Source organism: Gouania willdenowi, chromosome 14 (genome assembly GCF_900634775.1).
Source record: "Gouania willdenowi chromosome 14, fGouWil2.1, whole genome shotgun sequence".
Taxonomy (NCBI): Eukaryota; Metazoa; Chordata; class Actinopteri; order Blenniiformes; family Gobiesocidae; genus Gouania; species Gouania willdenowi.
Genome location: NC_041057.1, coordinates 9,014,478 through 9,136,373, shown reverse-complemented (window position 1 = coordinate 9,136,373; position 121,896 = coordinate 9,014,478). Strand labels below are relative to the sequence as shown.

General features: G+C 37.3%; 5 protein-coding genes across 10 annotated transcripts in view; 3 read left to right on the top strand and 2 right to left on the bottom strand.

Moving 5' to 3' along the window:
- The first annotated feature begins 5,382 nt into the window (after nt 1-5,382).
- On the top strand, nt 5,383-43,620 carry LOC114475252 (short transient receptor potential channel 4-like). Of its 2 annotated transcripts, XM_028465921.1 has the most exons (15): nt 5,383-5,952; nt 14,149-14,378; nt 16,007-16,225; nt 21,866-22,006; nt 23,002-23,178; nt 24,579-24,779; nt 36,137-36,482; nt 37,244-37,383; nt 37,473-37,673; nt 37,795-37,916; nt 39,849-40,044; nt 40,120-40,314; nt 40,773-40,814; nt 41,084-41,173; nt 41,652-43,620. In XM_028465921.1, exons 2-15 carry the CDS (start codon nt 14,220-14,222, stop codon nt 42,333-42,335), a joined length of 2,913 nt encoding a protein of 970 aa, XP_028321722.1. In that variant the 5' UTR covers nt 5,383-5,952; nt 14,149-14,219; the 3' UTR covers nt 42,336-43,620. The 2 variants fall into 2 exon arrangements, with proteins under 2 accessions (XP_028321722.1, XP_028321724.1); XM_028465923.1 differs by lacking the exon at nt 40,773-40,814.
- A 2,130-nt stretch (nt 43,621-45,750) lies between these two features.
- Nucleotides 45,751-69,680, top strand: LOC114475253 (periostin-like). Of its 2 annotated transcripts, XM_028465924.1 has the most exons (23): nt 45,751-45,986; nt 46,667-46,765; nt 55,142-55,206; nt 55,305-55,462; nt 55,527-55,691; nt 55,774-55,920; nt 56,016-56,157; nt 57,714-57,926; nt 59,373-59,507; nt 59,672-59,820; nt 60,263-60,399; nt 62,145-62,275; nt 62,366-62,496; nt 63,612-63,714; nt 63,810-63,877; nt 63,965-64,010; nt 64,108-64,140; nt 65,873-66,172; nt 66,257-66,292; nt 67,774-67,818; nt 67,996-68,082; nt 68,179-68,214; nt 69,242-69,680. In XM_028465924.1, exons 1-23 carry the CDS (start codon nt 45,865-45,867, stop codon nt 69,295-69,297), a joined length of 2,604 nt encoding a protein of 867 aa, XP_028321725.1. In that variant the 5' UTR covers nt 45,751-45,864; the 3' UTR covers nt 69,298-69,680. The 2 variants fall into 2 exon arrangements, with proteins under 2 accessions (XP_028321725.1, XP_028321726.1); XM_028465925.1 differs by lacking the exon at nt 67,774-67,818.
- Nucleotides 69,681-74,166: 4,486 nt separating this feature from the next.
- Nucleotides 74,167-76,550, bottom strand: LOC114475594 (UDP-glucuronosyltransferase 2C1-like). Of its 2 annotated transcripts, XM_028466551.1 has the most exons (4): nt 76,430-76,550; nt 75,978-76,261; nt 75,193-75,906; nt 74,167-75,050 (listed from the first exon to the last, which is right to left on the bottom strand). In XM_028466551.1, the coding sequence occupies exons 1-4, from the start codon at nt 76,431-76,433 to the stop codon at nt 74,466-74,468; spliced, it is 1,587 nt and encodes a 528-aa protein (XP_028322352.1). In that variant the 5' UTR covers nt 76,434-76,550; the 3' UTR covers nt 74,167-74,465. The 2 variants fall into 2 exon arrangements, with proteins under 2 accessions (XP_028322352.1, XP_028322353.1); XM_028466552.1 differs by lacking the exons at nt 75,978-76,261; nt 76,430-76,550 and having other exon boundaries at nt 75,193-75,737; nt 75,824-75,907.
- A 3,929-nt stretch (nt 76,551-80,479) lies between these two features.
- LOC114475599 (UDP-glucuronosyltransferase 1-2-like) lies at nt 80,480-82,668 on the bottom strand. The gene is made up of 4 exons (XM_028466560.1): nt 82,632-82,668; nt 82,180-82,463; nt 81,395-82,108; nt 80,480-81,252 (listed from the first exon to the last, which is right to left on the bottom strand). The coding sequence occupies exons 1-4, from the start codon at nt 82,633-82,635 to the stop codon at nt 80,668-80,670; spliced, it is 1,587 nt and encodes a 528-aa protein (XP_028322361.1). The 5' UTR covers nt 82,636-82,668; the 3' UTR covers nt 80,480-80,667.
- Nucleotides 82,669-115,279: 32,611 nt separating this feature from the next.
- The window catches only part of supt20 (SPT20 homolog, SAGA complex component), a 19,267-nt gene continuing 12,650 nt past the window's right edge, over nt 115,280-121,896 (top strand). For 2 of the 3 annotated variants that reach the window (XM_028466547.1, XM_028466548.1), the window contains exons 1-12: nt 115,280-115,353; nt 115,753-115,835; nt 116,033-116,068; nt 116,167-116,292; nt 117,818-117,944; nt 118,037-118,140; nt 118,807-118,923; nt 119,027-119,080; nt 119,164-119,303; nt 119,397-119,553; nt 121,519-121,575; nt 121,664-121,741. In XM_028466547.1, coding sequence (XP_028322348.1) covers nt 115,833-115,835; nt 116,033-116,068; nt 116,167-116,292; nt 117,818-117,944; nt 118,037-118,140; nt 118,807-118,923; nt 119,027-119,080; nt 119,164-119,303; nt 119,397-119,553; nt 121,519-121,575; nt 121,664-121,741 — 999 coding nt within the window. In that variant the 5' untranslated portion in view covers nt 115,280-115,353; nt 115,753-115,832. The remainder of the gene's footprint in view (nt 115,354-115,752; nt 115,836-116,032; nt 116,069-116,166; nt 116,293-117,817; nt 117,945-118,036; nt 118,141-118,806; nt 118,924-119,026; nt 119,081-119,163; nt 119,304-119,396; nt 119,554-121,518; nt 121,576-121,663; nt 121,742-121,896) is intronic. The other variant, XM_028466549.1, reaches the window with a different exon arrangement.

Genomic DNA, 121,896 nt, shown 5'->3' with positions numbered 1-121,896 from the left:
ATAATAATTATGAACAAACAAGATAAAACAGACTCATGGGGGGTGAGGGTTGCTGTTAAGACATATTTGAGATTCAGGCTGAATTTCATTCTTTTTGTTCAACTATCCCAAGAGTGTAGGCATTTAATTTGATGTTACAGAGTAAGTCAAGAAAATTATCTGCATGGGACTTGATGAGCATTTTTAAATTATCAAGTGATGCAAAATGAAACTGCCGAAAATGGAAAACAAGAGTGATGATTGTTGTTTTGCTTTTTGAGTGGGAGGAGGGAGGAAATCAAAACAGAACTGAAACTCCTTCTCTTGAGAAGTCATTTGAAGTGGTTTGGATACCTGGTAGTGCAGCAGATTAATTGCATATTTCAAGGGAATTGTTCTCTTTGGTATAAAAACATGAAATTTGGCACAGATACTCTCTCATCAAACATCAATCATGCCTCACGCCCCTAGATGGACGCTTGTGCTCATTAAATCAGTAAGCGTCGAAGAAGCTCTGGACGCGCATCCAAACAAGTTGGGAAGAGAGCACGTTGAGCGTGTTTTGTGAAGGGGCTTCTCTGTTGCCAGTGGTGTTCATAAATTGGATGATATTGTGGCGATTAACGTTCATAATTCACCCAGTGACTGTGAACTGGTGGGAAACATTATTCTTAAGAAGGCTGTGTATCTGGTCGGATGTTTTTGGTGTGACTCAGTGTGTGCACTGTGATGTTAGAGGGCTATAGAGAAGTGTGGTTGAATGGAGAATAAAGTTTGGAGTTCCTTGCTGAACACGCCATCTCCGACTTCCGTTCATCGGCTCTACATTATTCAGAGAGCGGCTTGGCTGGATTTGATAAAAAAAGCCAGACAATATCGTTGAACGGCGCCTCGGCGCCGTTTCTGGATTCACCGGAGCTGGGCTTGGACGAGAGTTGCTTTCAATGCTACTTCCGTCTCTGGCCCAGTTTGATGACCTACTTACCCGCATCTGCACTTGCATCTCCTACCAGGACACCAACTACGGGCGCTCTATACCAGCAGAAGAACGCCTGTCCATCCGCCTCCGGTTAGTGTTTTTTTCCATTATTCTAAATATGTCATGGTTGGGAAAAGCTCCTGATTGGTCGACACACCGCAATATGCCCCATAAGTTCAACAATCCCAACTCTAGCATCGACCGCGTTGGAGGCACCGGACGCACGTCAAAAGCTTGAAATCTCAAAACGGGCAGCGTCCGCTGCGCGTAAAGCTTCAAAACACACAGCACAGGAGGCGCGGGATGTGCAGCGGGACCTCTCGACGCTCCTAGAACCGTTTCGACATATATTGTGTATGTACACTTGACGCTATTGATGCTTCCGACGCAATTGATGTGAACGTGCCATAAGGGCCACTATTTTGGAAAAAGGCCACTCAAAAATTCAATTTGGCGGCCATTTTTCAAGATGATGGCCAATGCCTTTTTCCAAAAAAGTAGCCCTTGGAGAGTATTTTCAGGCTTTTATACCAAAGTGAACAATTTTTTTTTACCAATCTGGTGCACTATGGTGAAAGTATCAGTCATGACGTGGGGTTGATTGGCCATCTAGCATACCGGGCATCGTAGGTCGTTGAACCAAAGTGGGTCGGTTCAGTCCGCTACATTTTTCTTTTTTTTTTGATGAGCCAGTGGAGGCAGACTTGGTAACAGGTGGTCAAAGATGATCCAAAAGTGGCAAAAAAAGTGACAAGAATAGAGTGAAAAATGACTACAATGGGCCAAAAGCAGTCAAAAGTTGCCAAAAAAATGGGCAAATAAAGATGAACCAGGTGGTATTTAATGGCAAAGGGTAGCTTTAATGAGCAAAATGTGGCAAACAACAGTGAAAAAGGCCAAAATGTGGAAAAAAAAAGAGGCAAAATGTAGGGAAAAAAGGAAACAAGTGGTATTTATTGGGCTAAAGTTAGCTTATTTGGATGAAAAGTGGCCAAAAAAATTAAGAAAGGACAACTTTTGATAAAAGTGTCAAAATTATATTTTTTGTCAAAAATTGACAAAAAATATAATATGAAAAAAGAGGTATTTATTGGAAAAGGGTAGCTGAAGTCTAAAAAAGTGTGAGAACTTTTTGAAAAAAAATTAACTTTTTGAAAAGGGGCAACAATGGGACAAAGGAAGTTGCAAATGGTCAAAGGAAATAGATAAATAAAAAAAAAAAGTCTGTACAGAAAATGCCCGGGCTAAATTTTTTTCCCAGTCCACCCCTGGGCATGACCAGAATATGACTCCAGAGTCAATTCAGGAGTTTATTTGGTGGAATTAAAACAATCTTGGCTCACTTTCAGCATTCAGGATCTCACAGCTGGAGGAAGTTGTGGGAGCAAGGTTATGAAGTAGCATTAGGGTCTCTTTACCTCAACTGCAGCCTTATGTGTATTAGGTTGCAACTGTTGCATGAATGCATTTCAAATGTGTATTGATCTAGTCATACATTTTAGAACTGTGCTAGAATGTGTTTTTAACTTAAAAAAAAACAATTAAAATGTGTTAATTTTCAGGTTATGAAGCTAACTGCAGTGGCAACTGGAATCGTGAAAATGTCATGAAAATGACTTGATTTTCGTGCATGACAACACAATTTCCTTATAGTCTTCGTGCAACAGGGAAGAATTTTCTTTCGTGCTGTTTGTTTATTTATCAGACAGGGACAATGCAATTCAACAAAGATACAAAACATGTTTGCAGCTGATCACAGAGTATATATCGTAGCTAATTAGTTCACAACTCATGCTGCGTGAAACAAATCTGTGTTGAGGGGCTTGGAACAAGTTACAAACCAATGTATGTCTATGGGATTTATCACCTTAACCATAACCCTAAATATAATTTATGAAGTTGTAGAATAAAGAAATAACTTTCAATCGAAATACATGAGTTTGAAAGTCGTGTAGCAGCAAAAAAAAAAAAAAATTGGGGTTGGCACTCACAAAAATAGAAATATTTATCTCTTCACTGCTGTAATACAGTGATATTTCCCCATTGTGGGATTAATAAAGAACAATCTAGTCCAATTTTTGTGAGTCTCACGTTTTCCTTGTGGGATTGTGTTGGTTTAGGGTTTAACATCATTTTACCGTTTCAGTTAAAGAAAAACTCAAGACTGAGCCAATAAATTCGACTTTAGGCCACAATTATTCCACTGCCCAGACTTTAGACACTCTTCATTTCCAAAATCGTTTCCTCGGGATAAATCCTTTATAAATTCAACTTTAAATCCCAACTTTTAAAACACACACACCAACAGAAGCGCGTGCAAAGAATAACTCCAGAGTAGACTATATATACTGTAGGTGTCAGGGGCAAACATTACACAGCTCTACACACTATAAAGAAGAATTTACAGCATCACCAGGCCCATAAGTTTGCCAGGCAGAGACACAACTCGATGACCATTGTTGCATGGCTTGAAGTACGATCAGTGAACTGATAAAATGTTGAGATCATTGTGAGCTCCGTGATTTATCACAACCTTCTAAATCCTGTAGTGTGCCTTACGCCCTGCGGAGTGATAAATAAATGAGAGGGGATGAAAGCTGGGGCTGCTGTGGACCAACTCTGGCTAACAGGTGACAGGCTAGCTGTCATCACGAGTTTTACTCACTCTTCCTCTTACAATCCATTTAGTCGTCTTCCTCAGTGGGATGGACACAGGTCACTAGTGACCAGACCTTGATGAAGATGGTGCATGCGTGGATGGATTTTTTTCGAAGCAGGCCTTTATAATAGCTTTGTATTTTTATTGCACTCATGCAACTATTTTTTTTTTTCATTTAAATTATTCTTCATTGCAAATAAATGCCTTGTTAGTGCATTTTCTACAATATTCTCTGTCCAGCAATTCTCAACCTATTCAACCCTCTATCCCTAAATAAAGGTTCCAGAAACCAGAGACCCCAACTGTACCTGAAGGTGGTTGAATACAAACATGAACATTGAAGAACAGTCTTGTGGAGACAGGGAAATTTATAATGGGGGAATAAAGGGAAGAGCTTTATGGGGCCCATCCATAAAGTCAGCAAAATGATGGTCCACATAACCACATTTATTTTTCGTTCTCAATAATATCCAGGATGTTTATTATTATTTGTGCCATAGTACATAGTCATCTTAAAGATGTAAATCCTTGTCCTAATTGGAAATAAAATGGGTTAAAAGTGATAAAAATTGGTGTAAAAAGTGGTAAAATGGGATTTAAAAAAAAAAAAAAAAAACTGAATTTGTTTAAAAGTTGCAAATTAGAGTGGCCAAAAATGGACAAGAAAGTGGTAAAAAAGGTTCCAAGTGTAAATATTGGCTTAAAAGTGGAAGAAATGGGGGGAATGCAATTTCAAAAGTAGGAACAATTAGTTTAAACTGGCAATAATGGTGAAATTAGGTTAAAAGTGACAATAATGGCTCAGCATGTGCAGGAAAAAGTGGTGGAAAGGGTTTATAAGTGCCAAAAATGTCTTGCAAGTGGAAAGAATGTGCAGAAAAGCCATTGGAATTTGATGGATAAGTGGCAGAAATGGGAGTAACGTAGCAAAAATGCAGGTTGTCATTTTGTTTGTTACCCTAAACCCTTTGTTACCCTAAACCCTAACCCCTAACCCAAAAAATGCCAACATAGCTCCAAAAGTGTCATAATTTAGAGAAAGACAGACAATGACAGCATAATGTAATGGCTCACTGTGTACTATACATGTATTTATCTGTATTATATTTGGTATATTTATACATTTGTATTATTTTATTACTTCTTTTCCTAGAGTTGTGCACTTGTATTTAATCCCTATTTAATTAACGATCTTTATGTATGTTCTCTTTTCTCTTTTTATTCAATATTCTAATCTGGAGCATCTGTTAAAAAAAACTTATCCCCAGGATAAATAAGTATACCTGATTCTGATTCTTCATGTCAGCCTTATGTATAAAACTTCAAGTCAAGTGTTACCAAATATGGAAAGTGTTGGTGTAGTTAAAGCAAAAATGGGCTCAAATTGTTCAAAAAGTATTCTTAGTTTCTTGAAGGCATCTGGCGACCGACCCCTCCCAGTGTCTCGCGACCCTAAATGGGGTCCTGACCCCATGGTTGAGAACACCTGCTTTACTCAATATAGGCATCTTGATTTTCCCTATGCCTTTAAACGCTAAATAATAGAAACAATACAACAAACAGTTTTAAAGCAACATTGTGCGTCAGGGAACATTGTGTGTCTTAAAGAAAAAAAAGCACCACAGTGCTGAGAGAAGGACTAAAACAGTGGTGCTAGTGTGACTTCTCATTAGTGCATTAGAGCTGAGTGCCTTGCCTTCCTGCCTAAGTTGCTTGTGCAGTGCAGTGCGGGTAGTGCTCAATGCGTCTCCAAGTGCGCACGACAGTCTGCAGCAGCGCTCCGCAGACCGCACGCCAGTCATCTGGTCGCTGTGCTTAAACACTCCAGACTGGAACTGCGGATTTTTCTTTTTTCCTTTTTACACCTCCAACAGGTGGATAGGCCGAGTGTGTCTGGAACACGGATGCATTTACTGCTCCAGGGGAACCGGGAGAGGTTGTGGAAACTTGGCGGCGTTTCATGTCTCCAGGAGGATTTGTTGCGCGTTAGATGCAGTTTTTTTTTTTTCGCTCTTTCTCTTCTTGTCATTTGAAAAACACAACATCGAAAGGAAATCGTGATCGCAGCGGATCGAATGGGAGTCTATACCAGGAGTAATAATGATAAGTCCACTAAAGATGAGAGGGAAGAATGCATACTTGAGTAAAAAGCAGGAAAAAAGACGGAGTGTCATGTTAATAATACTCCCACGCGTTTATTAGCGGGGTCTCCTGCTTTCACACTGGAGGGATCAAACATTCAAGAAGTTCCAGCAGATGATTTGCGTGCTTTTTACCCCCCAGAAAAAAAGCATCGGAATCCCTGAGGAAAGTTCCAATGTCCATCCTCCAAAAGGTTTGTGTTTTATCCTCCAAATGCAATTATTTAACTGTCAAATACACTGGAAACATCTCTCACAGCAACTTCTGTCACAACCACAAAAATGTGTATGTTTGATAGAAGGGCCACATTATCAACATTTATGTCAGCATTTAGAATAATGACCAGTCTGAGCATTAACAGGAAATAAAACGAGTTTTTATAGTAATTGTGTGTCTGTTTTTCTGTCATTCTGTGTTATTGTTGTTGTCTTAGTTATTATGAGGCATTTTGTGCATCTCTGTTGTCCTTTTTGTGTATTTTTTCCTGTAAAATGTATGTTTTTTTTGGAGTCGTCATTGTGTATTTATGTTGTGATTGTGTGTTTTGTAGTAATTGTTGTGTATGTCTGTTGTCGTTTTGCTTATTTATTAGTAGTGTTGGTTTGAGGAGTCTTTTGTGTTTTTCTTGTCTTTGTGTACTTTTGTTGTCATTTTCTGTAATTGTATATATTTCTTTGAGACTGTGTATTTTTGTTGTCATTTTGTGTTATTTGAAGTAATTGTAGTCATTTTGTTTATTTTTGTAGTAGTTTTCTGTGTTTTTCTTGTCTTTTACTGTATTTTCCTACAATGTTGTCATTTTGTGGGGTTTTTTTTTAGTATTTTTTGTGTATTTCTGTTGTTCTTTTGCTTGTTTGTTAGTACTGTGGGTTTGAGGAGTCTTGTGCTTTTAATGTCTTTGTGTACTTTAGTTGTAATTTTCTGTGATTATGTACATTTTGCTGAATCATTTTGTATATTTTTGTCATCGTTTTGTAGTTGGAATTTGTGTATTACTGTTGTGTTCTTTTTTTGTTGTAGTTCTTTCTGTGTTTTTCTTGTTTTTTACTGTATTTTGGTGCAATGTTGTAATTTTCAGGGTTTTTTAAACAAATTTTTGTGTGTTTGTTGTCGTTTTGCTTGTTTTTGTTGTCATTTTTTGTAATTTTGTATATTTATTTGATTTACTTAGTGTATTTTTGTGTTATTTGGGGTAATTTGTGTAGTACTGTTGTCGTTTTGTTGTAGATTTGTGTGTTTTTCCTGTCTTTTACTGTGATTTCCATCAAAGTTGTAATTATTTGTACTTTCTTTAATGTATTCTTGCTTTTGTTTTGTGTATTCTTCTGTCATTAGGTATGTTTACTTTGGGGGCCGCATAAAATTAGACAAAGCGCCGCATGTGGCCCCCGGGCCGCCAGTTGCACATGTCTGATGTAGGATATACGCATGTATCCAAACAGGAACCCCAGGAATGTATTCAATAGGCTATACACAGACAAGTGTTTTTTTATATATATTTATGACCATTTCACCCAGCTTTCTACCTCCAGAATGTCTCTCACACAAACAGAGGAATAAAAATGTCAAGGAAACCAAGATGCACTGTACCACTGTTCTGCAGCTGTTCATTCAACACATTCATCATTTTATGTTGGCTGTAGCTCTGAAATCATGTGATGATTGCAATTTTCAAAATGCAATATCTTGTAAGATGAGCAAACGCACACAGACATTGGAAATCGTCATGTTTTGAAGTTTTGTGTTCAAAGATAATCCTATACGCCTTCAAAATAAGATGATATATACTGTCAAAGATCATAAAGGACAGTGAATACCCATCTTGTGTGTCTTTCAGCTGGCCTAAACTGTTTTACGCATGCAAAACAGGATTTTAAGGTGATTGTATACGATTTAAATTGTGGTATTTCATCATTTTCACAACAACGCTGACTTTTCTTGGAGTTAGCTACATATTGCTACATAATGATTTTATATGTGCAATAGCATAGTATCTAGGGATGCAACGATTAATCGTAAGGCAGTTAAAAATCGATTCATAGGTATAACGATTCACATCGATGCTGTGAAAATTGAATCGCAGTACTTTTTTTAACCAGCAGAGGGCGCTACCCAGAAGTGTTGGCGGCAAGCGAAATCTGCTAATTCTTTCTTTCTGGCCGCCTTCTACTCTTAAACATATTCATAAATGATTCATTACCCCTTTAGCACCGAAAGAATATCTGTAATATTACGTGAATATCTGTAAAAGTCACGTTTTTCTATTAGCTCTGTCTGCTAGCATAGCATCTCTTCTTCACTGCAAAATATCTCCATGCAAACCGACCACTGTGTTACCAGCGCCCTCTGCTGGTCCAAACAAATATCTGACCTAAATACAGTAAAATGACTGTTTTTTGTTTTGTTTTTTTTAGTCCAATTGTTAAGGCACAAAATACATTTTCAGTTGCACTTTTAAAAAGAAAAATAACTATTATGCAGTTTTGTATTGTTTACTATAGAACCAGAATTTAAATAATAAGCTTCTTCTTCATTTGTATTATTTCTTTCTTTATTTCATTCAAGATTGATTTTTAGCTAAATTGCATTGTTTTGAGTAGTTTATCAAGGGATTTATTTGACCATGAAAAATAGTGTAGTATTTTCCCAAAAAAAATAAAGGAATATTTTTCAGTCATTTATATACAGTCCCATTTTGTAAAATAAATCGTGAGAGAATCGTATCGTGAACCCAGTATCGTGAATCGAATCGTATCGGGAGTGGAGTGAATCGTTACATCCCTAATAGTAGCAGGTGAAGATTAATACTCAACTCAACTTTATTTATATAGTGCAAATTACAACAGTCATCTCAGAGCGCTTAACAAAATATAAAGTCCTAAGTAAGAACGAAAGAACCCAACAAGATCCACATCTTGCTGTCATTTTGCCACAAATGTCAACTGAAAAGTGAATCATTCCTTCATGCCAGTTGGCAGCACATTGTTCTGTATTGTTTGACAAACCGATGTTTTATTTTGTAGAGCTGGAGTGTTTTAAACAAACAAATGCCCAACACAGCTAGAGTGTTGGACACCTTACAGTGACTGTGAATATGTACAACATCTCCAGTAAGGAGCCATGTTTTTTTCTAAGCGTCAATCAAATTCAAGGCAATTTTTTTAGTTGTTTGTGACAAAAAAAATTAAACTATCAAAGCAATAATATTTATTCTGGAATAGTGTTGGGTTTGATTCTTGGGAAGAGCTCTAGAACTTGTTTGTGTGGAGTTTGTATGTTCTCCTTGTGCTTGCAGGAGCTTCTTCAGGCTAAATAGGACTTAATAGGTCCCTTGATAATTTCTCACAAGTTACTGTTTGACAATATGAAGCACCTTCACCAAACTGTTGTCACTTGTTTGATGAAAATTGCACAAAAACCATAGCTAAATCCCTATTCTTCATTTACCTTGATAAAAAAAAAAATCAGAGGAATTCTAATACCTGAAACATTATGGTGAGTTTTTCCAATGAAAGTGTGCTCTTCAATTTCCATTTTTGACATTGTTTTCAAGTTTCAAAACCATATTATAACCTGATAGCCTTTTGAAAATATGACCTTTGTCTTGGAAAGTATTTTTACTGTTCTATGGTATCTATGGTTCTTTGAAAATTTGAAACCTTTCAAACAGGGGTGTCTCGATCCGATAATGTTATCGGTCCGATATCAGCCAGAAAACAAATATTGGATTTTATCGGACTGCATCTAAAATATCGGATATAAGCGTTGCGATAAGTTTTTGTTATTTTTATCTCTGCCCTCAGTTGTTGTCACCATATACTGACAGTAAAAAATAACTGAAAAGTGAACTTGAATTGTTGACTATTGTTCTGAGTAACATCACTTAATCAAGCCTTTTCTAACATTCCACACTACAAAATAAGTAATAAAAGTATGTATGATCCGTGTGGATATCGCCTCGGATTGATATCGACCAATACGCAATGCTGCAATATCGGAAGTGAAAAAGTCGTATCGGGACATCCCTACTTTCAAAGTAAAGTAGGTTTTTGTTAGTTGTACGTGGATTACCTGCAAGTACAACATCATGTTTACCAGTACAATCAATAGGGATGTAACGATTCACTCAACTCCCGATACGATTCGATTCACGATACTGGGTTCACGATATGATTCTCTCACGATTTATTTTTCAAAATGGGACTGTAGACAAATTTTTTTTTTGGGAAAAAAACTAGAAAATACGGTACTATTTTCCTTTTATTTTTCATTGTCAAAAAAATTCCTTGATAAACTATTCAAAACAATGCAATTTAACTGAAAATAAATCTTGAATGAAATAAATTAAGGAATAATACAAATGAAAATGAAGCCTATTAATTTAAATTCTGGTTCTATAATAAACAATGCAAAACTGCATAATAGCTCTTTTTCTTTTTAAAAGTGCAACTGAAAATGTATTTTTTGCCTTAACAATTGGACTTTAAAAACCGTGAGTGCACTGATTTACGTCATATTTGTTTGGACCAGCAGAGGGCGCAGGTAATACAGTGGTCGGTTGGCATGCAGATATCTTGCAGTGAAGAAGAGAAGCTATGCTAGCAGACAGAGCTAATAGAAAAACGTGACTTTTACAGATATTCAAGTAATATTGCAGATATTCTTTCGGTGCTAAAGGGATAAGGAATCATTTATTAACATATTTAAGAGTAGAAGGCGGTCAGTAAGAAAGTATTAGCAGACTCCACCCGCCGCCTACACTTGTGGATAGGTTAAAAAAAGTACTGCAATTCAATTTTCAGAAAATCGATATCAACCGTGATACCTATGAATCTTTTTTTAACTGCCTTACGATTAATCGTTACATCTCTAACAATCAATAATTACAAGAGTTAATCAATCCCTCTTAAGAAGTGACATCTACTTCTAATATACAAACATGATATTGAGAGAAATGATCTAAAATGTCAGTATATTTTAACTATTTAAAACACTTAATTTCTACACATTTGAAGCTCCTGTTTTGCTCTTTTGTTAGGCTAATTGGGCTGCAGTGCATCTGATAAGTATAAAGTAATTAGATTTACCAAAACAGAAGATAAACACAGAGGAGATCATTAACGCTACGTCTTTCTGTTTATAATTAGTAACATGTGGCCTTTCCTTAGTGTTGTTTTTCACCCTCTCACACATGACTGGCAAATTAGTTATAAACCATTGTAAATGAATTAATATTCTCAGCTTGATTGTCTGAAAGAGCAGAAGTAAGTCACAGGTCCCTTTGGGTTGTAAGCATTTGCCTGGTCAAGAAACCTTCCAATTAATTTTGTGCTTTTTTCAAAGGCAGTGTGTACCGTACATATTTATGAGAACAATTTTGGTATACTTGCTTTCAATGGCACATTTTGCTTGGAATATTTTACTAATGTGGGATAAAACTTTTGTCTTTGTGTTACCAAGAGGTTTGTTTTTACTTTCAATGAAAAAAGTAGTTAAAACTATAAGCCAATGTTTTATTAATTTGCTATGGAAGCAAACCTGGGTCTGACAGAGTCTGTTCTAGCTGGCTCAGGTGGGTTTAGACCTTAGACACAACACTACAGGTAATCTCTGGGCTGCTACACAAAGAGAAACTCTGACCTAAACCAGCCTCATGCACAGGTTCACTCTTACTGCCAGAGGTGTAAAGAGTACTGATATATCCTACTCAACTAAAAGTACTGTTACTTTATTCAAATTGTACTCAAGTACAAGTAAAAAGTAACTTAATTAAATAGTACTCAATGTAAAAGTTACTAGTTCACCCTTCATGTTTATTTTTGGTAATAAATCTTGCTACGGTTTCCTTGCAGACAGTAAATATCTCATGTATAAACTTAAAGAGGAAGAGACCAAATCTTACATAATTGGAACTTAACTTATTTTCCACAAGGGCATCTGTATAAAATAAAAGGTTTGTCAAAATGTACAATTCTTCAATTCATTTTAAAATACAATAACACCAAATAATTCAATTCAAAATAAAATAAAATTCTCAGGCTATTAGTATAGCGGAATTTATGAATTTCTAAACAGTGCCATGCCAAATGTGCCTTTTGGGTAACAGCATCATAGGTAGAAACACAAACCTGAACCAAAGAAAGTAGCTGGGTGTTGATCAGAAATAGTACGATTAAGAACATATGTATCTGCCTCTCGGTAAAGGTGGGAATGTCTGTGTTCCCTCCCCATCTCTTCCTGCTCTCTCCCTGCTTTGTTTTGTCTCCTGTCTCTGTCGCGTGGATCTACAGGAGACTCTCTTTGCACTTATCCAAAGCCAAAAATCATGGAATTGATTAACTGGTCTCTCAGTGCTATCGAGCAAATTTTTTCAACAAGAAGATCGGGCCGAGGTGAGCCCGCGTCTCCAGATACAACGTTTGCGACCGGGTACACGATGGATTCCTGATAAATGGAAGATTGCGTGTCTGTCCATGCTTTCCATCGATGACGTGGAGGACATCTACATAATTGGATTTATGGTAGCAGGCATGCTGTTAATCGGAGCTTGCAGTTTCCTGATATACCGCAAAGCCTGTGCTACGTTGGCAGCTATTTTGGAAAGGCTGCAACTCATTTCTGAATGATTGGGCAGAGCACTTAACACTCAGACTCAAATGATGAACAAACTCAAAAGTAAGCAAGAAGCTACTTTGGTGCGTTTACGTGAAATGGAATTGGTCTTGGAGAAGATAAATGCTTGGCTGATGGTTTGACACATTATTAGATTACTGCTGAGACCAAGACATTCAAGGCTACCCAAACATTGCTAGCCTGAAACAAAAACAATCGTCTTATCACCCATTGCCCCCCCTCACACGCCAGCTCAAGGTTAACAGATCTGACTCTGTCAGATCCCCCCACTCCCTTATCACCACCTGGACTTCTGTCTTCTGAACCAGATCTGTTAAGGTCATCATAACGTTATCTGACTGTCAGAGGGCAGCAAGGTTTATTTTTCTTTAGTCTTTGCTTTCACCGGCACTCCATCCACCCCCCTCCCCTCTGTGCTGCTGGAAGGTGGCGAGAAGTGCCAGTGGCTGCATCCTCCCCCCCCTTTGCCCTGCCACCGCATCCTACACCCCTTCCCCAGACCAACCAACCACCCACCCCCTCGTGTTACGGTTTCCTGACTGTAAATGTTGTCTGTTGGTTTCTGTCGCAATGTTGCTGAAGAATTTTTTTCATGATCCCAAACTCTGCCCCTCCCTTCAAGGACCTAGTTTGGTTTTTGTTTTGTTTTGTTTTTTTTGTACCTCTTCTTACCCATTGTTCTCGTCCCACTTCTCATCTCAACATGATGGCGCCGAAAACGGCAGCCGCGGTGTGTTGATGTGTTTTTTTATTCTGTTGCAACTACCAAGTTAAATTTCTTGTACTGTTCTAAACTGTACCTGGCGAATAAAATCCATTCTAATTTTCAACGTGCGTTCATAAACTGCTGAACTATCGATAAAAAAAATAATCACAAAACATAATTTACTCAGTAACGGTTAGATGTAGAAATGTAACAAATTACTTCACTTCTTTTAAAATGTTCTTAAGTACAAGTAAAATTACTGATTTGGTAGTATCCATGAAGTCTTCACTATACTTACTTTTTTCAGTTGTCAAGAAATCTCTGAAATATTTTTTTTTTGCCAATAAACACAATAAAAACAGAACTACCAGTATATCCAGTCCTGACTAAACTAAACTAAACTAAACTAAACCTGTCCCTATGTCTCTGCTGGTCAATGTTTGTGTCATTCCTCTTGGTGCAGCTGGTTTCCTAAACCATTTTAAACACCCTCCTCCCTCCTCCCTAATTGCTGATTTGAATCAGGTGTTCAGCTCAGAGGAAGCGCAGGCTGAGAGGTTAGGAGGCACCAGCCGTAACACGACAATTCAACACATTTTCCTGGTAATTACTTAAAACATTATTTTTTACTATGAATAAATCTTGTTAGTAACTTGAGAACCACATTAAAGGTAGTAATAAGTGACTTTGCTAGACAATATTGGCATTTGAAGTTCAGCTTTCCAGGTTCGGTCCATCTTTGTCCAGTTGATGAAGTTTGACATGTTGTTGAATTATCTTGTAAACTGCATTTCCACCCTCCAAATCTCCTCAAGTTCTATTTTTTTTTTTTGGAGAAAATTCTTATCAAGAGGAAGTGTTTGAAAAGCCAGATGTTATTAGTCTCAGCGTTTACACTTGCCTCATCTCTGTCTGTTTGCATGACCTTTTCTCATCTGTCCCTGTTCTTTCTTCCACTCATTTCTCTTTATTTATACTCATCATAGTATTTAAAAAAAAAAAAGCCCTACTCTGGTCTTCTTTTAACACCTCCATCTTTGTTCTATTTAGTGTGAATTCTTCCAGTCTGGCAGCAGCTGTAGCAGTGTTAGCAGGGTGCTAGTAAGCTGAAGCCCAGGGAGATGTCACAGCTGTACTATCGGCGGACTGACAGCTCCTCTTACCGAGATCGCATCCCGCTGAGAATAGTGCGGTCAGAGTCGGAGCTGTCACCTTTGGAGAAAGCCTACCTTGGAGCGGTGGAGAAGGGCGACTATGCTAGCGTTAAGAAAGCACTTGAGGTAAGTTTGCATTTACTAATAATGAGAGGAATAGATGGATTGATTGATTGACTGAATAAAAATAAATAAAAACTATACAGATTTTTTTAAACATGTGCGGCCATCATAATTTCAAAAAAGAAATTATGAATGTTAAGATTATTATGAGACGCAGCATAGTGCAGTGTAAATTTTGTCGACTAAAAGTTTTCATCATAGTTTGCCGACTACATTTTTTAAAATGACAATAACAAAAGAATTACAAGTTTTAAAAATGGCAGTAGCTATCAATACTTATAGTATGTATCCATATACCGGCATTCTATCCGTACGCAACGCCCCTCATTGGCCAGTTTATGTAATGCGTTAGGTGCACCACGTGACCTAAACTGGCCAATGAGACGCTACACACTTGTACTTGTGTTTGTATTAATACGTCAACTACGTTACGGACTAACTAACCCTAACCTACGTTACAGACTAACTAACCCTAACCCACGTTACGGACTAACTAACCCTAACCTACATTGCGGACTAACTAACCCTAACCTACATTGCGGACTAACTAACCCTAACCTACGTTACGGACTAACTAACCCTAACCTACGTTGCGGACTAACTAACCCTAACCTACGTTACGAACTAACTAACCCTAACCTACATTGCGGACTAACTAACCCTAACCCACGTTACGGATTAACTAACCCTATTCTATAGACGAATTAACCTTCACCGTAACCCTAACCCTAATCTACATTACAGACTAACCATAACCTACGTTATGGACTAACCTTAACCCTAACCCTAAACTACGTTACAGACTAACTAACCCTAACCGCACGGAATGGTAACGTGACTTCCCGTGACGTCATCTTTTGTACGAATAGAATACGGTATATGGATACGTATTACGTACCCGGAGACACTTCCTTTAAAAATCACGTCAATGAAAACTAAATAATTTGTCATAAGGGATGAAATCCAATCAGAACTCATGTGGTCTCACGCACTGATCATATCAAATGTCTGTGTATATTTACAAATATTAATACCATCCAATATCAGGATTATAAATGGTCATTTAATCTTTAAAAAAAGCATAAACTTTAATGCTTTCGACTATATCGGTTACAGGTTTAGTTTATGTAGATATTATGTATATACGGACTCAGGCGTTTCCTGAAGCCTTTCCTAACTTCCGAACTTATTCAGAGCACAAGACATGATGTTTTGAAAAACAGCTAATAAAATGTCATCTTTTCTAAGTTGTTATTATTGACTATTTCTGTCTTTTGTTGTGTTAAATTGTGCTAGCGATTGTCTGATGATGACTGACTGCACTGAAAAGCCCATTTGCCTTTAATCAAGCAACCTTCCGAGCTACTCTGCGTCAGATCTTGTTTCTTTCACATCAAAATTGGCTTGCAAAGAAAACTCCCAGAAACTTGGCTGTTGCTCAAAATCCTAAATCGCTGTCAGACTAAAAGCTGTCAGGCTCTTCTATAGTGTCTGGACTGTGCCATAGTTAATGTAGCGTTGCGTCCTAGGAGACTATAAATTGGCTTCAGCATTACTTGATATGTTGTGTTGTATGTACGTTGTTCCCTTAACACACGCCTGACTTACAATCCTGACCTTTATTTTGTCAGGAGGCAGAAATCTACTTCAAGATAAACATAAACTGCATCGACCCCCTCGGCCGAACGGCTCTTCTGATTGCCATTGAGAATGAAAACCTAGAAATCATTGAGCTCTTGCTGAGCTTCAACGTGTATGTCGGCGATGCTCTGCTGCACGCCATAAGGAAGGAAGTGGTGGGAGCCGTGGAGCTGCTGCTAAATCACAAGAAGCCAAGTGGAGGCATGCAGGTGAGAAGAGAATACCCGGAGATGGGGATTTTATTGAGGAAAAGGTTTGCAGCTATACTTTTAACTAGGGGTGTGTATTGCCTGGCATCTGGCTATACAATTCGTATCCCGATACGATATATCTCGATATTAAAGTATAAATCGATTATTGCAATTTTTTTTTTTTTAAATATATGACTTAAGAAACAACTCATCTATAAATGTGTACACTTTCATGAGAACATTATGTATGAAATATATTTTATTGGCATATTTTACACTCAAAACATTGGCAACTTAAAATAAAAAAATAACAATCTGTCTGTGGCTTTAGTGCAACATGGCTTTAGTGCAACTTCACTGAGGTACATGCCTAGAACAACAAATAAATGTAGAAAGTACTTTCTTTTTCGATTTTATTAAAAAAAAACACAAGCTGGTCAACATGCCCAGGTTTCAGTGCACTTCTTTGAACAGTTACAATGTCTCCTGCAGTGGAAAAGACTTTCCTGGATAAATAATGGTTAAAAAAAATAAATAAAAAATTGATATAGATGCATTTTGAATTGATCCGAGAATTGCCCGACGTAATATCGCGATATATAACCAAATTAATTTTTTTCCAACACCTCTACTTTTAACCCTAGAACACTAACGCTAAAATTAGTAACACCATTGCTATCGCTGGGTGATTTTTAGCTGATATATTACATCAAATAAAAGGTTATCAAAATATGACAATACATGACAAATTGCAATTTTATTTTCAACGTTGCAATGCCTAAACAATGAGGGGGGGAACCTACCAAAATTACTGAAATATTAAAAAATGTAAGAATAAAAAATTATTAGGAAAAAACAAAATGAAACTGGAAACAGGCCAGTATAGCTGGAGTTTTATTTGGTTTTGTCTTAGTTGTACCACAATATATTTTATAAAACCTCCCAACTCGATCTTAGTGTGTGCCACTACAATTTCCTTTTTTTTTAATTTTTTTTTTTGTGCTGCGTGACAACTTTTAAACTCAATGTTTTCATCAAGATGTTTTTTCATGCAATTGCATTTACGACACTTTCAGGTTTTGGGTTACAGTTAGGATGATAACTCCTGTTAAAGTGCATTACTTTTCAGTCTGAACCAGGCAGCGCACCATGAGTTAATACACGTCTTGTAGCAGGTAAAAATATGAGGAAAATGTGTTGCCATTAAGGGTGTAAGAAAAACTTAATTCGGCAATATATCGCAATATTTCACTACGCGATTATCGTGTTGATCCAAATAACGTCCAAATCAATTTTTTTTTTTTTTTTATCATGTTTATTAACGGAGAAAAGTGTGTGTACACGTAAACGCCCGGTCAATAGGTGACAGTGAACCACATCAGACTTTGTTAAACTACTTCACTTCTTAATGCATTTTAGCTTGGAAGTTGATTACTTTTTTTTTTTTTTTATTAAAATTTTATTAAAACATCTTTTATAGATGTTCAGTATGTGCTTACTTTTTTTTTGTAAGAACTTAACATAATCAGAAACTGTTGTAGAAACAAAAGTTACACTTTTTTTTTTTTTTTTTTTTTTTTTAAATGTAATTTGACAGTTTGATAAACATACCACTTGTTTTTGATATTGGTACTTGAATTACAGTTAGTTACCATTTACTTGTTCTCACATGTTTAAAAAAAAATTAAACATTGTATTTCATACCATTTTGAACTTGTAAAGGTGAAAATTGTAATTATTGATATTATATATTATATATCATGATGTGTATCATATTGTTTGGGGATAGTGGGATATATTGTCGTGTATCGTCAGATTCATGGCAATGCACATTTCTAGTTGCCACTTGTGAAAATGTATCCATTAAGTCCATTTTGTGTTATTGTCACAAACTTTGTCAAACTGGGCTAAACACCAATAAAATGAAGAGTTGATTACATGCACTGAAGTATGTAATCAAGTCAGCGAGGCTGGATTAACATTTCTGTCTAGTCAACTGTCAAAATAGGGCCCTGTGTATAGTTAACATGATCTTTTTGTGGCATCTGGAATAATGGAGCTGGTTTTGTTGGCAAGAACAAAAGCCTACACTTCAAATAGTCACATTCATGATTTTCTGCCTTGTAGCAGAAAAGCCGATTTTCCAAACATAGTTTTCAGAAGTGTGATCACTGGCAGCAGTAATGCAGATTAAACCACAAAGGAAAGAGTATTTTTCACTTCATCAGCTGGCTAATTGGAAGATGTCAGTCTGGATCCTACTTTAACATTAAACATCTGACACATTCAATCTTCACCTTAATATTTCTGAATGATAGAGCTTCTTCTAAACATCCCATGAATAATCTTTAATGTAGATCATGGCAGCCGTTCCAAATCGCCCCTACAGAAGCCCATTGATTATATTAAAAGGTTGTCTGGGAGCGATGCACCCCATTTGTTGCCAGTACGCCTCCTGTGAGATTTATAAATAACAAGATTCGTTCGAGGCTTTGCTGGAATTGTGACTATTTGTCTTTCTACTGCATTTCCGTGACACATTTGTAATAATCTCACAAGTGATGTGGCTTATTTGCTTCCCTCTGTAGACTGCTTGGATGTCAGCGTTTTAGAAAGTGTCGTGGATCATTCTGTAAGCACAGAAGTGCTCAGAGAAAGGAGATTGCAGTAATTCTCAATTAAAAGGGCCCTCAGGCCAGGTTTGTGTTGTGTTGTCCTACTTGCAACACGGTAGTTACGTTAAACTGCTCCGTGTCGCATTTTAAGATGACTATTAAATGAATAGAATGTGGAAGGATGGCAGGTTTGTATCCATGGGGGATACAGTGTTTCAAAATAGAAACCGATGAATCACTCGTCATATTATTGGAGATGTTGGTGGTAAAATTTCCTCAGCTTCTCTAATGATGTATCGTGGTATAAAACCAGGACAGTCCCAGAAATCAGCCTTTTATTCAATCCTGGAACTTCACACCAACCACTTTGTATTTCTGCTGTTCTAAGCTGAAGCTCTGTCCAGAGGCTGTTTGATGTGGACTATTTGATGTCCCTCCCTCTCCTGGGTAGAGGACATACAGCACTTTATTAAATCCCCATTCGCACTGACCGCTTTCAGACCTGGATTCTTTGCTGCTTTGTAGCGTCCATCACATTTTAGAGTTACATAATCGAATGACTTTTTGCTGCAGTAAAAATGACTTTTTTATTCCTTTGACTATTTTTGTTCATTCTTTGTTCTCGAGCAGCGGTGGAGCAAAATGTCACGGATCCTTTCACCGGTTTTGAGTCATAAATTAAACCCTTGTTAAATACAAACTTACCAGCTCCCAGTTTTAGCTGTTTTAACATGTGAAGACTAGTAATGAATTCAATTGAATTTATGCTGTTGGAGCTCATTTTTTGACGAGACTCTTAGAAAAACTAAATCATGTCAAAACATACAGTCAACATTCAAAATTGTAAATATTTTTTTTCTAAAATACATTTGTTTATCCCATATTGATCCACTGAGGAAGTTAAAGAAAAAGTACTAAATGTTTGTTACATCATCCAGCCATCCATCATGGATCATCTTCTCTGTAGATTTTGTCTTAAAGTTTAAAATATAAATATATTCAGTTTTCTGGTAATAAATATAAAATAAACATTAGTAATTACTTACCTAATAAATAAGTGAAGAGTGAATGACATATGTAATACTGAAGAATGAATTGATAAGAAAATATTTATAACATATCAATAATAATAATATGCATTTCATTTGAAAGTGCTTTTCCAGACACTCAGACACTTTACAGAAAGGCTAAAATAACAATAGCAAAACAGTGATAAAATACAAATAAACTTAGTTACAAAACATTTTTTTTATCTTAAAACCAAAAAGACATGTTTTTGAGTTTTTATAAGTCGTCTGCAGAAATGTTATGAGACATATATTGGGTGCTTTACCAACTGTCACATGGTTAAAAATATGTCTAGTACTTAATAAGGAAGATGTTAGTGATAGTTTCCACTTTGATTAAATTCCTAAGTAATTGATGTATTATTCTAATAATACAGCTGTTATTTATTTACTAGGATGATTTACCTCTCAGTTAGGGAGAAAAATATATTTCACAAACGTAGCAATGATGGCTTTGTGTTGGTGAACGTGGATGAGGTGGTGATAGGGTCGGCTTATGACAAAGTTTTGGGACTCGATCCAAAAACTATAAAATGTGTGGAAGTGTCCTTGGGCAAGACACTGAACCCTTAGTTGCTCCCAATGGTAGATTAGCGCCGTAGCATGACAGCTCTGTCACTACTGGTGTGTGAATGTGAGTGTGAAGGAAAGAATGTGCCTGACAAAGTGCTTTTATTTTTGTCATCAATTTTTTCTTCTTGTATGGTCAATGATTACAGTCTAATTTGTAGTTTACAGTTATATTATGCACACATTTTTTCCCAACTTTTTATCCCACGAGTCCATTCCCTTTACGATGGGCATATATACACAAATGAGTTTGATACACTTAGAAATCAATCCCTTAATCAACAAATATTGGTGTAAATGCATTGGTTTTCAGTGTTGGGATGCCTCTCTTTTGTAGCGTCTTGGGTTTAAATTGCCTGTGATTGCCCAGTCTCGGAACCTAACAGGTCTGGGCCTGGTTAGTAGTTGGATGGAGACCACTGAGAATTCCAGGGGCCACAGTGGGGGACAGTCGCTCTCGTGGTATCTGTTATTGTGTCCTTGGGCAAGGCACTTCACCCACATTGCCTAGTATGAATGTAGTGTGCGAGTGAGTGTTGGTGGTGGTCGGAGGGTCCGATGGTGCACTATGGCAGCCTCGCTTCCGTCAGTCGGCCCCAGGGCAGCTGTGACTACAATAGTAGCTTACCACCACTAAGTGTGGAGTGAAAGAACAATGCGCTTCGAGTGTCTATGATAAAGCACTATATAAAATTCAATGCATTATTATTATTAGAAAGAAAGAAAGAAAAAAAGGTTGGATCTCATAATGATTAGTTTTGACAGGTTAATTAAAGTAAATGTTGATTTCTGTTCTGAGAAAACACCATCACTATCATCTTGAATCTCTTTATTCATAGCTCTCTTTACGATATTAAAATATTGGCATGACAATCGATCCATTTTAGTGTTTTTACCAGGCTGCTGTACTGTATGTGTAAGTTTCTTTATATCCTGCAGCCATTGCTGACAACTATCATGTCTCTTTTATTCTACTTTCACCCTCACCACAGGATAAGATATTAAAGCTTCAATTAACACAGTGAATAGAGGCCAGCTTACTCTCTACTGCCTGCGGTCATGCATTCCCTCTGAATGACATGAGAATTGCAAAAGGACTTAGCTGGCGTGGGCGATTAGAGGCATAGGTGGAATGAGTATCATGCCAAGCTGAATGAGTTATTGTGAATAGTGAGATCCCGTATATTCATGTCAGACCCTTTGGTATTTGTGGAAACGCCTGCCATTTTCCATTTCTTATGAGAAGCTTTAAGTCACTCTGTGTTTACCCAAACTAACTACATGGACTCAGATGAATGGATAAAGACATGACTAGGGAGGTGTTGAGAACCAGTCAAGGACAAGGTTGAATGTGCTTAGATTAACGTGTGTGACTTCAGCTGCTCTTCTCTCCTCTGCTGCCAAAGGTTCCTCCGATCTTATTGGACAAGCAGTTCTCTGACTTCACCCCTGACATCACCCCCATCATCCTCGCTGCACACACCAACAACTATGAAATTATAAAGCTTCTGGTGCAGAAAGGCGTGTCTATGCCTCAGCCGCATGAGGTGAGAGGAAAAATCAAACAGTGCATTTCTGGTTTGTGGCATGAATCAAAATGAATGCAAGCACTTTTTGCGTAATAGGTTAGATCAGTGTTTCTCAAATGGGGGTATGTGTACCCTGAGGGGTAAGTGATGGCACTACAGAGGGTACTTGAGAGAGAATGGAAAATAAACAAATGAAAGCATGAAAAACACTGGGTTTATAACGTTTAATTTTTTTAGTGTAAAATGAAAATCATAAAAGTGATGATGGAAATTATCTTGATTAGAACAAGAACTGAAAATACAATGGTCAGTCTTGGTCTCACACCACGGAGGAGAATACTGGAAATGATAAAAAACAATAAATAAATGTATTTAAGAGGCACTAAATGTTTCATCCCACCTATTTACTGAGTTAGATTATTTAAAATGTGTGCTAATACTAATTTATTCCATCATTATGCTCTCGTTTGTTTTTGGTTTTTTTTAATAGTATTCTAAGCAAAACATAGTAGTCGGACAAAGGGGGTACTTTAATTCAGAAATAACAGAAAGGGGGTACTTGAGCCAAAAAAGTTTGAGAACTACTGGTTTGGATTGTAATTTATGCAATAAATGGAGCAAATTTGAGTTTATAGATCTTTTCATATAGATTTCATTCAAATGTTGTCATCAAAATTACAATAAATCTGTATCAGAGGCTTCTATACAAGGTTGACGGCATCATTTTTTGCCTGATTGGCTGTAAGGATTAAAAACATTACAAATATTAACATTAAGTCAACAATTACAGACAAACACAATATTTGTCAAAGTGTTGTGCATTGTGATTTCAATTAAGAACAAAAAGTTGGGGATTTGTTATTAACCTGAAGTATTACATAGTAAAATGAACAGTTGAGTTCATGAGTCAGTCAGTTGTTCATTGCTGTGGGATCTTCATCATAGCACTAAAGTGAAGCGTTGGGTTTGGGTTAGACACCTCATTAAAACGCCCGCGTGCTTTGATGTTGCAGGTGCGCTGTAACTGTGTGGAGTGTGTTTCCAGCTCAGACGTGGACAGTCTGCGGCACTCGCGCTCTCGCCTCAACATCTACAAAGCGCTGTCGAGTCCCTCATTAATTGCTCTTTCCAGCGAAGACCCTTTCCTCACTGCGTTCAGGCTCAGCTGGGAACTGCAGGAGCTCAGCAAGGTGGGAGCCACATCGTCTCCACTGCTCGGATTTCATTTTAAAGAGATTAAATATTAACAGCTTGGCAATTGTTTAATCAAGTACACCCTCATAATAACACTATCCACTGACGTAGATGTGATTTCATTTTAAAAGAACCAATTAAAACCAACATAATTGTTAATGCCACTTAATAAAAATGCAAATGTTAAGGGCCGGGATCAATAGCAGGCAGATGTTCATTTAATCATAACATTACTGCATTCGTTGGTAACATTTTACTTGGAAGTTTTATACATAAAGGCTGACATTACGCTGTCTTTATTGTAACATGACACCTGACTTTAGCATGAATGAGGTTGTCATGAAGGCTGCATAAAGTGTTGTTTGTTACTCTAAACCCCAGACCTAACCCAACTAGATCCCTCCACCCAGGGATAGACTAGCCATCGGGCTTACTGGGTATCATCCCGGTGGGCTGTCGACTCAAAGTGGGCCTGTCCAGTCAGCTAAGTTTATTGGGTTTTTTTGAGGCAGACATGGGAACAGGTGGCCAGAAATGGTCCATAAGTGGCAAAAACATGGCAAGAAAAGAGTGTAAAATGACTAAAATAGGCCAAAAGCAGTCAAGAGTGGCCAAAACATTGCCAAATAAAGAGGAACGAGGTGGTATGTAATGGCTAAAGGTAACTTATATGAGCAAAATGTGGCAAATGATAGTAAAAAAGGGCAAAAATGTGGAACAAAAAAGGCTAAATGTAGTGTAAAAAGGAAACGAGCTGTATTTATTGGTCAAAAGCTAGCTTTTTTCGGCAAAAAGTGAAAAAAAATTAAAGAAAGGACTAAATTGGTTAAAAGTGTCACAAAAAAAAGGAAAAGGGGTATTTATTGGCAAAAGATAAAGTCAAAAAAAAAGTGTCAGAACTTTTTGAAAAAAGCAAAAATGGGACAAAGGTAGTTGCAAAATGGCCAAAAGAAATAGTGATTTAACGACTGCAACGTGGTGTTGCTATTAATGTAGTGGGCTGGTCTGGACAGAAAATGCCAGGGCGGAGTTTTTGTCCCACCCCTGCCTCCGCCTAACCCAGAAAATTTAGCAAAAAATGTTATAATTTAGTGATTTAGTTGCCTTTTCTAAATTACCAATGCTTTTACTGTAAATCTTTGCCAAAGACTGACTGAACTGAACAAAATGTTACACGTCCACACAGATCCTTTTCTGACAGTTACATATCAGAGAGCCAAACTGAAAGTGCAAAAAAGACCAAAAAAAAAAAAACTAGCGTGAGGCGAGGTTTGAATCCAGAAACACTTAAACACTTTGGCAACTCTGAAACTCTTCCGGACATATAGATTTCCGTCTTAGCTGCCAGAACCTCTTCATGCGTAGCATTAAAGTGTCACTTTTCTGTCTCTTCAAGGTGGAAAATGAGTTTAAATCAGAGTATGAGGAGCTTTCTCAGCAGTGTAAGCATTTTGCCAAGGACCTCCTGGACCAAACAAGGAGCTCCAGAGAGCTGGAGATGATCCTCAACTATAGAGATGACGTCAACCTTCTGGGGGAGGGGAGCAACAATGACCTGGCGAGACTCCGACTGGCGATTAAATACCATCAAAAAGAGGTAAGCAACGCAAATACAAAGTTGTCTTTGTGAAGAGCATTATATGATGGTTTGTATTACAATGCAATTATCTTTGTGATAGTCACAGCACCCAACTGAACTATGTAGTGTTTGTGATAAGCAGATGTTTTTGATCGCATAAGCCAGGGGTTCTCAACCTTGGGGTCAGATTCCTATTTGGGGTCGCGAGACATTGGGAGGGGATCACCAGATGCCATCAAGAAATTAGGAATGTTTTCTGAACAATTTGAGCCTATTTTTGCTTATTATTTGCATATTTTAACCTATTTTTTTTGCCACAATTTTGCCCCCTTTGGTATATTACTCCTATTTCTGTCACTTCTACTTGAAATTTCAATGCCTTTTTTGCACATTTTTTTGCTTTCAAGACATTTTCGGCACTTATGAACCCTTTTCACCACTTTTCCCACCTATCGTCACATATGTTGACCTATTATTGTCACTTTTAACCTCTTTTCACCATATTTCATGGTTATTTTGCCAATTTAACCTCATTCACGATTTGTCATGCCCATTATTTGCCAGTTTAAACTAATTATTCTACTTTTAAATTGCACAACCTTAACCCCCCCCCCCCCCCCCCCCCCCCTTTCTACTACTTTTAAGCTACTATTGACATTTTGAATCCTTTTATGACACTTTATGGATGGGCCCCAAAAAGCTCTTACCTTTATTCCTCCTTATAGATGGCCCTATCTAAACATGACTTCCACGTTCTTGAATGTTCATGTCTGTGTTCAACTACCTTCAGTTACAGTGGGGGTCCTATGTCTCTGGCACCTTGATTTTGGGGGTCGTGGGCTGAAAAGGTTGAGAACCACTGGTATAAGCTACGGTGTTTAGTGGCACACAGAAGTGGAAACGATCTACTGATCACATGTAATAGCCGTTGTTTGGAGCTCTTGTTGTGAAAGACTAAAGCAGGAAGTTGGTGTTTTCTAGCTGTGTACAGCATGGAGTGGAATGGAACTGAATCTGTAAACCTAACATAGCCTCCATCAGTATTATCATTTTTTTGTTGTATTTTGTCAATATACTGCACAGGAAGTTACACCCATATTTAGAAAGTGGACGCTCCAGGAATAAGACAGGAATAAGACAGCTGGTCTGTTTTTTTTTATTTTGACAAAGGACCAGTTGTTGCATGCCCCATTCCTTCAGAAAGCCTGTCAACGTGAGGTTTTTACTGAAGCATTTCATTGTCCTTTATGGCAGTTGACAAATGCTTCAGCGGCTCATACAGATGACCGATAGGGACTGAGGACGTTGACTTTGATTAAAGCTCCAAGGCTTAATTTTCTTACTTAATTTTCAATGAGGGTTGTTTGGTAGAATAGCAATGAATATGACAAACACCCAATTACAAATACAAGTCAGTCTCCTTTAGAAAGGCAATAACTTGTTGCTTCTATTTACACACACAGTAGTTATCCACACTTACACATGTCCTATAATTCAACTTCATTTATATATTACAACAATATTTCATCTCATAGCGTGTGTCACAAAATATAAATGAAATGTCCAACTACGTAGGTAACAAAACTTCCTCATGAATTACTCAGTTATACTGCAGTTATAAAAGCAACATCACTCACTCTTTTTATTTTTTATTTATTTTTTACCTTGTCTACAAAAGCTATCGCAGTTCATCACTTACTACATAGCGCAATCTTTTAGTAACAGCTATACATGTTTTATTCTTGCAATGAAACAAGTAAAAGTATGTTATTGCTTGATTGTCACCATCAAATTGTGTTGTACGCCACCTTATGTAAAGTCTGTGATTGTTCAAACAAAAATACAGAATAAAAAAAAAAGAAAATCATAAATGTTCACATTTATCAAAGTATTGTTTCCTACAATAGAAAAAAATAACAAATACTACTGGTAATAGTAATATAAAACGGATGAAAATAATACTAATTTACAGTAAATGGTTCAAGTGGACAACAATATAGCATTTGTGCAATGTATTGAGTGGTTTAGTCCTGAAAGTGTAGTAGTTTTGTTTACATGATTATGATGAAATATATACTGTAATGTGACCTAAAGCTCAGACTAGCACTGCATTTAGATCAAAGCACATGATTTCTCAGACTAGCGCTTTGATCTCTGCGCTGTGAGGCGTGTCCCTAAAAAGATTTTAGGCGGCAGGAAAAAAGCGATGTACACATTATTGTGCCCTAGTTTGCACTTCCACGTGTAAATGATATCTCCATCCAAGCAATAAATGATAGATCTTAATCTCTGCAGGATCTTCACTTCTAAATTCCTTGGTTTTGAGACCAATTTTTGTGTAACTTTTTTAATGTATTTCTTTATCCATTTATCTTGCCGTGTCTGCATTTGTCATCAAAGGTTAATTAATGCGACAGCAATGCATGGTTTATTCATTGAGAAAGTAAAATAATTAATTTTTTTTTTGTGTAATTGCAAAGATTTTTTTATTTTATGTTTAGGAGAATTTTGTGGAATTGTTTAAGAGGAAATTCCAAGTTTAAAAAAATTAGAATTCTTTCCACATTTTATGATAACAAGGAAAATGAGGGCAGTCATGTGACATCAGCATGGTAAAACTGTGAGACCAACAAGGGAATTTTTTGGTGATTTACACAATTGTAAATGTTTTCCCTGTCATTTTTCACTTTGTCCTGCGGGTCAAATTGGATGCTCTAAAGCAGGGGTTCTCAACTGGTCTCTCCCTGGGACCCACATTTTACCATGATAATTAAATTGCGACCCACTTTTTTTTCTTTCTTTTTTTTAGAATTCAAACAACTAAAACTAAATTTAGTTTTTAAAAAAATAGCTCTAAATCTATTTATTTTCCTGTACAACATGTTAAAAGAAAAGTTTCTTTCAAAATAAAAGACAAGTCCAACATGAGAGACATTAAGTATTTATTTATTTTTGGCCAGCTCCTCGCGACCCACCCAGTACATGTCCGCGACCCACTTTTGGGTCCCGACCCACCAGTTGAGAATCAGTGCTCTAAAGGGCAGGTTTCGGTCCCGGGCTTGGAGTTTGACACATGTGCGATAAGGAATTAGAAAACAGACTTTGCTTTACATCGTAGGCAGGTTGTGGTGCAGATTTCAGACACAATGCTAGTGTTCACCTGCATAAACAGGTTTTTAAACATCTGCGTTTAACCACACAGAGGGCGTGCGTGTGTGTCTGTGTGCGTGTGTGCGCGTGGCTTGTCTTTTTTCTCTTTTTTTTTTTTTTACCATCTTCCCTCATTCTCAGCTGCATTCTGAGAAAGAATGTCAGTTTGAATCTGTGTGTAATGGCCTCACACTTGTTTAAATCAAACTACAGTTATTTCCACACTCCTATTTATAGGTTGCAAGATCACATTACGCTCAATAGTTGTATTGTCCCAGATTTGCTTTTCAACATTATATAAATTATGCGACAGATGGTGTATGTGAGACCTGATCCAAACATAAAAATTCTGTATGGGACAAGTTTAGTACAGTACTTTTTTACGCCAATTATGTACAGGAGTCTGAAAAAAGATGTTAATAAGCTCATTTAGATTCTGCTGAGTAATCGTTTGCATGTAATTTAATCCTTGGGTCATTAATTAAAAACTTCATGTGTAGTTGTTAATGGGTTTATTAAAGGTCAAAATGAAGCTTGAGCAAAAGGCAGAATGTTGAGAAACATATTTAGAAGGCAGCGCCGCACTGGGATGGTGGACATAGTGCATGTTTACTGCACTGCAGCAGTTTGCACTCTAAAAAGGATCAAATGTTGAAATTTTGGCCTGTGTTCTTTGAGTTTGACACTTACTTTAGAGCTTTGCATAGCTGGAATGAAAGATATAAAATCATCTTCAATTAAAGAAAGGGCGATGCCATGTCATCTCAACAAATGGCCCACGCACTTCGATCTAAAAAAAAAAATGTTTTATTTTTTTTTTAAAACAATTGTTCCTTTATAATTCAATAGGCACACTGTACATTTTTAGTTTGATCAGATTCATATTTTTGAGGGGCGGAGTATATGTCAATTTTTGACCGTCATTATTTTTCTTCCATTTTCAGCTTCCTATATCTCAAAAACTACACCACAAACAGGGGAAATATGGTATACTGATACAACTCCACCTACTCTCTCAAAGTATACAAAAAACATGAGAAATGTGGTCATAATCAGTAAAATATTTTTTATGTTACTAATGAAAAACTAATAAACAAATCATTGTCAAACACTGAGGCAAGCTACAATGGCCTCATGTAAAAGATTTTCAATATTTGCATGTGGTGTTAATAAACCCAAAGTTGGGGTCCAAAATAAAAATAAAGAAATAGTTTCATATCCCAAGAAAGAGTAATCTTCATATGATAAATTTAAATAAAGATCAGATGTTTTCTTACATTCCCACATGCGGTTATAGACCAATAAAAATAGTAAAAAAAAAAAAAAAAAAAAAGCATTTTTCTGGATTTCAAGAGTCTGTCACCCAAGAACCAATGCATATCTGTGACTAATCATGAGAGATGTGAACAGTCTTTGTACATAACTCACAGCTGAGGCATACTGTATGTAAAGGTTTTTACTGAAAGCCCAAACATGTTCGACCCTGAAACCTCAACAAACTTTTTACCAATTTGTAGGTGTTGGCATGTCCACCAGATACGATGTATAGCGGATCTTTTTTGTATATTCTGAGACGGTAGGTGGAGCTGTATCAGTATACCAAATTTCTGTTTCCCATGTGATGCAATTCCTGACACATTGGCAGTGACGTGCAGTCATGGTAGGCAGTGCCTACCCAAGGGTGAATTGATCTTTTGATGATTTGTTTTAATTATAATATAATTACAAATGATTTATTTTTCCATTTCCGATAGCCTACGGTACCTATAAGTTGAAAGTGTCAGCAAAAATTGACATCCCCCCCTCACTATTTTGGCCATATCTCAAAAAGTTTTCATCTGATCAAACTAAAAATGTAGACAGGAAAATCATGGAACGATGCAATTGGGAAAAAAAAAAATGAAGACCAAAGTGCATGATGGCATGTCCTGAAAATTTGTTGAAAAGACATGGAATGAACTGAAAGACAATTGTGTTAGATCTGTACTTACCGCGTCATTTATTGCCGTGTTCTTTATTAAGGATGGAGTCGAGGTTCTCTTACACAACAAGTGTTATCCATAAATACTTTAAAACCTTCACTTTTCCCGTTTCTCTAGCCTTCTTTGGTGTCTTACCTCAAAGTAGTAACAATAAAGCACTGAGATTGGCACTTTATCCAATCATTACTTTCCTCATGTTCTGAGTGGATCTCCATTATCAGATATGAGCTGATTCTAGCTGGTTTTATAGCGCGGTGGTCAATAAACTGACCCCAACAGCTGATCCATTTTTTAATGACAGAACGCTGTAAACTGATCCCTGTGTGAGACGTGCTAGAAACACATTGTGTTCTCAGCCTGCTGCATTTATTATAAGCCAAATCTTCCTATAATTAACTCATTGCTTTATATTACAGTAACAGCTATTATTTTAATGAACGTGCTGAGTCACTAAATAAAATGACATATTGGGATGGTGGACGAGCACAGCTGGATGATGATGATGGACAGCTGGGCTGGTCATTTTATCCATATTTTCAGTTCATGGCTGTAAACAAACGCCCCTCCTGCTACCCACTGCCACAACCTCTCCCCAGCAGTGCTTTAATTAACCAGGAGATGTCCCATAATGCCCTTTGGCTGCATCAAATTTATAACAGCGCTCGATTGAACAAAGACTTTGATGAAGAGCCACATGTGACTATGCAGTAACTATCCTCCCTGCTGCCCTTTTCTAGTGATAAATGTCTTTGTCTCCTAAAGTTGTTGGGACTCATTTTGCATCGTCATTACTGAATGGAGCCTCATTTTGTGTTAATGATTGGCCATTTAGAAATTGTATGCCTAACTTATATATAAATATATTATTTGGGTGGTTCACAATATGATGCTCTAAGTAAAAGTTTTCCAAATTTGGCCAGATTGCATTTTTGCTTGTTCCGATTGACATTTTGAACATCTGTACCAAAAATGTTGCCAATATAACATCAATAAAGGGTGGCTCACTTTTTTCTGTATTTTCATTGCTCAACCGAAGAATGCACAACTTTTAGAGATCAGAAATTTGAACAATATAAAGTTAAGTACGTTCATTAATAGTCTCTCCCTGTATTTATACAGGTAATAACATTAGAACAGTTCAAACAATATTCCTAAAAATAGAAAAAACATGAATCTTATGGAAAAAGTGTGCCACCCCTAAATGTGCAGCAATTGGAACAAGGCAAAAAGCAATCTGGCAAAATTTGGTGAAAATTTATTTTGTAACCTAATGTATATATATATATATTTTTTTTTTTCAGCTTTTGTTTTATTTCATTTAAATGTTTTAGTTTTCTTATTAATTTTTTTGTTTTTTAGTTTCATTTTCATTTTGTTTTTACATTTTTATAATACAATATAATATAGGTTTTTTAAAAAAAAACATTTATATTGTATATTGGTATAATAGTATTTGATTTCTGCACCTTTGTTATGATGGTGACTCTTAAAAACAGATTTTAAAAATAAAAATCTCTTTTCAATACTTAATGTATATATATCAGATAAAATAGAAACAAACAAATTCATTATTTTGCGTCTTTCACTTCTTGTTAATGATCATTTTTTTTTAACTGGTGTTTTTTCATGCTTCTCTTTTAACAGTTCAACACAAAGAAGCAACTGTCCTCGTTTAATGAATAGTACCAGACTAATACTTGAGAAAATAAATGTGTGTTTCATTATGCAGCTGTGCATGATTACAGGGTTTTGGTTGAGCTTTTTTCTCTCCACAGTCTCACTCAGGATGTGAGGCTGTGTCATGTATCATGTTTTTTTTTTGTTTTTTTGGTTTTTTTTGCAGTGTGCATTCATTGTGCTCAGGGCCTTTTGTCGGACGGGATCCCGACTCATCTATTCCAGCTCTCTGGCACTAATAATTTGCATGGTTTTATGGATATTGCAGTGAGTCATTGCACCTCTGCTTTTCACTAGAACTGAAAAGGCAAAGGACAATTCTGCTTTCAACTCTTTTTGCACGTGTGAAATGTGAACGCATGCTTGTTTGTCTTTTGTGTGTTTTGCTCAGCGTTGCTGCTGCTGTGCTCTCAGAGGGTACAAAGGCAATTTATAATGGTGGGGAGATAAATCTCCACGGGCTGTCTTTATAAAGAGCTGAGCTCTTAGAGCACAGTCTGTGTTATACCATAGGAGGCCAAATCAGAAAAATAGTGAATTAATAAAATGTGTTGTTTTTTTTTTTCCTTACTTCTATTTTATTATCTCAGCAACTTCAGCAGTGTTTTACTGTTATTTATTTATATATATTGAGTACATCTAAATGATTCACCGTGCAACACACAACTTGTTCCTATCATTTTTAAACTATCAAAGAGATTTGTCAATTTTAACAAGTTGTAGTTTGATGTTGCCCCCTTGTGATATCTCGTAAAAACTACAATTCGTTTTGCTAAACATGTTTTGTCTCTATTAAAGGGGATTAAATTCCACAAACAGGAAGAAGTGCTTTGCTATAAATAGTCATTAACAGTTCATTGCAGCATTAACATCCCAGATTTGGATATTCAGACGTATTATTACAGCATAATTAAAAACTCTTTGTTCAAATGTATTGACTTGTTATAGCTTTACCTTTCCTCTATAAACTAAAACAAGTCCCATGTATTCAGATGGTCAATGTGTCGTCATTTTTACACATGCACAGTTTAAGGAAATGCATTGGAAATAGACTTTTAATTAGATCAGTAGTGTTTTCTTGTCAGAACAACTCTCCAGACGTTAAAATAATTAGCATTTATTTAATCTCAAAGGTTAAATCGCAATATGTGCAAAAAGCGTATTACTTAAATCCTTTTTAAATGTAATGATAAAAAATATTTTAATATAAAGAAAAAAGTGGTATTTGCTTTTTTTTCTTCGTGAAAAAACAAACAAAACAAGATTAGAGAACAATATTTTTTTTTTTATTAAACTTTAATTGAATGTTGAGTTTAAATAATTTTGTATTGTTGTGAATGTTGGTGTGATTAGGTCACGTGACATTTTACTGCTTTGGTGATCGTGACATCAGAAGGATGTTATATCTTTGATAACAAACTGAATAGAAGGGTTTATATATATATATATATATATATATATATATATATATATATATAAACATGACTGTCTCACTCCAATTAAATTCTTCCTCTATTGCTGTTGCATCATTATGAACAGAACCTTTTCTCCCATCGGATTCATGATCTCGACTGAAAGTGCGTAATGGCACGCCACAGATTTCCTGTTTTAAATGAGTTATTGCCTAATTATTACAGCGTCTTTGTTGAATATCATCGTTATGGTAATTGCGTAAATGTCTGACCTCATTATCTTCGCTGTCAGTGCAAAATACATCGTGTTCATTAGGACCAAACTTCAAGTGGCCCAGAACAGTTAGTTTACCGTCATTAATTGAAGATAGAGCTCTAACAAGTAGCGAGGCTAAAACGAACCTTTTTGTTCACTGTTCAATCACTTTCATTTTTTATTTTGCTTTTGGTGCAGACCCCGACACTGAGCTACGATCGTTCCATCTTTTTTTTAGGATTCTGGTCCAAATAAACCCTTTTATTTAACACTGTATTCCTGACAGCGTTCCTCACTGCTCCCCTCATCCATGAAATGCATCTCCTCGCCTGCTCTGTCACTGCTTCGCCCCACGTGTTTGTTGGCGATTCCGTAAAGTCTGTAAATGTGAGCTATTCTCCCACAGCCCCCCGAGACAGATACAGATCAGTGGTTTCCATGGAAACGGGGCTGCAGAGTTGAAGTGTTGGCACCCAATGGTGACGGCCAATGCTGTGTGTGTGATTGTGTGCATTCATATGCGTTGACGGCTCTTTTTTTTTTTTTTTTTAATAAGACTTCGCACCGCACAGTGTAGTTTATCACCTGGAGCTGCAGATGTGGGGCAGCTGTGGATCACATCCACCCACAGAAATGGACTGCATTATCCTTTAAACCAATCCCTGTACGATTGAGCCACTGCAATGCAGGCTTTGAGTTCCCCCTTCTGTAATGCACCTCGAGCTGATGACCATGTCTAACGTTAGCAAACATCTAAACCACACAGGGGTAACTGGTGGCCCCGGGGGCCAAAGGCAGCTCTCGGTTTAATTCTGTTCAGCAAATGAACAAAATGACTCAAAAAATGCACAAAAGGGTAACAAAAAAAGACACAACAAAAACACGCAAAATGACAGTAAAAAAAATACACAAAAACATGTCAAATTAATACACAAAGAATACACTAAAACACAAAATCACTCTATAAACATGCAGTACACATAATGAAAACAAAAATACACGAAATCACTCCCAAAACAAACAAAATATCTAAAAACAACAACAAATATACACCAAATGACGCATTAGATGCATAACTAAAACAAAAATACACTAAATGGCTCCACAAACACCCAAAAAAAAGAACCACATTATATAATACGGCTCCAAAATCAGACAAAATGACTACAGAAATACACAAAATTCCTCCAAAAACGCAGACTAAATAAAACCTTTGGTCGTTCCTGTATTATTGCTCAGATTTGTCAGTAGACAATCACATTTTGGCCCCCGCTGTGATAACAGTTGCCCATCTCTGGTCTAAATAATTAAGGACAGCTGCCCTTAGAAGTGATCTCACAGAAACACAATATATCCAGCAAACCAAAAAGGGGAAAATATGGCCAAAGGACTCTTAATGCTTTTAAGTGTTTCAATCTTTAAAATGAAAAAAATGTTCTTTTCCTCTATAAATCTGGTGCCAAACATTGTCATATTTCTTAGGAAACGAAGTGAACCATCAGGAAATCAATGTCTTCAGCACAATTCCATTCTAGAATGAACCTTTTTTGGATCATAACAGTCAAACAATGTCTGTCTGAACCTGTTGAAGTGCAGAATATTACACACACTTCCTACTTTTTGTTTTTCTTTATGCTTTGTGCTTTTAAGCTTTTCACATTTGTTATGGTTGGCATTTAGAGTTAGTCAGTTGGTCATGGATTTTTTAGCAGATGCACTCCGAGTTCCCATGGATTTTCACTGTAAAAATGAACTGGTGATTGTTGACTGTGATTGTGTTTGTCTCTGTATGTTGAGCATGTGATAACCTGGCCTCCTGTTCCAGGAGTGCTCTGACCTTTTCAAGTATTGGAAAGAAACACAGTGTCCTGATAGGCTGATAAGAATATTACACCAGTGTTACTTTGACGTTTTCGGCATTGGGAGTTTTTCTGAGGTGTTGATTTGCTGTTATGGCTTTTTTCAATTACAACTGATATATAGCAACATCAACTTTTTGCGTGTTTATAGTAAAGTAAACCCTATCCTGAAAGCAAGTGAAGAAACGTATGCAAGAACATGGTGAAGACATCATTGAAAATACAGTAAATGTGTTTTTATTCAGTGCTGGGGTCAAATATAATTGCAATCACGTAATTGTTCATTAATTACAATTATGGCATAATTATTACTCTAATCAAAATTGGGAAAAAAAAAAACATGTTCCTGTTGTAATCATAATTGAATTGTAATTGAGTTTGTAATTGCAATTGGCATGAAAGTTCTGTAAAAACTACCATTTAAACTCAAACCTGTGGAACCATGTTACAGTTCTATGATTTATACTAACTGTATGTAGTAAACAATTATTAAAATGTGTTTTATATCAAATTTTCCCACTACCTGTCAATTCTCCTCAAGATCATTTGATAATAAAAAAAAAAAAAAAAAAAAAAAAAATCAAATGTTATACTGACAGAAAAAAGGCTCAGACTCCCACACCAAAAATATTAAAACCAATGTTTTTTATGGCTAAGGAAGCCTAACAAGGTAACCAAGAGATGAGAAAGAAATTGGATGAAAGATGATATTTTTTAGTGTATTTTACAGATGATTTTAGACATGGGTCAAAACCAACCTGTTACCATAACTGAAAGCCAACAATTGGAGGCTCAACAATTGGGATTAATTGTAACTGAGAATGTAATTGTAACTGATTTTTAGGGTAAAATAATAATTGTAATTGGAAAAAATGCCGGTCACCATAATGGTAATTGAGCATGGATAATTGAAGACGTAATTGTAATTGGAAAATGTAACTGACTCCAACCCTGGTTGGATTTGTTCAGTTTTTTATAGGGTTGTGGTAATAAATGATCAGGTAAAGAAATAAAACCCATGTTTTTCTTTCTTTTTAAGTTTGTAGCTCAGCCAAACTGTCAGCAGCTTTTGGCGTCCCGGTGGTATGACGAGTTCCCCGGCTGGAGGAGGCGCCACTGGGCTGGAAAGTTCATCACCTGCATCTTCATCGGCCTCCTGTACCCGGTCTTTGCTCTGTGCTACCTCATCGCTCCGAAGAGTCGCTACGGCCTCTTCATCCGCAAACCTTTCATCAAGTTCATCTGCCACACAGCGTCCTACCTGACCTTTCTGTTCCTCCTCCTACTCGCCTCGCAGCACATCGTCACCACAGAGCAGGACAGGCAGGACAGGCAAGGCCCTGCACCTACCACTGTGGAGTGGATGATCCTTCCCTGGGTGCTGGGTGAGTAAAAAGGAGAGAAACTAAAAGCAGTTCTTGTGAATACAAACCCATGGTCATTTTTATATTTTTTTATATTCCTATTGGAAAACTTAAAAACAATAAATAATTGTAAGACAAGCTACAATAGCCTCATGTGAATCTGTGAGTGGTCTTAATAACCCAAAGTTTGGGTCCAAAATAAAAAAAATATTGTTTTATATCTCAAGAAAGAGTTACCTTTAGACTATAAATAAAAGCAGAGATCAGAACCAATACATATACAGTATGTGACTCATCATTAGTGATTTGAACTATGTACATAGCTCAAAGCTGATCAAATGACAGGGAGCTGAGGCATGAGGCAAGACCCAAACCCTGACAAAATAGGAAAAAATCCTATTTTGAGGCGCTGACATGTCCACCAGGTAGAACATATAGCAGATGTTTTTGTATATTCTGAGAGAGTAGGTAGAGCTGTATTAGTGTTCCACATCTCTGTTTCCTATGTGATGTAATTTTTGAGATATTGGAAATTGAAAATGGAAAAACACATGAAAATCAACACATACCCCCCTCACTTAATTGTCCATATCTCAAAAAGCATTACTCCAATCAAACTAAAAATTTACAGTGTGCCTATTGAATAATTAAGTAACAACTGGACTAAAGTGCTTGGGATGTCCTGAAAATGTATGGAAATGACATGGAATGACCCTTTTGACTTTGCCCTACATGGTTTAAAAAACTAATATCTTGTACCAAAGATATATTTGTGTTTGTAGGCTTCATTTGGGCAGAGATTAAGCAGATGTGGGATGGAGGTTTCCAAGACTACGTCCATGACTGGTGGAACCTGATGGACTTTGTCATGAACTCTCTGTACCTCGCCACCATATCCCTCAAGATTGTTGCTTACACTAAGGTACGCATTTTGTCTGACTTACAGATATTTTACACCCTTTGCTGAGATTAAATACCTTTGTTTGCTGTTTTTTTCCCCCATGAATACAGTTCAGCGGCAGTAAACCCAGGAACCAGTGGGAGATGTGGCACCCGACTCTGGTGGCTGAGGCAGTGTTTGCCATAGCCAACATTTTCAGCTCCCTGCGCCTCATCTCACTGTTCACAGCCAACTCTCACCTTGGCCCACTGCAGATTTCACTGGGGAGAATGTTGCTGGACATCCTGAAGTTCCTCTTCATCTACTGTCTGGTAAACTCACTGATATGTGAACTATGAAAGGAATAAATCGGGTCACGTTTATTTTGCTCGATCACGTGGATCAGAGTGCGTTTTACTGTATATGCTCACGTCTTCTTTTTTTCCCCACCAGGTCCTGTTAGCATTTGCTAATGGGTTAAATCAGCTCTATTTTTATTATGAGACCAAGGCCTCTGATGAGAAAGGAAAATGTAAAGGCATCCGCTGTGTAGAGCAGAATAACGCCTTCTCTACGTGAGTTTCAACAAGTTTAAAGCTGCTGAGGATGATGACTAACATTTTAGTAACACAAATAAAGACAGCGTAGGCCTCATACAACAAGAAATCAAAGGTATTTAGTCACGACAAACAGGAGAATTTACTCAGATGTCGAAGGTTGAATTTGCTGCTCGCAAGTTTGTTTTTGAATCCATTACAAACAACGGGTTTGTTGACAAATGGTCATGTGACGGGAACTTTACTTCAAAATCTTTAACTATATATACAGTATCAACAAAACAACATATATGCATACATAGTTGTATAATAATAAAGTAAATAATCAAACAAGAAATAAGTTGATTAGAGACACATCAGTGCAGATTTTAAAACTGAACGCTCCATGGTCTTCACAACTTTTCAAATATTGTGCGATTAGATAATTATGTTTTGTGATTAATTAATCTAATTTATCTGTTTTTTAATCTCACCTAAAAATTGCTGAGAAACACCCTCAACTTCAGGTATTTTCAACTGAATTACATTATTGTGGCAGATCGAAACATTTATGTACAACAAAGTGCCTTAATAAAGTCATTTATTGTTTGTTTTTAACAGACTTGAACTATTTTCATTCCTCTGTATGTGAGATTAGACCCAAGGACTGCTGATACTTTTAATTTAGACCATCAGGGAAAATATTGATGTGTACTTTAGTCAATCTACAAATAATAGAAAATACAAATGAAATAAAACATCAGGTTTATATGAAGTGCTATAAGTTTTCACACCAGTAAGAACATTTTTTTTTTTTTTATCAATACAATTATTGAACACCAAACATGTTGCTTTTTCTCTCCTTCAAATAATATATAATAAATAAAACAGACCCATTAACCACAGTGCTGTCAATTAGCACATCAAAAATAACATTCTTCATCACAAAATAAAGTACAGTAATAACATCAAGTAGTCACTTCTAGTAGTAGTATCCCCACATCATCTACCATCGATAGTGGTTGACTGTCATTTATCCACTGACTTTGTTTATTTGTCACTCATGGACTTATTCATTTTGGCTCTGAACCCTGTCATCTTTTCCAGTGTGGATTGGCCTCTTGGTGTAGTGTAGTGTCGGTAGGACCGCTGTCTGTGCTAGCTGCTACCTAGTTAGCATTGGGGAGGAAGAGCTCCGGTGATCCACAAACGTTCTTGCGCCATTTGCACACAACTGAGCTTTAGTTTTCCATCTGGTGTGTTTTTTTTAACTGAAATTAACACCCACAAAGACTTCTCCTAAGGTTCTACCGTTGTCGCCGGTGTATCAGTATTATGGGTATACCGGAAACGCGTGCAATGAGAACAAGCGATTAACGCGATTAATATTTTAGCGTGTTATTTTTTCCTGTATCTAATTGATCGCATATAACATGTTAAAGTGACAGCCCTAACATATATTTCCTGGACAATACAAATCCAGTCATCAATAGTGTGAATGTTGTCACATAGTTGTTTTCTAGTACAGCAGCCAGTAGAATATTGCACAAATATTTATTCACATTTCCCTTCATTTGAGCTGGTCTGTTCCCTAAATATAAGGTCAAAAAGTCATGTAGTATGGCCACATAAATAACTTTCTCAATACTGTTCCTGAGCTGGAAATTAAAATTCAGCTTCATTCAGGTGTTTTCGTGGAAAGCCACAATATCAACATCCACCATTGTTTGGACACAACTTTCAATTGATGAAAACTCCAGAAATGTCACTTTTGGGGAGAGTTTTGGGGGCAGTCTAATGTCAATAGTGCCTGAGAACAGCATTTGAATGAAATACTGTACAGCAGCATCCCCAGCAGCATTAAGGTTTTTCTTTTTCCTTTGGAAACAGTTGATTGATGGTGTGACGCTGAATGCCAAATAGATAGTCGTAGGGCTGTGCGATTTTAGTATGTTTGTGTTTCCCCTTTAGGTTATTTGAGACCCTACAGTCTCTCTTCTGGTCCATCTTTGGTCTGATTAGCCTCTATGTGACCAACGTGGATGCAGATCATCAATTCACTGAGTTTGTTGGTGCAACCATGTTTGGCACGTACAACATAATTTCATTGGTGGTGCTCCTAAACATGCTCATAGCCATGATGAACAACTCCTACCAGCACATTGCAGTAAGTCCTCATAAAGCTATGCACGCAAACACCTGAATAAGGAAAAAATGTAACGGTGTTGTCTTGTTGTTTTAGGACCATGCAGACATTGAGTGGAAGTTTGCCAGGACAAAGCTGTGGATGAGTTACTTTGAGGAGGGGGCCACACTGCCCACCCCCTTTAACATCATCCCTAGCCCCAAATCATTCTTGTACCTCATGTGTTGGATTAAGAGGCAGGTGTGCAAAAGGACCATCTCAAAGCGCCGGGAAACCCTTGGGACTCTTGGAGTACGTCTTTAATTTTTTTTTTTTCTGTCAAACATTTGTAACCGATTATGTAACGAAAGTGAAGATAGGAATTTGTATGAATCGTACTTATTTATATTCGTAATAACTTTTTTTTTTTTTTATAATGTTCTGTTATGCACAGATCCAAAGGCCATTAGAGAAATTTAAATCTGATTTATGCAGATGTAGTGTAGTATTTCACCTTAAACTAAGAAGGCACTGGGTTGGACTGCATAGTCCTCTAATGTCCGATAATATAAAATCATAATTTCTACTCAAATTAAATAGCTATTTTTATCTATTCTAACCTGAAGATAAAACAATTACCTGATGAACTGACAAAGAACAAACACTTTATAGTTAGTTTATACTTTTGTCAAGTTTTTAACGCTTTTAAAAACTAAATATGCTTTATTTTTAGTTTTATTCTTCTGGTTTGGTGCATCATGTTTTTGCAGAGACGAGCTGCTGAGAACCTAAGGATCAATCATCAGTATCAGGTAAAACCATCACGGTTTTCTCTGTTTTTGTGACTATTTTATTTTTTTCATACATTTTCAGCCAGTCAATAGTCTCCTGAATTAGTCTTGCAATTACCGCAATCATCAGCATTCTTTGCACACAGTTTTGAAATGTGAACACCTGCAAAATGATTGGGGATTGTTGTGTTTCCTTTGAGATGGAGCATAGATGAGTTTAAAATATTGATTTATTTTGTCTTTTGAGTTATCGGAATTGTGTTAAAAATGTTTTTTTCCCAATTTTACAGGAGGTGGTGAGAAACTTAGTGAAACGTTACGTCGCGGCTATGATCAGAGAGGCAAAGACAGAAGAAGGTCTGACAGAAGAGAATTTCAAGGTAAACTCACTTTTAACACCATGACTCGATTACTGAAATTAGCTTTACTCTGATTATCTGATATTTAGGGATTGATTGTGGAGGTTCATTTCCATTTTAATAACCAACAAAAATGTCATAGTTTAGCAACAGGGGAGCAAGTTACAAATATAAATAAATGAATGTAAAGCTGGACCCAACCATCACTAAATGTATTAAAAACCTTTTTTCCTTTTTCTGGCTCAAAGCACTAAATTGTTGGTTAATGGCAGCTGTGGTTTTGATCATAATGTGCAGTTGGCTGAAAACCACCCAACAATGAAATGTCCACGTGTGCTTTTTGAGAAGGAGAAAGTGCTTCATCATTATTATGTAAATCTGACTAAATTCACTTAGTATTGATTGAATTGAAATGGGAGTAAAACGCTGCAGAGTGCCCTGCAGATGCTGCATTCAGGAGTTGGATATATTTTTTACCTAATTTCACTTATTCCTTCAGGAGCTGAAACAGGACATATCCAGCTTTCGTTATGAGGTGTTGGGCATGATGAGGACGGGGAATCCTGCCCTGCAAGCAGCAAACGCCAGTGGCAGCTCAGTAGATTCCAGGTTGGCTTACCCAAATTCCTCATTAAAGGTTACCTCGTGTTCACCCAGCAGCCAGGTGAAAAGCAAACTCAATCGATTCAAGATGGCAGCGTCCATCCTCAAACAGTGCTGCTCGACAGCTTCACCCAGGCCACCCGACGCATTCAACGGACAACCCAACGGACTCCTGTCAGCTGTCTCAGAGGAAAGCTCCAGGGAGCAAACGAGTCAGAGAGGAAACTGCCCCAAAGACAACTTAGACTTGTTTCGAAAACCGCACTGGACTGGCAAAGAGACTCTGTCGAGCGTGGGAGAGTTCTCTAGAGAGATGTACTCTTTGTCAGAGGAAGCAGAGGAGTCCAGGGGATCAGAGACAGAGCAGAAGGACAAGGAGCATCTGGGTACAGATATCAGCGGAAAAGAACTAGTGGTGAAAACTGAGGAAGAACTCTCAGAGAAGGGAGAGGAGAAAGACATCCAGAACAGTTCGTCTGAAGGTGGAGGTAAAGAAAGTGAGGAAAGGGACACGAGTTTCATCTCTGCTGAGGCTGGAGCTGATGAGTGCTTGGCAGGACCGTCAAAAGAAGATCCTTAAAACAAGGACAGAAATACTGTAGCAGATACAGAAAGACTGACAATCAATGTACGATTCAAGTGACGTGTTTAACTTTTTAAAATAATATGTTAGTTTTATAAGGTATCCCCACAAGTTCTTTCATATAGCCCATGTGCTAATTCCTCTATTACCTCTTAAAATAAAATTGGTTCTTTCTGGCCCTTCTGGCCGCACCCAGAAAGAACTCATAAGGACACAGGAAAGCAATCAGTAGGTGCTTTGATGCTTTCCTTATCAAAGATCTCGTGAGGATACATCAAAGCGGTCACTAGATTCCTCTGAGGAAGACTGACAGTTGGCAGTCGAAACATGTCAGGAGATCAAATTTCCTAAGAAAAAAAAGTTGCCTGAATAAATAAAACCATAACATATTATTTCCAAAAAGAAGACAAAATCCACTTGCTGGAATTATTACATTGATCTGCTGACATGTTTCGACTGTCAGCTGTCAGTCTTCCTCAGAGGCATCTGCTGAATATTGTCAATGTTTAGTTGGCCATGCCCAGAAAGAACTCATCAAAGGACACATCAAAGCGATCAGCAAACGCCTCTATGGAAAACTGATAGTTGACAGTCGAAACATGTCAGGAGATCAAAATAAATTTCTTGAAAAAAGTTGTTTGAATAAATGAAACCTCAACGTATTATTTAAAAAAAAGAATACAAAATGAACTTGCTGGATCTGCTTTGATCTTTGGAGACTCAGGGAGGTCTTTGATTTTAGTGTCTCAGTGTTGTCGCAGAAATGAAAATGCAGCAGAAGTAAAATGAGCTCTGTGTAAGAACTGAATGGGACTTTGGCATAAGGTTAAATCATCTTATCTCTTCCCAGCAGATGATTGAAATGTAATTATCTCTTTTATACCCCTTTGGCCCCTTGCCCTGGATTGTCATGTTTGTTTGCAAGTTTTTATCTTTGATCGATCTCACTCTACCTCTTCCACGCCAAGATTTTGTCAAACCATGTTAAATCCATCTTTTTCAAACCCAATTTTCTGCTTTAATTTGCCGGTTTGTGCACTTTACACACTTTATTACAGTAAGCAGTCTCTCAAAGAGGTGTCGAGCTCTGAACATCAACATCTGTCAGTGTTTTTCTATGCAAACCCTCACTGCCCGTTCATCTTAGCATATTATTCATGTTTGATCCGACTGAAGGGGGAAAAAAAATGTTATTTTGAACAGTTTTGGCTGTTTCTACATTTTAAATGTCATGTTAGGTTAGATGAATGATGTGATCCAAAATAAAATATAGATTATGATTTTTTAAATGTCATTTTTTAAAAAAATGTTGTACAACTGAAAACAACTTCATGCTCACATGCCATTCTGTAAATTGTACAGAGGATGGGTGATTTGAGTCTATAGAAATGGATGCATTACCACATCATATCCACAAGGGAGCGATGTTATACATAAGAGTTTTTTGCCTGCTGCTGTGAGTGCAGAGATCAGGATAATTAAAACATGACTGTTGTGTACAGCAAAACTGAGAAACTGGCTATTTTTCTATTTGAATAATTGTATTTTTAAAATTAGAAAGAGCTTTTTAATAATTTTGCAGTAGTTAGTTTCATGAAGCAGTAGAAGTTTACACGTGTAATGCTTGTAATGCATCTGTTTTCTGGTAGGAATTATATCAAAAGGGACGAAACTAGCATTTTTTGTCTTTTCTGAGATTTTGGATGTGGGTTTGAAGGTAATATAATAACTTGTCATATTTTAAGTTTAATGCACATGTTTAGGTCAAATAAAAAAATGAGATGTGATAAAGTATAGTGCACAGTCAGCATCATGTATGCTAATAGTTCTCTTAATTTGGCACACATGATGTGTTAATCTCTCTATAAAAGCAATGAATGTCCGTGTGTGTGTGTGTGTTCCTCAAATATCTCTGCAAATCAGGCTCAGATTGACCTGAGACTTTCAACATGGCTGCTGCTTGGTTCAAGGGTGTGCCATGTCGAATTTGTTTGGAGCCCCACCTCCTGAGTCAACGGATGTCATCAGTCCTAGCTTAATGAGTCCTACCTCAACAGTGACTGTTGCTTTGTGGTTTGAGGGTGTGCGACGTTGGATTTGTATATTAAAGCAAGAAATTTCACAAATGCTTTACAAATTCCGTGAGCTTCTAAACTGACTGTGGATTAATGACACTAAACGAGTCCGGACCGAGTCTGTTCCGGTCTGACGAGATCCGGATTTGCGAGGACAACGAACTGGAATCGGAATAGATAGGGTTCAACTCCCGACAGTTTCCTTGCTAAAAGCCAAAATATATGAAAAAGGAATAGTTATCACTCTACATGTTTCACAAACAAACCTAAATGTCCCTGACATCCCACATTCCAACACAACCTCATTTGGACATCCATGAAAAACCTACTTAACCTCCCACTTTTCTATAGCTATACATACTTCCTAAGGGCACTGCATTAGTATAATTAAATACTGTTTTTATTTTGCAGAAGGAGGTCAGACAAACAGATTGCATTGCGGTAGTTTGTGAAATTGGGGCTTATAAGGTCATTAAGTGTGCTGTAGTTCATAAAAGGACAGATTTTTTACTGATTTCAAGAACTTAATTTTCTAATGTCTTTTTCAAGCCAAAAAGCGTTTATTTTCTGCTATTACGAGCTTACATAAAATGCAGTTTTTTTTAATTTCCTTTAATCAGCTTCATCTACGTATCCTTGGAACACCTGCTATTGTTCACACGTTGAAACAATGCATGACAGCCTCCTGGCAGGCTATCCCAAGATGGACCTCGACTTGTTAAGCTCAGACGGCAATGTGGGAGTTTGGAGACAGCAGTAGGAAAAATGTCTGGGATGGAGCCAGAGTTGATCAAATGAGTAGCGGACATGACAGCAGGGAGGATAAGGAGGAGAGGATGGTGGAAGTAAGTGGACAACATAAAAGTAACATGGGGAGAGTTTCATCAGGGATTAGAGAACGAAAAGACAGGTCGAGATGTAAATTTGTTTTCTTTTATCATCCCACTTTTTTCCTTCATCCACATCCGTCAGCCTCTTTAGATGATATTACCAAGGATCGTAATCTCAGAATGTTTCCTCATTCAGTGCATTACCAGAAGACGAGTGCTAGTGTTGAGCGATGCAACAGTTGAAACTGGGTGCCCTTGGTGCACTGGGATGTGATGGAGGTTCAAAAAGTTCTGAAAATTCATGTGAAACAACATGTGGGAGGGAGATGCAAGAGGCCTGTACACGATTCAGGATTTTTTTTTTTTTTTTTTTTTTGACTGTAGAAGGGTGTGTGTGTGGGTGAGAACACTACGTAATGGTATGGAAAAGACAGTGGGGGAGTAAACGGAGGGTGGGTGTGTTTGGGAAAGGGTGGCCCTGTTGGTACAAAAGCTCCCCCTTTTGCACATCGGCTCCCACATCCCCTGTGTTTTTTAGAGGTAGCACCGAGTGTGTATTTAAAAAAAGGAGTGTGTGTGTGTTTTTACCCCTGTATCACTAAGGACTGATAACTGCCCAGGATGCACTGCTTGCTGGTGCTGACCTCTGTGCTGGTGGCACTCTGCTGCTCTATTGGGAGCGTGGATTCGTCCGCTTATGACAAGATAGTCTCACACAGCCGCATCCGAGCCAGGAAGGAAGGGTAAGGAGGAGGGATTTGCAATGGAATGGGTGGATGGGAACATTTCAAATCTAATGCCCAGGGTGTGGCAAATTAGTCATTAGAATAATGGTTTGTTTTTGTAATCAATATTGTGTAGTTTCAATTTGAAATGACTTCAAATAAAAGACATGTTTTGGATTTGACTTTAACATTCAAATCCAAACTACGCATGATTTTTGAAGTAAATAACTAAAGCCCATTTTGATAGATGTTATGCTTTATGAAAATGAAAATAAAATGCATTTCATAGATTTAAAACCAAATCATGTTTTAAAACCCAAATGTGGAGTATTGAACATAAATATAACATACAATGAGGTTTTTTTTTTGTCCATTTAAAGAAAAATGGATGGACAAAATGCATTTGACATTAATAATTACTTACTCTTTTGGTTGGGAAATGTACAACAAAATTGAAACATACAGGAAAAAAAAACAAATTTTTAAACTATCTTGTTAATTGCAAATAACCATTAAAAAAATTGTTGGACACTTTTCCATATCAAATTTTGTATAAATAGTTTTACGTTAATTTCCTTTCTTCCATTGATAATCTAGAGGTTCTTTTCATCTGTTTGATTGTACTGGCCTTTGCTCATCTATTGCCTCCTTTTTTTCACCCCCCCTAACTCGTCTCCCCCCCCCCCCCCCCCCCCCAGACCTAATGTGTGCGCTATGCAGCGAGTCCTGGGCACCAACAAGAAGTACTTCAGCACATGCAGAAACTGGTACAAAGGCTCCATCTGCGGCAAGAAGACGTAAGTCTAGCCCCAGAAACAGAATCATTTAAATTGATTATATCAGGGGTGTCAAACTCATTTTAGTTCAGGGGCCAAATACGGAGCAGTTTGATCACAAGTGGGCCACAGGTTTTAGGCGGGAAAACAAACAATTTCAACATTAATGTGCCCAAGTTTTCACTTCCAGTTATAAATTAGACAAAGTATGGAAGTGATCAGCAATAAGTGACAGATACTTAAATGTTCTGTGATTTGTTTATTTTTTGAGCAATTTGTGATTTATTTGGGGAGATTTTGTCCAATAATTGAGAAAAATTCCAGGATTTTGGAAAAATGTTGACAATTTACAACTGAATTATTTGGTAATTTACACAATGATTCATGTTTTCTCTGTCATTTTCACTTTCTCCTGCGGGCCAAATCTGATGCTCTTAAGGTGTAGATTTGGCCCCCGGGCCTTCACTTTGACATATGTGGGTTTTTTTTTAAATTGTATACATAATCTCTAATACAGTGGTTATCAAATTATTTTGGCCCAAGTACCCACTTTCTCCTACTTTTGAATGCAAGTACCCCCCTTATGTCGACTATACAACATTTTGCTCAGAACACTGAAAAAACAACTATAGAGCATAATGATGGAATAAATGAGTGATTTTTTAAGGAATCTTAATTAATAAATAAGTGGAATGAAACAGTATTTAGTGCCTCCTGAATAGATTTATTTCTATAGTTTGTTGTTGTTTTTCTGCTCTTTTCATTATTCTGTATATTTTTCTCTTATTTTGCATGTTTTTGTTGTAGTTTTTGTGTGTTGCTATTTAAATTATCCTCTCTGTGTGCGTTTTTGGTGTCGTTTGGTTGTTTCTTATCTCATTTTGTGTGTTTCTCTGTTATTTTTGTGTATTTTGTAGTGTTCTTGTGTATTTTTCTCTCTCATTTAGTGCGTCTTTGTTGTTGTTTTGTGTGTTGCTGTTAATGGTAAGTATTTTCTTTCTTAGTGTGCAAGTGTGGTTGGTTTCATTTTGTGTATTTTGTTGTCGTTTTGTGAGTTGCTGATAATAATTAGTATGATGATCATTTTTAACCTAAAAATAAATGTTATAAAACCCCATATTTTTAATGCTTGCCTTTCATTTGTTAATTTTACTCTCTCTTAAGTACCCCTTGTAGTGCCATTGCGTACCCCCATTTGAGAAAAACCGCTCTAAACTGTGAGAACATTCCTAAAAACTGTTTAAAGAGTAGAACTGAATCTAATATAAAGTCAAAGAAAAAGCCTGTCAGCAGTGACCTTCTCAGCGCAGTTCTTACATTGAATGTGAGGATTCTTACTGGCTTGGTTGTCTGGTTCTGAAGGCGTCTCATGTTCCTCTCCATGATGCCTTTAAAGGAAACAGACAGTGTTTCCCCCATCATGCCCTCAGCCACCTGCATCTGGAATTAAATACGGTCCGACTCTTTATGTCAGATCACCTCTCGCTTCTCCTCTAGTCTGAGCATGTCCTGCTGCCTCTCAGACAAAGGTCTGCTCTATCATAGCCCTGTAAGTAAGCACTGAGTAGTGATTGATGCTTGACTTCCCATCTGAAATGTTAACAGTCCTCAGGAAAAAAAAAAAAAAAAAAAAAAAGAGTCCTAAGGAGGATAAAGAAGTGTGTCTGTCTACCACAGAGGAAGCCAAAGATGTAATTCATGGCCCATCACTTCGACCCAAACTTAGGATTCTCAGCTGCATTTTTTTTTTTCAATTTGTTTATTTTTTTTTGTTGAGATGATTTATTGACGGAGCAGCTACAGGTACAGATAATTGTTTGTGGTTTATTTGACAGCTGTAAAATCTGTAAACATAGAAGAGTGGGTTATTTAGAAGCGAATAAAATGGAAAAACAATCAAACAATTCAATGCAACAAGGAAAAATAAGAGAATGAAAAATCTTGCTAATGTAGAGAGAGCATCAGCTGGAGCTTAACTTCACCAGAGGACCAAAAAGTGAGTTTCTCAGAAGTATTTCACAATATTAAAAGTTGTACTTTGCCGAAACCATTTCTCATATTTATATTCATCAGTCATATTTTAAGCTTTTAACACGTTCAGTTTGAGAGTAGAGTTATGAGAATAACTTGTGCAAAGTATGACTAATATAGTCACCAGCTGTTCTGCAAGTCAGTTCAGAATCCCAAAAACTATGATTGATAGAAAAAATCTAACCTAAAAAAAATCTATTTTATGTGAAACAGTTGTGTTTTTACAGAAGCGGATTAGGGTCAATTTGATGGAGAAAATCATTTTGGGCAAATCAAGAATAAAGTCGAAATGTAAAGATAAAGTAGAAATATAATGTCTAGATTGAAGTCGAAAAGGTAAGATTAAAGTCAAAATTTTGGAAAAAAAACTCAAATACAATATTGTGATAAAAGTCGAAGGTAATAAAGTCAAATCTGTGGAAGCGGACATTGTTCTCGACATTTCGACTTTATTCTTCATTTGCCCAAAAAATATTTTCTCTATCAAAATTGGCCCTAATCTGCTACCGTATGTTTTGAAATCTTCATTAAAGTTGTATGTTTTTTCTCCCCAATAAGCCCATTACCTCTCACACAAAACCAAAAAACAGATTTTTCCAAATATCTTTGCTACAGCAATATCAACATTATATTTTAAACACCCAACTTTACACAGTCATTTCTGCATGTTTATATACCTCGTTGTGTCCCTTAAGAATGTATTTCTGAGCCCAGTTTTCATCTGCTCTCGAATAACCATTTAAAAGAAACATTACCTGTCTGTACGTGGAAATGTGTGTGTGCCTCTGGAAAAGAAGTGTCGGGTGAGGGTTTAATAAAATAATCACGGAAGCTTTTAAACATCTGCACATTGTGTTGGTAACTTGTCTTATCTTTCCTCACATTAAGACAAAAAAAGCCCAAACAAGCTGAAAGGTAAATAAGCTATCTGCTAAATCTTTTCCGAGTTTGCATTTGTCTCCCTGTCTGCCTGTGGCCACAGTGAGCGCATTGTTCTGTGGCAGTGGAGAAAATCCACCCAGCTGTGATTACTTCCAAAATGGATATGCAGTTGTTGAAAGATTAGGATTGAGGGGGTGTGAGTGTATGTGTAAGTGTACGTTAGGCTGCAGCTGCTGTGCTAACAAGAGCACTTAGCAATGCACTGACCACTAATGCAAAAAAAAATAAAAAAAATAATAATATATATATATATTGTTGTTTTACCTAGTAAATTAAATGTGATTCATATATTAATCTAATTTAGGATGTCTCTGTGTCTTAATTCTAACAAGCAGACAATACTGGATGCTCAGGTGGAAACAATTCTCCTCAAAGAGCCATGTTCTGTGCTAGTGCTACAGGCGTAGCATGTGGTTACCAGAGGATGAGTGTAAATGTTGAGGCTATTTGTAGCTTTTTCCTAATAATACCAGGAGGAACATGTCAAGTAACATATCCTTGACTCACAATAAGAACTGCAGCCCTTTGTAACAGGAAACACTTGTGCACTGCAGTGTCCAAGAAACATTGATTACATAAAAGATGAAACATGCAGAGTTATGAGCTAATGTCACCCCAGGCTCTGTGTGTGTGAGTGTATCTGTGCGTGTGTGTACAGTGAATCTGTGCGTGTGTATCCATGTCCCGTGTGGCCCAGTCAGCTCATCTGGAAACCACATTGAGCATTTCGTTGCATCAACATTGCCAGGGTCCTGGCAGAAGTGCAGGGAACGGTCTCCACTCTCCCCTACATCTATTATTTAGTTCAGTCATAGAGCAGCCAGCCACCAATGACGTCATACCTCGCTGACAGCTAGTTCTGTGGGGGATCTTTATTTAAAATGTATTCTAATGCAGAGAGTGATTACTCCATAGAAATAATGGCTGTAAAAAAGTTTAAAAATTTGCAAAAGATGAAAGCTTTACAATCAGATTAATTTATTTATTCACATATTTATTTAACAGGGACAATGCAATTCAACATAGATACCAAAGTTTACAGCTGATGTGATGCACATACTATGTAGTTTTGGTTCATAATATTTCATGAGATGTCTCACGATGGGATGTACTCCCATCTGCAGCCCACAGAAACCTTTTTCCCAATCTGCCAATCCTGAAAGGCTGGTGAAACGTGTCCGTCCGCCAGGCACACACCAACCTCCTATAAGAGGAGGAGGAGGACAGACACACCTCATTCAGACACCTCTTCTTACTCTCAAGCATATCTCACGTTTTTTTCCAGCCTAACTGTCCACAGACAGATTATTTTCAAGCCTCCATCGATAGGCGCTGATAGAATGGACGCACTTGCTTTGTGGACCACACCAGGTCAAGAAGAAGCCAGCGCTTGCCTTGCCTCCGCTTGGTCGGCGCTGTCCCCGTTCGGCACCACTCTGTGGTCGCAAACCTCCAGGCGTTGGCACACCAGCTGACGGTTTGGCTCCAACGCTGCCCCCGACGTTTCTGAAGGTCCGTCTCTCTGTTGGCCAACCTCGCGGGCACTCACACTCCAGTGAACTGCCCAGCTCCACGCTCGATACCACACCACGGTCCAGAGCTTCCAGATGCCAGCACACCAGCTGTCGTCTCGAGCCCAGCGCTGCCCTCGATGCCTCCAGCGGTTCTGCGCACGTTGGCCCGCATCCCGGCTAGCACACCCTCTAGCCGCCACGTGGTAGCATTGAGCTACAGTATCTACCTGGTCTCTCTGCCTGCGTCAGTGCAGAAATGCCAAGGCCCCTCCAACCGACGGGTGCTAGGGTGGGTTGCGCTCCCGTCGGTTGCATATGCTGGCACACAAACTGATCCTGTGGAGCTGTGGTCATCTACTCTCACTGAGTGCGACACACATCCCAGGGACCTGCTGTCGCAGGCAAGGGGCTTGGTTTTCCACCTGCGCCCAGAGTGCCTGGTACTGTGGGCTTGGCCCCTGAGTGGCGCAATCTGTCAGCCGTGGGACTCTCACAGAGTGTGATTTCCACTATACAGAGTGCTCGAGCCCCCTGCGCTAGGTCTCTTTATGATTGCAAGTGGAGGGTTTTTGAGGGATGGTGCCTCCAGTGGAGACACGTCCTCTTTCAGTGCCCGGTGACCTGTTGGCCTTTTCTGCCTCACAAGGTGAGCAGCGGCCTGACAAGGAGCCTCAGGAGGAGCGATCAGCTGTTCGTCTCCTGGGCTAATCCCTGTAAGGGGAAGGCTGTTACTAAGCAACGCCTGTCACACTGAGTTGTGGAGGCTATTGCTTTAGCTTATACAAGTCAGGGTCTGTGGCCGCCTGGGGTATGTGTGCGCACGCAACTCGGGGTCTCGCCACATCCTGGGCTTTGTTCAGGGGAGTGACTGTTCAGGTCATTTATGCGGCAGCGAGTTGGACCTCAACTCTCATGTTTGTCCGCTTTTACATGCTGGACATGTGTGGCATGGGCGGTTTTAGTGACCTAATGTGTACAGATATCTGCCCTGCAGGCTGGTCAATAAGCATGTCTGCAATACGAGCTCGACCACATCCCATAGTGAGACATCTCACAAAATATTATGTAATAGAACTTTAGGTTTTTTACATAACCCCGTTTCTATGAGTAATATGAGTGAGATGTCTCACCAGACAACCCTTCTTGCTTGGGCGAGTGAGAAGAGGTGCTTATTTTGAATAAGGTGTGCCCCTGGCGGACAGATATGTTTCACCAGCCAATTAGGATTGGCAGATTGAGAAAAATGTTTCTGAGCACTGCAGATGGGAGTGCATCCCATAGTGAGACATCCCACTCATTTTACTCATAGAACCAAGGTTATGTAAATAACCTAAAGCTAATACTAGTTCACAACTCCTAATAAATAAAACATGCCTATTTTTTTTCTTGAAGTTTTGTACATAAAGGCTGACATTACGCTGTCATTATTATGACATGACACCTGTCATTAGCATGAATAAGGTGTCATGAAGGCTGTCATTAACTGTCATTCAATACCCTAACCCTAACCTTTCATTAACCTAACCTTAACCTTAACCCTAACTCTAACCGCACTAGATCCCTCCATTTAATCCAAAAAATGCCAACATAGCTCCAAAGGTGTCATAATTAAGCAAAAGGTGTCGTAGTTTAGCGTATTAACAGCCTGTTAATGACAGATAATGACAGCGTAATGTCATCCATATGTATAAAACTTCCAGTAAAGTGTTACAAAAAAAAGTTATACATTTGCAAAAGATTTGAGCTTTGTGGGCAGAGTAAGAAAAATAAAATGTGAGATATTTCTCTCTTTCAGCATTTTGTTTTGATTAAGTACTGAATTGACTCCAGGGGTAACTCAACTAAAATGCTTAAAATTTTTATTTTTTCCCCTTCAAATGCAAACCTAACAGTTAGTAGATCCCAGTCAAGCTTCTATAGAAACACACAGTGTACTCTCTGTTTATTCTGGTACCTCATAGCAGCCAGTGTTGACTCCCTTCCTGTATTTTTGGAACTTTGCTCAAAACGTTTTTAGCAAGGAAAGATTCGGAAAAGTTGATGATTTTCAGTAAATTACCATGTGAGGAGCAATCATTGTAATTTCCTTATTAAATCTCCATTTTCAATCCAGTGTCTTGCCTCCCATGCTGCAGTCTGTCTTTCCATAACACAGCAGTAAAGTGCTACCGCATTTCTTGTTAAACTGTGCTGCTTATTCAGGAGCACGGGTCAACTGAGCTGCTGAGTCCGGCATGTTTAGGAGTTGAACGCACTTCCTGTCTGGGGTTTTTTTTTTTTAAATTATTATTGGCGCTGAGCTGAGTCATTTTTGATAAAGAGTTCCTTTCACCTCCCAACGGTAAATCATTTCAACTTGTGTGGGGTTGTATTGAATCTCTCAAAAACCAGTCGGAAGAAAATGGTTCAAAACTATTGACTTAACACTTACAGACTCCAGGCACAAAAAAACATTTGGACCAAATTGTTTTCACAGTAGGTTTTTGTCAGTGTCAGAAAGAAATGTCTACTCTTTTGTTTTCTTGGTTTTGCTGCTGTTGCTGTAGAGATGAGGAATTAGATTGACTTACAGTATTTATCTGAGCTATTTTTACATGGTGCAGTTGTCTGTGTGAATTACTGTATATTCTTATTCTTTGTTTATGAAAGTATTTAATGAAGCACATTCACATTATTTGTGGGATGCTGGGATCCTGCTTTTATTTTGCATGTGCCTTTTTTGACCATATATGTACCATATGGCCCTATGCAGGGTTGAGTTACGAATACATTTTCAATTATCCATGTCCAATTACAATTCAATTACGATTACAGTGACCAGCATTTTTTTCCACTTACAATTATGATTACATTCTCAATTACTAAAGTTCAGTTAATTCAAATAATGAATCACAAATGCTGAGACTGAAATAAATAACCTAGTAAAAGTTATCCTTCCTCTTGTGTTAGCTTTCTGTTAGCATTATTATGATAGCGGTCCTAAATCAGCTGTAAAATACGCTAAAAACAAATATCGATCATCTAATTTCTTTCCTATCTATTGGTTACATTGTTAGGCTTCATAATCAATGAAAATACAGGTTTTAATTTGGTTTTTGGTGTGGGTGTCTGAGCCTTTTTTTGTGTCAGTATATTCCTAGATTTAATTTAAAAAAAATTTTTAATGGTTAAATGAGCCCGGCCCTTGCCCTACGTAAATGGCTGTAACGGTGATGTTTATGTCTAAATATAATAAAATGTCATATCTTAGTCTGGAGGGTTTCCTTAAACCCAATAATCCCACAGCAAAGCAATAATTGCCAGTATTACTAATACAATTGCTTACTTACTTACTGACTTACGGTTATCCTCTTCTGTTCTCTGTATGTTTCGTTTGCTTCCAAGTCTCTGATTGTCACTGATTTTACATTTGTCTCGAAAATTGTTACTTTGGCCGGTTACTCTTTACTTGAAGTATTAGACATAAATGACACCTGTTATTAGCATGAATAAGGTGTCATGAAGGTTGTGATCAAGTGCTGTTTGTTACCCAAACCCTAACCCTTCATTACCCTAACCCTAACCCCACTAGATGCCTCCACCTTACCCAAAAAATGCCAACATAGCTCCAAAGGTGTCATAATTTAGCAAATAACACTTAACGACAGTCTTCATGACACCTTATTCATGCTAATGATACATAATGACGGCGTATTGTCAGCCTTATGTATAAAACTTCAAGTAAAGTGTAACCATTTTTGGGTCTTTAAACTGATGTTCTTGTTTTTCCAGATTTCTTTTAATGTAACAAATGCTATTCTTGACTTGCCTATTCTTGCATTCCAGAATATGTTTTCCTTTCATTTAATGAATTATCAATATCATTATGACAGAGTTAGTGACGTTATGGTTTCTGTGTTTTCAATGGCAGGGAGGTTTTGTATGAATGCTGCCCTGGATACATGAAGCTGGAGGGTATGAGAGGATGCCCTGCAGGTCAGTGACTCACATTGCGTTTTGAGTCTGTTAACTCAACAATATTCTCTGATCTACCAATGTCAAAGTCAACAGTTCTTCTTCTTTTTCCCCACCAGTGGCTCCCATTGACCACGTGTATGGAACACTGGGGCTTGTAAAAGCCACGACCACACAGCAGTACTCCGACGTGTCAAAGCTAAGAGCGGAAATTGAGGGCAAAGGCTCGTTCACCATGTTTGCACCCAGCAATGAAGCTTGGGATCAGTTGGACCCTGTAAGTACACTTGAGATTGAAAAGCTAACACACACCTTATTCATATGATGTCGGTTTTCCAAAGGAAATGCGGTCTGCGCTTGTGAGCAACGTGAATATCGAGCTGTACAACGCTCTGCACTTCCACATGGTGAATCGTCGTCTGTTGACTAAAGACATGAAGGATAGCCTGAGTGTCACCTCCATGTACAATGACCAAGGGCTTTACTTTAACCACTATTCCAACGGGGTGAGTCATTCTTACTCATCGACATGTAAAAAATTCTATAAACATTTGAATCATGAGTTTTAAATTGCTTTTCAATCTGTAGATCGTCACAGTAAACTGTGCCAGGATCATCCATGGAAACCAGGTTGCTACCAATGGTGTCGTGCATGTGATCGATCGGGTCATTAGCGCTGTGGGAAACACTATAAAGGACCACCTGGAAATCGATGACGATCTCATCTCTTTCAGTGTATGTACAAACAAACAAGGCAGCTCTGCTTGTAATAGTTGCAGCGTGTGTTCACGACATCAATTGGTTTCATGTTTCGTCTGGTCTTTTTGCAGACTGCTGCTTTAGCTTCAGGTTTAATGGACAAGCTGGGTCAGCCTGGCCACTACACTGTGTTTGCTCCAACTAATGAAGCCTTTGAAAAACTGAGCCCAGGATACCTGGAACGCATCATGAATGACAAGGATGTGATTGCAGGTGGGATGCACAGATGATGGCACAGCCTCGTGTAACCAACCAGTCTGAAACTCAGACAACAGACCATTTAAAGCCATATTTATTTTACCATACATGTTTTTGGGGACTGTAGAGGAAATTTAGGCTTGGTTTGAAGTAAAAGTTGAGAATGTATTTGTATTTAATTTTACAATTAAAAACCATTTAATGAAACAGAGGTTAGAATAACAGTCTGAGAAGTGTTTCAAGGTTTACATAAGTCTCTAAGGTTTTTGGCAGTGAGGTAAAGTGTTGAAATGTAGAAGCAAGCACACCTTACATAGTGAGGGTAATCAGGACGATGGGCTTCACCTGTGAGAGACCAGAGGCAGAAAGGAGATTTACCCACAGACATTCACAGATGGACATCAAAATAGAATAGAATGGGATAGATTTTCATTTGTCATTCAGAAAATACATTCTCCAATGTGCATTATGAAAAAAAATTGTATTAGATCTAGCTAATTCATTTATTTATTGGTTTATTTAACAGGGACAGTATACATTAATATCCATACAGTAAATGCAGAACATTCAGCCAGGAGGCTATTTTTCATCTGTAATCCCTGGACAGAATGTTCAAATGTGACCCAAAAAGAATAAAAATCACAGGAAATATACAATAAAATATACAGTATACAACAAAATATACAATACGAAACACAGAAGATAAATAACAAAAATATATACAAAAAGTTAGCGTCATAGTTAAACTTGATGAAATGGATGGCTTTGAACATTGATCTATATAGATCTCTGGATTAATCTTCCTTGATTAATCCCAATGTGAGAAATGCTAAAGTGTACTTCTTGAAAGATGTATATATGTATAGGACTAATGATCGTGTTAGAGTTTCACCAGACTGAAACTTCTGTAGAGAGAAATTTATGACACAGAATGGTTATCCTATGGTAAAGTGTCACTTCCATTTACTTATGTGATTTTAAACAAGCCTTTTACAATAATTTTTGACAATATTGAATATACAGACTCCAGTTAATTGCTCATGGACCTCCATCAAAAGAGTGAGATTAAACAACCAGAGTATTAATGTGCTTGGATGAGATCCTTTGTCAATGTTGTGGGTTTATGATTTGTCCAAGTCGTGCAATAGAATCAGTGTATGCGCCTGTAAAAATAAATGATCAGTTATTATATTACACACCGACTCACGAGATGCTGCTAATTAAAAACATTTGAAACACAGGAAAGGGAAGAAGTTATTACCATAAGTTTGGGGTACAAGCTAATGTCAGACTTAGTTGATTGCCTTTTAATTTTGGCAAATTTGAAAAGCTCCTGTGTTGTCAATGGAATTCCTCTCTCTTTATTTGACAGTTAGATTTAGATGAGGCATAATTCCAGATCTAATGTTGATAAAAAGTGTCAGAGTGTTTGCAGTCACATGTTTATTATTTGACCTCAGTTTAGTTTTGATCGTAAAGCCCCAAGTCTTACAAAGTCTACAAAGACTATTGAAGCGTGACTGAAGATTTTGATCTGAAGGATGATTTACTGTTTCCTTTCATTCCATCAGCACTGGTAAATTACCACCTGTTGAACAGTGTCCAGTGTGGAGAGGCAATCATGGCTGGATCAGTGCATGAAACGGCTGAGGGAAGCAACATCGAGATTGGTTGTGATGGCAACACTCTCACCGTCAATGGCATCAAGATGGTCCTGAAGAAAGACATCGTTGCCACTAATGGTGTCATCCACCTCATTGATGAGGTGTTGGTCCCTAATTCTGGTGAGAAACAGAGAGAATCTGCTGCCACTGGATTACTGTGTTGTGTTTGTGTTGCTTCTAATAGCAGTGGTATAAAGAGTACTGATATGTCCTACTCATGTTACTTTATTGAAATTGTACTCAAGTACAAGTAAGTCATACATAAAATATTCAAGTACAAGTAATAGGTAGCTCAGTTAAATATTACTCAAAGTAAAATTTACGAGTTACTTTCACTAGTTGGTAATACATCTTGGAAGAGAAAGGAAGAGACCAAATCTTGCACAATTGGAACTTGATTTATTTTCCACAAAGGCATCTGTATAAAATAAAAGGTTTGTCAAAATATACAAGTATTTTTATTTATTTTAATAAAATAACACCAATGAATTCAATTCAAAATAAAAGCATTTCTCAGGCTCTAAGTATAGATACATTTATGAACTCTAAAAATGACAAAATAACCTCCATTCAATGCTGTTTTGTCACGGTGCATTACGTTTAATCTGGTGCTGGAGAAGCAACAGAATAAAGGCACAAACGTGTCCAGGAGGAACGGGGTCCGCGGTGAGGTTCCTCGGTGTGCGGCAAACTGAACGTGATGCGCTTTCAGTCCGTGCGCTGTCTGACCCGAGTCAGAGAGAGAGAGCGATAACAGACGGAATAAAAAGCTTGTAAAACTATAAGAAACATTATCAAAGGTGGAAACAGAGAACAGACCCATTTCATTTGCAGTGTGGAGTCTGTCTGCTCTGATCAGCTGGGATCAGGAGGCGGAGGAGTGGCTGTAAACCTCCTACTGTCCTCACAGCAGTGAATGATACGTGCTTTCTTATGTTACAGCCACAGAAAAAAAAATCACAAATAAAAGAATAAAAACATTAACAAATAAATGTGTATAATTAAGTAAAAATAACACACTTTACAGTAGTAGAAAATAAAGTGGGATAGATAATAATAATAATAATAATAATAATAATAATAATAATAATAATAATAATAATAATAATAATAATAATGTACAAATTTGATACGGATATTTACAAAAAATAATGCAAATATACAATTATGATATTTACAACAATCAAGCTGAGGTTACAGTGATGAATTATACAGTTTTCTCATGTTTCTAAGACATCAGAAAACTCTCCAATAACACAAGATAAAGTACTGACATTTGTTACTAGTCTCTATGGAGAAAACAGTCGCAAAGTGTTCCACAGTTGTGCACCTGCACGCAAGCTTTCCCAAGAAGACCGGTGAGTTTTTCAGGAGGGGAGGGGGAAGTGTGGAGCGCACACACGATTCTACATACTGCAGCTTTAAGTAGAAGTAAAATCACTGATTTAGAAATGTACTCAAAAACTACAAGTGACCATAAAAGCAATTGCAAACACAGTAATGTGAGTACTTGTAATCTGTTCCATTAACCTCTGTCTAATACTGTGTTTGTATGATTCCTATCAGCAAAGGAAGTGATGGAGCTTGTGGGAGAATCCCAGACCAAATTCAGTGACATGGTGTCTGAACTGGGCCTAGCCGCTGCCCTTGGTCCCAAGACCGAGTACACACTTCTTGCTCCTGTGAACGACGCATTCACAGGTGAGTTTAGATGTCAAAATCCTATTTCACTTGCTGATCAAAAAGAAAAACATCCCCCTTTGTACAACATTTTGGGCACACTGATTTTTTTCCCCTTTCCTGTTTTGTATCGTCTCTCACTTACATCAGTTCAAATGTGTTTTTCTTTCCTTTTCTTTCCTCAGATGAGGTGATGTCAACCGACCACAGCTTGCTGAGATCAATATTGGAAGAGCACATTTTGAAGTTGAAAATTACCCTGAGTGAGCTCTACAATGGACAGCTGCTGGAAACGCTCGCTGGCAAACTGCTCCGAGTCTTCATTTACCGCACGGTGAGAAGTTTGAATGTGTGCGCTTGTGCGTGAATTTGTTCTGGTAAACTGATTTCAGGGGAAAAGTTAAAAAAAAAAAAAAAAAAAAAAAAAAAACTTTGAAAATCAGATGTTTGAAGGACAAAGAAACAGAGCAAACATGGGAAACCATAAAAACCAACCTGTAAGTCATTAGCAAATCCTCACTTTGACCTTTCTGTCATGTCGTGGGGAATCGGTGAAATGAAATCACCGCATTTTCTGCTCTTGGCACAATGATTGAGTTCTTTTCACCAGTGTTTTAAATAATACAAGCACCTGGTTTTGATTTAGGGGCAATAATAATCCTTGAGTGATTGCAATCAAAAGAGACATAGTGAACATCCTACTCTCCAATAAATAACTGCCAGACGTGAGTCTTAAGATATTTGACTTTGCTCTGCCTATGCTCTTTCTTTGACAGGCTGTGTGCATTGAGAATGCCTGCATGATGCGTGGAAGTCGAGAAGGAAGTAATGGAGCTCTCCACGTAATGAACACCCTGATCAAACCGGCCGACCAAACTATGCATGAGCGGCTGGTCTCTGATGGACGGTTCAAGTAAGCGCATTGTATTTTTTTTATTTAGCTTGCATTAAACCAGGGGTTCTGAACAATAATGAGCCAATTTTTGCTTATTTGTTTTAACCTTTTTTTCCAACTACACTAAATTTGCCATATTTTAACCCATTTTTATCACTTTTTCTTGCTGTGTTTTTTCTCCTTTTAAAGAATTTTTGCTACATTGCTACATTTCTGCCACTTCATTCAATTTCAATGCCTTTTTTGCACATTTTCAAGTGATTTTTGGCACTCATGAACTTTTTCCACCTAACATTACATATGTTTACCCATTGTTGTCACTATTAACCCTTTTTCCACCATATTTCATGCTTTTTTTTCTCAATTTAACCACATTCACAATTTGTCGTGCCCATTATTTTCCTATTGTAAACTAATTGTACTACTTTTTAAATTACACTACCCCCCACCACCACCACCACCACCACCACCACACACAATTCTGCCACTTTTAAGCCAGTATTGACACTTCGAAGCCTTTTTTACCACTTTTATGCCCATCTTTGGCCACTCTAATTTTAGCCAATTTCACCACCTTTTCCACCATTTTTGGTCACTTTTAATTCCTTTTATTTCTGATTAAAACAAGGATTTACACCTTTAAGATGAATATATACTATATGGTGCAAATAATAATAATAAGCTTCCTGGATAACAATGGATATTATTCAGATAAATAAATAAATGCGGTTATCACAGATTCATAGAACAATGGACCATCATTTTGCTGACTTTATGGATGTGCCCCAAAAAGCTCTCCCCTTTATTCCCCCTTATAGATGGCCCTGTCACCACAGGACTGTTCTTGAATGTTCATGTTTGTGTTCAACCACCTTCAGGTACAGTGGGGGGTCCCCGGTACCTGGCACCTTTATTTTTGGAGTTCGCAGGCTGAAAAGGTTGAGAATCACTGCATTAAACTACAGATGATTTATTGTTTATATCAGTGGTTCTCAACTGGTCTCACCCTGCGACCCAATTTTGGGTCCCGACCCACCAGTTGAGAATAACTGGTTTGTATGATCATTGATTTTTTTTTTTTTTTTTTTTTTTTAACTTGCGAGAGGTTGAAAAGGCAACACAACACCTGTAGAAAACAAATGGCGACATCTGTTTTTTACAAGCAAAGGGTTGACTTCATAAGCAATAAAACACATCATTTCGTCAGTTCATAACACTTGTATGCTCTTGGAGCTTTGTGCATGACCTAATCTAGTTTGACCCATGGATAGGGTCTGTAAACACAAGTGCTGCGTCTTCTTTGAATATTTTCTGGAAAATTCCACTGGTGTTCACCACATTTCTGCAGCTCACTCCATGCATACCCACGGAATTGTCACTCTCATACTCACTCAGTTGATTTGTGCCTTTAAAGTGGCAGGATTTATTGCTCTCCGGTGACACAAAGGCCCCCAGACAAACAGACAGACAGAGGACTAATTAAAGAAACAGATGTAAGACAGTTGGACCACACAGATGCAGACAAATTCAATTTGACTTTAACTGGATCAACAGGATTGTTTTCTGAGCCAAATGTCACAACAATCTGCTTGAGTCCGTGGGCCATTATTGGTTGTCAAAGGCCTGACCTCCTCACACTTTGTTTTGTACTCAGAAAAAATAAATATCAACAACTTCCTTCTTGGTGAAGTCTTCTTGCAATTGATTTTAAACATCTGAGTGAATATATTACCAAATCATGTTATTGTTTTGAAAAAATGCAGGATTTTCTTGTCACTGATGGAAACAGCTGGTCTGGAAGATGTTCTGAAGCAGGAAGGCTCGTACACGGTCTTTGCACCTACTGACGACGCCTTCGATGGTCTCACAAGGGACGACTTTGACCTTCTCAAAAGTAAATCGTTTCCAACCTCCACATAATTTGATTTTTCGGATTAAAATGTGCTTAAACATCTAATTAAATGGCTTTTTTTTTTTCCCACAGGTGATTTGAATGCTTTGAGAACGATCCTTCTGTACCACCTTAGTAATGGGATCTTCATCAATGGAGGTCTGCAAGGAGGAGTTACTAATCTGCTCCGATCCCTTCAAGGCACCAATCTGCAAGTTTTGTCTGTATGTAAACACAAAAAAAATCATTGTTACATAATGTAAGAAATAATTTCTCAAGGCTCGATTACACATAGGAAAGGTGTCTTCACGTGCCAAAAACTTGCACAAGCTCCACAAATTTATGAATGAATACAAAATGCTTTAAAGAGTAGAATGGCGAGATGAATCATAATAATCTCTAAAACCAATGCAACAAACTCAAGTAGACTCCTTTACCAACACAATTGCATATTCAAGCCTAATTCCAATCTATCCCACGGAGTCTACATTTTCAGACCTAATCTCAATCATTCCTTGTGTTTTTACTTCAACAAAAGTCTCAAAAAGCCGGTGCTAATCTACTTCAAATCTTGGTTATCTTCATCAGTTCTCTGGGGAAAACTCCCATCAACACACACAACTCCCTCTGCCCATTCAAAACATCTTTTATTCCCCGTTTGCTTTTAGTCTTGCATGGTAGCCTTCATATCAGTCATCATCATTTAATCTTTTGGTTCACGTGCGGAGCCGCCGTGTCTCCTTTTTCTTTAGGCTTCAAGGTTATCTGTCAAGGTCAAACAACAGACCTCCGGGACTTCCTCAGTGAATAGAGTAGAGCTTGTTTGAAGTACTTTTCAACAATAGAAATAGTAGCAGTTAGTTTAAACAAGTTTTTAACCGGGGTTCAAACTTAATTAAACATGTGTTTTGGAATGGTAAAAATGAATAAAATAATAATATTATTAATCAGTATATTTGCAAAAATTCAGTCTGTCAGCACGAATATGTTAGGTTTTAATTCCAACCCAAGGCAGTTTTTTTCTGAGCAGTGCCCATTGTTTTTCTCATGGCAGGACAATTTCCACCTACAGTTTAAAAGCATTCATGTTTGGAGTTCACCACATGTTTCAACATGATTACTGTAATTTTATGTCACAGTTAGCTGAAATAGGCTCCTGCTTCCTCTAACCTAAACTTAGATAAACAGAAACACTTGGAAACGGATAAATATATCATTCAAGACTAACATCAAAGCCTTTCCCCCCCAATCAAACAGATGAAGTGTAAATTTAGTTGGTCTCGATGCTTTCTAAATATTACCAATATTCAGATTTTTTTATTTTCTGCGTTGTTGACAGGTAAATAACTCTATCCATGTTAACTCTGTGGCTGTACCAGACAGCGACCTGATGGCTACAAATGGTGTCATCCATGTGGTGAGGACTGTTCTGTATCCTGCAGGTGAGAACACGGACACGTAATCACACATGAATCCATTCAAACAGGACATTTGGATTTTATTCAGTGCGTTTGTATGTTTCGGTTATCGCCAACAGATTTGCCAGTGGGTCGCCAGGATTTGTTTTTGTTATTAAAAAAGCTGATAAGGTACATCACAATAAAGGTAAAGAATATAAGCATATATATATGGGTGTTTGATACGTTATGCTTATTATACGCTGTCACATGATCATTTGATGCTTTCTGTTAGTTTGTTTCTGGATACACGTACACAGAAATTCCTCTAACCTTCATCAGTAAGTTCACCTCATACCAAGATTTTAGTTTAGGATGTTTGAATATTGGCATGCCTGCATTTACAGTATAAATTAACTTTTTGTTTTACTTTTACAGAGAAAACCATCACTACTACTCACTTCATCGGAGGTAAGATCAGGACAGTATTCAAAAAAACACAAAATCTCTTCTTGTTTCTTTTTCTTTCATTCGACTCTTTTCGCTCTTTAAATCCACTTATATTTAATCAGTTCCTTAGGGGAAAAGGAAATTGGCTTATCAGTAAATAACATAGTTAGAGACTATTAAGGGCCTGGCTTTTTGATGTTGCTAATTCAGTTCAAATAGAAGAATGCTGTGGGACGTATCGTGTTACATAGGAGAAAGGAGAAGGAAAGCCTTCAGAGGTCATTAGGTACGAGACATGGACGACTGAGCGAGATGGAGATCAAGGACTCAAGGTCACAATTTCCTGAATGAGAAGGAATTAAAAGCCTTTGCGACAAAGCGTTTCTGTTGACTGATGTGTTCTGTTCTGAATAAATCTGTAGAAGAAACTGTTTGAAGACTGGCTGAGTTCTGGAAGTGAAATACAAATTATTTATTGTTTTATTTAGACATTTATTGAACAGAGACAAATACATTGAACAATATCTAATACTAAAAAGGTGTATGCCTTTGACAGCAAATCAGTTTTACTCAAATTTGTCATTAGGACTTTTTCAGTGAATCTAGTTTTAGTCAACTAAATGACATTAAGATCATCAAAATCTGTTACAGATATAGTCGACTAAAATCTAAAGTACAAGAGTTTATGTATTTATTTATTTATTTTTTAAGATTCATGGCATACAGCTTACTTACTATTGGATCTCTTACCGGCTCGTTCTGCTTTCCACGCAACAAAAGATGTTTTTATTGGATACCTTCCAAAAAGAAACATAAGCTGTGTTCAAAATGGCATACTGTACTCCGTACAATGGCACTACAAACTCCAAAATGAGCATATACTGTCTACTATACAAGTATGGTTAGGAGGATTAGACTTCCAAGTTTCCCGAGATGCATTTCGTGGTCATTTGATCCAGAAAACTCAGGGAAACACATTTCATACCGACATTTCAGAGATTTGCCGAGACCCTCCATTGTGCAACTGACAAAACTTCTGGTAAACTTCAAAACAAGAACCCTCTTAACAAAAGTGTTCAAGACTAATGGAAGACAAGAAGATGTTTGACTTTTAGCTTAAAGCCGGTGTCATGTTCTGAGTTTACCTCCGTACTGAGATTATACAGCTAACCCTAACCCTAACATCATCCAATAAACAAATAAAACACGTGTCGGTTCACTTTGAAAACAAAAATAAACAAAAATGAATTCCTTTTTTTAGCAAAAAATTCATTTTTATCTCAGTACGATGTGAACTCAGACCATGTGAACACCGGTCCAAAGACGATTTCACGTTCCCTTCGCAATGCATCATGGGGCGGTTGAGTATGACTAGTTTGCCTACTGTGCGTACTTTAAAAATGTCTCGATATAGTATACATCTGGGTATTTCAATATCTATATCTATTGTGAATGCACTACATACTAATTTTGACATCAGACTTAGTAGTACGTTCGTGTGCAATTTCAAACACATATATATTTATATTTATTTTATATATTTATTGTATTATTGTTATTCATAGTTTAGTTATTGACATTTCAAAAAATGTAGTTTACGAAAACTATGATGAAAATTATCTCTGGTACACATTCAGGTTTCTATCATTTGCAAGCCTTGTCCTTGTCATGTCTTCTCAGGAATAGTAATGTAATATAGGAAATTAATTAAATTAATATATAATATAATATTTTCTCGTTGTTGTCTCTGCAGTCCCTGAATCAAAAGAGGTGATCCAAGTCATTGAAGGGGAGCCAACGTACACCAAGGTTACCAGAGTTATCGAGAACAAACCCACCATCACCAAGGTAACAAGAGTCATCAAGGCAGAACCAGTTGTCACTACGATGGTGGTGGAGGGAGAGCCTGTAATCACCAAGGTAACGAAAGTCATCGAAGCAGAACCCCCCATGACAAAAGTGACCAGGGTTATTGGGACCGACACCTCGCGTACTAAAGTCAGGGTCGGGCAAAGACAGCCAGGCGTTACCAAGGTTACCAGGGTTATTGAGGGTAAGTGCCGCTGGTTTTAAAACACAAATGTAATTCCTACAAAGGTTTGTGCTCGCACTGATGAGGAAATACTTCCAATGGCAGGTGCAGAGTTTGATGCAGATGGAAAGAGGATCACTGGTGAGTTTATTCACTGTAAAGCCTGCAATAGGCTTTTATCTTCAGTCATTTCATTTAACTCACATGTCAAACTTATGGCCCAGGGTCCAAACCCAGCACTTTAGAGCATCCAATTTAGCCCACAGGAGAAAGTGAGAATGACAGAGAAAACATGAATCATCGTGGGGATTATCAACTAATTCAGTTGTTGATGTCATAGCTCCTTCAAATGCACATTTCCGATTTTTTTCTTGGGATCAGTGTTTCCCAAATTAAATCAAAATGTGTCACAAAATCAAGGAAATTGAAGCGAAGATCCTACAAGGGCTGATATATGGCATTTATTGCTTGGATATTGTCAATATTTATACATAATTTTTATGTGGAAGTGCAAACAATGGCTCATACAGGTAGAAATTGCTCATTTTCCTGCCTAAATTCTGCGGCCCACTTTAAACTGCTCTGTTTTTGGCCCCTGGACTAAAATGAAGTTTGACACCACTGATCTAAATCATTCCATCTCTTCTCAGGCACCACTAGACTTAGTTAATCACACATAAAGAACATGTGTCATAATGAGGAAAACATTAAATGAGTTAATCAGAAAAAGGCATTATAGACTCTAAAATTACCATTTACATCCTCCCGATTCATGCTTGGTAGCTTTATCTCACATTTATTGCAAATTAGAATTTTTAGTCGACTAAAAAGAAAATATCAGCCAAGCAGAGACTTTTTTTAGCTAATTTTGCCTGCATTTATTTCATTGGTTATCTATGCATTCTAGTTTACACTGCCTTTAAGAGCTTCGCTATTTAATTAATAGAGATGGTGCTTGGATGAAGCCTTTAAATCTTCCTGTTTGTAGTGAAATAAAACTCTAATAATAATGTTTATAGGAGCTTGAAGCATTGCCCATTGATATTTCTTTAGGCTGATTGGAGAAGAAAATCAAGGATTATTTTTTCAGCCCATCTGTTTGTTTGGTTTTCATAATTCTGTAAAAAGAAAAGAAAATTTAAATAAATAAAAACAATAACTCTGAGGCCTGTGGTGCACATTAAATTGTCATCTCGTTGCATCTCCTCTGATTTCATCTAAATGATCATTTTTCTTCTCTCAAGCAAGAAGTTCCTCACTCCTTGTGTCTATGTATTTGTTTTAACCATTATGCAGTGTGCAAATGATGCTGTGCCATTATGGGGAGGCCAACTGAACTCTGACTCTGAACTTTCAGGGTTTTTTTTCCAACATCCTGCAGCTTTACTTTGACGATTAAACCAAACTGTAGCCAGGATGTGTAGAATAAGTCAAATGACTGCCTTGGGCTGACCATGCCGCCCCCTGGCACACCTATACTTCGCACCCTGCGTATTTGTATGCAAGTGTGTATGTATGTAACACCACATATTCTTTGCTTTGACTATGTGTATACCTGACACTGTGTCCATAAAGTTGCTAAGTCTTTAAATGACTTCCAACACCCTTCTGCCGTATTAAAGGTGGATCCCGCTCCACAACGGTGAACAAGCCTCATATCATTCAGGGTAGGCTGTCCTCAAAACTCATGAACTCTTGGTTTGTGTCAAAAATCTGATTCTTCTTGTCATTTATGAGAAGGAGAAGTTTTTCCTTTGAGGTAGGCAGGAGAGTAAAATAAATGTGTATTTTTGAGGAAAAGTTACACAGGCTGGGATTACATTGTTTTTGTTTTTGACATGCAGGCCCAGACTTCTCTAGGATCACCACCATCCATGGAAACCCAAAACTTTTGGAGGAGGAATCAGAGAGAATTACACAAATTATTAAAGGTGAAAAATGAATACTCCTATTCAAGTTTTTTCCATAAACGTGTCGAAATACACTTACTGGTTTTTTTTTTTTTTTTTTTTTTTTTAATCTAACAGACGGAGGTAAATTCTCTGCATCCAAGAAAGCTCCAGGTAAAATTGTGTCACACTGATTTTTTTTCAACACCTTAAAGCAGACATAGGCAACTGGCGGCCCGGGTATGGCCCTCAGTCTAATTTTTTGCAGCCCCCAATGCAAATCCCCAAAAATTGCAATTCAAGAAGTTCGAAAGAATATGTAGCCCAACATAATATACAAAGTACACAAAATGCACAAAAAATTCAAAAGATACACAAAATGACACGTAAAATGACAAAGACAGACACAACAACCACCTAAACAAACAAAATGACTACAAAACCACACAAAACAACAACACATTGCAGAATAGCTCCAAAAACAAATAGTGTTCACAAAATTACACAAAACGACAGGAGAATACAGAAAACAACAACAACAATACAGAAAGTGACCCCAAAAACACACAAATCAACAACAAAAATGCAGAAAATGACAGAAAAATACACACAATTACACTAAGAACACATTGAGACTCGAAAAACACACAAAGCAACAACACAAATAGCTCCAAATCAACAACAAAAATGCAGAAAATGACAGAAAAATACACACAATTACAACAGAACACCAAAAAAAATTAACAAAAGTACATATAACTACCCCAAAAAACACACAAAATGACTAAAAACTGACAAAACATCAAACCCATAAACAAAGACAAAACCTAGGCTTCTTCCTATGCTTTGTCGAACTATTCAAATATGTAATATTTCCAAATTGGCTTTTTTATTTTTAGATATTTTTGTGAAATTTCTTTATTCATTTTTCATCTATTTTAAGTGTTTGAATGAATAAATAAATAAATAGAATTGTTTGAGCGGCTGAAAGAAAAATAACAAAAAAGCTTTTATTGGCCTTCCCAAGGGATTAATAAAGTGTATCTAAACTAATGTAATCTAACCTTGGAATGAAAATGTGCACTGCAATTTCATTTATTCCCTTGTGAGCTATTCCACTTTTTCTTTAAGTCTCTTGATGTGATGCTTGTTTTTTGTTTTTTTAATAATAAAATTGTCTAATTTGTGATATATTTAATAGCTGGAATGAGGAGAAGAGCAAGGCCAGCCAGAAGCCACCACAAGCCAAGGGAGTGAATCCCGAGGAGAGGAACCACCTTCAGGCTCACCCTGGAAAACTGAATGCATTGCAGCACTCCTGGATGAGTGTGACTGACTTGTAAAACTGTGGACTGAAGAGAAATCAATGCAATTTGTCATTTTCTATGACTAAACCCTGATTATGGAAATTGTTTTCTGTTACATGGGGGTGAAGCTTTGTGGAATATGTATGATGTGCAACAGCTATGCAATCAAACAATCATTTCTTTCACGAAAGAAATAAAAGTCAGCAAGAGAAAAAGTTTTTAAAAAATTCAAAGTGAGATATATATTCTGCCAGTGAAACTTATTTTATGCCGGGGGAGGGGGGGATAGAAATTTAGATATATTTGGAAAAATAAAGGTTTGAATTTTTATGCTTTTATTGTGCTTTCATTTATTGAAATTAATGCATTTTTTTATAAATAAACAAAATTGTGAAAATTTCAATCTGTGTTTTACTTCCCACATATGCTGTTCTGTGTGCCCTTGTAAGTTATCGTAAGGTGTATTAAAAAAAAATGTTTTTATTTCATAAATAACATTGTGCTTTTCAAAAGGTGCAAAAATATTTATCTATAAAAGTTACAGGGTTGTATAGATTAAACTGTTCCAGGTACAGTCTTTAGTCTTATGTTCAAGTCTCTTTAAAGTAAAACAAATAATATATATATATATATATATAACTTTAAAAACAATTCCCTTTAGAGCAGTTAAAATATATATATATTAATAAGTTAAATATGGACAAATGATTAACACTGTTCAAAGAGTGTTTCATCTCTGTGATGGTTAATTATATATATATATATAAAATGAAGCACATAATGCTGTATAATTGTATGCTCATTTTGACTTTTTACCCTGTAAATGTTCAGTATCAAAGAACATCATTTTTTAGAAATTTTGTGTGGAGATAAGCTTATGTTTCTGATAAAGCTGCAACCGTGAAACCTGAAATACCCAATGTTAAAAAAAAAAAGTTTAAGGTTAACCATAATAAACCTAAAATTTCTATTCATTATTTTGTATAATTACGGTTATAAGCCCTGCATATTATATTATATCTTTACTATTTTATAATGCCTTGTATCAGGCTGGGGCTGGGTTAATTGAACTTGAATCACCACTACTTAAATGTAAAAGATCATAGAAAATTTTAAAATAGAATAAACCCAGCAAACAAATACATTTGAAAGAAAGTAAAAACAGATTGGAAAAAAGAACACATGGCTTATTTCTCTGTATCTGAAAAACACCTGGCTGCCCTTTTACTTTAAAAGTCGTATCCATGGCCATGTGTCAGTCTTAGCATTCCATACTGTTTGCTTATGTCTACAGCTTCAGCTGCTGAAAGACAGGAAGTGATGTTTCTTTAGTGGAATTGGTGCTATTTGAGTTTTAAATATATACAAAGAATGATTCGAATATGAGAAAGAAATGCCTGTGTGCATTTAAATAATATGACTTTATTCACTTGTGTGTGTCGTGGTGCATTTTGTCTATTTGTTCTGACTGCTTATAACATTATGCATGAGTGAAGTTAGTTCTTCTTAGTATTTACTATTTTACTCAGGGACAAATAACTTGATCTGTAATGACACAGGCCAGCATCATTTTCCAAGGTTTTGCAATAAAAGGTTTGAGATTTTTCTGCCTGCCAGACAGCTCAGTAAGAAACCATCCAAGTCCAAATAAAAACCAGCTGCCTGTAGCTTTGGATTCAGATTTAATTGAGCCTGAGGGTAATCTGTGGAGAGAATTACAAAATACTATCCAGATTCCATGAGATGAGCCATGCACATAGACTTTTCTACAAGTTTTTAGTACAATAAGATGGTATTTTGTGTGTCAAAAACTCACAATTAGCAAATAGGATGATGTTTCATGTGCGGAAACATTGTTTATTTTCAGGATTTGTGGTGAATCTTCTAATGATTCCTCCAGAAAAGTACTTTTCATCTCTAATAGCCTGCAGTAAACCAAATGACCATCATTTCATTTTTGTGGTTTAAGGTTTGCCGTGACATGACCTAACACAGTGTGGACATCAGATAAAACTGTCCTAAAGGATTAGAAATTTTATTATTATTATTTTTTAGTTATGACTGAGTAAACAGACTGCAGGATAAACTGAGGCTCGGTCAAAGTGGAGGAAAATAGATACATTTGTTCTTCTGGCCTTTCGTTGCTGTTTATGTGAGTCGGTGGAGAATATGATGTCAAGTCTGGCAGCCACCCTTTGGAAGCCTTAAAAGCCTCTGTGTGTGTTTGTGCATGTGCGTGTAATTGTTCGTTAAGTGTATTAATTCTTTCAATTATTCGGCATTGTTGAATTGCCTCTATTATTTAGTCAGCGCTAAATTCAATACTCTACCTACTCCCTTTTAGTCACCAGCTTAGAGTGGATCAGTCTAGGAGTGGACTAGCATACCAGGCATCGTCCCAAAGTGGGACGGTTCGGTCCACTAGTTTTTTTTTTTTGGTAACAGGTGGCCAAAAATGCTCTAAAAGAACCAAAAACGTGGCAATAAAAGAGTTTAGAGTGACTAAAATGGACCAAAGGCAGTCAAAAGTGACCAAAAATGGGCAAATAAAGAGGAACTAGGTGGTATGCAATGGCAAAGGGTAGCTTATATGTGGCAAACAATAGTGAAAAAGGGCAAAAATGTGGAAAAATTGATCAAGTGGTACGTATTGGGCAAAAGTTAGCTTATTTGAATGAAAAGTGGCCAAAAATAAATTAAAGAAAGGACAACATTTGGATGTGTCCAAAAGCACTTGCAAAAATAGGAAAAAAAGGGATATTTATTGGCAAAGGGTAGCCAAAGTCTAAAAAAGTGTCAGAACTTTTTGAAAAGGGGTAAAAATGGGACAAAGGAAGTTGCAAAATGTAAATAGCTAAAAAGGGGTTAAAAAATGTCCAGCTTTTAAGGTTTTCTAGGGGAATAATAATTCAAATTAAAACATAAAGAGACAATTATTAAGAATCACTGACTTAATAACGGCTTGCACATGGTGTCCTCTGATACTGTAGTGGACTGGTCTGGACACTAAATGCCAGGGCTGAATTTTTGTCCCAGTTCACCCCTGGATCAGTCTCTCCCACACAATACATGCACTGAGATAAGTAGCAGCCGTCATCACAGAAGGATTTTCCAGGAAGAGAGGGTGCGAGAACACATCAGGAAAAAGGGGGTGGGGGGTATGGTGACAATGTATAGCACCTGCTTTATGTACATGTGCGCAGACATCACATCTGGAAACGGAATGTGACGTATTGGAACTGTATCATGAGGTGTAGAAGTAAAGCTGGTCTGTAGAGTGTAAAATGCTGACTTCACTTTGAAACTGTAATTATTATGTAACTGGAGAACAAATACTTTATAAGGCAGGGATGGGAAACTCTGTCACAGTGGGGGCCACAAACTTGTGATTGTCTCTGAACCACCACATTATCAACATTCATGTCAGCATTTAGAATAATGATCAATCAGATTAATACGGTGGGGGGGGACAATGGGTTTGGATGTTTTGTCAGTTTTTAGTCATTTTGTGCGCTTTTTTTAGTAATTTAGAGGCCCCAAAAAATTAGACTGAGGGCCACATGTGTCCCCCGGGCCGCCAGTTGCCTATGCCTACTATAAGGGGTGGCCAATCCAGTGTCAGTCAATTAAGAAGGTCAATCCTAAACATTGCAATAACATATAGCGTTATTGTGAGAGTCTAAGTTTTCTTTATCCCAAGAAAAGATGATCAAACCTCGTAACCAGCTGTGATTAGTATTGAACAGGACATGTCAAATTTGCCTACAAACCAAATAGACGAGTCATTGGGGAAAATGGAAATACTGTTGGAATAATAAAACTCTTCTTGTTTGCATATGACGGAAGGTTTGGCACTCATGTTACATAACTATATCTGGACAGGATCCAAATGCTCTTTGAACTTAATACCTTCCTGCCAACCATGACATTTACATCCTATTAGCTTGACCACAGCTGTAGTAGGCTACATGAGACACGTAATTCCATACAAACACTTGGAATTTTGCTAGTAAGTTCCACGTTTCTCTCTGGCGTTATTTCTGTTGCCACATCCTTGACCTTCCTGCTTCACCACAAGAATTCTTCATGATTACAAAATGTATGTACAGTCAAATATTTAGCTGTGTTTACCAGGACAGCGACGCATACAGGAGAACTCGCGCTGTCATTCTTTTGGATGTGTCCAAAAGCACTTGCAAAAATAGGAAAAAAAGGGATATTTATTGGCAAAGGGTAGCCAAAGTCTAAAAAAGTGTCAGACCTTTTTCAAAAAGGGGTAAAAATGGGACAAAGGAAGTTGCAAAATGTAAATAGCTATTCTTTTCATTCTTTTGTGGTTTGTCCGCATCTGTTTTTGGACAGTTTCGAGGAAAACGGGGAACGTTTTTTCAGAAAAACCTGTTTACCATATTTGAAGCATATTTGACCGATGATGTCATTTACCGCAATGAATACAAAATGTATAACAAGCAAAGGAGAAGAAATGTGATTCTCAGTGTTACCATGACCCTTACTGTGTTTGTATGCAAAGCAAAACCCTGTGTTAAAGGAATACATTAATGAAGTTGTACAGTAATGTTTTGACTCGGATCCAGGAAAAATAAAAATTATCAAATTGTTCTTTAATTCTTTAACCTTCAAAAATGAAAGACTCAACAATATACTAAAATATACACTGATACATATTTAGCATTTATTTTAACAACAACCTCCACCTGGTACAATGGTAAAATATATTAAACATTGGATAGTTTGGGATTGACTGCACATGTTGATTTGCATTTAAATCAAATGGAAAAGTAAATTAAAAAACATTTACCCCAAATATGTTTATTTTCCATTAATATCTTCACAAATCACAAAATAGGTTTTTTGTCTTCCAAACGAGGCCTCACAAATATCTTATAACTGAAAGGCTTCAACTCAAGCCATCCCTTGACTGCGATCAGCATGAAAGAAGAGAATAAATTTCATAGAAAAGGTTGATCTTTATACATAATTTTATATCAAATAGTAAAGCCCAATTGTTTTGTTAACAGCTACATTACGTACAATACTGAATTGTGAGTAATGGACATGATTGATTCTTACTACAGCTGATTTGGAGAGGGTGGACTTTCAGTTTTGTTTGTTTTTTTTGGTTCTTTTTGTTCTACAGCACAGGCGCCAAAGCAATGCTACAAATGTAAAAATCAGCAATAACGCTACAGTCAGCAGGAAGGCCACCACGTCCAAACAGTAGTATGAGTACCAAGGCAACTTATATGCCTCTGTACGTAAGTGAGGAGCCCCTTTGTGGCGCATCACATACTCTACCCAGAATACGGCCTGGTCCATTGGTGCCATTGGCTGATCTCTGTGCAAGCTCGACATCTGCTTTATCTTCTGACGATAGCTGTCCTGATGGAGCAGCTCCTTTAGGCCTTGCTCGATTGTGTGCGAGTTAACATCAACCAGAGGAAGGATCTTTCCAGCACCTCTCTCCTGCAAGCGTAGAAGGTTGTCGAACTGGTCAAAAAACAAGGGGATTCCCAGGACAGGGACTCCGTGATAGATGGCCTCTTGGACTCCATTGGTTCCTCCATGTGCCACAAAGACTTTGGTTTGTGGGTGGCCCAGGAGATCTTTCTGGGGCATCCATTCCACCAAGAGTGTGTTGTTACCCAGTGTAGAGGGACGGTCCCCTTTGTGTCTCCATATAATCTGATGCAGAACAAAAATTCAATACATCAATCTTGAGTTGTCCAAATTAAACAACAGCAACTCTACAATCAAGTTCACTTAATGTCATAAAAAAGCCACTCAAAGTTGTCAGTGGACATGTTATCATTGTATTTATCATTACCTTTTGAGGCATCCTTGCAAAGGCGCTGGCAATTTCATCTGCAACCTCTCTGGGTAAAGCGTCAACCAGAGTTCCCAGAGTCATTATGATGATTCCGTGCTCCCCAGCACTCTGAACAAACTCCTCTAGGTCTGCTGGCAGAGGTTGGGCTGGTTTGCACTGGAAGCCTCCAATGTAAACAACATTTGGCATGGTGGGTCGAGGAAATTCAAACACAAAATCAGACCTGAAGAGCCAAATGTCTGCTTCCTGCAGGAGGGAGTTGACGTCACATCCACCATCAACATATTTACTACAGAAGCCTTCATAGCTTGGTCCCACCATGAATCTGTTCTGGTAAAGTATGATTCCATAGAAAAGTATGTTCTTGACCCTCTGGATGAAACTCATTTTATCTGTTAAACCTGATCCTGGAACTGGGATGTAAGAAAGAGGCGACGGGGCGATTACAAAGTGACCCTCCCCACTGGGTATCCAGCGTACATTGAGCACCAAAGGCAGGTTGAGGTATTTGGCGAGCAAGACTCCAGGGGCCATGGCTGGATCTGTAAGAACCAGATCATACTTAGAATCTCTTAAGCTTTGCATCAGACTTTGATTTTCAATCATTTCAATGAGCGTGTCAGCCCACATCTGATGGGCTTGTCCAATCATTGAAAGGAAGTGTTTGGTGAGTTTGAGGAAAGTCAGCATCGATGCTCCTTCTCGTTGAGCCTAAAAAGAGACAAATAGAGTGGGCATGTAAAGACAATAGAAAATAACCCAAAGAAAGAGCTTCAACATACCCTCATATGTTCCTCAAGGTAGACTCCAAAAAAGTCCTCCATATTGTCATCCATTTGTAACGTGACAGGTGTGTAGAGAGAAGACTTTTCTGGAATGTACCAACTGTTGGATGACCTGATTACTGTGAGGTTGTGTCCTCTCTCCTTTAGCTCCACAAGCAAAATCTTCATATTCACCCAATGGCTGCCATCCACAGGGTAAACCAAGATATTTCCTCCATCGCAATGTGATGTGAGGAGAATCAAGCATAACGTAAGAGGAGCAAGTTTTTCACTCATTACACCTGTAAAACCATACAGAACAAAACATTTTTTGCTGATTCATGTGTCACATGCTTGTAAAAGAAAAAAAAACAAGCATTTAAAACCATTACATTACTACAATTAGCATGAAATTTGGCATTTGGTTGAGTAAATAATTTACAAGAGTAGTTTTCCTGATATGTCCTTACCCATGTTCAGAAAAAGCTGTATAATTCTCGCACAGAATGACAGTTCATCAACTGAATCATTGGGTTTTCCAAGTTCAAACTCCACTGTTCATTGTGACCACCCCTCCCATGTAAATAATTTACATGGCACGTGTACCATTACAGTACAGAGTAGTGGGCAGCACTCTGTAAAAAGAAAGATTGTTATTTTTTATACCAAGTTTGAAAACTGTCCTTAATCATGTAAAAAGAGTGGATCAGACCTTTTAACACTGCAGTGAGCTTAGTCTCACAAAATGAGACAATTTAACTTGTTTCTAATGGTTTTTTTCCTCTGCCTGGTTGTTTACATCACTGAGTTGTGTGTCAAAGTTGAATGTCAGTTGTTATCGCTGAACGTGAAAAGCAAGTTCAGACCTAGGCCATGAGTTGTCACGTTACTATCTGGGCTTTCTGTATTTTTGACCTCTAAAAGTAAAATAAAACTTTACATAAGTATTATTTAGAAACATCTGAGATCAAGTTTGCCTTCTCTGTGACATACTGAACATTACGCATCCACAAGACTATTTGATTATGTTTGGGTTTGCGTGTAATTGTTCGTTAAGTGTATTAATTCTTTCAATTGTTCGGCATTGTTGAATTGCCTCTATTATTTAGTCAGCGCTAAATTCAATACTCTACCTACTCCCTTTTAGTCACCAGCTTAGAGTGGATCAGTCTAGGAGTGGACTAGCATACCAGGCATCGTCCCAAAGTGGGACGGTTCGGTCCACTAGTTTTTTTTTTTTGGTAACAGGTGGCCAAAAATGCTCTAAAAGTACCAAAAACGTGGCAATAAAAGAGTTTAGAGTGACTAAAATGGACCAAAGGCAGTCGAAAGTGACCAAAAATGGGCAAATAAAGAGGAACCAGGTGGTATGCAATGGCAAAGGGTAGCTTATATGTGGCAAACAATAGTGAAAAAGGGCAAAAATGTGGAAAAATTGATCAAGTGGTACGTATTGGGCAAAAGTTAGCTTATTTGAATGAAAAGTGGCCAAAAATAAATTAAAGAAAGGACAACATTTGGATGTGTCCAAATGCACTTGCAAAAATAGGAAAAAAAGGGATATTTATTGGCAAGGGGTAGCCAAAGTCTAAAAAAGTGTCAGAACTTTTTGAAAAGGGGTAAAAATGGGACAAAGGAAGTTGCAAAATGTAAATAGCTAAAAAGGGGTTAAAAAGTGTCCAGCTTTTAAGGTTTTCTAGGGGAATAATAATTCAAATTAAAACATAAAGAGACAATTATTAAGAATCACTGACTTAATAACGGCTTGCACATGGTGTCCTCTGATACTGTAGTGGACTGGTCTGGACACTAAATTCCAGGGCTGAATTTTTGTCCCAGTTCACCCCTGGATCAGTCTCTCCCACACAATACATGCACTGAGATAAGTAGCAGCCGTCATCACAGAAGGATTTTCCAGGAAGAGAGGGTGCGAGAACACATCAGGAAAAAGGGGGTGGGGGGTATGGTGACAATGTATAGCACCTGCTTTATGTACATGTGCGCAGACATCACATCTGGAAACGGAATGTGACGTATTGGAACTGTATCATGAGGTGTAGAAGTAAAGCTGGTCTGTAGAGTGTAAAATGCTGACTTCACTTTGAAACTGTAATTATTATGTAACTGGAGAACAAATACTTTATAAGGCAGGGATGGGAAACTCTGTCACAGTGGGGGCCACAAACTTGTGATTGTCTCTGAACCACCACATTATCAACATTCATGTCAGCATTTAGAATAATGATCAATCAGATTAATACGGTGGGGGGGGGACAATGGGTTTGGATGTTTTGTCAGTTTTTAGTCATTTTGTGCGCTTTTTTTAGTAATTATGTGTGTTTTTGTAAAAGTTTGTCTTTGGAGTTGTTCTGTAATGTGTTGTTGTTGTTGTTTCATGTATTTTCCTGTCATTTTGTGTAATTTTGTGAACACTTTGTGTGTCTTTGGTGCTATTCTGTAATGTGTTGTTTTGTGTATTTTTGTAGCCATTTTGTTTGTTTAGGTGGTTGTTGTGTCTGTCTTTGTTGTCGTTTTATGTGTCATTTTGGGGGTATACTACGAATCTAGATTGGGTTAAGCTACGTTAGCTGGCTTGAACTAACCAAACATTCCTTTCCAGATTGGTGCTGGACGATAAACGTCAGTCAAACCACACTGTTTTACGCCAATTAATTTCACCCTTGTACGAGCAGGAGGCGGAGCTTTTATACTTGCTATCAGATCTGATCCATTTCATAACCTGCTCAGTTACGTGTTGCTTAAGTTTAAAAATATGAAGAATTCATAATTCAGACCAAAAACACCACTGGTGGTGCCGTAAAAGCAGAACGTTATTAATGCAGGAATTGATGTGTTCATGTTTACATTTGTGAGATTATAAATGGAGAATAAATGGACATTCTGATAAGTTTCACTTTTTAACGTGTCTGCTGTGGCTCTGATCCTTCATTCATGCAGATCAGCCTACATCATAAGGTGGAATATTTGTTTATATTTTATATTATCTACAGGAGAAAAACTTGGTTGGGACCAGGTTAGCTGTGAAAGACTAGTTGCCATAGTGATTCAGCTTCAGCGAGCTTTGTAGTCCAGCACACACGGATTAACTCCTGGAAGTTAGCGCGATAAGAGGTAATCTAGATTTGTAGCATACCCCCTTTGTGTATTTTTGAAGTTGTTTTGTGTTTTTGTGTACTTTGCGTATCATGTTGGATTACATATTCCTTCTAATTTCTTGAAATACATTTTTTTGGGGATTTGTTTGAGAGGCCCCAAAAAATTAGACTGAGGGCCACATGTGTCCCCCGGGCCGCCAGTTGCCTATGCCTACTATAAGGGGTGGCCAATCCAGTGTCAGTCAATTAAGAAGGTCAATCCTAAACATTGCAATAACATATAGCGTTATTGTGAGAGTCTAAGTTTTCTTTATCCCAAGAAAAGATGATCAAACCTCGTAACCAGCTGTGATTAGTATTGAACAGGACATGTCAAATTTGCCATCAAACCAACAAGACGAGTCATTGGGGAAAATGGAAATACTGTTGGAATAATAAAACTCTTCTTGTTTGCATATGACGGAAGGTTTGGCACTCATGTTACATAACTATATCTGGACAGGATCCAAATGCCCTTTGAACTTAATACCTTCCTGCCAACCATGACATTGACATCCTATTAGCTTGACCACAGCTGTAGTAGGCTACATGAGACATGTAATTCCATACAAACACTTGGAATTTTGCTAGTAAGTTCCACGTTTCTCTCTGGCGTTATTTCTGTTGCCACATCCTTGACCTTCATGCTTCACCACAAGAATTCTTCATGATTACAAAATGTATGTACAGTCAAATATTTAGCTGTGTTTACCAGGACAACGACGCATACAGGAGAACTCGCGCTGTCATTCTTTTTTGGTTTGTCCGCATCTGTTTTTGAACAGTTTCGAGGAAAACGGGGAACGTTTTTTCAGAAAAACCTGTTTACCATATTTGAAGCATATTTGACCGATGATGTCATTTACCTCAATGAACACAAAATGCATAACAAGCAAAGGAGAAGAAATGTGATTCTCAGTGTTACCATGACCCTTACTGTGTTTGTATGCAAAGCAAAACCCTGTGTTAAAGGAATACATTAATGAAGTTGTATAGTAATGTTTTGACTCGGATCCAGGAAAAATAAAAATTATCAAATTGTTCTTTAATTCTTTAACCTCCAAAAATTAAAGACTCAACAATATACTAAAATATACACTGATACAGATATCAAAACATATTTAGCATTTATTTTAACAACAACCTCCACCTGGTACAATGGTAAAATATATTAAACATTGGATAGTTTGGGATTGACTGCACATGTTGATTTGCATTTAAATCAAATGGAAAAGTAAATTAAAAAACATTTACCCCAAATATGTTTATTTTCCATTAATATCTTCACAAATCACAAAATAGGTTTTTTGTCTTCCAAACAAGGCCTCACAAATATCTTATAACTGAAAGGCTTCAACTCAAGCCATCCCTTGACTGCGATCAGCATGAAAGAAGAGAATAAATTTCATAGAAAAGGTTGATCTTTATACATCATTTTATATCAAATAGTAAAGCCCAATTGTTTTGTTAACAGCTACATTACGTACAATACTGAATTGTAAGTAATGGACATGATTGATTCTTACTACAGCTGATTTGGAGAGGGTGGACTTTCAGTTTTGTTTGTTTTTTTTGGTTCTTTTTGTTCTACAGCACAGGCGCCAAAGCAATGCTGCAAATGTAAAAATCAGCAATAACGCTACAGTCAGCAGGAAGGCCACCACGTCCAAACAGTAGTATGAGTACCAAGGCAACTTATATGCCTCTGTACGTAAGTGAGGAGCCCCTTTGTGGCGCATCACATACTCTACCCAGAATACGGCCTGGTCCATTGGTGCCATTGGCTGATCTCTGTGCAAGCTCGACATCTGCTTTATCTTCTGATGATAGCTGTCCTGATGGAGCAGCTCCTTTAGGCCTTGCTCGATTGTGTGCGAGTTAACATCAACCAGAGGAAGGATCTTTCCAGCACCTCTCTCCTGCAAGCGTAGAAGGTTGTCGAACTGGTCAAAAAACAAGGGGATTCCCAGGACAGGGACTCCGTGATAGATGGCCTCTTGGACTCCATTGGTTCCTCCATGTGCCACAAAGACTTTGGTTTGTGGGTGGCCCAGGAGATCTTTCTGGGGCATCCATTCCACCAAGAGTGTGTTGTTACCCAGTTTAGAGGGACGGTCCCCTTTGTGTCTCCATATAATCTTATGCAGAACAAAAATTCAATACATCAATCTTGAGTTGTCCAAATTAAACAACAGCAACTCTACAATCAAGTTCACTTAATGTCATAAAAAAGCCACTCAAAGTTGTCAGTGGACATGTTATCATTGTATTTATCATTACCTTTTGAGGCATCCTTGCAAAGGCGCTGGCAATTTCATCTGCAACCTCTCTGGGTAAAGCGTTAACCAGAGTTCCCAGAGTCATTATGATGATTCCGTGCTCCCCAGCACTCTGAACAAACTCCTCTAGGTCTGCTGGCAGAGGTTGCGCTGGTTTGCACTGGAAGCCTCCAATGTAAACAACATTTGGCATGGTGGGTCGAGGAAATTCAAACACAAAATCAGACCTGAAGAGCCAAATGTCTGCTTCCTGCAGGAGGGAGTTGACGTCACATCCACCATCAACATATTTACTACAGAAGCCTTCATAGCTTGGTCCCACCATGAATCTGTTCTGGTAAAGTATGATTCCATAGAAAAGTATGTTCTTGACCCTCTGGATGAAACTCATTTTATCTGTTAAACCTGATCCTGGAACTGGGATGTAAGAAAGAGGCGACGGGGCGATTACAAAGTGACCCTCCCCACTGGGTATCCAGCGTACATTGAGCACCAAAGGCAGGTTGAGGTATTTGGCGAGAAAGACTCCAGGGGCTATGGCTGGATCTGTAAGAACCAGATCATACTTGGAATCTCTTAAGCTTTGCATCAGACTTTGATTTTCAATCATTTCAATGAGCGTGTCAGCCCACATCTGATGGATTTGTCCAATCTTTGAAATGAAGTGTTTGGTGAGTTTGAGGAAAGTCAGCATCGATGCTCCTTCTCGTTGAGCCTAAAAAGAGACAAATAGAGTGGGCATGTAAAGACAATAGAAATTAACCTAAAGAAAGAGCTTCAACATACCCTCATATGTTCCTCAAGGTAGACTCCAAAAAAGTCCTCCATATTGTCATCCATTTGTAACGTGACAGGTGTGTAGAGAGAAGACTTTTCTGGAATGTACCAACTGTTGGATGACCTGATTACTGTGAGGTTGTGTCCTCTCTCCTTTAGCTCCACAAGCAAAATCTTCATATTCACCCAATGGCTGCCATCCACAGGGTAAACCAAGATATTTCCTCCATCGCAATGTGATGTGAGGAGAATCAAGCATAACGTAAGAGGAGCAAGTTTTTCACTCATTACACCTGTAAAACCATACAGAACAAAACATTTTTTGCTGATTCATGTGTCACATGCTTGCAAAAGAAAAAAAAACAAGCATTTAAAACCATTACATTACTGCAATTAGCATGAAATTTGGCATTTGGTTGAGTAAATAATTTACAAGAGTAGTTTTCCTGATATGTCCTTACCCATGTTCAGAAAAAGCTGTATAATTCTCGCACAGAATAACAGTTCATCAACTGAGTCATTGGGTTTTCCAAGTTCAAACTCCACTGTTCATTGTGACCACCCCTCCCATGTAAATAATTTACATGGCACGTGTACCATTACAGTACAGAGTAGTGGGCAACACTCTGTAAAAAGAAAGATTGTTATTTTTTATACCAAGTTTGAAAACTGTCCTTAATCATGTACAGAGAGTGGATCAGACCTTTTAACACTGCAGTGAGCTTAGTCTCACAAAACGAGACAATTTAACTTGTTTCTAATGGTTTTTTTCCTCTGCCTGGTTGTTTATATCACTGAGTTGTGCGTCAAAGTTGAATGTCAGTTATTATCAATGAACGTGAAAAGCAAGTTCAGACCTCGGCCATGAGTTGTCACGTTACTATCTGGGCTTTCTGTATTTTTGACCTCTAAAAGTAAAATAAAACTTTACATAAGTATTATTTAGAAACATCTGAGATCAAGTTTGCCTTCTCTGTGACATACTGAACATTACGCATCCACAAGACTATTTGATTATGTTTGGGTTTGCTAATCAAATGTCTTAAAGCAGCAGTAATCTGGCTCAGGTATCTCAGAGTAAGCCAAACGCTGTGTTGGCCATTCCAGATATGAACATTTTTTTTTTTATTTAAACAAAGTCTTGGTATTTTGAGGACAATGCAGCACACAATGTTTCTTGTTAGATGGTCTGATTAGTAATAATTTGTAGTATGAAAGACATATTTACTTCTTCCCTGACTCATCTTATCTTCTGGAAATGTTTAGTGTCTATTTGATGGTATTGCCTTCTAGAAAGCAAACTTTCAAAAGAAAAAAACTGAACAAATAATAAATAAAATTACATTTTACTCATTTGCTTTGGTCAAAAAACATTTAAATTTAAACAATAATATTGTACCTGTACCGTAAACACAACCTGGAAGGCTTGTGCATCATTTCTAAACATCTCTGCATTCGATTGAATCCACTCGGTTTGCTTTAGTCCAACAGGTTTCTATAAACAAAAGCTGAGTGGAAATAAGAACTAGCCTTCTTTTGCGGGACAAAAGCAATGCAACCTTTGTGCAGTCTTTGCTGGGTCTTATTGCCTGAACCCATAAGCTGTTCATCAGGGGAGGGGAATGTATTTACAACTGTTACTCTGAGCTGAGGGAACCAAAATCTTGCAGGATTTAATCTGAATGTCTACACACAGAGGAGTCCAATGACCTAAAGTTCAGCTGGTTGAGAAACATTTAAGTTGATTAGTTAAATAAAGTTATGGTAGTTAGTCTATAGTCTTCTAAATAGCATTTATTCAGTCTGATCCGTAAATATTTGGCAATGACAGGACCAGAACTCTTCACCATAATCCAACCTGATGTCATAAAAAAAACTGAACCTGCCATTTTTTTGGATAAAGGCTCAGGTCACATTATGATTTACAGTCTCTGTACAGTCTTCAGTGGATGTTAATGGCTGCATAATCACATCTCCAGGAATAAAGTAAAGCTTAACCGCTAAGATATGTCATTACAGACAAGAAGGTTACGCCGCCCTACTGCATTTATATTAGTTTTTAAAAATTACTCAGGAAGATCCCAGTACTACGGTTTCACCAAAGTCTAATTGAATAAAGGTGTTGCTAGCCAGTATGATGTAAAAAAAATCTTGATGTTCCACTAAATGTGGGTAAACATGACACTTTGTTTAATTTGGTTGCTGGTGTGATTCTTATACTGTCAATTAATCCTAATAATAATGATGATAAATAATATAAATGCTGCTAGGATCTATATATGGTGCCCAAATGTAAAAATATGAGGAACATCTTTTAGCTGGTATATTTTCATCATTTATTTATTTATTTATTCAGTTTATTTCTGACATGGATACATTCACTTTTTTTTTTTTTTTTTTTTTGTACATGCCGAAAAAGGAGACGAGAGAAGCAGTTTGCTTATCTAGGTCCCGTCCCCTGTTTTGTACATCGAAAGCTCTTTTTCTTAAGTGTTGCTCATTTCCTCACATGTAAGATACAAAACAAATCACATAAACACATGTTATATGTAATATAATATAATATATATGTAAATTTTGCCCTGTGCTGGACTGGAGCCCTGTCCAGGGTGTACCCCCGCCCAGCGCCCAATGAGAGCCGGAGATTGGCACCGGCAGACCCCTGCGACCCTGATAAACGGGAATAAGTGGGTCTGAAAATGGATGGATGGATATATGTAAATTTAGTATAAACCCGAGTAATAGTCTATGAGTCAAAGGGATTGCCACATTTTGCCATATTTAGGTAAAAAATATATATATATATATATATTTATATATATGAGCTCTCCAAATGATATTCCTGTTTTAGGAAATGGTGAAACATCTCTTTACCTTTTTTTGTTGTTGTGTCTCCTGCAGGTTTGGCCAATTCCATCATCTGGTCAATATTTTACGTAAAATAACATATAAAAATGATTTACAACTCCATGATAGCATCACAGTGCAAGCATCCCCAGTCAAGCTCAGAGGTCCATGTCCTTTCAGATGTTTTATGTAACAGCGGGAATCTGAAGACATAAATGTTGCCATTACAGAATCAGAACGTTTATTTTTGTTCCAGTCTGCACAAATTTCCTCCATTTTCATTTTTTCAGCTGGACTCTGCTTAGGAAAATGACCATGAAGAAATCAACGGATGTCTGACTCATGCATCCCAGAGAGGTCTCTGCCTCCCAGCACGTGATCAGTGTGAAGTCTGAAATCATTTTAACAGATGGGTTTACGATTGCAAAGTATTTCACTTTCTTTATAAATGTCATTTTAGTTTCTTAATAACGTTATATATATAACCCCATCCATATTTAAAACTCACCATACAGTATTTACTTGTCTTTAATCTAAACTGTTTGTTAGAAGGGGGTTACTTTACTTTGACATAGTTCCAATTTCCTTTTATTTCACATAAAGAATATTAAAAATCACAACACGCACACAGGTTTACACAGATGGAAAATATGACACTACTTTTTAGGCCACTAAAATGCATTGTTGTGTTTTGTTTGGGTATATTGGTAAAATCAGAAAAAACAAAATGTAATTTATTACCATAACCATTAACTGTTTTAACAACAAAAAAAATTGAAAGTAACATTAGATCAGCTTTGTTTGTTCAGCTCTTGTGGTCCTCTTTTAGATGTTTAAGTCTTTGTTTATTGTGTTTAGTTTCAGTTCTAGTTCTCTTGTCTCTGTTGGTTTTCCTGCTCGTGTCTACAGTGTTTGTGTGGTAAGTGGTTAGCTGCTTCATGTTTTGCACCCAGGTGTGGCCCGTTCCCAATCAAGCCTCCCTCACTATTTAGCTGACTGCTTGGACACAGAATGGCTGCTGGTTCATTGTCACCTCCTCGTGTGCTGCTCTTTTGTCTCTTGCTCCCAGGGAACTTTGTGTTTCCTTATGCATTTTTGGATTTTGGTTTTTCTTCGTTTGATAACTAAAACAAGGACTGGTTTTCTGAACGCTATGCCTGCCTGTTCCTCCAACGCCACATCCACCTGGGGGGTATTTCATCAAAGTGTTCTCAGTAGAGCCATGCTTATGGTTTAAACCTGGTTCATCTAAGCCGTTCGTGACCATGCTGGCTTTACTTTTCTCAGCTTGAAGCTCCCCAGCTGAGCCGAGCCAGCTGACAGTGTTTATCTTAAGTGCACGTCCTCAATAGACCCACTAGATTGATCACAGATTTGATGATTAGAGAGTGATGGTGCATGCGCTGCAGCTTTTACGTTGAATGAGAAGCCAATAAAAACTAATGCTGAGACCAACAGGACTTGGTGTCAACTGTTACTGAGCAGTGAAAATAAATGACGGACATGTTAAAAAAAATAAAAAAAAAAAGGACTGACTGTTTGAACATTTTAAAAGTAGTAAAGGGTTAAATGTGTTTGTCACTTTATCATAGCAAACAACTGAAGCATGTGATCACACAAGTTTTTTAACATCTGTCAGCGTTTAATAAAAGAGATGCAGTAACTCACAATGAATACGTAATTTATGAGACTTCTGAGTGTTTGATGAATAGTTTGTTATGAACAGCAGGAGCAGGCAGCGGTGCTGTTGGATGTCACGTCCAACACTGTAGACGGTGCAGGTGAGCTGTGTACGGGAGCTGCGTGCACTGAACGCACATCCCGAAAAGCGATAGTGTATCTTTGTCATTGGGAGCCTTAGTGCTTTGCCCTGTGACTATCCCTGAAGCCCCTCCCTCTCTGTATTCACAGCTTTCTTATTATTAATCTCTTATCAGTGAATGGACACATTTGTACCGTGCGGTAAATGGAGACGAGGGATACGCATGTATCCTTATATATTATTACTGATGGTTTAAACACATGGAGACTGTGATATCTCATTAAAAATATGGTACACATTAAAGGTGCAGTCTGCAACTCTTATAAAAGTGACTTTTTGTCATATTTGCTAAAGTTGTCACCATGTAAGGACAGTTTTACGTAAGACTAGTAGTTTGTGCGAAAAAAAACAGGCTCATTGAGTCCTCCCCTTTCTCTGGGCTGTAGCGCCGTCTTTTTTACAGTGTATGGTTTGGAGGAGTAGAACATAAAACTAGCAACTTTTCTGCTTGAAAGGTAATTACTGCTGCTTGATTAAATTATGTTTGATTTGTAATTGTTACACTAGAACTCTGTGGGACATGTGTTGTTCGTGTGCGCGCAGCAGCCTCCATGTGGGCGTGTTGTGGGGTTGTTCATTTTGTGTTGCGTTGTGAGCTTTTTCGGCCACCGTACAAAAAGCTACCTTAAAAAATAGCAAAGATATTAAAATTCCTAAAGATGTTGTTTCAGGTTCTGGTGCATGGGTATGAAAATGCTTTTGGAACATGTGAAGCAACCTTAGGATCAACATAAGACTTTGTCTACTTAACAACTCTCTTTTTGTACATTGGTCATTTTAAAGTTACTCACACGTGTTTTGAAAATCCACAAATATAATCTACGATTTACAGATGTTTTAAAATTTTTTGTTAATTTGAGTAAACAGTGCAAGGCTGTGCTGTAGATCACGACAGTAGGGGCCATTGACTCCATTCAAATGTCAAGGAGCCAGACCCCTTAGCAGACTGTCAGGAGTCTCGTCCATGCTAATCACAACTGTGCAGCTGGTCATAATGTCAGGAATAATCAGTGCATGCTAATGTAAGGCCTCCACACACTGTCCCTGTCCGATTTAATGAAACTAGAGAAAGTAGACAAAGAAAAAGTTCAATTTTCAACAAAACAAAGTGTCTGTAATTCACTATCGGACAATAGATGGTCTATAATACATGGGAGGAAAGCTAGAAATCAAATGTAAAATATGCACATCACTCCAGTTAAGAGGAACGTCAGTCTGTCACAGTGAAAACAATCTTTACATTTTTATTTTAGGCCACAGAGAGCAGATATCCACTTGCCACTTACATGACTCGCCAAAATGTGTGAGTTTGTGAATTCAATTCAACTTTATTTATATAACACAGAATACAACAGTTATCTCAAAGCACTTAACAATATAAAATTCATAGTAAGAAAGAAAGAACCCAACAAGATCCACATAAACAAGCATTTAGCAACAGTCAGAAGAAAAAACTCCCTTGTGTTGTTTTTATAACAGGAAAAAATCTCTGGCAGAACCAGGTGTGAATGCATCAGCACGTATTGAGCTGTTGATAATTCCTTGGGGCGGGGAATGATGATGATGATGATGAGGGGGATGATGATCTCAGTGTGCTATGGTGGGATCCTGCAGCTGACAGACAAAGACAAACACAACTAGAAGAAACATCCTGATCTCGCTTCGTTCTCATGTGCCAACCTGCTCAAGTACAAAACACAACGCACAAAGAATCTTACTTTGAGAAGAAATGTCAAGTTCTTTTGCTCTTCGTAAAGAAAAACCACTCCTTTGAAGGACTGAGGACTCCTTAAACTGACCCCTGGAGATCAGAGCTTGTACTTTTGGTGACTCACACAGAGATGAACACACACATAGTGGCTTCTAATTAATGTGAATGAGATTAAAGAAGAGATTTGTTTTCAAAGACATGGTGTAAAACTGATTAGAAGCTGCATCTAAGTCCACTGCTTTTCACATAGGTACACATTTCAATTTGACCCAATGGAACAACTTGGGTTGCCTGTAATACAATATCAAAAAGACATCAGCTCATTTCAAGACAAGTACATCTCATATTTGTCAACATATACAAACAATTCATAGACCAGTAATACCATAAACTGGGACTACTCGGGTTGCTTGAACTTTTCCTTTTAAAACCCTTCACCACTTACCCAAGAGACTTTTTCATTTTGGAATAACAGAAAAACATTAAACATTGCCAGACAAATAATGACTTTTTGGATCCCCCTCATAATCCTCACATCATATCAACACATTTGTAGCCATAAATGCCATAGGAATGATCTATTGTTTTGAACATTCAAACTGAAGCATTTAAGATATTTGTAGTCAAAATTCAATTAAAATAGTGCTGCAGTAGTCTTGTATATAACGTATAATGTCTTTCCAATAAACAAGACGTGTTGCTATTTGTTTGATAAAAAATTATTTTGAGACAGCCATTAAACTTCACAGTGGCACAGCAGTGCTGGACATGTAAAGTAAAGTACCTAATCTATTTGGTGCATTGGTCTCCATATGTAGTTGTACATTTTAGTAATGGTACGGCATAAACAATAGATTTTTTGGGGTGTTCTGTTTGATTTTTAACTATTTCACAGACCCCCAGGCTATGCCTCAGTTAGAGAATCACTGATCTATATGACAACCATAGAACTGAATACCCCATAATGTGTAAATAAGGTTCTGAAAAAGCCAACATAAAGGCATGGAGTTAAAGTAAAGTTATCAAGTTGGTTAAAGTAAACACCCCGTGCTGTTTGTGATGCTCTTTGCAAAGAGAGGGAGGAAGTGATATGGTGTCCTATCACTTGTTGTTCTTGGCTTGCCGTCTCTCTGTGTCAGATTCACAGATACCATTAATCCAAAATGTATTTTGACTGTTTATTTCAAGGAAAAGACTAATTATCTGCATGTATGCCCAAAATCAACATTACCTAATCTGGACAACACTCATATAGTACACACTCCTTCAGGTCTAAAATTTCAGGAACCTTCAACACAGCTCACCTTTAAAACACATTCTGCTCTATTCTGTCACAAATAAATCATCTGGTTAACATCAAAACTTCCCAGTGGTTCTACTTCTATTTCCTCACCATAATCCTGGAACATGAGTCAGCAGCATTACGGTGAACCCTGCACATCTGAACTCAAATGGAGATGAATGCAAGTGTGAATGTCATGATTGTTTTCTTTATTCATAGACTTAACATAAATATGGATATGACTTTTAAGTAGGTATTGTACAATAGTAATTTTCAATGATTTACTATAATTTAAAACGTGGCTTTTTGTGTGATGAAAAATTTCAGATGTTCAGAAAAGCCTCCACAATGATGTCACAGTTGACACTATTCAGACAAACCAAACTCTTTGCCCTAAGAGCTCTTGCATTTTTACAGTAAACAACATTTAGCTATATAAACAATGTAAACACACACTTTGCAAATATCACAGAAAATATTTAGCGCTTGTTAACTCATTTAACTTTATAGGCAAAAGTCCATGTATGTCATCATGAGGGAATTTTACAGCTCTGGGGGGCCCGTGTCTCATGTGTGGCAGATATAAAGTTACTGTCAGACATGTTTTGAATGAACCAGGCATGTGTTTGGCCACGAAGAGTCCATGCAGAATGCAAAATTGCTCAGGCGGAGCTTGTTAAAAGCTTTTTGTAACCATGGCGTTTACCTTTGAGTGGCTTTTGTAAATGTCTGTAAACAGTGAAAGGTCAAGTCCACCGTGTGAAGCATGGGAGAAAAACTCACATCAAAACCAAAACCAGTATCCCTTGATAGGCAGCGTGAACGAATAATGTGAATACTGAATTTAGAACCACAGAATGATCATTTTTAAACTTAAAACAATAAAATAGCCCCGAGATTTGAAGTCCAAGTTGATTACCTGTACAACATGATGAACTGCTGAGTAGTTTAACAGAGTTTTAACAGTAACCGCGTCTCTGAAACTATACAGTCTATCCTCTGTGCTCACCCCCTCTAAAATCCCACTCACTTAGAGAGGTAATTACATCCTTGGGCCTCAGAGTCCGAGCTGTTGCTCCCACCCCCAGTCGCCTGCTCTGGATCACAACCTGGACGCATGTCAAACACGTTTTAAACGTTCCATTAACATGAGGCTGCCAAGTAGCTGTCTCTCATTCAACCGGAGTCCCAGCTACTTCCTAGGAGTATAGAAACACTCTTATAATCACAGATTTTCTGCACACATGGGATGTGAATGAGATATCACGTGTATGTATTCATTCTCAAGCAATTTCTTAAACAGCTCCCACACATAACAGTGAGCAACCGACAAGAAACCAGTTTGTAGTTAGTCTTTGTTTATCTGAACAGTAATTACATGGCTTTACTTTAAAAAAAAAAACTTTGGTAACACTTGAAGTTTTATACATAAGGCTGACATTACGCTGTCATTAAGTGCAATTCGCTAAACATGACATTTTTTGCTAACATATGTTCCTTCAGCTATGTTGGTATTTTTTGGGTGAGACGAAGGGAAAAAAATATGTATTTTGGAAACAATAAATAATGTTAAAATTAGGGTTTGCCTTGATGGCAATCACATTAAACAAGTAAACAAAACTACATTTCTCTGCGTTATACTAGACAACCAAATTAGTTGGCAACTGCATATTAAATATGTTTAAAAAAAAGATTTCATAAAGTATAGCTGTATTCAAGAGAGCAAGACATGTTTTAAATTATAGCGCATGCCACACACTTTATTGTTCGATAGTATTACTTCTTACTTCTGGCAGCTGAGCTGGAAGCAGCAAAAGAGCAGAGCGGAGCACACAGAGGAAAATATTTACTAAACATGAACTTTTTCTTCTGAGAAAGGACACGATACTTCAACAACAAACTATCATTTACCATCTGACTTTGGCTCTGAGGTAATTATCTATTCCTTTTTTATTTGCTGGCTCAACTGGAAAGTTAAGTAGCAAGCTAGCTAGCTAGCTACAAGTAGCACGTTAACTAGCTACAGGCAGCAAGCTAACTAGCAGAAGAATGGCTCTGTCCACAACATAATACAGCAGTCTTCTCCAAAAGATTACTGAACTGGAGACTACAGTGCGAGGAATACAAGTAAACATTGAGGTTAATAGACACCGTGGATATGATAATGATACGACTTTGCCTCTGTTTCAAAACAGAGTGGATAAAGCTAACTCGCTGCCAGCCTGTGCTAACAAAGCTATCAGAGCTAGAGAAGATCCTGTTCTCGTTGATAAGCTAACAGGTGTGAGTCCTCCCTGGAATACACTGTGAGCTAAACCTAAGAGAAAGTCAGATCCACTTCAAAGGCTAACGGGCCGAGCAATGCGCCCTGATATCAGTAATTAGATGGACTGGCCTGCACTCCCTTCTCAGACTGCAGCCTCAACTTCAACTCCCTTGTCTGCCCAGGCACAAAAGTGGACATCTGTTAAAGGCAACAGTATCACCAAACCACAAACCCAGTTCCATGTAGAACTGGATAATCAATTTGCCCCACGGCTGAATGACCACGCAACCTCCTGGAAATGCGAGGACTGAAAGTGCTTCAGGAAAACAAAAGCAACATGGCAGGCCAAAGCAACAACCTCACACACTGAGGATGTGAGGACCTATTGACACAGTATCAGACCTGGCTGACAACATCTTACATACAGATAATCCACATTTGAAGAATGTTGTGATGTATTTTGGATTAAATGATTTAGCCAAGGAGGAGTCTGAGGTGTTAAATCAGGTTTTCACCCATCTGCTAAAAACTGTGAGCTGTTTGCAGCCTAAAGTGTTCATCAGTGGCCCGATACCCCAGTCCGCAAAGGAGATCTGAAATTTACTCTGAATAAATTATCTTCGGCTTGTGCTGCCCTCTCACTAAATTTTATAGAACATTTTCAGATTTTTTGGGAATGTCGTCATCTTTTTAGAGCTGATGGACTGTGTCTAAACAAGGTTGGAGTGAAACTTTTCACATTCAACTTATTTTACTTCACCACTGCTATCAGTCCTGATAAAGACAGAGGACAGCATGTACCATCGGAGAACAAAACAACAAGGAAAGAACATGGCATCCATGAGCTTCCATCAAGAAATCAAAATCGCCAAAATGAAGAGGTCAACTCACTCCCCACATCTCAGGACCCACCTGCTTCACCCCAACATTGGCCTGCTTCCAACCTTATCCTGTTTCTTTCTTACCCCTGCCTTCTTGGATTTAAGGGTGCTTTCACACTTTGCTCCGCACCATGCTTCGCTTCCTCAGATACTCCGGTCTTTTTGCGATATGTGAAAGGACACTGAAACTCTGGCGCGGAGCAAACAAGCAAACTCTGGTCCTCTGAAAAATGTAGGTCTGGCTCAAACGAAGCATGGTGTGGTCTTTAACCATGTGAGAAAGCTACCGGGACCAAACATAGGGCTTTATATTGAAGCACAATTGTAATGAAGCAACTCCATCAGTGACAGCTCGTCAGCAGCATCAGCCGCTGTGTTGCTACGTGCCTCCCGTCAGATAACGGACACGAGCACACCCTCACAACGCAGTGCTCCAGCAGCAACACACACATATCCATCCATCCGTCCATCAATCAATTTTCAGAGTCGCCTTTGTCAGCACACAAAAACAAAAAACAAAAAAAAACACGTCACATTTCCTCCCTCCCTTCCATATTTCTCCCACATCATTCATTTATTTCACTCATCTCTGTTTTCCCAAACTGTTCACATGATCAGTGATGGCTCTGTTTTATTTCTCATATCTTCACACATTACACATCCAGAGTCATCTCTGTGTTTATGAAGAGCATTAGCGCAGGTTGTGGCATCGTGTGATTATGGATTATTTTGAATTATCATTAATGACTTTTCTGCCTGATTGTTTTAGGATTTTCTTTGGGAAACATAGGAAGGGAAACCAAATATCGGACGTGACGGTGCGACTGCCAGTAGTGACAGGGTGTTCTTGGTGTTCTGATTGACTCAGATCTGACATTCAGCAGTCAGATCAAATCTATCACAAAAACGGCCTTTTACCATCTAAAGAACATCTCCAGAGCGAAAGGTTTAATGACTCAGAAAGGTCAGAAGAAACTGGTCCATGTTTTTACCTCCAGCAGACTGGACTATTGTAATGGTCTTCTGACAGGAATCCCCCAAAAGAGCATCAAACAGCTACAGCTGGTTCAGAACGCTGCAGCTCGGGTCTGAACAAGAACAAAGATATGTATAAAATGCGCTATACAAATAAATTTGCCTTGCCTTGCCTTGCCTTACAATATCGCACATACAGTGCAGAAGTTTGGGGAAAAAACTACAAAACAAGATTACAACCATTAGTTTCACTTCAAAAACAAGCAATACGTTACATTCATAATACAGGATATTTGGACCACACCGAGCCACTATTCACTGAATCAAAATTACTTACATTAGCAGAAATTGTAGCTTTTCAAACAAGTAAAATAGCATTTAAAGCATAATAAAAACTTGTCCCTAAAAATATTCAGAGATTTATTACTTAAGAGACTAAATGAACTTTTGGTCACTACACGCAAGGACAACAAAAAAGGTCAGAATTTAATTTAAAGAAATTTAAACATAAATACACTAAGTTTATCTTAAGCAGAAGTGCTAAAAGGATAAAATTGTAAATAGGTGTGTATATACTTGTGTGTGTGTGGACAGATGAATGTATGGATCACATGAATTGTATAATTATATAGATACAGTATATATCAATGAATTATGTGTATATATGCATATTTATAGTGTAAATAGATGTATATTATATGTATAGTATCTAGTAGGGTTAGGGTTTGTAGGGTTAGGGTAACGAAGGGTTAGGGTTAGGGTAATTAATTGACATTTAATGACCTTATTCATGCTAATGGCAGGTGTCATGTCAGTATTATGCATAAAACTTCAAGTAAAGTGTTACCAAAACTTTTTTTAATTGTATCATGCAAAGAAACAAACAGCATGCACAACATATTTGCATGCCATACAATTTAAAGCTCTTTATATGGGAGCTTATAGTAAATCAGGCCAATATTACTCATATTCAGTGTATTCTGCTATACCTCTCATCAAGCTTACTTTTTTCATCTTCTTTGGTTTCTGGGCAACAGTGTTAGTGTTTTTCCTGGCCCAGTAAAATAAATAAAAGTTGATCATGTGACTTTGCTTCAAATTGCACACATGTGGCACTATGCCGTACGTTGACAGCCTGTATGTGTTGGTCCTGTGACAAAATGGCCTCCTGTCCAGGACGTCAGCTGGGATATGCCCCATTAGAGCCCTGGGGCCCCGTATATGAACGACGGTGGTGAATGAATATATGAATGTTCCACTGTGTGAGATAGACAGCAGACATGATCATTGTTCTGAAATGCGTTGTACTTTTCCAAAATCAACTACTGATCAAATAACAAATCAACATTTAGAAGTTCAACGAGGGTTTGAACTTATGGCACAAACCACAAGCTGCTGTTTCAGGCTGTTTTTTTTTGTCTACAAACAGAATAGTTGGGCACAGACAATCAAATAGGCTTTGGAAGTGATGTAATTCCACACAAACACACACACACACGCGCTAAAATAATATAGAACTTGCCCTTTGTCCTTTCCTATGTGACGTTTTCATTTCTCAGTTTTTCCAGCATGCCTCCAACTTGACAGTTTTGTTGAGTGGTTTTCAGGTAAGGAATTCCCCATTAATCCTCATCAATGGACCTAGGTCGGCAATAAAACAAGAGATTGACAGCTCTTGATGCTGGAAATGTTTGACATGCTGAACATCTACTCACATTGCTAAAGCATGTTTGCCCTTGTGATAATCCACCACCCCTTAAGGCTGGGATACACTGTGCGATTTTTTCAATCGTTGTACTCAGCTCCAGCTCAAACTGTGCGACTCATGTGCAGAGCCCGAATGTGCGCAGTATACGGACCGACACTCTGACACAATCTGACTGCTCACACTGTACATTCATACACTACACATCAGGGTTTTGTTTCCAGAAATGCAACGTACAAATCAGAAGAAGAAGAACTCTGAGACGTCGCCATTAAAACAGAAGAAGAAGAAGAACCCGGAAGTGGAGACACACTCGCAAATCTCAGCAAAAAGAGCTTTAAAAAAGAAAAGATGGCGATGTGATGGACAGACGTGGGCAGTACAGCTAGTCAATTTTAAAGGTTTAAGGTAAGCCGTTTAAGGTAAGCCGGTCCATGGCACTGCTTCAACTGTGAGATACCCTCACAAGGAGCGACTGGATTTCAAACATGTTTCATTTCCTTACAACTATGGGATTGCTGATCGGGAGCTGGTCGTGAGGTGTTAATTGCTTCTCTTGACCCCATGTACATGTATATTACACGATGCACAACACACCTTCTAGCAGAGACTCGCACGATCCCAAAAAATGGACGCACGAGTGAAAAATTGGCTCAAAATGGGCTAAAAATGGCACAGTGTATGCTTACCTTTACATGGTATTTTCTATTCAAATTAACATTATTGTAAAGCTCTGATATTTAACCGTTTAAAAGTCTCAAAACTAATAAAATATCTTTAAAGGAGACATATCGTGCTTTTAAATCCTTCCTTTTTACATATAAATTATACAGTTGTGGTCTATATAAAGCGGAACTGCAGTGCTTGGGTCTGAATTCCTCATTATTATAGCTCCACCCCTTTTCTACCCCTTTTCTGATGTGCTTCTGAGAGCAACTCGTTTTGGTGCTGTCTCTTTAAATGCAAATAAGACACTTCATACCCCGCCCCCTCTCCAGGTTGCAGAGGTGACACTCGTTCAACTCCACCCTGTTCGGCCGTTTTTGTAGTTTGATAGAAGAGATACGATTATGTAGCGGCGAAGAAACTTTTTATTCACACGTTATTTACAAAATGTCAACAACAGAAGACTTGTCCATCCAGCCTTACATGTTTGAGCCAGAGTCTGACCTGGCGAAGCGAGATGAAAATGAAGATGATGAATCTGCAGAACAAGGTCTTCATATGGATGTTAACAAGTGAGCTAACACAAGAGCAGAGCTAACGCTAGCGCCAAGCTAACGTCATGAAATGCATTTTAATACAGTCTTTTTGGAGACAAAAACGGCAAAATGAAATGACTAATGAAAACTTTAGACTTAAATTAAATCACGTAGGCCAGATCATCAAGGATCTAAAACGAGCACACAGCGCTAACATATGAAGACGGTGCAACTGCTAATGCTAACAAAACAATGACAGGGACGTCTTATCATCACACTTTTTAGCGTTATTTACAGCTTACCGAAGTGCTCTGTTCGTTGTCTCCAATCAGACGAAGTCTTTCGGCAAATCCTTCTTTATACTGGCGGAGGTTGCTGAAGCAGTCATCCTTGAAGTGCTTCACGCACACAAAAATGACCTTACCCACAGATGTGGGTACATTTCCGTGAAAAATAAAACTCAACCAGGAACTTCGAAAAGGTTCTGATGCTGGGAGACGGTGTAATGAAGCGTGTGGGTTACTACATCCAACAACCGAACATTTTGACTTATCCTCTCATAACTTCGGCATCCTTGAGCTTGGACTACAAAATCACAGCAAGAAATAAAAATGGCGGATTGCTCAAAGTGTTGGGCATGGAGTCGATGTCCTAATTTGGCAGTTCCACTGCAAATACTGTGACGTTATTGTTCAAAAAACGTAAAAGAGAATCGAAAAATCGAAACAGATTGAAAAATATGAGCAAAACAGAATATAAATATATATAAAAACTAATTTTAACTTTTCTGTACTTCTAAACACTCTAAATCTACAACAAAATGCGTTTAAGGGCTAAAAAAGTGGATTTAGCATGATATGTCCCCTTTAATGGAAAGTGTGTACTTTGATTAAATCCCCTGCTACCACTTTCCCTTGTATCTTATGTCTTATAATACCACCTTGTTTTCACTGGTCCATGTTTCTTAATAAAACACCTTTTCATCAAAGCGACTTATTGATGTCAATCTGCTGAGATTCCAGTTGGGTCATTGCCACATACACCACACGCTCCACCTCTGCAATGATAAGTTGATAACAGATACGTTCACCTTTGTACAACAGTGTTACTGTAAGAGAAGCTTTGAACAGAAGTAAAGGAAGATTTTTCCAGGGGGTGAGCAAGCTGTCATGGCGAACAAATAAAAAATACCATCAGTATTCAATAATGTGTGACCAATGTCCCTTTATCATGTAGGAATTTATAAACTTTACTATACATTATTATTAATAATTCCTTATTATATTACCCCTTTGTTTGTTATTGTGTAGAAAGTGTGAATGTTACTGGGGTTTTGTTTTTTTTCCAACACAATCTGCTCAACCAATATACTGTCAGTCCATAGAAGTCAGGATTTTAATTTTTAATTTTTTTTTTTTTACATATTTTTTTAACCGAGACTAAAACAAACAAAAAAATTAAGTAAAAATAAATCACATCCAGAATCATAATCCTTTACTAGTAACAGCTGTAATAGTGCCAATCAAATTCAATTTAACCTAAGTGCTTTTTGGTCCCTCTTTGGTACCGATAAGTTATTTTCTAACAATAGCTGTCAGGCCATCAATTGTGAAAACAAAGATTTACAGTTGCATCTGGTGAGCAAAACATTCTACATATTTGGATTAGGTTTCCACAATAATATTTCAACAGAATAATCGTAAAAGCACGAAGCACTTCAGTAGATTTGTGAGTATAAATGAGATAGGACTGTGCATTTTCCCTTGAGGAATTCAAACAGGAAGTGTATGTGAAAATCAAGGAAAGTGATGTATCTATCATGAAGTTCCTTTGTCAACATTAAAATGATGCATGCAATTGACTGGCGTCCGTCCAATCCAGGATGGTTTATTCTGCTTTATGCCCAACGTCAGCTGGGATATAGGCTCCAGCATCTCCTGTAAACCCTGTACAGTACAGGATAATCAGCTACAGATGAAGAGACGAGACATTCATTTGTGGTAAGACAAATTAAGTCAAACGTAAAAACTTCAAAGGCACAAAGTGGACTGAAAAAATAAAGATGTAGAGTATATAAACTATACATACAAAATTATAGATAGTACATTTTGGTTGAAGATGCGATTTGATCAAAGCAAAAATAGATACAATATTTGCAACACATGCTCAGGTGATTTCAGTAGTTTATGAGGCTGTAAAACCTCAGCCAGCCCAATAAGTGCAATGTTACAGTCTATTTGGTTACTATATAAGTTGGTAGCAAACGTTGGAATTCCAATCCACAGTGCGGTTATATATAACACAAGTTTCCAGACTCCAAGTGCATTGTGGGCTCTTTGTTTAAATGATGCATTAAGTATTTACACAAAGTCGGTGCGTTTTGTAATTTACAGAAACGAGGTGTTGCTTGGTAAAAAAAAAAATTGTGTACAGCAAGATTTAATTTACTGAGCTCTGAGTGCGACAGCTGATAAAAGAGCTCTTATTGCTGTGGAAGGATAATGTATCGTTGTTTTTATGCTCATGAACACATAAAGCAGTCTATGCTTTTAGCTGAAACCCGACCTTAAACGAAAAAGAAAAAGAAAAAAATATAGTCTTTTGACCTAAAACTACAGTATGAAAACCCACAGTGTTCTTACTGTAGTTCCTTGTAAATTTTATATAAACCCTTAATCCTGTTGCCAACTTATCTTATTTGGCATAATATCATTCCTTGTATTCAAGCGTGTTTTTTGGTGTCACTTTCATTATATCATGCGTTAAAACCTCTATAAACTGACATTATCAGCTAACAACGTCTTGGACCCCCCACATTGATCCCGTAAAGCTCAATTGTGGTGCTTCTGTGTTATTATGTCTGTGGGCTGCCGTCTCTCACTGTGATGTTTCAATTCTATGAGTTTCTTGTGAAATAGTCAGAGTTAACACCCCAATAAACAAAAATGTGAACAAAATACTAACGTTGATCAGAAACGGCTTAACCAATCATTCTTTCACTTTTAGACCATTGTGTTGTGATCGTGATCTTCTGGTGGTGGAAAAACAAAGTAGAATAATGTACATAATTAAAAGATTTGTGAAGAGGGGAAACACAAAACTACAGTAGTTTGGTTTAACAATTTCTAGCTCTGTCTTCTTTATTCATTTGCCAGATGTAAATGCAAATCTGATTGTATTTTACTTAATTTATTGTTACCTAACAATCTTCTTACACTTTTTCAACCATTGAGAAGTAGGGGTTTCTGGTACAACTTTTTCACTTCTGATATAACGCCGATATTGCAGCCTTGGGTATCGGCCGATTGTGATAGAATGTGATATTGCATTTTTCATGATTATTAGAAAGGAAACCCATATATTTAGCTTTCGCATCTTTTTTTACCTTTAGCCGAGCTAGTTACGGATGAACACATTTACATGAGAACACTGAATAAAACTTCTATTTGAACTGGAGTTTAGTAAATGTTACATTTCTAAACTTGTGCCACAGTTTCTTTCAGATATAGCTGATTCATTGCTTTAGCTCGCCAACCAGAATAGCCTGTTTTGTCTCCATACTGGAACATGCTAGCTAGGAAACTACTAGCACAATGTGTAAAATATCTAATAATAATTACACTTAAAATAGATTTAAAAAAATTGCTCATTTATAATTTTGGATAGAAAACAGATAAAATTACCGTACATATGCAAAAATTGCTGCTGCAAACCTGTGATGAATTCAGTGAGATATCATTTTTTTGTAGGACCAATTGAAATTGTATTTTCTATGTATTGTATTTGCCTGACCCAGTTCTCAAATAACCCTCAACCCATACACTAGTGGTTCTAAAAAATTTTTTAATCCAATTACCCCCTTTGTCCGATTACAACATTTTACTCAGAATACTGTGAAAAAAGCCACTGTATAGCATAATGGTGTTAACACACATTTTAAAGAATCTCATTTTGTAAATGCGTGAAATGAAACAGTATTTAGTGCCTCCTGAAAAGATTTATTTCTATAGTTTGTATCTATTGGCCTTTCAATCATCATTTTGTGTGTTTTCTGTGTCATTTTGTGTATTTTGCTGTTGTTTGATTGTTCTTTTCATTATTCAGTATATTTTTGTCTTTTTTTGTGTGTATTTGTTGTAATTTTTGTGTGTTGTTTGTGTTATTGAAATGATTCTCTGTGTGTGTGTGTTTTTGGTGTCGTTTTTGTTATTTTTGTGTATTTTATTGTGATCTTGTGTATTTTTGTCTCATTTAGTGTGTCTTTGTTGTCATTTTGTGTGTTGCTGGTAAGTATTTTTCTCTCTTGGTGTGTGTTTTTGGTGTCATTTTGTGTACTTTGTTGTTGTTTGTCTGTTCCTTTTTATTATTCAGTATAATTTTCTTTTATTTTGTGTGTTTTTTGTTGTCGTTATTTGAGTTGCTGGTAATGTTTAGTACGATATTCACTTTTAACTAAAAATAAACATTATAAAACCCCATATTGTCAATGCTTCTATTTGTTCATTTTCCTCTTTCTCTCTTAAGTACCCCATGTAGTGCCATCGCATACCCTTAGGGGTAACACATACCCCCATTTGAGAAACACTGCCATAGACCATTATGTCATCTCTGTTTGAACTTTGACCTCATCCCTGCTATAGTGACAAGCTATTTAGTTTTTCAAGCAAACGTGCAGATGCTAGTCACTACATCCTAGTCAAACATGGTTTTGTCCTTGTCCCTGTGCGGTCATGTGACCCTCGAGGAGAAATAATGGACGCAAGGTTTATTTATGTGGACATAGCAAGTGCACATGTTTTTTCTTGTTGGATGTAGTGAAGCTAAACTCACACATAGCAGATTGGTTAAAGATGTATTTAAATATGAATTTGCTCTTTTTTGCTCAAGTTGACTTTAGATTGTTAAACTCCACAAACAACATTAAAGTACAAAGTAATGTTTGTGACACTAAAGCACAAGGAGGAGCCTGAATCTAATGACCTGCATTTCAACACTCATGCCTATAACCCATTCTTCACACAAAGAAAAAGCTGGTGGAATTTGTGTTCGGCAATCATAAAAGACAGGCGTAGAAGAGGTAAAGGAGTGCCACGGAGTTCAACCTGAGATCAAAACGTGCAGCAAAGAAAGGAAAAACCAGATAATTTCCATCAGCCGTGAAACATGTACAGTACATCTCAAATAAATCGGCATCTTCCTGCTTTTAACCATTCTTGTATCAATCAAACCTCTGCAAAACATGACAGTAAAACATTTTTAACTCAAGTATGATTTTTATGGCCAATGTCACAATCACTTTATTTATTTATTTTATTTTTTTTAGACTTCCAAATCATCACTGCAGTCCTGCCATCTACCATATTTGATTATTCCATATTTACTGCCATGACTAATCCAACTGGTGGTGTTTCTGGCAGGAAATCCATTCAGTGACACATTGTCTACTACGCCAACAGTTCATAAGACATGAAATGTGTCTCTTTCAAGCAAATACAACAATCCCCTCATGAGTTAATTAGTCAAGCACAATGACATAAGTCTAGAACAAATGTAACCAGCATGTCCTTTCATTTTTTTTTTTTCTTGGAAATGTGTGTTTTTGTTCGATGTTGTGATTTAGAGGTTTTTATAGCCACTTTAATGGGTATTGTCCCCGAGGATCCATTACTTAAGATAAAGGGATGATCTTAAAAGTGAAATCGAAAGCGGAATAATGTGGAATAAACTCACATGGTCGTGATTACTTAGTGGGTCAAGGTGAAGGTTGTTCAAGGTCATTTCATATGACATTTATTTTTGAAAGTGTCTATTTGTACGGTTGCCATATGGACAACCCCCGGTGCTATTGGTACAGTTACCGAAGTACACGTACATAGCGTTTTAGGGTTAGGGTTGGAGTTAGGGTTAAGTTATAACCCAATATCACAACAATTTTTAGGGTTAGGATTAGGTTTAGTCTTAGTCACGTGACCTAAACTGGCCAAATGGGGGCGCTGCTTATGGATAGTCGGTATATTGATACGACAACCGTACAAATAGCCACTGACTTTATTTTTTTTGTACATACAAATATTGGCTAATTTCATATTCATAATTACAATTTTTTTCTTGGGAGGAGTGAATAATGTTTCCATCATACTTGTAACTTTGTTATTGTTTTCCAGCACAATTAGCTTCACTTTATTTTAAGGGAGCAACTAAAGACTCTGGTTTCACTTCATCTTAACATTTTTAAAAGTAGATTTGGAGCATTTTTTATGACTAAAAATCAACGTCAAATAGAACTTCATTTTTAATTCATCCTTTCATTTTTTTCCAATAATAAATCATCTTACTAATAATAATAATAATTAAAAGCAGATGTTCAGCAGAAATATTAGCACAAACAAAACCCTTACCCCAAAAAGTTCATTGGGTTGTTACACACGTCAATGAAGACTAATAAAGTAAACCTTGAACGTTGCTGTTGTTTTATAGACAGTCGTGTACAGACATGAAGATCTCTGACGAAATCTAACTGGTAACTGTTTCCGTCGTACATTTCCAGCATTTATCTCAAACACGCAATTCATTGTACTTTATTGTCAACTTCAGTAAAATGCTATATTTCCGAAGCAACACAACATGTTTTCCAGACCTCAGCAGACTAATGAACATGTAAAGCATGTGGACTTTACGTGCAACTAAATTGTGCACGTTTAGACAGGTCTGGGACATCCATGCATGCATGAGTGTCAGTCCATCAGTTTAGCATTTGTCTCCAAGGCAGAATTAACTATTGGGATTAAAGATGCAGAACAGTAACCTAAAACCAAACAAACACCAATTTACAGTCATTTTCCCTTCAAACCCAGAAGCTCAACACAAAACAGGCCATCACAGGAATGCTGGGAGCAAACATTATTGAGAGTACCAGACTATAAAACATAATACAATTAACCAATATAGTTTTTTATGGATCACTTAGACTTGATTCTCCTTCCAAAAAAAAATCACATTAACAAAACATTATATGGTGCTATAATTCATTTTTGTCTAACTGCCAGATGAGACTTGTATGGGTTTAACATTATGATTCAACAACTGGCTGTACTTTGACTCCTGTTGGGGCATTTATGGCATTGCTTTGCAAATATTACAGGGGGAAACAAAACACTAGTGCATTTCTTATTAAAATAGTAAAGTAGACTTAAGGACAACATTTAAATAAAGACATGAAAATGATTGGTGGGCAAAAAAACTGCATGAAGTTTCACCTTTTCATTTTACCAACGTTCTTATTTTAAAGCATCAGTCTATAAAGGAGGAGCTCAAGATCACAGTTTAACAAAGGAGACAGCTCTGCATTTTATGTGTGGGAAATATTTGAACTCTGTAGTCTCAGGAAGCTGCATGTCAGTCTCCAAAGAAGATCTGACCCACATGTCATGCAGAGGAAACACTGACACTTCCCCTCCACCCAGGGTTATCCTTATATAACCTCAAGCCTTGGGACTCACTGATGCTCCGCCAAAACGCTCAGCTGCGTTGTGGTTTTACGTTTTATGGTTCATATGTCTCCATTTCTGTTGCCTAAGTGCTGCTAAAAGACTTGCTTCTTATTTTTAATGAGAACAACCATTCCTAAAACTATTGATCATGTGTTTTAGGAAAGTCTTTGCCACACGTTTATGTACATCTTGATGATCATGCAGTGTGTTTGCCAATCCCTTTCTTTTTCGTTCATCCATTAATTCATCTTCTGATCTACTTGTTCCTGTTCAGGGTCATGAAAGTCAGCTGGTGCCTATCTCCAGCCCTCAGAGGGTTCAAGGTGGGGGTACACCCTGGACAGAGCACCAGTCTTTCCCAGGGCAAACATAAACGGACAAATATTCACTCCTACAGGCAATCTGGAGACTTCATCAAACTGAAATGTGTGTGTTTGGATGGTGCAGAGAAGCTGGAGCAAGTCTACACAAGCAGAGGAAGAACATGCTAACTCTACACAGAAAGGACCTAATTGCCCACCCAAGGGTTTGAACCCAGGACCTTTTTGCTGTGAGGCAGATGTACTAACATTTATATGTTTTTCAATATAAAAAATCTGTTCAATCTAAGGTGTTTTGCTTGAACAAATTCTGAATAATGAAAACTAGATTCAAATAGTGGATTTGGACAACCAACGATCAATGATGGACAATAGGAGGTTTTTGCACAGTTCTTATGTAGTTTCCACCAACTCTGTGAATGAGGTAGATATGCTGCAAAACGGGAGAGCTTGTAGAATGTGACGTGAGCTTGTGGATAAAAATTCCACACACTTGCAAAATCAATTTCACAAATGAAAAAAGGTGAACCTATACACTTAAAATTTAAACCCAAAGAAAATCTTCACACATGCGTGATCTGAATGTGAAATCACAGAAAAAATATTCACAAATGTGTAGACTCGCATGTTTTTTTTTATTATTCGTGCGAATATATTCGTTTACAACCACAACTCTGCAGTTACAACTTCTCAAATCTGCCACTACAGATGCACAAACTACAGATAAAAAACTGTTTTGCAACAGATGTCTCACAAAATGAGTTGTTCATTTAGCACATATATGTGTGTGTTCTGTGATGTGATTGTCAGAGCAGGATCTCCTCAGTCTGGTCAATCACATCTTCAGACGCATCTGGGTTTGGTTGTAGTGGGACGATCATAAATCCAAACAAAAAACCAGCCTTGGGCATTTATACAATCTTTTCCTTCATCTTCCACTGGTACAGACCCAAATTTGTCTTCAACAGACAAGAATGACCCTTTCCTTGAAGCGCAGGAATATTCTTGTCTTAAATATTTACATTTTAACTAATGGACCATGCATAAATATTTTTTTCTAGACTTTTTTGCAATATATTTTTTGGGGACAGAGCCATACTGTAATCCTGCACAGCTATTTTAACCAATGTCTTTCTCCAACATTCAAAACCAAAACAAAGCTGAAAAAGCAACATAATATATAAATAATTATTAATATGGTCACTGAACAATATTAGTTGTTGCTGGCATCCTGAATTGCCAACTATTATAGAGCAATGTCAAATTTGTTTGAGCAATACACACTGACAAAATAGGTTATTCCAATGGTTAAATAGTTAAAACTTCTCAAATTCTATTTTAACAATGATGCATAGCTCATGTAGCATACTCCACTGCCACACACTGGAAAACTAAAAGAAAAAGGAGACCAATGGTAGATGAATATTTATAAGATTTCGTTGTGTCTGGATCCTTAGAACTTGGTAATATTGGCGTTGAAACAACCCAAAATTCCCCATGTGTAGGTTTTCTTCAATCCAAGTGTGACACGTTTTGAATTATGTCACCATTTCAGGAACTTTATGTGCTGTAAAGTCCCTGTACATTTCAATAACACTTATATAGGGTTGAATGAAAGTAAACTTAATCTCTCTCTTTTACCAAAAGTTCCAAAAATACTAAATTAATGCTCAAATGCACTTTATGTCAGCAACTCTTACCACTTAGAGCCGTTGTTGGAGCCATTTAGTCTATGTGCTTTGGCCAGTGCTGTGACGTTTTTTGCCAGAGGGAAGTCAACTGTAAAAGACACTGAAGGAACACGACTGAAGAACCTCGTGCATGGTCTGTAATCCACTATGGTTCATTGTAGGCTGCAGCTGTCGTGGTTTAACATTAGTGTCTTCTTTTCATGTAAGATGTAAGTCAAAAAAAAAATACAACTCTGCTTTAAATCTGATTATATTCTAATTGTGTCAGTTTCCCCATGTTGTTACAAGATCGGCTGGAATGCAAAAATGAAAGCCATTAGCATTCTAGCATAACTTTAAATATTTGTTTTAGTTCTATAAGTAAACACCCTAGTGCCTGTAGCTAATATTTGCCGATAATCCCAGTAGGAAGGGGAACCATCAGTAAACTCAGCCCTGTTCTAGAGAAAAATGTGATTCACTCACTGGCTCGTTGTTTGTATTCTTTGGCCAATGCCTCATGCTGCGTTAAACTGTCAGTCCCAAACTATCTGAAATGATCTCTGGCTTTCCCATTCTATCCTTTTCTCTCCTCCACACACACCCAAAGATAAAGAGGCAAATTACAATCACTAACAAAACATCAAAAATTTTAGAATAATTTCCAAATGTACGTCCACACTGTACTCAATGCTGCGTTCACACCGGATGCGTCACGAAATGATGAAAAATCTTTCCTGTGCGGCGGTGCGGTCCGATCCGCACGTCAAGTGCGTTGGCCGTGTGAGCACGCTCACGTTTTTACACATATCCGCACATTTCCAAAAGTTGAAAATATTGAACTCCTGCAACCGTTTTGCATGACGAAAGCCAATCGGAGTCTTTGTTAACAGTGACGTCAGGCCGTAAACACGGACACCGGTCTGTTCACCCATTCAATCATTTAGTAGAAGCTGTGTGTAACCACCTGGAGCTGTATGACACGTCCTTTCTAACCGGGACCGGACTAGGAAGGATTTGGAATCAGCGAGGAGATGGTAGTAGCAGGTAAAAGTTCTCTCTGTAGTTTTCATCCTTGAAAGTCAGCACTGAGCTCGGATAGCATTAGCCGCTAATGGTGGTTTATGTTTATGAGAGGAGAAAAAGGAGTGCAGCTCCTCGCTTCAGCAGGCAGTGAAACTCACCGAGTTGGATGTGTCGCTGGTGGGCGGGGCTTCGCTTTGCAACCCACAACCGAGCAAATTTTGTATTTCGTTTTACCGGTAGCCATCACTCCTTCGCTAGCGAGAAAAACAATGAAGGACTTTCGCAAATGTTTTCATCAGGTTGGGGGAGGAGTCCATAGGTGGAATTACCAGCAGAGGGAAGGGTTTTTTTTTCGTGATTTAGCTTGTGATGTCACAAACTGAGAAAATTGGAAACGGAGCATTTTTCTCTGTGTTGTAGGACTTACACAGACCATAAACAAAGGACTGGAAGGGTTTATTTCAAATTTTGTGTGCCAGTGGGCACTGAGTTTACTCCCTATGTGTTCAAAAACACTGAAAAAGTGGATTTTTTATAATATGTCCCTTTTTCTCTGTTTTGTTAAAGAGAGATTTCTCTGAGGAAGATTAGGTAATAGTTATTGCCCATTAAAAGATTATTCCTTGCCAAAAAAATCCAAAAAATCATTTGAATCCTGGGGGAGATAGAAGCTAAATTACGTCTAATCATTATCTCTAAATCTGTTTATCATTGGCTCCCAACTGTAGTAGTTTTCAACACGTTCTCTGGGTTCATTTTGAGGTTGTCTCTGTTGTCTTCTGGCAGATGAAACCATCATGAGACAAGGTAAGTTAAGCCTGCACCAGCAACATTTTCTTTGTATTATTTTTGATTTATTAATGATTAAGATGTCTTTATTACTCTGTGATCTCCTGCACATCAAAGCCCTGTTTTCCTAAAATGTTTGTTCCTCACCACAAAAAAAACAATATTAGGATTTGACCTTTTCAAAGTAAATCTGTAAAATATGTTGTTTGTTTTATCTCCATAGAGAAAACTCTGCTATTAAAGTCTCAATGTCTACCCATCAAAACAAAACAGATGTTTTTGCTTTGGAATTTATTAATTTCTCACTGAATTCTTCTTTTGATCGCTCAAATCTTCTCACACACATCTTGATTCCTCCTGCTGCTTTGGGAAAACTCCCAATTTTGACATAGTCTATTTCTTACTCAGCAGCCATTGTATTTCTTCTTTGGAAAATGAATCACCAGAAGCTGCAAGTGTCCACAAAGGAAACCATGGAAGTTGAAAAGTCACATCTGCGGGTTTTAACATCTCCATGGTGCAGAGTGGATGAAGAATTACCTTTGAAAAGACACAAATTAAACAGTTCTGTTCCACCTCTGCATCTGTTTCTGACAAATGAAGTTGACTAACACCTCGCTTAAATGCCACACAAGGGGGAAAATGTATTAAATACATCTTTGCACAAGTTTTGAAAATTAGAAAAGGAAGATAATTTTAAAACTGAGATAAAATGGTCGTTAATTGGGCATTTTTATAATGAAAAGAAAAAAATCCTGCTTAGTTTTACTTAATGCAATGATAAATTATCATACACACTGCTTTTCTTATGCAACTTGAATACACAAAACAAAACCGATATACATGTTCCAGGGTTGGGGTCATTTACATTTTTCAGTTACAATTACGTTTTCAATTACCCATGTTCAATTACATTTTTTTTTATGCTCAGAAAGTCAATTAATCACAATTACTGAGCCTGAAATAAATGACCTAAAAAATAAATAAACTTTCCTCTTGTGTTAGCTCTCTGTTAGCATCTTCTTGTGTTAGCTCTCTGTTAGCATCTTCTTGTGTTAGCTTTCTGTTGCATCTCTTATGATAACGGTTCCTAAATCAGCCGTAAATATACACAATTTTCTACCTATTTATTACCTTGTAGGCTTCCTTATCTATGAAAATATATGTTTTAATATTTTTGATGTGGACATCTAAGCCTTTTTTGTGTCAGTATATCGCTCAATTCTCTAAAATGGTAAAATGTGGTACAACTTATGAAACATATTTGAATCATTGTTAACTAAATATGTGTAGAACTGTACATGGAACTATAACTTTGTTCCCCAGTTTTATGTTCAATTATAATTGACAATTATTATAGAATACAAAGTCAAATATTTAAACTCAATTACAATTGAATTACGATTACGACAGCAGCACATTTTTTAATACATAATTACAATTATAATTATGACATGAATGTAATTAATTATCAATTACATAATTACAATTATAACTGACCCCAACCCTGATTTGTTCTATATTTTTAAATGCATTGACATAAAAAATATGAATCTAAAGTTGTGTTTAAATACAGTATACCTCTCTGTCCTCTCTCTGATTGTTGCTGACTGCCAACTTCTTGAGTGTCTCCCATGTGTACTCAGGAGATTTTCCTTCAGCAGACATTTTTTTTTTACTTTACATCACAAAAGCTCTTTGTTCCGAGCAAAAACTGAGTCACAAGTGTGGGATCCAGACATACAACCAGAATAATTCTCTCAGAACAGCAAATGACATTTGAGGAGTTGTTTTTGGCCTTTGAAACCCTAAGTTTTCTGCCTCTGATGATCACATTTTCCACAGAGGTCAGGCTTTTTAAAGCCATTGTTTTGCACACATTTCTATATATCAGGGTATATACCAGGCCCTGCTGATGTTTGCAGTTGTAACACGTGAATATTAACCTGACTGCTCTTCTACTGGAGGGAACGCACTCACAGTACGATGTCTTTGAGGTTGTAAATTGGAAAGATAGTGTTCCCACTATCAATTAATGTTTGACTGGATTTCAACCTGTACAGCAACAAGTCCCCAGTGAATTCAAACAACCCTACTGTAAATAGTTGGCTAACATAACTTGACATTTTAGTCACAAAAGCAACAATCGGTGCCAGCATTTTGTAAAGTGATTGTTAATCTGTTATTAATGCTTGTGTAATGAATGACATTTTACATTTATCCATCCGACCAGAACTTTCCATCCATATTCAGAGTAGAAAAATTACAAATTGTTACATTAATCATACCATATTTTGAAATAACAATACATTATAAAGCATACAGTCCACTTCATTTGAATACATCATGGTATAATTTATTATGCTTACATAGTACTACCGTTGTCCTTCAATGTTACTATTAAATGGGATATTTAGTGTAGGATTAGTGTAAAGGCAAAAAATGAAAAACTAAATATTTTTTCATTATCAAATTGTTCTATATAAGGGTCAATGACTTGTCACCTAAATATTCTGTCCAACTGCATTTCTTTTAATTAAAAAAAAGGGTTTAAATGCATAAAAAGATATCAAATATGTAGTAACGTAGTATACATGTGCTCATTTTTTGTTTTGTTTTTTAATGTTACTTCAGTAGTTTATTCTGTTATTCTGTTATATTATATTTGAAATTATTTTAAACGTTTTTAAATTAATTTTTTTGTCTTAGTTTAGTTATATATATAGGTTTTTTTCCCATCATAATTGTCATGCCAACCTTGCCCAATGATCCCCATTTTATGAAATATCAAGCAGGGAAAATCCTTGTACATCGTTGAACCCATAAATGAATTGAATACATTCATCCAGAGGAGTTTTTAGATTTGTAAAAAAAAAAACATCTCTTTGCTTGACTCTGACCTGATATTGTTAAGCTCTCACACTGCTGCAGTCCTTAGCTCTTCTCTGATGAGAATCACACACTCTGTTGAAAAAAGGCTTTTCACCCACGGTTTCCAGGACTTTGTTCATCAAGGTAGGAGAAGTTGGAAGAATCAGAGAAAGCTGAGATGGAGCTTCGTAGCAGTTGTGGGTGTAAAACAGCATCATTTTGCCAGCTGCAGTGTCATTTTACGTTCATAATTTCTGTCTGCCATTTTCAATGGACATGAGGTAATCTATAGTGAATGGATTTCATTTTTTACTAAAGCCTGATTGGAGTTTTTTTTTTTTTTTTTTTTTTTTTTGCTACAACCTAATAATGCTACATATGGTGAAAATAATTGAATAAATCCTTTTGTTCTCACAAGAAACAAAAACATTTGTTGTGGAAAAAAAGTAGCATTTGATAACCCTTATCCTTTCAAAAAAAATACCATATGTTTTTAGAGGTGTACACCTAAGAGCACATGTGTCAAACTCAAGGCCCGGGGACCAAATCTGGCCCTTCAGAGCATTCAATTCAGCCCACAGGAGAAAGTGAAAATGACAGAAAAAACATGAATCAGGTGAAAATTGTTGTTGAAAAAACTCTACATTTTTCCAAAACCCTGAAATTTTTTGCTAATTATTCCACAAAATCTGCCCAAATTTAAAAAAAAATGGTCAAAAAAGAAATAAATAAAAGGATATTTAAGTATCTGTCACTTATTGTGTAGATATTGTTTATGTCTTCCATATTTTATGTCTAATTTATAACTGGAAGTGCAAACTTGGGCACATTAAAGTGGAAATTGTATCTAATTTCAGATCCTGTTGGAATAGCTTCAAATTAACTGAGCTTTCATTAAAGTAAATCACCAATATTAATGATGACAACACATGCAGATAAAAATATCTGTGATTAGTAACTTGTTCTTGTCACCTTTCATAGCTATGGGCTCCTAATTGGATGACATGATTTATTATTATTATGTATGAATGCCTGTGGTTTGATTAAATCAGTGTATCTTCTGTTCAGTAACCATTCAACATCCCAAAAAAGGAAAGAAGCTACTTCAAAATGTCAATGTTTTTTTTTTTTGAAAACATATATTCACCTCTTTAACGTAACTGACTGAAGATGTTCACTGTACTTGCTCATACATGCTGAAAGCAGACAATACACTCGCTTGAGGGATTAAGTCGAGATGCTTTAAAGAAAACTTCTAAAGTAATCAAATACTTTTTTTTTTTTTTTTTTTTTACAATTATGTCCCAAACAGCTGGTTATTCTCTCTACAAACAATTGTTAACAGGAACTTTTTTTTTAAAGTAAAAATGCAACTTTTTTTCCACGTTTGCAAATTTAAGAATTCATTCCAGAGTTAATAAGACCCCAATTGTCATCTTCAATTTGTGTTGATGGAAACATCTGTGTGTGTGTGATATGGAAAAAGATATTATGTTTGACCTGAAAACAAAGTTTTTTTGTAAATGCCGTGATCCTTTAACAAGTCTCTGCAGGGCACCTGCAGCACTATAAAAAGGCTGAACGCCTTGTCAGCAAGTAGATTTTTCCTAATCTGATGAAAGTAGAAAGGTAGAGGGAAGATGTTGCATCTATAACTGAAATGGAAAATTATGCATTATATCAACTTGTTGCACATTTAACAGCTCAAAACAGATTATCCATCTGAGAAGTTTCCAGAGCACCGGGAGTTATAATTGTCATTACTCAAAGGTTTTCTAATCATCTTGTGTTTCAAAAAATACTTTAATGTTCAAATATTTCCTTGTTTATTTCACCGAGCATTAAGAAAATTATCACAACATTAGAAGAATACTATAAAATGTCTTGATGCAGAACTTTTCCAGACAAAAGTCCTCCTCCATTGTTTATTGTAGTAATTTTACTCTCTTTTTAATTGCAAATTCAAACTGCAGATGTTTAGTATCCTGCAATTTTTCATGACTCAGTCCAAGTCCATCTTTTCTGAATTAGGCTTGATGAACGACTTATTGGGAGGATGTATCAGATCATCAATTTAAAGTTCAAAATCCAAAAGGTTTCTGCTAGTCTGTTTTTTTCAATCACACATAAGTAATCAGAACACCATTGGTTTTCATTGTGGTGTGTTTTTTTTTTTTCCCACCAAAAGCCAACAAACTGTGCTCTTGCCATTTAATTAGTCACTGTAGAAATTTAAGATATCACTCAATAATTTATTATTCATCATTGAGGCAATGATTTCATCTTTGACTAATTCTCCAGGAACACGCTGGCATCATCAGTGACACGTGCGAAACGACCCAAGTGTGTATGACTGTGCACGTGCTGCAGGTGAGCACTGGTCCCATAACCAAAGCTCACAGCCACTATTTCTGTCTTCATAACCAAACCCCTTAGATGTTGACAGAAACCTTTTCAACACAACCTGCCAGTTGAAAAAAAAAATGTTCAATGATGCTTGGCAGGCCACTTTACAACACAATTATGTAACATTTCTTGGAAATCCACAACTAAAAGAGCCCCTTCAGTGACATTTTTAGGGAAGTCGACATGCAGTTTTACTTATGTCGCTGAAAGAAATTGGAGGAGGGGTTCAGTAGATACAATTAAGAACTGTGTTTTGTAATTAATTATACTAATTATTTGATGTTTGCTTGATAGGTTTAGGAAGCAAGTGAATATACGTTTAAATAAGTGTATTATTATTTGCGCCATAGTATAATCATTCTAAAGATGTAAATCCTTGTTTTAATCAGAAATAAAATGGGTTAAAAGTTATCAAAAATGTGGTGGAAAAGGTGGTGAAATGTGATTTTAAAAACTACAGAAATTGGTTAAAAGTTGCAAATTAGAGTGTCTGAAAACGAACAGAAAAAGTGGTTTAAAAAAGTGTTCAAAGTGTCAAAATTGGCTTAAAAGTGGCAGAAATTTGGGGGGGATGGGGGTGATGTAATGTCATTTTATAAAGTAGAAACAAATAGTTTAAACTGACAAATAATTGGCATGACAAATCGTGCATGTGGTTAAATTGGCAAAAATAAGCATGAAATATGGTGAAAAGATGTTAAAAGTGACAATGTTTCAACATATTCGACATTAGGTAGGAGAAGTGATGAACAGGGTTTGTAAATGCCAAAAATGTCTTGAAATGGAAAAAAATGCAGAAAAAGCATTGAAATGTAATGGAGACGTGGCAGAAATGGGAGTAATGTCACAAAAATGCATTTAAAAAATAAAGCAAAAATATGGCAAGAAAAAGTGATAAAAATATTTTAAAATATGGCAAGTTTGGTGTAGTTTCATAAAAAGGGTCAAAATAAGCAAAAATGTGCTCAAATTGTTCAAAAACTATTCTTAGTTTTTTGAAGGCATCTGACGACCCCCTCCCAGTGTCTCGCGACCCCAAATGGGGGCCTCACCCCAAATTTTGAGAACCCCTGCATTACAGGATGCAACAAAAACAAACATTTCTCTATATGTTAAAATTAAAAATGAAATACTTTCAAGTTCTCTGATGGAGGATTTATCTTTTTCTCGATGATTTCATCTGCTGGCCTGTGGCATCCAGGTGAGACAGAAACTGTTGTCCTGCTTCACCCTCTACCGTGAAAATGTGGTATTTCAGGCTCCAAGGTGCATAGAGCACAGTAAAGCTGTTACATGATTCATTTTTAAAGTTACAGGTGATGCAAAGCATTTAATAAAAATAAAAAAATAAATGTTTTAATGACAAACAAAGCTCTTTGGCACCCTTCTTTTAAGTTTTTTTTTTTTTTTTTTTTTTTTTTAATTATTTTATTTTCTTAGGTGAGGTAATATAAATCCTAGTGAGTAATTGGTTAATTGAAATAATCAGCAGTTATTACCTAGGCAGCTAAAAGAAACATGTTGCATTATCTTATTTTTCAGAATATGGATTTTGTCTTGAGGGTATGCATGTAAAGGTGACTAACTTAATAACAAACAACAACACAAGTTTTAGATAAGTTTATCGCCTTCCAAATATCAATATAAAACAAAATTATAAGAAATATTATTCGAAAGTATTTATAGTATTAAATCGGAAATGTAATATAATCATTTTTGTAGCGAAATATTGTTTTCATTGATGAAGAGTGCCCGATGAAGCTCCGCCCACTACCGCCCAAACCGGAAGTTTAGCTGTTGTTGTCACACTGGAAGAAAATGGCTGCCGCTCTGACTTTTTTTCAATGAAGCTTCTGATATTTCAATTTCATTTCGTTTTCTTGCATCAAATCTACATTCGGCCGCTATGCAACACAGAAGGCAAGTGAATACAAGTGATAGATATCTATGTCGTTCCGCTGGACTGTGGTTGGGATGACGTACGGTCGATAGCGTAGTTCCGAACTTAGCGGCTACGGCCGCACTCTGAACGGGCTAGCATGCTAATGTTAGCCTCCGTTAGCTTGAGCGGCCAGAGAGCATCGAGCTTGTTGCTGCTCACCTGACCTACCTCAGCCTGAAACATAACTGGGCTCTGATATATACACAGATGATCTGTTGTAAGACTACGTGTAAATTAATAGCTCGTGTTTAAACTTGTTGAATTAAACACGTTTCCTCTTTAGTGTGTGTTTACAGTAATCTGTGGAAGAAACACGCTTGTTTGGCATCAGTTACATAATGGGTTAACGTCTTGTTCGTGTTGTGATCTGACTACAGGGTGTGAATGGTCGCGTTAGGAAGGTGACAGGCTGAAAGAACAGCTTCATCTTCCGTCACCTGCCTCACGGTGGACCACGATGGTAAGACTATTATTTTATCCAGATCATTTATTTACACTTAATGTTACATAAACACACACTGATGGGTTAAATTTGACCCAAAATAAAATCAGTGTATCTGTATTCAGTCTTATTAGTTAATATAATCTTACTATCTGTCAACATTTGAAGTTATTTTACAACTGATTTAATACATGTTTTCTTTATTCTATGTATAGCAACAAGTTTTGGAATATGCATTGGACCGAGCCGAGGTAAGAAGCCATTCTATCACTTCTGTGTGTGTTTGAAGAATAACTGTTTAAAAATCTACAAACTTGTTCTAAATACATGGCATGACTTATTTTTTCAGTACATTGTTGAAAGTGCTCGACAACGACCAGCTAAAAGAAGAGTATCGTCAGGTGGAAGAAAGAGTTTGTACCAGAAGCTCTATGATCTGTACATTGAGGAATGTGAGAAGGAGCCCGAGTTAAAGGTTTGTGTGATGCTCACGTATAATTGGATATAAATCAAGGTGTAAAATAAATATTGATGTCAAGACAAATTGTCTTTTCAGAAAGAAAAAAAAAACAGCCAGAGGAAATGATATTGACATGAATTACTCACTATCAACATAATCTGTCTTGCATTAAGTTAACCCTTAATTTTCCTGCGCTCATTAAAACACATTTAATCTAATGTGCAGTAATAATTTCACGACACAAAACTAATAAGAAAGATAGAAACATGACTTCCACGGGCAGGGATGTTGTCTAAGAGGCCAAGAATAACATCAGGACACCAGTTGAGAAACTGAACTCTGTGTCAATGTGATGGTTAATGCGACTGTCTTCGCTGATTGTCATTTAAAGCAGTACGAAACCTCATCATCATGAGGTTCTCTTTGCTGTTGATTGGCCTTTACTCAACAATGGGTTACTGATATTTATTATTACAGGGTGTGAATGTGTCCTCAATCATTTTTCAGCCCTTTCCTTTATAAGATTCTCATTCCTGTTTGACAAAGATCACTTGTTTTGATAATTTGCTGCTTGTCACACCTCCTCCAGTGCCCATTGGTCAGCTGCAGGGGTGTTGCATAGTGCAGTATATAGGGTTGGAAATCTTTAGGTACTTTATCATACATTTTCACAGAATTTCTTTGTTTCTCATTGTAACCGATAATAAATTGCTGTTTTAAAAAACATAGCATTTGCGTTCAGACATGAGACAAATTGACATTTTTGACCATTTATTGAAGCAGCAAAGGATAACTCTATGATGTTCAGTTAGAACTCCATGGTGAAGTGACATATTAGCAGCATCCTTGCTGTAATATTTACAATGCAATAAATAAATAAACAAAAAGGGTGTTCTAAATTATCAACACTACCGGTCAAAAGTTTGAGAACACCCTAATTTTTCCAGTTATTTATTACAGTTCAAGCCGTGTAAGTCCAATGAATAGCTTGAAATGGTACAAAGGTAAGTACTGAAAAGCCAGAGGTAAAAATGTTTGGTTACCCAAAAGTGAAAAATTATGTACATTCCAGAATTATACAAATAGGCTTTTTCAGGGAACACAAAGTGGGTTAACAATTTAAAGCTGTTCTGCACCATTGAAGGTTGAATTAGCCATGAAAGCTGGTGCTACTGTTTCATAAACAGTAGGTGTTCCAACTTTTCTTTTTTTCTTTTCACAGACAAGCATATAAAATAATGTTAAATATGTAGCGTACATCTTGCGCAATAAACTTGCGCATGGCGTTTTTATTACAACATTACCTAAGTTGGCTGAAATAAAAATAGTGGATACTAAAAACTAGATCCTGCTGTAGTTTTGTAATTAGGCTTTTTGATCATACTTTGTCATGCAATGTTATTTAATAAATAAGATAACGTAGCTCTTATTTGTTCAGTTAATTGCACTGGTATTAAACTGAAGTATTTGTTGACAAGCCTATAGTGATGTGTTGTCAAACCTGTAAATTAATTGTGTCATCTTTGTTTTGACCCTAAAGAATTTAAGAAGAAATGTGAATCTACTGGAAAAGCTGGTGTCTCAGGAGTCAATATCGTGTCTGGTTGTCAACCTGTACCCCGGTAATGAAGGCTACTCTTTAATGCTCAGGGGGAAAAATGGATCTGGTAAGATATTTAAACTATTGAATATTTTTCAATACTTGATATAGGATGTTGAGTCATCGCTCTAATGCTGGTGTTGAAATAATGCTTTACAGATTCTGAAACAATTCGCCTGCCATACGAGGAGAAGGAGCTGCTGGAGTACCTGGATGCCGAAGAACTGCCTCCTGTTTTGGTGGATCTGTTGGAAAAATCACAGGTGTGTTGATTTAATTTGTAATAAGGTAGTAATAAAATAGTGAACATGTTGTTATTATATATAGCGTCCACTTTTAGTCACTTGCGTTGTGATTCTTTAAAATTTAAAGGTTAATCTGTGAGTGTGTGTGAAAAAGTCGATATAAATACAATAAATAACACAGATTTTTACAACACATCTGGGGAAGACTGACAGTTGACAGTCGAAACATGTCAGGAGATCAAAATACATTTCCTGAAAAACGTGTATGTATGAATTAAAAGAAGACAAAATGAACTTGTTGGAATTATTACGCTAAAGTCAAGGACACATTACGGCAGACGCCTCTGTGTAAATGAAACCTTAACATATTATAAAAAGAAGAAGACAAAATGACCTTGCTGGAATTATTACACGGAAGTTAGTGACTAGGTCACATCAAGGTGATCAGCAGATGCCTCTGTAGAAGACTGCCAGTCGAGAGTCGAAACATGTCAGGACATCAAAGTAAATTTCCTGAAAATACTGTCTTTAATAAAGAAAACTTTAATGCATTATTTAAAAAGAAGACAACATAAACTTGCTGGAATTTAAAATGCGTTAATTATTTTGTGGGGCATGTAAAACTTTCAGTTATTTAAATTTAAAGTATTGACCTTGAATTCCTCTCCAATATGCCTGTTTCAGGTGAACATCTTCCACTGTGGCTGTGTAGTCGTAGAGGTGAGAGACTACAGGCAATCTAGTAACACTAAGATCCCCACTTACAAGAGCAGACACGTTTTACTCCGGCCGACCATGCAGGTAACATTTCTTCAGTGAAATGCGAAGAAGCTCTGGGCTTTATGAACAGAATGAGTAAGCATTGTCAATGGTTGATGGATGATTGTCTTTTTATTACCTGCAGACTCTAATTTGTGATGTACATGCCATGACCAGTGACCATCACAAGTGGACACAGGTAAAGAAAACGGATTTTACTGTTTTGTTTTGTTTTTTTGTTAATGTTTCATTCCATTTAATAATTTCATCCTTTTGTTTTAGGATGACAAACTACAGCTGGAGAGTCAGTTGATTTTGGCCACAGCTGAACCTCTGTGCCTGGACCCCTCCATTTCTGTTACTTGCACATCTAATCGCCTTCTCTACAACAAACAGAAAATGAACACACGCTCCATGAAACGGTACCAAGAAGGTTTCCCCGCTCTATGGAAAACATTATAATTGAAAAGTCTTGGTAAATGTAATCACCTGTAATCTTGTGCTTTGCACTGTAGGTGTTTTAAGAGGCATTCTCGAGCTGCACTTAATCGGCAGCAGGAGCTGTCCCAACTGCCAATACCTCCTCAGCTACGGCTCTACGACTACCTACAGAGGAGGAAAGAGAGGAAGCCAGCTCCTGTCATTGACCTGAAGATCTCAAAGATCGGAAACGTTAGTAATCAAACTCAGCATCATGCTGCTGCCATGCACAGATTTTATGTCATACCCAACCCTGACTGTAGGACTGTACGGGTACAGAAAGAAGACAAAGTTGGATACAGTGCTAATTTCAGCGACTAGGTTTCTTCGTCTAAATTTTTTTAGGTTGCATTAACTAGACTAAAATTAATACATGTTAACAAAAACTATATCAGAATACATTTTATATTTTTTCATTGAGAGATAAAAATGAAACTATTATTTTGTCACATGGGACGAAATCCAATCAGAACTTGTGTAAACATGTGGTTTTACACATTGATCACATCAGATCTGTCTGTGTTTATTTACAAACAATAATACCATCAAATATCAGGTTAAAATTGAATCTTTCTAAAATACATAAAGTCTTAAAGCTGGGGTATGTAGAATCGTGAGGTGCTCCACGCTCCCCCCTCGCCTTCTGAACAAAACTATTGCGTGCACGCTTACACTGTGGAACTCTTTGTAACTTTTTTCTCCATAGAGACTAGTGACAAATGTTGGAACTTCATCTTGTCCTATTGGAAAGTTTTCTGATGTTTTAGAGACATGAAAGCATGTATCATTTGCTGCTGTGACAACAGTAAGAGGTTCAGAGTCACAGCTGCTCCTCAAACACAAGCAGCCGATCTCAGCTGATCAGAGCAGTCACACTCTGTCCACACTGCAGACAAATTTGGTCTGTTCTTTCCACTTTAGGTAATCACTCGCAGTTCGTCGCACATACACCGACTCCGCGGACAGCGTTCCTCCTGAACACGTTTGTGCCTTTATTCTGTTGCTCCTCCACCTCGGTCTTCCTTTTTCCTCTTGCTTTGCCGTGCAACCGCTGTGCCAAAAGCCGCATTAGAGACTTCAGCTGGAATATAATGCCATGAGACTGTCCCTACTCTCAGATCCAGAACGCACGTCGACTTTTGATGAGCAGCCAATATTAACGCTTAAAACAGCACATGGATCGCCCTGTTGGTAGAAAAATCTCTGATTGGCTGAAGTCCAGCATCACGGTGCTGTATTTCTAAAGGTCAGTTACAGAGCCAGGAGAAGGAGAAGAGATTCACTGTCCACTCAGAACACTTTGGATTACAATATGCAATACAATATAATAAGATGATTATGGATTTTTGACCAAATAAAACAAAAAAAACTTACATACCCCAGCTTTAAGCTTAATATTTTAGTCGACTGAAATCCCAATGTAATTTTGTAGTTTTTTGTTTTTTTAATTAATCAAAATATTTTTTTACCCAAATTCATCCAAAGAACAAACAAAACACCAAAGAAAAGACAATTGATTTCAGTGATTTCAGCAAAAAGTCACTTGTATAACTTTGGTTTTCTCGCCCTCATCCAATCATGTAATTTAGTTGACTAAAACTAGACAATAACTGAAATAGCCCTGAATTGATGACTATATTTTGACTAAAACTACATTGTATTATAGTCAATAACAACTATGACTAAATCAAAAATTGCTGTCAAAATGAATGCTGGAAAACCTTTTCCATGGAGAAGTAATTCTCCACTGTTTTTGTTCATTAAACCACAGACTGTTCCTATGTACAAGTCACTGCTGTGGAAAGTTTGTATCATTAGTGCTGAATAGCTATTACATTAGCACGCCCAACCATGAAAACATTTATTAAGACTGTCTGAAAATACAGGGTTTTTTGTGTTAGTAATTGTTTTTTCCTAGATTTAAAAAAAAAAAAAACAAACAGATCGCTCAGATTTTGTCCATTCAGATTTATGAAAAAAATGACACAATTTTTTCTTTTATTATTTTTTTACATTTGTTTTTTATTGTGTGTATTTCAAAGTGTGAAATGTCATTTTATGTGAATTTTACCCTCAGAAAATCCTTACTTTCTTTCTTCATTTCTTTCTTGTGGTTGATTTCTGCTGTTGACCTCCTGGATTTTCCATCTGCTGCAGTGTGTCGACATGTGGAAGCAGAGCAACTGCCAGCTAACTGTACCTAAGGAAATTGATGTGAGTAGCTTGTGTTTGTTTTTTAACACCGTGGCTCCTAAAGTGTAAAACAAAAACAATCCTAAATCTGTCTCTGTTTTTGCTTCAGGTGGAAAAATATGCTGTAGTTGAGAAATCCCTGCAGTTGGAAGACTCTCAGCCCACAACTGTGATTTGGCCTGCTGAAGTAAGTCGAGCTGCCAAAGCATTGCATGGTCGGGAATAAAATAAATCAGCGCAGCACCATCCATTGGTTTGATAAAGTTTTTCTGTAAACGTGAAATATTTTACTGACTTCTCGCTGAAATGTTAAAGTCTTACACCTGCTTCTGTTATTCTGAA

What these genes read in the sequence shown, in the direction of transcription:
- LOC114475252 (XM_028465921.1), top strand. Translation starts at nt 14,220, where the DNA reads ATGTCACAGCTGTACTATCGGCGGACTGACAGCTCCTCTTACCGAGAT. An exon ending in GCGTTAAGAAAGCACTTGAG is followed by an intron (nt 14,379 to 16,006) that starts GTAAGTTTGCAT and finishes TTATTTTGTCAG; the next exon opens with GAGGCAGAAATCTACTTCAA. An exon ending in AGATTGTTGCTTACACTAAG is followed by an intron (nt 37,384 to 37,472) that starts GTACGCATTTTG and finishes CCATGAATACAG; the next exon opens with TTCAGCGGCAGTAAACCCAG.
- LOC114475253 (XM_028465924.1), top strand. Translation starts at nt 45,865, where the DNA reads ATGCACTGCTTGCTGGTGCTGACCTCTGTGCTGGTGGCACTCTGCTGC. An exon ending in GTCTCTGATGGACGGTTCAA is followed by an intron (nt 60,400 to 62,144) that starts GTAAGCGCATTG and finishes GAAAAAATGCAG; the next exon opens with GATTTTCTTGTCACTGATGG. An exon ending in TACTACTCACTTCATCGGAG is followed by an intron (nt 64,141 to 65,872) that starts GTAAGATCAGGA and finishes TTGTCTCTGCAG; the next exon opens with TCCCTGAATCAAAAGAGGTG.
- LOC114475594 (XM_028466551.1), bottom strand. An exon ending in ACCTTGAGGAACATATGAGG is followed by an intron (nt 75,907 to 75,977) that starts GTATGTTGAAGC and finishes GTCTCTTTTTAG; the next exon opens with GCTCAACGAGAAGGAGCATC. An exon ending in TTGCAAGGATGCCTCAAAAG is followed by an intron (nt 75,051 to 75,192) that starts GTAATGATAAAT and finishes GTTCTGCATCAG; the next exon opens with ATTATATGGAGACACAAAGG.
- LOC114475599 (XM_028466560.1), bottom strand. An exon ending in ACCTTGAGGAACATATGAGG is followed by an intron (nt 82,109 to 82,179) that starts GTATGTTGAAGC and finishes GTCTCTTTTTAG; the next exon opens with GCTCAACGAGAAGGAGCATC. An exon ending in TTGCAAGGATGCCTCAAAAG is followed by an intron (nt 81,253 to 81,394) that starts GTAATGATAAAT and finishes GTTCTGCATAAG; the next exon opens with ATTATATGGAGACACAAAGG.